This window comes from Chaetodon auriga, chromosome 18 (assembly GCF_051107435.1).
Source record: "Chaetodon auriga isolate fChaAug3 chromosome 18, fChaAug3.hap1, whole genome shotgun sequence".
Lineage (NCBI taxonomy): Eukaryota > Metazoa > Chordata > Actinopteri > Chaetodontiformes > Chaetodontidae > Chaetodon > Chaetodon auriga.
In genome coordinates this window covers 8,150,211-8,292,241 of record NC_135091.1, presented here as the reverse complement: position 1 = coordinate 8,292,241, position 142,031 = coordinate 8,150,211, and the positions used below count along the sequence as shown (strand labels likewise).

Here is a 142,031-nt window from a genome sequence, read left to right as displayed (position 1 = left end):
TTAAGACAGTCAGGAGATGGATGTCTGTGATGCACCAGAGACATAACATGAAAGGTATGAGTGTACCAGGGTGATTCCTTCAAAGTGATTCCATTATTAAAAACCACAATCTGTTGCTTCTGTGGAAGAACCACTCAGTTATATCAACAGAGGTATTTAACTTTGCTGACTTTTACATTCTGAACTTGCACACAGATAAAAAATCTCACTAGCATGTCGGAACGTCGCGGTCCGCTTCAAACCCTTCGTCGCAATCATCATCAGGGTCTTGGATCTCTGAGCTTCCCCTGCGCTCGTTCTCATGGGAACTTCAGCGCCTTTCAATGAGCCGCCTGGTTCACCTCTCAGCACTGGTCGCTCTGGGGTTAACTCCAGAGGTTAAAGGTTGCAGGATCACAGGCTCCACAATGCCTCAGATTGTTGATTGTTGATGCTAAGGCGGGCGCTGAGAGGAGGGGTACGACTGTGTGTGTGCGTGCGTGTGTGTTTGTGTGTATGTTTGCATTCGTTTGATTGTGTGCGTGCTTATCTGTTTGTGCGCGTGAGCTTGTGCGAGTGCGTGAGCGTCAATTTTTCTGCATGCAACCTGACATGTTTATGTGTGTGCTCATGCATGCCAACGCGTTGTGTGCAAAAGGAGGAACCTGATTGGCCGGACCACCGTGGCAGATGAAACTTGATGGACTGCAGGCTCTCTAAGCTCCTGTTGATGGGGATTTGGAGGCCTGTCTTTGAGGGGGGAAATTCAATTTCCTCCCCCTGCTCGCCGGCGCTGTTTGGATAGCTTGGCCCGGGATTGGAGAGGGTGTGTGTGACACTCCAGATTACCCAGTCACTGAGAGTCTGCTGAGAAAGTGGTGTCTGATCTGCAGCATGCCGTGACTCAACACAGGAGGAATGTGGCACAGCAGAGAGCTGTCAGTCTGTCTGTCAGCCAGCCTCCATGTCCGTCAGTCCTTTCACTTCCATTTCTTTGACAATTTTCCAGTGAGCTACAACACGCTTGTTCAAAAGATTTCCATTTGGACATGAATGCCTCACTGTGGCATCGATCTCGTTTGGGCAGTGTGTATGCAAATCAGACCTTTATTGACATCTGTTTTATTGATTGAGCATGATCGATACTCATGTTAAACAGCTGATGTGTTGAGGATCCTTATTTAGGATGCACGGCGAAAAGTAAGGCAGATTATGTCTGTTTTCATTCGACCGTTTGAGTCTTACTGACCTGTTCCTGTGTAGAGTCGGAAACAGTTCAGAAAGAATAGTTCATTCGATGTTTTGTCCGACCATGTTAGATGGCAAAGTCTGAGCCGGCTGTCATAGAGAGGGAGCCAACGCACGTACACAGGTGTTGCCTTTTTTATGCATTTTGGCCTTTCGTCCTCACACAAATATAGTTTTAGGTCAGTGAAAAGTTCTTCTAGGGTGAAAATATTCAGAGGCTCCGTTTGCAGTGTAGACAGGAGTTTTGGGCTTGTGATGACAGAGTGTGCACCGTTATATCCTTTGTTTGACGTCAAAGCACGCACGTTATCTCCTTTGTTCACTATGGTTTACTATCCATTTCCTCCCAAAAATATCGTACTGTCTGCTCCTCATCCTCCACTTTCTGATCAGTCCAGTCCGGTGACGGTGCTGCTTTTAAAAACTCGACAGGATTCAGGGAGTGCATTAATGTCGCACTATCATTGCAGTGCATGTCAATGAATGGCTGGCCAGAACCAAGACTACGTTTTCAATGATCTCCATCTATATGAGTGTTTAGCATTGTATCGGAGATAAAGACGCCTGACAACACGGATCACATCACTCATGTACACTGGGCGTGCACGTGCTGCTGATTGGTGTTTACCTCCTGCGCATGTAAGCAGGAGTTGCATGATACAAATTTAACTGCACAACAGATGCAAACATAGACAACAAGGTCAGCAGCACCTGTAAGTCATTATCCATGTTGAACTGACCGCTGGCAGTCAAGGCTCATTGATATGTACAGGCTGATGTTCCAGAAAAGGGTCACCTGATATCGCAGTAGTGTGGATGCCGGGCTAATCACACATTAACTTATCTCGTCGTCACTTCCTGTAGCTGAGACAACATCCTCCGGCTGAATTAGAATAGTGAGCACCTAGTGAGCCTCGCAGTGACTGAGTGACATAAACAAACATATATATAGTCGTGCAGGGGGTTGTGTTCCACCTCATCAGGATTGTCAATTACCTCTGCATTGTTTGCACTGTTGTTTGTTTGTTTGTTTGTTTGGCCTGGCAGAAAGCTGCAGTGGGATCAGGGAGGCTGTGCAGCGTCGGTGACGCTCGAGCTGTTCGCCTCCTCATTACCTTCAACTATCTCTCTCTCACCCCGTCGTAAATTGGAGGAATGTCTTTAAAGCCTCATCCAATTTTACTAGAGCGCTGACCACTTCATCATAGGCAGATGTTGCTGTGTGTGTGCTAGAGGGGTTGGAAGGCTTGCGTGTGCTTCCTGGGTCACAGCGTGTTAGTGTTCTTGGAAAACCCTCTTGACGGAGAAGTGTGTTGCCTGAAGTCTGGTGTTTATTGGCAGGACAAGAGGAAAAGGTAGACGAAAAAAGTAAAGAACAGGAAGAATAAAAATTAAATGAAGGGTTAGAAAACACGCTCGGTCAAAACGGAGTAAACGTCCAGAGCATCCAGGAGGATATCAGCCCCGTTAATGAGGCAGGAATCAATCAATAACGTTCGTGTTTAACTGTGATTAATTACTAACTTCACCACATAAACAGCCGCGTTCATGTTCAAAGAGACTGTGGTCATGGCTGTTTATTCAGCAGGTATTTCACCATGACTCAGCCCGTCTGAGTCAGAGACTAGAATCAAACGGCTGATTATTTTGGTGTTCATTGTAATGAAGCTAAAGAGGAATGAGGATGTTCCTGTTGTGGACTGTAGACTCGTTTTAACTGTTTTGTGTATAGAGAACATTCATGTAGAAAACAATTGATTTAACCAAACAATGACAGGACACACGGCTTTTGAAAGCGGTGATGATAGTCAGTGTTCTCCCACGAGGCATCGAACGCCAACGACATGAAACTTACAAGTTTTTGATTAGAAAAACAAAAAGAAGCTCTAGATCAGCTACAAAATGGACGTTGTAGTGAAATTGTTTTGCTATCTACTGTTTCCAAGGTCACGACTGAACCTTCAGTCTCAGCTTTTGAGCCAATGTGGGAAAAGTCCTTGAAATCCTCCGAAAAATGGAAATGTGCAATTCCATGACAGCCGAGCAAGGACGGTGTGAACGACCCTGAAAGAGGATAATATTAGAGGATAACGTATTACATAACCTGTTACAACAAGATGGACATGACTTTGTTGTATCATATTCTGGGACTAACTGTCACAGTAGTGCTGTGGCTGCACGATGGGATGTTGAATACTTCATTCTCCGCTGTGAGGATTAGCTGCTTTTCTCTGCTTTATATCACTGCAAATGTAATATCAAGGATATTTTGGACTGTTGATCAGACAACACAAGACATTTGTACACATCACTTTGGACTCTGGGCAGCTTTGATGACGATTTATTGAGGAATAATCCACAGATTAATCATTGATGACAGTCACAGTTAGATGGTGTGTTTGCATCCGGCCACTTGTTCCTCAGTCTGCCCTCAGTTCTCTCCTTCAGTCTCTCAGTTTTCCAAACCCCCGTCACCCTGAACCCTGATACTTGTCCGGACATGCCTCAGCCCCTCCGCTGTGTTGGGGGTTTTCTACAGACCAGTGAGAGAATAGATAAAAGCCAGTTTGCTCAGTGTTTGGCTGCTCAGAACAATGTGATGAAAAATGTTGGGAAGCGACACGAAGTGTCAAATCAGACAATGTGAAGTCAAAAGTCGAGTTATGATGAGTGCCCTCCTTTGTCTTTTTCAGCCTTACACTCACAGATAAGGGTGGAGGCGTGGTCTCTCGAGTGGATGGAGTAATCCCAGAGTATTTAGATGATTGGAGATTAGCTCCAGTAAGATAAGATGTGACGGGCGATAAGAGGCATTAGCTTTGTTTAAGACTGGCAGGTCCTCTCTTCCCATCCCATTTGTCTTCCATCTCAGTTCATCTGTACTCATCTGTTCGCCTCCTGCAACTAATCAGGTGTAAAGCACAAGTCCGGGCAGAAACCGGATGCCACTGGTGTTTCAAATATCCCTCACACCTCATGATTTCTGTCTCTGCTGGGCCGTGAGAGAGCGAGGGAGAGGAACAGGCGCAGATATGAAGGCTTTCAGCGCTTCTTCCAGGCTTATCTACGCCTTTGATCTATATTGGTTTATTTGGGTATCTATCAATCAGCCTCCACCAAGCCCTCTCCTTCTCTTCCGGCCACGACTTCCTGTCCCACATTAGTCCTCCATCCTGCCCACCTCTGCGGCTCACGACGCAACAGCACTTCAGGATCACAGGTCAGAGGGCAGGGGGTCGAGCAAAGAGCGTCGTAACGATGTCCAGACTTAGAGCAACTGACCGGTGCTGCGGAGGGGTGTGTGTGTGTGTGTGTGTGTGTGTGTGTGTGTGTGGGGAGGTGGTTAAATGGTTGAAAGGAAACTGTCCATCAATGCGAAATCTGAAAACAATTTGACTGCATTAAGGCATTTAAAGCGTCTCCACTGATTTCCCCATTGGCCTCTCGTCAGTACCACACACACCCGCCGCTGTGTGGAGCGCACAGAAGGCCTTTCACGATTATGCATTCACTTGTCTGTTTGCTTCTTCATTTACACATTTGTTTATTCATCGATTCGTTTGCTATTGACTTCGTTTTGATCCAGCTGTCATCTGCTTTACAACAGATGAAGTGTGACTTTTGTTTGCATGCGTAATCACGGGGCGCGGGCGTGAGCGCGCGCGTGTGGCGTGCACGTCGTGTGTTGAAGTAGGTGGAATCCGACGAGGACGTCTGCTGGCTAACAGGGCTCCTCGTACCCGTGATCTGCTCCCTCTCTCTAATTTGCTCAGCCGTTGATTGCCGGGCAACACTTAACAGCGTGATTGATAACTGGCTCGTTTCCCCGAAATGCACAAGCTGCAGCAAACACGCAGCAGACGTGAAAAGCACAGAAAAGGCTGGAGCGTGCTTCTGGTATGACTCAGTCCACTGTCTGCCTATTTATTTAAATTGTGTATGAATACTTTCTCTAATTTTTTTCCCCCCCTGTTGTATATGAATATATTCCTCTGTGTACAGTCCATGTTTATGCATCTCCACCCATGTTTAGCATAAGCTCATGACTCAACCGTTCCACTGCTACCACCAGGGCAGTTTGTTGGCTTCTGCGCTCCACAAACAAGGCCTTTTCTACGTAACTCTCCAAACCCTTGCCCTTGGCTCGCTGCAGCGGTTCCCATAAAGGAGCCCGCCGATGCCTCCTTTAATTGTAGCATGTAATCTGACTTAAACACAAGGCTGATAATAGTGCTGTCTATGTGGAGGTTAGGATTAGAAAGGCCCCTGATTCCTACCAGCTCTCTTATTATCCCCTCAGCCCCGGCCACAGGGAACCGAAGGGCCGACGTGCTTGTTTCAAGCAGTGCCAGTTACTCTGTGACTCATCTAGGTTGAGAAACATTTGAGGAGAATGGAGCCCCTGTTTTGGTGTGTCAGCGTGCTGCTTGTGGCTGACAGATTGCCGTGAGACGTGAAGGCGAATCTCCCTCCACGCTGTGCGAGGATGGAAAATACACACGCCTTCACCTCAAGTTATGCGGGCCGACCATACTCCCAGGGAGCTGCTGCGACTGTCCAATTTAGGCTGCATATTTGAGGTAAATGGACGTAAAAAGAAAGTTACAGTGTGAGCCATTCTTAAAGGTGGAGATGACATTTTTACTGTCACTGCGGTGCTCAGCGTTTCCCAAACACATCAATACCGAGCTCTCTTTTTCAGAATTAGAAAAATACAAGCTGTGAGTAATCACGTCTCGTATCCTCCTATCATTTGATATATTACAGGAAAAAGCTCGACGGTTTCTATTACATATTGCTTTGGCATCGCTCATCGCTGTTCGCATTGGGAAGGCGCTCTGGTGCTAAATATAGTTATGAATAGGCCTTATATGTAGGCCTTCATTTTATTTGATTTGCATTATGAAAACCAGACAGTTCAATAATACAAAACTCCCGCAGAACACCAGATTAAAAAAAAAGATCACAGGCAGATGCATCATCAGCAGCTCATTTGTGCTTTCCCTCATGTTTTTTCTTTTTGTTCTACTTCCAGCAGTGTTTTCTGTGCTATTGTTAGAGGCATTAAAGATGGTGCTCAACAGTGTCCTCCATCCTGTAGCTTCTCGATTTATTAGAACATCAAATCAAGGTTTAGAAATGTGGGTGTTTTCTGTGGATAAAGCCTTAAACGATTCGCCTGACTTACCCCGATCCCCAAAAAAAAGCTCAGACGCTGAAATGTAAATAATGTAAATAAATGAACTGTGCTTATCGACAACAGTTTGACAAAGTGTTCCTGAGCCCGTGTAGTAATATCCTTTCAATCGTGTGTTCACAAAGTGGTGAACCTCGCTCCATCCTGAGCCTTTCAATGATTCCCCTTTCATACCCAATCATGACACTATCACCTGTCACCATCAGGTGCTTTTCCACAACTTTCCCAGTCTCCTGTCTCAACGCCTTTGAAACGTGTTACCGCATCCCCTCCAGAATAAGCAGATATTTACAAAAATCAATGAAGCTGATGAGGTCAAACATCAAATATACTGTCTTTGTGCTGTTTTCATATGTCAGAAAAGATTAGCAAATGATGTATTATCATTACTTAAGTGCCTCTGAGAAAGGCATGTAGCCTCACTGCTCACTGATTTTAAGTGACTTTGTGAGGAAGCAGCAGCTGAATGGCCGCATTGTAAACGTCCACACTCTCATTTGTTAAACGATGTTTACTGTGGGTCTATAGATTCGTGTGCCGTGTGCTTAAACACCCAGCGGTGTACATCAGGGAATATTCAGCACAAACGCTCCTGATCAATAGGCATGTTTAATGCTAATCATCTGCTACAAGCTCCCATTATATTGATCCTCTGTCGCCCGATTCAGAACTACGCTGGCTGCAGGTAGGATTAGCGCACAAACACGCACACGCAATCACACACGCGGATTTGTTTGATGACAGCGAGGAGGAGCCCTTGTATGTATCGATCCTCCGGCCTCTGAAGGACAAGGTCGTCGGGTCATCTGTCACAGAGCTGGAGGAGGGACGGTGACACACATACACACACACACACACACTTCAAACAGAACCGACGGACCGTGCGGTGGCCAGACGTGGTTGGTTAATGAGGGTCATGAGGGAGTGCAGGCTGTGGTTGGGGCAGAGCTAACTTTGTAAGGCTGCATTTGATCATGTCGGATGAGATATCGCGGAGGTTACAGGAGATAACTCAAAACTACAAAGGCGGCCTGTGCTGTCAACGGCTCTCAGGGGATTTCTTCACCTTTTTACCCACTTATCAGACTTGATCATCTCGTCTAAACTGTGCAGCTGATTCGACTGTAGACATCAGCGGTATCTGCTTTGCAAATCGGCGTCGGATAAGAGGGGATCAGTTATGCAACTGTGTGCACGTTTGCGTATAGGAATAGAAACGGCATGTGAGGACGTGCTTTCATCCCCGGCATATCTCCATATTCCCATTATATCGGCGTATCAGCTGGAGGTCTGGAAGCTGAAATAAGAGAGTGCCTCACTTGAGTCTGCCGCTGAATGTGAAGTATGCCGCTGACACAGCCTGAGAAGTATTCCTGCTATGCTTTATTCTGTTTCCGCGCCGCTACATCCTCACTTTGACATTTGGCTGTGATAAGAGGAAAGCCTTGAATCCCACACATATCCACAGTGGATTCCGCCCGCTGCCGAACACTGGATCCCAACTCCACTCCCACACTCTGCCGTACAGTACGGCTACTGCGCAGGCCTCGGACAATGCTCGGATTCAGGCCGTATGCATGAGGCCCATTCACACTTCCTATCGCTAGCATCTGCAATGCTAATGACTGAGTGACTGAGTGTGTTTCTCTCTGGCAGCGAGGTTGTTTTTTCTCTATGCATCTCTGTCCCCTCCGCTTTTTTTTTTTTCCTTTCTACAAATTTCTCTCGCCCTCTTTCCTCGGCTGTGCAGTTGCGTAGGCGGCACATCTGAAGCCGCATCAAAGCTCCAGACGTCAAAAGAGGCCGTATGGCTCAGCTGTGCGCAGACTGTGGCACAATCTTGGTAGTAAATGTCATTTGAAAGATTGTTTACAACATTTCTTTGCGGTTGCTCCATCAGATGGCCATTGTGCAGGGGAAAGCAGTTCAGTTCCCGCTGATGGGGCTGCAGCTGTGGGACACTTTCTTTGACTTTCTCAGCAACTTGATTTCCCTTCAGGCTAAGATTTCCGTTCAGTATTAAACACCTCCTTGGAAAGTCATAAGTCCACTTCAACTTCGCAGGAACTCCACAGGATTTATTCCACCTGAGAAATGTTCTTAATCAATCTTAAACACATCCTCCCCTTCATACACTCCACTCTCTCTCCCTCTCTCTTAAATTCTGCATGTCTCTCTCTCCATCTCCGTCTCCGACTGTTCACCGTCTCTCCGCCACTTTCAGATTTACACACACAGTTTGAGCACACTGGGAGCTTTCTTGAGACTTTGTTGTATCAGTGTCAGTTTTGACTTTCCTCCCTCAACCGACTGCCGGCCAGAGCCGTGCCGGAGGTGACTTCCTGTTCAACAGCTGGGCCCTTGTTCGGCCCGGCCCAGGCTGCGCTGCGATAATCTCCCATGAGTCTTTCCACATGGGCAGAGAAGCCGCCGTGTCGCACCACTGTTTTTCCTGCCTTCCAACAAAGAAGAAAAGGTGATTGTGTTAAGACCCCTCAGCCCCTGCTAGGGGTCCAAATGTGTTTGTGTAGCGTCTGTGTGTGTCTGCGTGTGTGTGCGAGCCGTGAATCGTTTTGCGACCAGGATGAATGCATGAATCAGCCTTTTCAGTACGCATGTGAAGCAGAGGCTGGCTGAGGTGCACAGATCGGGAGCGTTCAGCTGTCACCAGCTGACCTCACCACAGACACACTTTGTGCTCAGAAGCGAAGGAAACAGGCCTTCTCTCTGTCCCTCCCCCCTCCGGAGAACACTTACACCTCAGTTGGTTATCCTTAGATAATCTGGACCGAGTTGTGTGTGCATGTTGGAGGGGGCGACTTCCATCTTTTCTTAAAATCCCTTTTCCCATCGCACCCTCCCCCCCCCCCCCCTCGTCGCGACCTTTGGCTCATCGCGAGCCCCGTGGCGCCCCTGGGCACAGGAACTGACCTGCGCAGAGGTCACCCCAGGTCACCTGAGTCTGCCTGGCTTTTTGTGTGCGCTGATCGGACTTTGATGGCTTATTAGGGAATGTAATGGTGGGTAAAATAGTGGGAGTCCCAGACTCCACCGCCCGCTGGGAAGGTGACTAGACCAACCTGTTATTAGAGGGATCACAGAGGAAGAGAGAAATGGGTAGATCCAAACTTTTCATGATAATTAAAAGTAGCAGCTGGGTTTGTTTTTAGCTGAAACACACTTAGCTCAGGCTTGTGTTGGAAAGCTGCTCTTAGATGTGCTGCAGTTTTTGAAGCTTTTGTACTTTTGAAATTTACTGGCCACATTTCTCTTAAACTCTGAATCTTTCAGGTTTAATAAATGCAAGCCTTCCTGTCCCCGCGGCGAGAGGACGCATGCAGCCGCAAAGAGGGACGCCGCTGGGTTCACACAGTTCTATTCTGAACCTCATTTCCAACTGAAAGGCAGATGACACACGTGCGGCTATGATTGGACGAGACAGCTGCGCACAGGATGTACAGAGGGCTTTGATTGGCCTTGGCAGCTGCCCATGCCAAGCTTAGTTTTAGTGCTTGCTAAGTGTGTGTGCATTATCAGTGAGGTCACCCCTTTACCATACCGCACTAATGCTTTTGAGCTGATGTTTATCCCGCTAATCAAGTTAAGGTTCTGACTGCTGTGGCCATCACTGAGAGGAATGTTGTTCCAAAAGCTGCATTGTGTGTTTGTGTTCGGCGCCTGTTTCAAAGATTATTGAGTTGTTTTGTGCTCACTGAGGTTTAACCTGCGTAAGTGCATTGAGACTCCTTATGTTGATGCAATTTTAGTTTTCAGTCAAGCAGGAAAAATGCATTTAAATTTAAAAGCACACTGTTATAACAAGCACTCTCTCCTAATTATAAAGTTTTTTTTCTGTCAAAACAGCCACCGTGGCCAATCTTATCTTATCAGAAACAGGGGCATTTTGTGGCCAAATCGATAAAGTCCGGCGTAATCAAGATATGCTTGAAGAGGTGAAATTAATCCCTGAAAACATTCTGCATTCAGTTTTACTTTGGAGAAATTTGGCCTGCAATTTCCAGCAATCAATAGCTATGTGTCTTCACTGAGGTGAGGGCCAGAGAGTCGACAAAGAACAACGCTATTATCGCTTATTAGCTTGGTTGCACCCATAACCGCAACACCGTCTGAGAGCGGCTTTACAGAAAGACGATGCGTTGTGAAGTACCCACTAACCAGTTGTCAAAGACAGAATACTCATAGCAGATCCATAACACACACAGGGAATGTGAGAAGTCTGAACATAAGGGAGCCCAAGAATGCCGCACATGCGCGCACACATCGGGGGCTATCGGGAGACAAATTCTGAACAGCAGCACCGAAAAGTCAACAGCGCCCATCTTCCCTCCCTCTGCGGTTTGGTTTGAGCTCCACCGACAGCTGAAGCGGTTACATAATCACGCTCTTACTGAGGGCCGTGCCACCGCCGTGGCGGGAGGGGTGCCACCGTAGGGCCCTGCCGCAGTCCTGACTGCCCGCACCTGTGAATCATTTGGACCCAAATTGTTTATTTGGCTTTTCATAAGTGCTACCAGTGTTTCCTCTTTGCATTTGTGTCCCCTCTGGAAAAAAAAAAAAAAAGAAGTCACCCCCCCACCCATAACAGCACGTCCCTCTGGGCGATACGCAGCGTCGGCATGACCACCAACAAAATAGGGCCAAATTAACCCAGCGGACACCCTCCACTTCCCACCCCCGCCCCTCTCTCCTCAGGCTGTCCACTTCCAGAAACGCACAGGCACTTAACACAAATAAAGGAGTAATTCAAACAAGCTCTTTAAAAGGAAACGCAGAGCTGTTATTTGTTGGTGTCTGTTGTTTTTCATCCTTTTTGAAGGGGGAAACCTCTCTTCCTGCTATTCCACATTTCTTTTTGTGTTTGTTGTTGCCAGCACAGAGGAGGAGGCTGCTATCTATTAACTTAAACATTCCTCTCAACCATCTGAGCAGCAGCGTGCAGCGGGTGACTCAGGCTTGTGGTCAAAAATTTATGGCTGCAAGGCCTGGATTTAAGTTGGTAGGATGATGCACACACACTCACCAGCGATGATGTCGTTTGTGGCGATAAAATGATTTTCCAGCCAGGCCCTCGCTCAGATGGTTTTCCTTGAGAGCAAAAATCCACCTGAAATGCATCAAAAACGAAAGTGGGGCGCTCACGTATCTGATAAATCCATCTCATTAACAAACAGCGCACTGCTAACCAGCACCTTCCTGGCAGAGCTCGCAGGTGCTAACGAGGTCCACTCAATTTGCTAATGAGATAACGAGCAGGCTAATGAGGCCCTGAAAGAAGGTCATGATGTAATGGAATACCCAGCTCACACCAACACAGTAATATGAGAGATGTGCTCTTCTGGGGAATTAAAGATCTTAAAATGAATATGCAGTAAAGTGGTCTATTATAACTCCTCCCTAGTGGGGATGTTTCTTAATAGGAGCTTTGATGGAAACAGGAAGAGAACATAATAATAAAATAAGGATGAAACGAAACGAGAGGGATGAAGGGGAGATGTTTGTGTTTACAATTCGATAATATAACGTAGCAGCATGACATAAATGACAATGAGCTCATCCAGAGAGGAGAGCTGGTGATTACACAAAACACATTTTCCATGAGTGTGCATCTTAATTAGCGAGGTTGAATCACGTCTTTCATGGCTGTTTTTAAAAATCCCCTTTGTACCGAAATTGCAGTGAAGTCTCTGTTGTGTCAGGGTTTAAAGTGCTTCTTGAGCTTGTGTTTAAGCATGTGTGGCCCTTGTTTGGGGGGGGGGGGGGGGGGGGGGGGGTGATCAAAATGTTCACCACAACTTCCATAAGTCCTCCTTGATATTGAAACAGATGTATTAACCGAATGCAGAAAGTGAACTCAAACAAGCCTCATTCAGATGCTTATTGTGTGTCATTGTTGCTGTATTTTTGGTGGTGTGTGTATGTGTGTGTGTGTGTCGGGGGGGTGGGGGGGCCCTCATGCATGCCTTTCGTCGCACATCAAAGTGCGCAAATGCACTATGTACATTTTTCTGTGATTACGTGTGCGAGCCATGTTCCCCACCATCTCCTTTTCTATGATTCAGTGGAAAATTCCCAGATTGCCGTTGTGCTGGCTTAGAAAACATAGAGGCTGTAACCAAAGCTCCGGCTGTTTCAGTCATAATCCCTTGTGCCTCTCCCTGCAATGCTTCCCCATCAAAGGAGCGCTGATTACTGGGAACTCAGCTGGGAACAGGGCTGGGAGATGGGAAGTGGGCATGGAAGAGGAGGAGCAGACACGCCTCTAAAAATCAAGACTGTAACCAGTGATGTGGTGCTGAGTATAGAGCAACTCTGCCGCTCGATGAATTACAATCTCCACCGACATCCCTTCCACCGATGGTCAGCTGGTGCCTGGGCGCCTGTGTTACTTTGCAGGACAGCGGCCTCTGTGGTCACAAGTGGTAATTACAGGATCGTGTTACATTGAATTTGTTTGCAATCCCCAAGATTCACTCAAGTCTCTCAGGTGTCAACAGTCTGAGTCCTGACAGAGCGAGATACTCTGCGGTCAGTCAGGCTTAGTCAGCCAATGCAGGCAAACTGTGGTGCTGCGACGCAGAACATCTCCCACTGCACAATGAACATTTTCCCCAGAGACGATCAATAAATTAGAAATGTCTGTAAAGCCTTTGACGACACCATGAACTGCACTCGTGCTACACACTTTGATCGACCTCTCTGTACACACGCTAACATGCTCAACGAATCAATTGAGCGGCCATGATGTTGCTGCTCACGCTGAACGTACGCATGGAACCCCCGGTCAGTTTCGTCCATTGACGTTTCCATTGACGAATTTTATTCAAAGTGCGTCCTCAAAGCTGCTGAAAATAAGAGAGAAGGCAAGAAAAAAAGAAAAATGAGCGGCTCCAGATGCTTGGATGATGCAGACAATGTGGTCTGTTTGTCTGTTCTGCAGTGAGGTTCACAGTTTTAATCGCAGCAGCCGCCGAGGAAATCAGACCGCAGAACAGCTCAAACTACGAGACAAATCTCACTGATTGTCTGAGAACCAGAACGTCTTTCAGGAAATCAGTTAGGCGTCTCGACCGCTCAAACTGCAACCAATTCGGGTGATAAATCGGTTCACTTCTTCTGTAGCTGTGACATGCGAAAACATATCATAGCACAGAGAGTCAGTGAGCTAGCTCAGGACTGTCACTTACACAGCAATATCCGGCTTAAGTTAGCTAACATTAGCTAACGTGACGAAGGCAATCTGCAGCATTGCATCTGCTGTCGAGGCAAAACTCCTTAGGATGTCTTAATATATGATGATGAACCACATTTTTTATGTGTATGAGAGAGAACGTGCAGTGTGCATGCAAAAGTCACATCGTCTCACTGGAAGTGTCAGATTGGCTCTGAGAGGTGTGGACATATGTAAACACTGCATTTTGTCAAAGTGGCAGCCTCACACTCCACTGTATATACACCGGTGGCTTTTTCACGTGTCATGTAACCACAGAACAGGCTGGAGGCTGTTTGAAAAGGAAGGGAAAGGTATGCGAAACAAAACCCAGCGAGAGTAAAAATGTCTGACTCACTGGAGGCCGAGAGGCAGGAAGCAAAGCATCCTTCGTGTGTCTGCGTTCATGTCTCTGTGTGTGTATTTTCAAAGCCTGAAATAGATCAGGGAGTGTATCCGCACATTCTCTGCTCGCGTTTTTAATCTTCCTGTCCATTTGTCCATCATGCAGTGGTGCAGCACTTCCTGTCTGTGTCGCAGCGGTGATGACTGCACAGCCAATAAAAAGTCAAACAGGAAACTGAGCGGAGACCCTCTGATTGTTACTGAGGTGTCTGGACCAGGAGTCCTCATTGTACATCCGCCATGCTTTTTCCCTTTTAATAACACACACACACACACGCACACACACACATGCGTACACACACGCAGGCAAACAAAAGCTCAAACAAGATAAACAGAGGGGGGGAAAAAAATCCTTGAACCTGTGATTAAGCAGAAATCAAGGAGATAAAACGCAACACAAACATTAGCACAGTCGTCTCCTTGTTGTGTACAAAAACATATAAACAGCCATGAAGACTCAGCGGGATTGTACGGAGAGTGGAAGTGAGTGGAGATGATAACACACCGGCAGGAAGGCAGAGCTGCTGGATGTGTAATGGAAACATGCGGAGTGCAGGCCAAGAATGGCTCAAAAATCATTCATGTTTTGTTTTTTCCTACACGGTGCTGAAAGGGTGTGGTGCAAGGAGACGCTTCAGCATCAGGTGGGGCGTCAGTCACACTCCGCTGACTGGAACACTACGCTTAATTTACTTGCACAGAAGCTACAGGATGATCATTGATCAGTCATCGGAGGGTCTCTCTGAGCGTGTGTGGGGGCGGCGGGGGGGGGGGGGGGGGGGGGGGGGGGGGGGTAACTGCAGACAGTTTTAAGTTAGGTGATCTTGTGTCCCAGACGGGGTCGGGATGTGTGGGGCTGGTGGACCGACAGGAGCCACCTGGTGAAAGGCCAAGGCCTGGGCTGTAACCCTGGAAGGAAGTGGAGGTGCTGTGGAGCACATGGGAGGCTAAAGGGGGCAGGATGTGTAGGAGGGGGGCTACCCAGAATCTCCTACTATCCATTACTGTTTACAATCATACATGAGCTATATGAGACCAACCATGCTTTGTCACCCATTGTGTTGCTTTCTGCTCTATTCAGCTCAGTTCAGTTCTATTCTGGGTTGTTCTATTCTATTCTGTTCTGTTCTATTCTGCTCTGTTCTATTCTGCTCTGTTCTATTCTGCTCTATGCTTTCTGTCAGTGTCAGGGCTGAACTGACATTTCAGACGCCGATTAATCATCATCATTTTGCATCATCACTGACAGATTAAGGGTTACGCAACTAAGAGTTTAGCCTTTATCCAGCGTAAAACAATACTTTGCAAGGTTTTCAGCTGAAATGATTGTATAATTTCTATGTTATGTTGTTCATGACATCCCCGCTCAGACACTCAAATGGAATAGCAGACGGTCTTTATTATGCACACAGCCGTATTTTCTCGCTCGTGACATCAAACCGTGCAGATCAGCCAAGTGTCAGGAGGTCAGGTCAGGGTTGGGTCTTAACAGGTGTTTGCATTTCCTCTGTTTCATGTATCTCTGGTGCCAAACAAGTCAACTGTGGCATTGTGAAAGTTGCTTTTTTTTTTCAATTTTTCAACGAAACTCAAGAGCAACGCGTCTTTGCAGAGGGAGCGTCCTGATCACTCGGTCAAATCCACCACCCTCATGGTAAAATTGTTCTCGTTCTACTGAAGGAAAAGGCGCAGTGACAGCCCAACAGCAGACATGTAAAGCTTTTACATGTACGGTAGAACAGGCAGAGTGGGACTTAAGAAGTAATCTTACTATGTCTTGAGCAATCAAATTGCTGTTAAGATGTACTGTTGCATCAGCTCCCGATGTTCCGCTAACAGCAAACTGAAAGCCTGAATGTGTGAAAGCTCCTTTTGTGCCGTTCTCACGTGCTCCTTCTCTCTCTTCTCAGTGTGTTGTGACTCTCGAAGCGTTTCTCTGTGTTTTCACGCAACATGCAGCGACACAACATGACCATGTGCCAGTTTCGTCCGCTGTTTGCCAGCCTCCCAGGCACCCGTGCCAAACCCCAGTCTGCAGCGCGCACACACTGTTCCTGACGGCACAAGCATGCATTCACTTGTGTGCTTTGAGCAGGACACACCCACCGTACGCACACACACACGCTCGCTGTGGGATGAAAGAGAGATAAACAAAAGCAATTATTCATTTCCACATTTTCGCACCATCTTAGTTTAGACTCCCAAACACACACACACACACACACACACACACACACACACACACACACACACACACACACACTCGTGTTTCCATCACTTCAGAGGACATTACATAGACTTACATTCATTTCCTGCCCTTAACCCAAGGCTTCACCCTAAAATTTAAGGATTTACATTACAGGGACTTGCATTTTGAGTCCTAACATGGCAGGGTCCGCACACACACACACACACACACACACACACACACACACACACCTTAATAAGCCAACAACAAACCTCTGTTTTAGGGCCTCTGCAATATGATGAAATAATAAGTGAGTTTATAGATTTGAGAGCATCATAAAAAGTGAGAGCGTATCGGAGGTGCATGCCAGACCTCAGGCTCAGTATAACCAGCTCAGTGTGTCTTAATTGAAAGTCTCACAGGCCGGCAGCTTGTTTTCTCTGGGAATCAGCTGGGGGAGAGGCTCTGGGGTGTTGCTGGCTAAGGCGCTGCATGCAGAAGCTTGCGCAAAAAGCCACCAATTATGGACAAAGGGCTGAGCTTTCATTTGGCTCCCATTCAAATGTTTCAATTCACTCTCCCACGATATCAAGCCGTAAAGCCCTTCAAAGTTTAGGCCCGGCGAGATAGGTCGCCACATGCGAGCGCCGAGCTTGCTTGTGTCACAATCGACCGGTCTGATCTGCTGACTCACCCTTTTAAGGTCATCAAACTGATGCTGTAACTTTCCCTCGCCGTGCTCTGACGAAAACAGCGCGCTAACAGAATAAACCTGTTAAATAACAGGTTCATGCAAAGTCTTGAAAGTCTGGAAGATGCTTACTTTTAACCCTTTGGTTTTCAAGGTTAGGAATTATGCTTAAATGGAATATACTCCTTGAAAAATGCTTGATTTTCAGGGAATCGTGGAATATTTCACATGAAACTATCCTGTTGTATTTGTTCGTTGTGGAAAAATAAACAAAGTGACAAAAAGATTGAGCATGAAGTTATTCTGTAAACTTTATTAGCTGCCATTGCATTTACAATAACACTGAAATAAATAATCACCTATTTGCAAAGCGGCAGGTCTCGACCGTTGATTCTGGAGGGCGCTCTGGTGTCGTCCGGTGAGTGTCGCGACCTGCAATAATAAATGAGTGGAGTTTTCTAATTTGGCCAGGATTCTGTTGGAGGTCAGAGAGCGTCCCCTCTGCGCCTTTGAGCTCTTTCTCGGGGGTCAGCGGAGGTGAGGGCATAGCCACAGGCGAGCACACACAAACGCAAACACTCCCATCAACATGAACACACACAGTTCCACTCTATCTGCTGATTTCCAGCAAGGTCGACACAAGGTTCGCTGGGGCTTTCAGTGGTTTGAATTCCTGCGATCCGGTCTTCAGAGGTCGCACCCAGGGTCAGTGATATTTCTCCGAGCCCACACTGTATGGCACTGTGCTGGGACCCGAAATACGAGAGGCCCGGTCAGACGTTACATCTGCAGACGAGGACGATCCGAGCAGATCAAAGCTGTTCATTAGAGGCTCGACGCCGTGGGTTTTTCATAACCGCTCGCACACAGTGGCACCCCTCGGCCCTCTGACCCTGTGAACTGTGCGTGTACAGAGCCGAGGCGGAACTAAACGGGTGGCTCCAGCGGCGTCATGAGAAGAGCTCGCCGTCATCCATGCAGAATGCGTGTCAGGGGATTGGGTAACTCTGCCAAGGGAAGAAAAGGCAAGCAGCACACACTGCACACATTGTTGTAACAGAAGACATCTCACTTACACAAGACAAGTGCGTAGTGTGTGTGGAGGGGCCTGTGTGTGCGCGCGCACATGCAAAAGGCATCTGCAGATTTGCATGCGTGCGTGTGCGCATCTGCACGTGTGTGTCAGCAGATCAATAGGAGAGTGTAAATGCTTTTGTGCGTCTATTTATGTGCATGTAAGGGAGCATCTGTGTATGTGTGCGCCTCTTTGTGTGTCTGAGTGCGTCTGCATGTGGTTATGCCTCTGGTCATAACCCCACTACAACCTAAACATATTTAACTGAAGCAAATGACCCCTCATTACTCAGCGTGCTACAATCAAAGGTGATAGGTCACTGCTGCTCTTGTGTGTGTGTGTGTGTGCGTGCGAGAGGATCCTTGCAGGTTTTTTGTCTCCGCATTTAGGCTGCCAGATTGCAGGTGTGTGTGTCCAAGCGTGTGTGCGTCATTTATCATCAGCGCTTTGTTTTCCCTCCTCTCACAGTGTTTGTGTTTACCTGCAGCTCTTATCTGATCTGGCCACGCAGGAGGTCAAAGTCACGACGCGGGGAAGGATTATGTTTAGTCCATCTGAAGGACAAATTGCAGAGGATCAGCTCCAGTCTGGCGTTACCTGCTCGCCGAGACGCTGACAAAGCTGGAAAACAGAAATTTGTCAAACACATCACAATTAAGTATACAGACACGGCCGAAACAAGCCCCGTTCTGAGTGATTATTCAGGGAAAGGTTCTGGTTTGGTAACTATGGCTGGTCATGATGGATGTGCTGTCATCCATCTCTGAACTGTCTCCGTCGCTTGTTCGTCCACGAATTCCAGTTTCACCCTGGAATTGCTATTGACTGTCCCTGCAGAGCGGAGGCAGCTCGTCCTCCATCAATGCCACCTGAAAATACGGCTCTGCTTCTGTTCGTAAGCTGCTGTATTTTCACGCCTCAGAGGCTGGAAGAGGATTGTAAAGATGGACTTTTTCACTTCACTCCTCCAATCTTTCAGCTACTATTTCGTCTCCAGAAATGTGGGTTTGACATCATGTTTCCTGGCAACGGTGTCCCTCTGAAATGATGTGGAGTAGTTAAGCAGCATGAAATATAAAATCCAAGTGAAGCACCCTTGTTATTTAGGGTGGATGGTGGGTGTATAAAGCAGAACGTTTGCAGCCAGAGTCCTGCTAAGGTTCAGTTGAGAGACAGTGTTTGATTTTGGTTAAATATTAATAACAGGAAATCTGAAAACTCGCCTCATTTGATGTCACTTGAGGCGCCGTCGGTTGGGTTTGAAAACAAGTTTGAAAATGAAAAACATGTCGATGAGAAGTTTGAAAGAAGTGAGCTTATTAGACGCCTGTAAACTGCTCCTCATATTTGCTCCCTCAAGGCTACTTTATCCTCTAATAGCGCGACACACCCAAATCTCTGTTGGTGGTCGAGTTGCATTGTGGGTGATGAAGGCGGCAGGTTTGACAAGGGAGAAGAGCGCGTGGAAAACAAAGCTTTGGCAACGTTGCATCATGAGTCCGACAGTGTTTTGAGGAGTGCGATGCTAAACGCTGCGAGCACATAAAAAATGCTTCGGTTTCTACAGTTTTAGAAAATTACAAGATCACAAGAGAAAAAAATTAAAGCCTGTTCTCAGTAAATGTTTGACGGATGTGCTCAGTGTGTCGTCTTTGTGTCCTCATTGATATGAATCTCCCTGAAAACGTGCTGCTGCTGCAGTAGCATGTGAACACGGGAGCCAGGGTTGTTCAGCTGTGTAAGCTCGTTTCTTTCCGCTTCCTACTTGTTAGTTAAAAGGTGCTTGTTGTTTTTTCTGTCCTCGTCATCATCATCATCATCATCATCATCACTACTACCACCCCGGCCATATCCGTTTCCTCTGTACCTCACGGTGCTAAAAGACAACAGTCATCTAGACAGCACATACAGTAAGCCCCATTATGGGTTTCCTGAGTCGCATTCCAGCCAAACGACCCAGCCGACTGATGCCCGGCGCAGGGCATGCATTCCCATCCTCACACTGATCCCTGTACATGCTCCTAACCATACCCATACTTTGAAAACATCCGGGGCCCTATCGGATGCCCTGCGGAACGCCGCCCGGCGACTGCTCGCATCTCTCAACCAGCTGGCTCACATAATCAGGAGCTTTGAGGAGACACCCGGGAACGCCGGCATTCCCTTGGATATCATTCCCGTTCTCGCCAGCGTTGCTGTCAGCATGAGTAAAAGGGGCTCAGGTTCGGCAGCAGCTACGGTAATGGGATGGACAGATGTTTAGATGTGAGGGACCGGGCCCCCATGGGGCCCCTACAGTGGTACAGCCTGACAGAAAGCAATCAGCTTGATGTGGAGGAACAGAATACTGTACTGTACATTCACAGAAAGAGCTGCAATACGAGCCAGCAGAGGGGGATTTACTGTAGATATGGGGACGGATAAGGAGGGAAATTAGCAGCGGAGAGAGTGAAAAGAGTTGAGATTCGCAGCGTAGAGAGAGCTGAACGCAGAACAGATGCATGCACGAATACTTTGACTGCCTGAGAGGAACATTTCGAAAGGCAGGAGGAATCCGGTGTTTGATTATGTGCAGAAATTCTTGGATAGGCAACTGAGTGAGACTGAGGGTATGACAAAAAGGGGGAGAGAAAGGGAAGGGAGGGAGGGGAGGTGCGGATAAAAGTGAGTCATGTTGGCAGGAGAGAAGGGGGAAACAGCTGAGAGGTTTTGGAGGTGCGTCTTTGGCTCTGATCACACTTTTATTTTGGCTGAAGTAAGGTGATACTTATGAGCAAAAAGGGTCTCTCTCTCACCCACGCACACACACACACACACACACACACACACACACACACACACACACACTTATTCTCTATTCCTCTCGCCCTCACCCCTCCTCCCGTCTGTCGCTGCCAAGTTTTTTTTGTCCTAGGAGGTGATGTGAGTGTTTCCACATGTGGTAGGCCAGTGCTACTAGTTTGGCTTCTAACACTGACTCAACACAAAGCCCCCATACAGACACAGAGGAGCAAACAGGAAGAAGGCCACGATTACCTCACAGCGTTTCACTTTTAACTCGAAGGCTCGGATAAAAAAGGAAGGGAGGTAGAGGAGAGGAGCGATGGATGTGCTCTGCGTGTGTCTCAATCATCAGCATCGATTTACTCCATCACGTCTCTGCATGTGCCGCTATTTTTAATATTTCATTTCATCGTCATGCACCGTTTTGGTTCTTTTTCAGTCACTCATTTACTTTTTGTCAGTCCCGCCTCCCCTCGTGAAACTACCGGACAGGTCGGTTTGACAGTAATTGGGATGGGTCAATACAGGAACCCACCCGTGGTGCTGGGGATCATTAGAGTGAGTGAAACAAACATTAATCTCGTCGGTGCTGCTGCTGGCAGCTGCAGTCGGCTGCACACTCCATCAGAGAGACGGAGGGAGAGGAAAGATGGATGAGCGGTTCACTTTTTCTTCACTGTTTGCGACAGTGCGCCTTGAGTTGGGCCAAGAAGTAAAGTCTCTTAATCTAATATTGAGACAGCTTTGCTCGTGAAATGCAAATGAGATGAGATTGTTTCCCCAGTTTCGCTCGTCTGTTGTGTTTGTTTTAATCTAATTCCAGAAATCCTTGACAAAAGTCTGGAAGTGAAGGGTTTGTGGCAAAATGTTTGGAATACAGGAGTTTGAGAGGTCACTGGTGCATTTACTCAAGTATTGTACTTAAGATAAGATAAGATAAGACTTTCTCAGCGGAAAAGTTTGAATTGGACATGAGTAAGATATGGATGATAAAATACAGTGTTTTTATACTATTACACAGTAGAAAATATATAAGCACAGTAAAAATTTGTCAAATTGATGTAATGATATTAGCAAATGTTAACATAAATAACAGGGTACTTCACTTCAGTATTTGTCTTTGGTTTAACTCTTATTCTCCAGTACATCTCAGTTTTAGTCTTTACTTCACTACATTTATCTGACAGCTAGAATTATTCTTTACTTTTTATGATGCGATAAAATGCAACGCAAGATTATATACGTGTGTGTTCAGATCTTAAGTAAAAGTGGGAATACTGCATTGACGAAATACTCAGAAAAAGTCCTGCATTTAAATTGTTTTAATAGGTAAAAGTACGAAAGTATTAGCATCGAGATATACTGTGTATTGTTTGATTGAATTATAATCATTGATGCTTAAATGTTTACATGACTTTAATATTGCAGCCGGTGATGGTGGAGCTTATTTTTTTACTATAAATACTACTGGGTGAGTTGTGAATTTCACCAGTGGATCAATGAAAGGTGAGGATTGAAGGTTGCTGACTGTGATGGAAGCTGAGTACGATGGAACTGGGGCAGCAGGCGAGAGGGAGGAGGAGGAGGAGGAGGAGGAGGAGGGTGATGAAAGAGAGTGAGAGGATAAGACACACACACACACACACACACACACACACACACACACACACACAGTTTTCGTCCGTTAGTGCCTGCCACCGTCACAGTGGGGGGGCCGTGGCCTCTGCATAGCCTGAGAATGCTAAAGGCTAATCCTGCAGGAATGCTCCAGGAATGTGAAAGTTGAGTCAGGGATCGAACAAGAGAGGGGTGGAGAAGAAGTGCGGGGGGGGGGGGGTAGTGAGGAAAAAAAAGGGGGGACTTAGAGAAAAGGGTGGCATTCAGGAATAAATGAAATGAAAGAGAGAGAAAGAGAAAAGGGGGAGGAGTGGGGGGGGTTCAGAGAGAGTGAAAGAGAGGTGGAGAGGAGGAGGAGAAGTTGAAAGAAAAGAAAAGCAGAGAAAAGGAACAAAGACAGAAAAAGAGGAGAAGAGAGAGACAGATTGGCAGGACGGCTGATTGCAGAATGTCTAGCTGGAAGATAAACGGTGGGATGCTTTCTTTCTTTTTTCCACCGGCATTCGCGGCAGTTGTTGTGAAAAGGGGCCAAAACCTGCTGGATTGTTTTTAAAGACACCTCCTGTCCTGCAGGTACGCAGAGATCGTCCAGATAGTTTCGCTGGAAGAGTGTGAGAGCTTGTCTTGTCATGAAACAAATGAACTTTGTGCAGGCTTTCGTAACAATGGCAGTTAGGCGTCCACCGTTGCAGCTTAGCTGTCAGGATGAGTCTCTGCTTGTCCTCGCTTCCTGGTTCCTGTTACAAAGATGGTTTTTCCACCTCACAAGTGTCCTGTGACGTACCCACGCCGCCGCAGAATGCTATGTTCTCCCGTTGTGGTTTGTGCGCTCCTGGGCCCGGTTCAGTTACGCTTGCAAACGTGCTGGTGAGAATTCCCTTCAGCGCATTTGGCATTGTTCCACTTTAAAAGACGTGAAAAAAAAAGAAAAAACATTTGCTCTGTGCCAACATCACAACACAGCTGCTTGATATTCAAATAAAAAAAAAAACAAAGTGGAAAAACTCCTAAACAGACAGGACATGATTGTTTTATATGATATCTTCAGTTACCTGAAAGGCAGGTGTGCCTCTGTGTGTTTGCCTGAACGACTGCCAGTGAGGATAAGTGCATGTGTAGGAAGAGAAGTTGTCTACACTGCAGATATGTGTGTTTTCTTTGTCTGCTCGCTCTTGTGCAACAGTAATTACAGTTACAGTTACGGTTACAGTTAAACTTGCTGACAAAACACAGCAGGCAGCAGTGGAGAAACGCAGCTGCCCCATTATCTTTGTGTGTGTGTGTGCGTGGGCAGATGTGTTTGTGTGTGTTTATGTTCTGAAAAGAGCACACAGGTAATATGAATAAATGAATAAAGTGGAATATCCCCTCTGGTTTAATTCAAATGGGCACTTTTTGAAACATTTTGATGAGCGTCGGGTTTGAATAATGAAATCAAGGTCTTGGTTTTGTGCGCGCTGCCGCTCACTGTCATGGCTTTCTGAGACACTTGAATGGAACAGAGCCATCGTTAATATCATTAGTAACACCTGTGCTTTCCTTCTGTGACAGGTAAAAATGTGCGCTGTGAAAAGGGCCAATTTCTGAAATATCTTAAGTATTTTCAACAGGACGTGATTCGACATGTGCTATTTAATGAGTGAATTTTGTCTCTTCATCAGCCATAACAGAGGCAGAGTGGAGGGTGATGTACAACAAAGGTCCCGACGCTCTAAAGGTTGGCTCACACTCGATCAGAGCGAGTGTTTATATCTGTTCCCGGCGGCCAAGCTCCATGTTGTTTGACAACGGCATCCGTGGTGCTGCACTCGGCCTCAAGCCTCAAGTTCCAGAGAGGTGTTCAAACCCTTTACACCTCCGCATAGCTGCCGTGGGTCAACGTCGGATCGGCGATTTTAGAAAGTTGCAGAAATAGTTGGATGTTGCTCCAAATCTGACGCCAGGTGGTGCGGTGGGGGGGAGTATATGGGCAGCTTTAAGGTGCGACATGTCATCCCAAAAGTGTTTAAAGGTGTTTCAGAACGGCCACAATCAAAGGTGGGTTGAAAAGCCGACTCAGTTGGGGACGTTGTGGTTGTTGTGGTTCACCCCAACTCTTTAATCCTTTATGTTCTTTGGGCTCTCTGGGGGGATGGGGGGGTGTAACGATGAGTGGCAGCATGATGTTGATACTTAAAGCCAAGATTTAGTCAAAAAATCTGTGCATTTCCTCTTTTTCCACCTCAGCTGAATGTAAAAACTTTTTTGTAAATTTTCCTTAATTCTGTGAAATTTTAGCTGACAGACGCATGATATACGCTGCAGAGAGAACAATAAAAATTAATGACTGTTTGTAATTATGAAGCTTACAATGGATCATTTGTAAGAACAAAAAAATCCCCAGACGTACATCCGTCTCGTGTTATGTTTGGATGTGTGTGTCTGCTGGCTGTCAGGAAGTGCTCTCATCATTAGGCTGGCTGGCTCGGTGCGCCTCTGTGGTCACCGGACTCCCCCAGAGACGAACTCCCTCGCTCACTCAAGGACAGACATCAGACATAAAAACAATACCGCGGAGAGAGCGAAGGAGAGAGCGAGCGTCGAGGGTGGGAGGACGAGTGATAAATAGCAAATGTTTGAAGCCAACTGAGAGTGAGTGGGAGAGGAAGAGAGCAGATGGAAACTGAGCGGCGATGAGAGATTTTAAGAGGGAGGGATATGGGGAGAGACAATAGGACGGAGAGGGACAGAGTGAGTCCTGCAGTTGGAGGAAGTCCCCTAATAAAAGGTTTCCTGTCTCGCTGAGCATCTCTAGTCTCTGACGGCTTTTCACTGAGGCCTGCTTGACACCAATTAAACCTGCCCTGGGACTAATGCCCCCCCCCCCACCAGGACACAGCAGACAGACAGCCATGCACATGATGGCTGAGGGCTGGGTGAGAGGACTTCCTATGCTGGGGATACAATAAAAACATGCACACACTGACAAACGCAGCACACACACACACACACACACACACACACACACACACTGGTTGCACATGCAGTCGAGGCAGCTTTTAATGAGGCTCTGACATAAATAATACTGTCACCCCGAGATTCCACCAAGTGCGTCTCCTCCTTATTTTGTTAACGCTGCATGAATGTAGCATTAGCATCGATTCCCACGAGATGTTATATTTTTATTCATGTTGTTTCGGCAACTCAACGTCGCGGAAAGGAGGGGCTCCAGCTTGCGCTACAGTAGCTGTCTCTCTTTCATGGGTCCAGTTCTGGTGATGGCAAATGTCCAGACTGTTAAGACTCACAGTGAAGACTTGTCCTGTTCTGTCGTTTGAGTCAACGTAGAGTCATGAATGTGCAGAGTAACAGGGGGAGCGTTCAAATCACAGATGGGACTGTGCGACGGCGAGCCACGCTGACCCCCAGCTGCTTAGCTGTGTTGACTGAGTTGGAGTTTCAGTGCCCGCCCACGCAGATATTGCACCGATCGAGTTCTTAGTACCAGATTAAATTTTGATCAAATAAAGCACGAGTCAAAACAAACACCGAGGTTTGATGTGACTTTGAAGTATATTTTGTTTGAACTTCTTGTCATTATATCACGCTCTCATGCACGTGAATGTAATTTAACATGTGGCGGAGTAAGAACCTATAAAAACATACATGAGGGATTGACTTCCGAGAAAAGTTCTCCATTTGTGTGGCCCTTAAGATCCTGGAGGATCCGGGATGACACGGCTCAGGATAAAGGATTGGGATGGCAGATTACAGAAAGGGGGTAGGCTGGGCGGAGGCAGGGGTGTAGGCGAATTGGAAATTGGGCCCAAAGCCCGGCACAGCATGCCACGCTCCAGGCTTCATCCAGCCCCTCTTCAAAGAGCCCTGAAATCTCTCCAGAGCCACTCAGACAAATTATAGTAATAAACAACAAGTCACCCCTCCTGATCTCGCCCGCCTCACCTCCCAGGGGGAAAACAAACGGCCCGGGATCCCGTTGCCCTGGCGACTGAACCCTGACCAGCCCGCCCAGCCACTGACCGTCTGTTTCCAACTTTGTTTGTTTGTTGGTTTACTCAAAGACACCAGAGACTGCGGCAGCGGGGAGGGTTATCTTCACAGAGCTCACAGGCTGAAAGGAGTTGGAAAAAATAAAGCCTCCAATTACATGTGATTTAGTCCATCCTGGGGTATTATGGGGATGGTGTATTTGATTGGGAGAGATAAGCTGTGAGTGGGCTCTAATGACCAGCCGGCCTACGGGAAAGCTGGGTGTGCTTTGTTCAGTTGTCTCCTTACTGTAAAATCTCATCATTTTATCTGCCCTCTGCGTGAAGACCGAGGAAACATTTTGTTCTCTCTCTCTCGTGTCTGCTTCTCAGACATCCAGGAGAAAGCGGCGGCCCGCCGTCGTCAGGTACACAAGGTCTCTCCTCAAACTATTGGCAGGTATTTGCCAAGAGCTCTGTTCGGGAGTCATCAAACACTCTCATCCGCACTTGCAGTTTGTCCCCAGGAGCCTATTACCATGTGTTTGGACTGGTCAGGAGGGTAAAGTCCACGCCGTGCTCCTGGGTGTCGCCGGCTGCTCGTCTTTTCCCATGACTTTGCGCATCGCGTCCAAAGGGGCAGTAAAACTTCAGAATGTATTAAAGGGAAAAGAAATTTATCACTTATATACTTGTGCAGGAGCAGAAGTCTTTACCTCCCCTCCAAGGCCAACGGCGCTCAGAAGGTGTGGAATTTGACGAAGCAATAACTCACAGCCCTCTACTGTAGCTCACATGGAACTGCTAACAGAAAACCTCGGGCGAAGAGTGGGCGATCAATCACGACTCTCTTCTTTTATCTGGTTTAGCTAAGAGGAAAGCCAGATAAACACTCTCTGGTACCGTTTCTCCAAGGTCAATCCCCGTGTGACACCGAAGCCTCGCTGGAGATCCACCAGACGTGAAGGTGAGAGAGAGGGAGAAAGAGATGCGCCGACACGGAGGAAGACAGATTGAAAGACGCAGGACCAAACATAAATGTTTAAGTTCAGGAGCCAAGTGGGGAGTGTACTTCCCAGAGAGTCGCTCCGGCAGATCAATCATGCTAATATCAGACAGTCATGGGAGGAATGTCAACAGCGCTCACCTCTAACCCCACGTGTGAAGGCATTACAGTGGAGCTGTGACCCCCTGATTCTCCTCACGGCGACCTCCAGGCAGCCCTGCTCTAATGGAGATTTTATGGATGGTGTTCCACTTTATAGAGACTGTGGGACTGACTGGGCGGCTCTGGGAGCCAGATGTGTTATACGGACAAAGTAAGCCAATTACTTGAGACGGAAAGGGCTTTAGATGCTTTTCTCAGGTACAGGCACTGATAGGTCAATTAAGCTTCACTCAAGGCAAAGGAGGAGACGCATCCTGCCGCCAGATTTTTGACATCTGGACTGGTTATATTTTTATTTTACCGCTGCTGTCACAGGTTCTAGTTAGCAAAACACAGATTTTGATATTTCCAGGTCAAGATGCAGAGAAGCATCCAGTCATTCTTTAGAAAAACAGCGGAAAGCCACAGCGCTGCCCTCAGTCAGGAGGTGGATAGTGCAAGAGGAAGGTTATCTTAGGTGAGATTTAAGAGTTTTGGCTCGTTTGGAAGCTTCTCTCTTACAAAATATGTTTTTTGCCAATTAAGTCGCTGCCTGGATTGCGTTCATCTGAAATGTTTTCTTTTCCAAACCACAAAGTATAACATAGTCGTAAGTCAATGAGGAAATGCAGGAATTTCACACTGGAGGCAGGTTTGCATCCTGCATGTTGCTGGGTTTAAAGTTTAAAGAGCTTTCAGACAGCTGCAGCTCATCGGCATCGATTTTCTGTGTTTTGAATTGGACTTCAGCCACCTCCAGCCCTGCTAGCCTACTGCTGTCCAGCTATCACAATACAGCTAAACAGAGCAGGGAGTAGCTCAAAATAGAGGGATGGGTTAGGGTTAGTAACAAGTACAAACCCCACACTTTCAATAATGATTATAATAAGTCAGCGAATGATGATGACGACGACAAACGTGTTGAGTGATCAGCTGCACTGGCGTTCAGATGGAGCGATCACAGAGCGGGTTAGCCGTGACAAAAACCCGGGCCTCTTAACGTGGCTCCTGCAGGCGCCGACTGCATCTGTGCAGGCTCGCGACGCCGTCCTCCTCGAGCTGCGTTGCCCCGTCCGCAAGAAAAAGTCTTCGAATTTAGCAAGAACCAAAAAACAGAGAGACAAAGAGAGAGACAGGCAGACAGAAAGTGTGAGACGGTGAAAGGAATGACGGAGCAAGACAGACAGAGAGTCAGTGCATAGAGAGAGAGAGATAAAAGGACAAGAAAGAGAGGCAGAGAAAGAGAAGAGGGATCAAGTGTCAGGTCCACTGTGGTCCATTTTGCCCGGAGACAGCTGCAGCCACAACTGACAAATCCAGAGGGGCCCCTTCCTCTATAGGCACCGGGAAAGCACCGGGAATTATCCAGCGTCTCAGCTCTCTGCTCCTTGGGGAACCTCTCTCTCTCTCTCTCTTTAGTTAGCGGGGAAGAGGAGGAGGAGAGGGTCACGGCTAGTTCCACTTCCAGTGATACCCCTGCTCCACATCACCCCCCCCCCCATTCGATGCCCCTTTGCAGTCCTGAAACGGGACAAATCTTGGATTCAAGGGGCACAAACCTCTCCCACCCTCCTCTGCTTCCATGTCTTCCTCCATACGTCCTCTTATAATGATTTGTATGTGTGTGTGTGTGTGTGTGTGTGTGTGTGTGTGTTGAAGGGATGTGGAATGAGAGGTGGGGGCAAGTGTGAACAGCTGTGATGTATTGTCGTCTGGGGCATGATAATATACCCATGTCATTAGGGCTGGACATTGCTAACATGTGTACGTGTGTATGTGTGTGTGTGTGTGTGTGTGTGTGTGTGTGTGTTAAGGTGGGTTTTAAAACAAGCTAGTCACAGTTCAAAGGAGGCCACAGCTTGCTGGCAAAGCCCGATACCTGCTGCGCCCGTAAAGGAAGGGGAATAAAGTGAGTAAAGTGAAATGAATGCAGCCCACAGAGGGAGAAAAAACACAGGGCAGGCTATGGATGTTATGAGAGCGAAGGCGCTATCAGGTAAAAGTGTGTGTGTTAGAAGGGGAGTGGGGGAGGGGGAGGGCAGTAGCTGGAGGGGTGAGAAAGGTAGAAGGCGGTTTTGATGTTTGGAGAAGGGAGTGCAGCAGGGGAGCGCATCGTAATGTATCTATTGAAGTTCAGGCCTCTGTGTTTGATACAGTACATCTGTACCCCATTTCCCTCTTTCCCCCAGCTGTGCACCCTCACGTGTACAGGAACAATGAGACCCGGGACCATAAATTCCCTCACTCCCTCTGCATCCATCTCCCTTAGCGTCCACGTTAGCCTCTTTTTATCTCTTTTACGCTATCCTTCCCCGTCAGCCCTCCACAACCTTTCTCTCTTCCTCCCTTTCTCCTTTTTTTTTTTTTGTTTTTTTTGTTTGATATAATGTAATGATACGGGCCTTTGCTATCCGCTCTGCCTCAGATTGCTGACTTGGCTGCAGCCCCTCATCGCAGACGCCGCGCCATAAAAAGCTTGAATTAATTGATTTCCTCCCAGTAAGAGGGGTCATGTCTTCTGCTCTGGTTTCCGACATCCCTTACTCCCCACCTCTTCCCTCGCCTCGCACTCCCCCATCTCCTCACCCCTCGCTCTCAGCACACCCCCTCCGCCGCCACTCTCCGCGGTGCAAGGTATCAGTTGGCCCCCGTCAGGTCCGCTGGGGTCTGGGTGCGCGGTATATGAAATATGGTAGCTGTCGCATTAGGAAATCCATTGAAGTTAATTAGGGCCGGTGTTCTCTGCGGAGCCACATCTGCTGCTGTTTAGGCGCCAACACCCCCCCACCCTCCATCCAGACGCTACTATGGGGACTGTGGTGGGGAACAGGAGGGTGGAGGTTGATGCCGATGGGGAAACTGAACCTGGGGTATTGAGTGGTGCCGGCCAGTGGTTGGCTGGGGATAGTAGCAAGGAAGCTGAGTGGCTCAGAGGTCGTGACCTCCAGGTAATTCGTAATGGTGGCTGGATGGAGCATCGAGTAATGGATACGCCGTTGTTATCGGGGCTATCAGCTGGCTAAGCCGCTGTAAACCACGGCAGACCCGCATGCTACAACAGCACGTGATTATCGACCGGATTCTTTCAGGATGTGTGTTATGTGCACGTTTATTACCGTTTTACTCACCCGTAACTGCATCCTTTAATATTTTATCAAGATTAACATAATGATTTTATGCCGCTTGCACGCCTTTATGTGCCAAAATGGTGCTTGTTCTTGCCGTATTACGGCACTTATGTTTCGCTGTCGTCACGCAGTCTCTTCATTATGCACATTTTATCACTTTATAGGTTTCAAAACATCTCGCCAAAGGACTGCAGTTGAAAATTAGCCAGCTGGCTAACGCTGGCACATTTACAGAAATCTTAAAGAAACTATGATATTTATATTTCTACACTGCCTGGTCGCGTTGAGGGTGAGCAACATCACCAATAAGAGAATTAAACTGTCTTATATTATCGGCTGGTAATGAGCTGTGAAACAGATCGTAGCAATTTGGCAGTTTGGGCTGTTGCAGGGTAATGGGGTGTAATTTTGCGATGGCAGCTTAGATAGAACAATCAGACGGCGAATGAGGCTCAACTGTACAGAACGCCGGGCGGTTTATCGTACACAACGGCTGACTTATACCATCAGGTGTGTGGGCCGGAGAGCGATAAGGACAACCAAACAATGGAGACAAGACAAGTAAACTCAGTGTGACAGAGCTGACCGCTACATCGACGGTAGTCACAGACCTCAAAGGGCGGCGTTCTGTCAGAGGGTGACAGACGCAGCGGGGTCAAAAGTTTAATGATAGTGAGTGTGTGAAGCAAAGCAACTGGGCAGAGCGTTGGCACGTAGACAAACGGTTCAGAGCTGCCTCCAATGGCCGGTCACAGCTCTTTAAGATCCGAGCGGCGGACCGGCGGGTCAGATAAGGTTCTGAATCATGCGTCGGACTCAAAGAGCGTCGAGGAGGCCCACGTGGAGTCTGCTGGCTGCTGGAGGTTTGTTTTTGTATCAGGCTCGGGTCAAATATTTGCAAATTAGTTTGACTTCTTTGTTTCAACCCGCTGGAAGTTCCAGATGGGGAAGAGTTTACTGTATCAGGACGGCTCAAAGAGTGTTTGGTGAGCCGTCAGTCACAGAGGAGTAAGTTGACATTCTGCTCTTCTGTGTTCCTTGTGTTTCCCCACAAAGAAAACCCCTCACCCATCTGGCTCTTCAGATAGTTTAATTCGAAAATATAAATCACAAGCACTGCTTCACCATCCTACGTGTTGGTTTGAGCTCGGACGATGAGGAAGAGGCAGCCCGTGTTTATTCACTTGCAGAGTTCAGCCACGTTTTTAGTTTGACATCAGTCTTTATGACACATATTCAAAGCAAACGCATGTGTATCAGAGTCCTGTTGAGTTCCAGATGATGGTTATTTGCCTTATTACGCTCATTGAAGTTGATTTATTTTAACTTTACATCAGTTTTGTAACTTTTCATTTATCAGAATTGAGGGTTTAAGGATAAACGGTGTCTGTTGTACAGGCTGCAAAGCCCTTTGAGGCAAATTTGGGCTGTATCAATAAAACCGACGTGAAATGACTCAGCCTAAGAAAACTTAAGCATCTAAAGGACTGTGTAGTTTATCTATGGGTCTACCAATCAGCAGGAGAGAGAGGTGAAGAAATGGTCACTTAACCTTTGTCAAATCACAAAATAAGCCCCCCCCCCCGGTCGGCCGCAGCAGGGGGTCAGTACACCCACTGAGGTGGCTGATCATTTGTCACCTACAGTTCAGCTCAGGGAGCATCTTCGCTGCATCATCCATCTTCACTTTGAATTCTAGGTGTGTGTCCGCGGTCTGTGTGTGTGTGTGTGTGTGTGTGTGTGTGTGTGTGTGTGTGTGTGTGTGTGTGTTTCACGCCATTTGTCAATAGTTCAGAGTGCATCTTCACTCATTCGTCTTCAGCGAGCGTCTTAAGTGTGCATTCTTCGTGTCCATCTCAGGTCATTAGTGGTCAGTGTGTGGAATGGATGAATGGGATGGGGGGGGGGGGGCTATCAGGATAATGTGAAGGATTCCCTCCTGTCGGACAGCTTAACACGACTGCGTTGAAACAGCTTCTTCATCTGCAGTTTAAAGCACGCGGCTAAACAGTATTTGTACTGTCAACTGTAAAATCAGTGGTGGAAGAAGTACTTAAGGAAAATACTGCAGTGTTGGAGTACTCTGTTACAAGTAAAAGTCCTGCATTCAAAATTGCATTAGTGTCTAAATATACTTGACGTCCCAAAAGTAAAAGTACTCATGATGCAGAATGGTCCATTTCAGAGTAACACATATGGCTGGATCACTAATGAGTGGTTTGCTGCACTGACAGAGGTGACACTGTCCTTACAGTCCAGTTTTCGACTGTAGATAACAAATATCTAAAGGCCTCCTCCAGTCAAAATCATTTCTTCCTCAATGTTAAATCACTCGGATGTTCGACCTTCACTGTGCAGCGTAATGTACGCGCAGGGTTTGACAGCAGAAGGCTGTTTTCAATTTCATCTGCTCCGAGTGGAAAGTTTATCAGCATCACCTTCACACCTAAATCTTAGTTAAGGAGCGGATGCACGGGCGTGATTTGTGACATCGCCAGTCGTGTGACGGAAACGCTGAGAATGGACTGTTCGGTGAAGGAGGAGACGTCCTGCTTGGCTCAGACTTCTTGAAACTGAACGCATATTTTTCAACAAGGGAGAAGGAATAGATGTCTTCACATGTTCAAGGTCTAGTTATTTTACCTCAGATGATCTTACACTCAGCCCCTGTGTCAAGGGATGTTCAGTAGGTTGCAAACTGCAACCTCACCACTAGAAGCCACGAAACCCTACACACTGGTCCTCTAAGGTGGACTTTAAATGTCCCAGAAATGTGAAGACCTCTCCATCAACATTAGCCACACATGACAAAACGTACACATGAGGTTGTCGGACAGTCTAAAGCTCTGCGATTTGGCCGGGTATCAGGCCTCAGCTCCGCTCCATCCACTCTCCTCTTCGTATATCGTTAGCAGTTTGGGTAAAAAAAAAAAAAAAAAAGCCTCTCAGCTGCAGTTTGATATGAGGGAAAAAAATGAGGGGAGGCAGTAAGATGAAGCTGGCAGTACCCGGTCCTGTGAATGTGTGTTCTGCCTGCATACTTGGCATCAGATCAAGGTGAATCTGGTCTGAGCAAGGGAATGAGCTAAGAAAAGTGTGAGTGTGTGTGTAAGAGCAGTGTGTGTGTGCATTTGCAGCCCTCATTAGTAAACTCCAGCCCTGCATTCACAGTATGAACACGCCACTCCTCCCCTTCCCCTCACTCTCAGCCTCTCAACTAAATGAGGTTAATAAACTCAAGCGTTTACTACCATCACCAACACCATCCCTCCTCCCCCTGCTTTCTCCTTCATCTCTACCTCCACCGCGCTTTGCCACTCCTGAGCCAGCACTCCTCCACCTCCCTTCTCCTCCTAAGCCTCCCTCCTTCTTTCATCTCAGCTGAAACGCTTTCTTCCTCTCTTCCTCGCCTCTTTTTTTATTGTCATTGTTGCACGGCAAAAGCTCTGGGATTTCCTCCCTCTATTTCCCAGGACAGAGCTGCAATTACAGCTCAGGAGAGAAGAAGACCAGCTGTGCGGAGGAACTGGGAGCCCTGCAGGAGCAGAGAGAGGGGAGACTAAAGATGAGGGCGCCCCTCAGAGGCGAGGAAATGAAACTGCCTGTATTTCAACCACAACATTTCCCCCCTCGCATCAAAGCAGAAGCATACTTTTGGACCACATTGCTGTGTTTTTTATAGCCCCAGTCAGGGTCATCATGACCAAACAACCCATCATAACGAATAATGTGCTGTGTTATGACCCGGCTCGCACGTCCCGAGCTCTTTAAACAACTGAGCACACACAGACGCGCTGCGCTGTGGCAGGAACAAGCAGTGATACCAAGGAAATGTGAAGAATGCATCAAACAGCCTTGGGTGCTCTTATCTTGGACGGCATGTGGACAGGGACATCCTAAAGGGTGAAAATACACAAAACTATGATTGGAGAGGACACATAAACATAAAGGACAAAATCAGACAGCTGTGACCTGAATACGTGCAGGAATGCTGCCGGAGCTGGTAGAAATATTATGTGGCACCGTGTCAGGACGAAATCAGTGTGTGAGTGGATGTCTCCGAAAAACACACATTGTTGCTGTGACTTGTATTTCCTTTCATCTTGATACTTACGCTTCAGCCTGCAGGCACAGAAATAATCGAGGACATTATTTTAAGGCGGTATTAGATAGATTTCTTGTCGGACTTTCTTACCTGCTGTACAGTACAGGACGGGACACGTGGACGCGAGACACTTAAAAAGCTGCTGCGCTTTCCTGACATCTGACTGGATTACCTCCAAACAAAAGGTTTAAGATTTGTTTTCACCTCAGGTCTGGTCACAGTGTTCCTCTGATCATGTGATGTGACCCAGGGCCTGTTATTTTTTCAAGGCCCAAGCTGCTAAACCTTCAGCTTTTACTCCTCTGGGACACATTGGGTAATACGCAGCAACGAGGGCGCAAGTAATCGTGACTTTAAACAGATTACGATCCGTTCATCCCCTCACTCAGCCCGCTTTCTTACAGAGCGCCATCTGAGAAGTCGACCGTGGAAGCTGTTTGGAAATACTTGGCAGGTGATTTGATGAAACATCTGTCTGTCACAGGCCAAATTCAACCAATCGGATCAATGAATCTTATGAAGATGGAGAGCCAAGGCGAGAGCGTTCTTTGCTCTCTGATTCTGATGTAACTGATGCTATAGCAGCTAGGCTAACCTCTTTTGGAGAAAACAGTGGCTTGTCTCGCTGTCATCACCCCTACACCACGCCCCCAGCTGCCAGCAGTCCCTCGTAGGACGCTGATTGGTCCAAACCACTGTGGTTCGGCCATGAGCACATAAATTGAAGCCTGCCGAGATGGATTCTCCGCTTCTGTGATCCTGGTTCATCTCACGAATCCAGCTTCCAAAGACGTCAACAATGTTAAAGGATAACAAATGATATTCCATATTTTTTGTTATTACCATCAAATCCCTTGAAAAGACCAACAATGCGTCACAGAGCGGGGCGCGGAGACTGATAGACATGAGCATGGAGAGGGTAACAGGTGTCGCAGCTAGAATTTTTGGAGCTTGACTCATGCATTCAAAGTCAGGATATCTGGGCCTCTGCTGCATTGCTCCTGACCTCCTTGTTGCTATAAATCCCTCAACTTTGTGGAGGTGTGATGCTAAATTACCGGAGCCCTCTTTCATGTGACCCCAGTCCTGTCCTTCACAGTCACCCTTGCTCTATGGACAGTGGTGAACATATGCCGTTTCAATGGAGGCACTTTTATCTGTACATTTTTAAGATGCTTGGCCCCAACTGGAAGTGAACCCATGACCCTGGCAGCGCTGCCAGCCCCGCTTCACACACAGGATCGCATTATTAAAATGACTGCGATATGTGTCTGTTCGACTTCAGGCATCAGCTGCTTGCAATGTTATGTTTCCTAACAGCTGTCGCGCTGTCAGGTTGCCTGTGTGAGTGTGTAACAAAGGGAGAGTGATGGCAGCAGGAGCCCCCCGTCAGGCCCGTGGGACAGTCGGAGAGGAGCAGACGGTCGTGTCGTTTCACTGGAAACATATGGTGAAACTCAAGTGTGTAATTTACCTAGGACTACGGGTGGCCCCCGAGCAGCACATACACACATGCTCATACACATGAACACACACACACACACACAATGACAGGGTGTAATTTACCTGGGGCCTATGGGTGGCCCAGTATCCCGTTGCACTTGTCATACGCAAAGACATCTCAAACACAGTTCACACTCGCCGGCAGAGACGGAGAGAGTGAAGCTAATTTCCCCAGGCCTGCAGACGGCAGAGTAAGAAATCACACGGTGACAGAGCCGTTAGAGATCAACGCGCTGAAAGGTTGAGAGAGTCAAACTGCATTTAGTGGACTGGCCCGGTGGAAGACATTACCCCAAAATCTCACTCACGTGGGAGTCGCCGCACACCCTGGATCACATCCTCTCCAATTCATCAACCTGGCTTCTTTTCAAAGCCGGCGCGATCCTCCCTTCAGAGAGGGAACGAGATGAAGGTCGCGAGGGCACCGGCGAAGGGGAGGAAGAAGGATTAGAGGAGAGTGTCCCTCCCTACATTCCTGCACTGACCTTCATAGTGGTGTGGCGCTGCAGCTATCATCGGCCCACCATGCTTCACAGTCGGTTGTTATTGGGGGGGGTGGGATTATGGGCTCCTCAGACCTGCATGCCCCACCCCGACTCCACGACAACCGTGAGTGGAGCGGATCTTGTTTCGCATGAGGATTGACAGAAAGGCTGTCCCAGACGTTTACAGTTGGCACTGTTTGAGGTGTCTGTCTGCGAAGGCTGATATGATAGCCTGTCTGCAAGTCGCCGTGTGACTGTATGTGTGTGTGTGTGTGTGTGTGGGAACTGGTGTTTGATCTCTTTTCCCAGCCACGGGGCTTTAACTTCACTCCAGGTGCAGAGAAGTCAACCTGAGGGCATGGGAGGCACATACAGTTGAGATCACAATCCACAAGCACACACACGCACACACACACACACACACAAAGACAGGGAAGTTTCCTTGTAACAGTAACTCAGACTGAATAACTTTGTGGTTTAAACTGGTTTACCAGTCCAGTGGTGTCGCCGTGGAATGCTTCTAAAGACTCGGGCAATGTGCTGTAGGATAAACATTTCTGTTACCGCCTCCACATGTGAACATCAGTCAGTCCCAAACAGAAATACTGAGAGTGAGAAATGAAAAGGTGAAAGGGCCAGCTGGTTCAGTGGGTAGTGTAATGACAATGTGCAGGACAGGCTCTCAGTCTACTGTACACACAAGCAGATGGAGTTGGTTTTCTTTGCTGCAGGTCAGGTCTGATTGGGTAGCGAGTAAATTAGGTGGAGAGTCAACAGAGGGACTAAACACACTGTGCACGACACTGACGAGAGGCTGAGACCTACGGTTGTTTCAACAGGTGCAGATTTGGCAATTTGGTTAAAATAATCAGAACCATTAGCTCGACCCAATACTGTGTGTATTTCTGACTATTGACGTTAAAAGCTTAACTGCATTTCTTCCATTCCATTACCTTAAACGTAACAGGAATAATCACTCTCTTTATTCCGCTGTATCTCCTGTGTGGTCCATAATGAGCTCAGTAAACATCTGCTACTCCTGTATTAGAGACCATTTTCTCCGCGTCTCATCCTGTAATATGGAGAAATTAGAGTGCAGGGACTCATTCAGCGTGTTTATACACACACACACACATTCACAGAGAGCAGACATAACATAAGGAGTCCAAGTGTTTTTATACTACCCAACTGACGCTCTAACATACCGTCTCGACACCACAATTTTCCATCCACAACAGTAAAACACTACCGGGTGTCTTTGGTGTTTGGTCCCAGAATACCAGGTTTTGTGCGGCGTACTGGGGCCAGTTCCAAGAGGCAGGTTTACTGATTTATCTGGAAATCTTCACTAAGTTAAAACCCAGAAGACCCTCAAATCTGAAACACGAACAAAGACTTTTTGAAGGTTAACAACCAGATAAGTCAGTAAACTTGCTGTTTGGAAACAGGCTGAAATAATAAACCATCTGTGTATTTAGCACGGCAGGAGTTTCCCTAAGAACACTGTGGACACAACAAAGGCTTGCTTATGCAACCGCTGATGGAGGCGACATATATGGAGGAATAGTGCCACCTAGTGTCAAGACTCTATTACTTCAACCCAATTACAGGCTAGCAACTGGCTGACAAGCAAAACATAAACCTGACAGCAGCCAAAACAGAAACACAAACTTGTTTATGTTTCTTGGGAGAATAAAAAGTGATTCAAAAGATGTTTAATAGCTTTTATTATAGAAACCACTTCATGGGTCTGCATGATCATAACTAAGGCCAGCGACATTCAGTGCTCCTGTACTGTACAGCAGACTGACAAGACAAAAAGAAGACGGCATAACTCCTCAGAATACGACAGCTTCCATCTTGGCTCCTCCTCGTGTGTGAAGCAGACCATCTGGACTACCTTAGAGCTGATCCAGCAGAGCTCCACATCCACGCAAACCTCATATCCCAGTGTTTTTCCGCTCCTGAAAAAGTCTGTTGATGGTGAAACCGAAGAACATTTCAGGAGGATCTTCCTCACTTGCTCATCTCCTGCTGGACCTCATTAAAGATCTGCTCCTCCAGTTTGGAGGTGTCGTACTCCTTCAGCATGTCGTACTCCTCCCAAGGCGTTGCCCACTTCTGGGCGTGCTCCATCTGCTCTGGGGTCAGGGCAAGGTCGAAGCGGATCCCCTGGATGTTGAACTTGGGTAGTTCCCAGCGTTTGGACCATGGCTTTGGGCGCATCCTTACTTTAATCTGGTGAATAGACAGAAATTCTCAGTCGTTTGAAAATAGCTTTAAAGCTTTAAGTTTTATTTAATCCAGCTCTCCGTCATGAATTAGGCTCCATCTTGATGCTCCCTTACCTTGTTGACGGGCACCTCTCCACTGGGGGAGCAGGGCACAGGCTTCATGTCCGGGTCCACCGTGCTGTACTCAGACAGAGCGTCTCTCAGGTACATCAGGTTGTCGTCCAGCCTCTTCTCCAGCTTCAGCACCTCAATGCTCTGGATACGTGGGTTGTACAGCTCGTAGCAGATCTCTATGCCTGAGCCAAGCACACACAAAGAAGTAGATGAATGAAACCGGTGTTTTACCTGAAGAACACCTGGTTCACTATCAATGGCCAAAGCAAAATAATTTATTTCATTTAGAATAATACTGAAGAATATCTTTATATTCCTTCATAGCAGGAGACACTGTTGCCACAGTCTGCGTGGCCCTCAGTAACACTTTATTAAACCAGCACTTACACAGATAATAAATAAACCTCACCTTGGTTATCAATGATGTTCCTCAAAACAAATGTGGCTCCCAGCCCCTTTCCACCCCTCTGGATACAGATGCCAACAAAGCGGTTAGTCTTCCCACTGGCATTAGGGTCGGCCATGATCACTGCCAGGATACTCCCTGAAACACAGTCAAAATAATTTACACCATTAAAAGACAATACAAACAGACTTTATGCATGTTATTTTCAAAAACATGTTGTATTTGCAAGGTTCTGCAGTGAGACAAAGACAATGTTGTACCAAAAGAAAAAAGAGCAATACAATTATTCAAAGCTTCGTAAGTTTGGTAAACCTCCCATTTCACAGTGGGAAACACCTGTTGAGCATTTCACCTGGGCTCTTACCTACGTAGAATTCCGGGATGCTGAGCACAGCCCTCCTGCGGATCATGTCTTTCCTCTCAAGGGCAAATTTAAAAGGATCTGTTCTCTGTCTGGGAGGGATGAACTCTGGGCTCAGGAACCTGACAGGGTGACACAACACGTCAAAAAACACAGGTGTCGATGTTCTTATGTGTCATTGTGAGGCCGTGATGTCGATCTTACTTTCGCCGAGACACCTCGGTCTGTGTTTTATCTACGATGACAGGTTTAGATGGAGGGGTGAATTTTGGTGGCTGCTCGCGGTTCCCCGCAGCCAGACGACACGCAGACGTGGACAGAAACCCTGAAAATGAAAAGAACATGTGACATTCGCCGAGTATTTTTACGGTCAAAGTAGGTTTAAGTTGCTATTAATCTAGGTTGAGAGCTGGCTAGCTAACTGACTACCGTTAGCTACGTTAGCTCATAGTGGAAGTACATTGCTAGTGCTAACGTTAGCTACATACCGCCGAAGCCTGACAGCGCATTATGAAGTATGACGGAGAAAAACGAGCTTGTTTGATGTACTCACGTTCATTTTGGAGCTGGAGATTTCGTAACAACCTCAGTGAAATAATAAATTTGTCGAGCCCTTTCGCACAGGCGGCCATGTCTGACCTTCTGTAGTCACATGCGAACTTACGGAAGCCGTGTAGCCAAATGTCACTGCAGCGCGATTTGTGCGGATTCGCAATGTAGACCACCGTCCACAAGATGGCGCAAGTGCTCCGTTGGTTTTACATACCGTTACTCTCATTTTATGCAAGTGCACAACTGAGCTCTAAGCTAGAAAAGCAAGTGACGCCTACATACTGCAATAAAAATCTAGCTAATTATATGAAATTTAATTAAAAAGGCTCGGCTTACTAATGACAGCCATAGCGAACATGCCTGTATGATTACACGTGACTATTTGCGTTCACCATTATTGTTAAGCAAAATGCAAAGCAAAGATGTTGTTTTTAGACAGCGCGCAGACTTTATGTCGGTGTTAATGCTGGTGTATTTAATGATGATGATCGAATTTAAAGCGCTTCAGTTGACGAGTCTTTCATTTTGTCAGAGTTAATGAAATCCTTCCATATTTTTGTCTGTAACTAAACAAATAACTACATAAATACGCTACCTAACTTATTTCCTTTAGAGGTGTTATGTATTTAAAATGCTTGCATTTATAATGTAGGCTAGATGTCGAATTTAAGCTTATTTTGCATTAATGGTAATTTCTGGGCATTTAACTTTATTCCACTGAAAATTCAATAGTGGCGGAGGAAGAATTTTTGAGATCCTCCACATCAGTAAAAGCAGCAACACCAGACACCCCATTACAAGTAAAAATCCTGCATCCATGTTTTTACCCAGAAGCTCGAAAATATTGAAAATAAAATGCACGGAGGGTATCAAAAGTGAAAGGACAGAACTGGATTATTGCGTGTGTCCGGTAGGGAACTCTGGGTCTTTGAGACCATGCAGGGGAGCGGCGGTCCTCCAGGTGGGCTGCCTCCACAACACAACACGCAGTTAGAAATGCGCTCAGAGAGCTGCAGCACTGCTCCAGCCCCAGAGGAACCTCGATCCCGGTCTCGCAGCGGTGCGGTGGGAGGATGAGGGAAGACTAGAGACATGGGACCGCACATCTCCCGCATGCGTCGCAGAACCTGAACGCCAATGCTGCTGCTGGACTTTCTAACGCTACGGAGAAACCCCCAAACTTCGAGGCTTCAAGGATGTTCTTCTCAGATGGGACTCTCTCAGCCGTCACTTCTGCGCTCCTGTTGGGAATAACGTGCCTGACCGTCCTGTGCGACCTCACCAAGGGCTCTTCAGACTTTTCAGGTGGGGAATTGTTGCGTTGTGTTCACGCTTTGTTGGGGAAAGAAAAGCAGCGTAAACCTGTTTCCAACCTTTAAAAAAAAGTGTGACCAGCATTTATTTTATTCTGCGTGTGTTGCCTGCGTTTAAGCTTCATCCAATTTTACGCTTGAGAAGTGTACAATCTGCACCCAAGGACATGAAATATAGGATTAGTCATTTACGCATGCTTTCAAACTGTTGCGCACGACTCCCTAAACAACTCTGAGAGGTAATTTTAGTGTCGCATCAACTTCTTCTCTGAGGAGGACCCGTGCCTGTGGCGTGCTGCAACATGCACACTCCACAAACCGAGTAGAACACAACTTAAACACGCCGAAAAACACCCGTATTGCGCTTATCTTTTGGGCCAATTCTGACACAGTTTGCGAAGAATGACCCACATGAGGCACTTCAGACAGGTTCCCCTTTACCAAAGCCGTCTGGTTGGAGGGATTAAGGGTTGGTTTTATCAGTGCAGCGTGTATCTCCGACACATATCCCATTGATGCTGCCGAGATAAACGGGATAATGTGGTTAATGTGTTACTAGATGGGAGCTATTGTTTGCACCAGGTGCCGTCCTTTGCTGCAGATTTACAGCTCGGAGAAGAAAGCAAACCGACCACAGAGCGGTTTTTATATGATTAATGTGCTTCATGTACAATCATTTTGAAAGGTTGAGCCAATGCAAGTGCTCCAATCATTACCTGCCAATTACCTTCGGTTTATGTGCAATCCGCCGCGGAGTGCGCAGGCTGCAAAGAAAAAGCAGCATATTAGTGAACTAATGAGTTATTCTGTGTTGCATTACAGCCTGTTGAGCTCTGCTGAGCCCAAAGGCAAGCCTGCAGGTTTTGTTTACTGTGCCATAAAACAGGAAGGGAGCTTTGTGCCGGTGTTAATTGGCCTCTAATGGGTCTAATGGCTGGAAACGAGCAGACTGGAGAACACTGTGGGGAAAGGTGCTAAAGAGCAGATGTATGGAACATGCCCCGTGTGTATGATCGTGTGTGCATGTGTCCACGCTGCTGCCTAATGAGCTGCTAAGGATCATGGAGTGCGGGGAGGGCTGTTAACGAGGTTACATTTCTGTAATTGCCACGCATGTGTCAGCGGTTGTTGGTTTTGTCATAAATGCTCTGATTGAGTGGATCCGATGGCGGTTAATTAAGCAGGAAGGGGAGAAGAGAGGCTGCTGCTCAGAGCAGGTGTAGCAGTACTCTGGATTAGATGTGATTATGCGGATACACTGTGTCAGAGGCGGGAGCTGATTTGTTGAAATCTCAGCGTTGGTGCAGCTTGTTCACCTCTGGACTTTTCAGTGTCTCATTAATCAATTAGCTCTGCAGGGGATTAGAGGAAGCACTGCTGTCATGTTTGGATCCTTTTTTGTTTCACATGGACTGTAGATCAGGTTTTTTTTTTTTTTTTCTACAGGCCATGATGTTGGGTCTCCAGGTTCAATTTTGTTTGCTCACCAGGACATTTACAGAAACTCTGACCTGTGGCTGGAATGAGAGAAAGGGGACTGCCTCAGAATACCTCTGGGACAAAGAAACCCCACAGTCCCCACATTCTCCACCAGCTGGAGCCTCCTCGGAGTCTGAGAGGAGTGCTCTGATTGGCAGGTGGTGCCAGGGTGCAGGGCGACGGGAGCGGCGGGTTATAGATCTCACATCTGTCGGTCAGTCAGTGATGGCGGACGGTCCGGTCCCATCCATGAGCCTCAGTCACTGCGGCGAATGAACCAACTGTTGATTCCCAAGGGAATGCTTATGGTAGTAAAAGGTTTAATTTTATCACACGCTATTTTCACCTCATGCCTCTCTGTGTGTTGCATTTGCATCGACAGCTGGAGCGTTTGCAGTTTCATATTTCAGCGGCGGCTTTGAGCCCACTGCAGAAATGGAAACAAACTACAGTATGTTGGTGGGTAATTTAATTCGCTCTCTTCCCCTGTTATCATCTTCTATTTTAAAGCCGCCTGAACGGCTAATTAGAGGTATGGAGGGAGCTGTGCAACACTTCAGAGCCCCCAGGCTAACAGGCATAGCATGCTAGCTAATTAATGCTCCTCACATTACAAGTTATCAATAAGCCGGTGCTGATTTTATGAACTGAAAGATCACAGGACCTCATGCTTTTTGCTTCCTCTCCTGTATGTTTTCGCTCAGGTTCACTCATGTGTCGACCTCAGCTTGTTATGTAACTGTTCTTCAGCAGACAGCTAGCAGCCAACCGTCCAGGAGCAGAACTCTGTGTCATGCTTCTGTGCTTTTTTTTTTCGCGCAAACACAGACCAAAACACTAGTCGCTGCATATTTTAATGCCAAAACAGAGCTGAAACAATTATTTGATTCATTTAGAGGGAGACTGACGAAAATAGATCTGCTCCTGTTTAGAAAATCAGAAGTCGTTGATGTTGTTTTATGAGCTGGAGTGCCAGCTTCTCCGTGAGGATATGCTGCTTCTCTGTCTTTGAAGTGATAGTAAATAGAATATTTGAGACTTTTTGAGTGTTGGTTGAACAATTAAAGCAACGTGAAGACTTCACCTTGGCCTTTAGGAGATTACGATGCGTATTTTCACACGTTTTACAGGCCCACAGACGAATCGATAATGAAAATAATAGCAGCCCTGCACTTGACTCATGTCTATGACTATAAATGATGTTTGTTCTTGGTGCCTGAAGGCAGGTGTGTCTCGTACCTGAGGGAGTGCTGCCGTACTGGCTGTTATTTCTGCCTTTCTGTCTCCTGCTGGCTGCCGTCATCTGCTGACACAGACAGAAAACGGATTATTGTTTTTGTCAACACTTAGTTGTGAAGGAAAAGTGAAGCGATGAATGCTGGACTCTTTGGAAAACCTCAGAAATGATAACAAGAATCAAGCATTTGCAGCAACCGGGCCTTTGGATTCGCATCATATGACAAAACACACACATATCGTGCGTTTCTTTAACCGTAGAGTCGCTGCATTGTTGACTGCCAAGAAATGTTACAGTGAAGCAGGTTTTCTCTTTCTCTGTCGTAAAACCCCGTAGGCCAAACCCCATTTAACCCCAGTCAATGGGATGTGAGGCTGTTGAGGGGCCAAGGGGTCAACTGAGGTCAGCCCATAGTAACTGTGAGTGTGGTTAGGGGGAGTTACCATCCATCTTGCTCTTTGTTCCCTCCTGTCGAACCTCACAGCACATGTTGACCGCTGTCGGGAAATGTAGGAAAGTCAACACTTGGGTTTAGGTCATGAATTTGAATTCAGTGCAGAAGAGGATGAAGATGGTCGGGTGACGTCACAGTCAGGCTGAGATTCATAACCGTGATAAATGAAATTATGAGCAAATTGAAACAAGAACAATGTCACGATGTGTCCCTTTTGGTTCTGGAAAATAATGACATTTCTAGGTCAAAATCATTAAATTAATGGAGGAAATGGTCAACAGACTGCTCTATAAAAAATTGTTATTTGCAGCCCTGCAAACAGCTTCCTGTTGTTTGATCTTGTGACGTGGAAACACTGCAGGGCTCGACATCAGCTGATTCCTTCTCTATGGACAAGTTGCTCTAAGCTGCCCGACAGTGCAGCCAGAAAGAGCCACAAATCCACTATGCTGTCACCCTGTGAGCAAGTCCTGGATTAGGCTACCCCCTAACCGCCCACCCCCACGCTTGCACACAAACACACCCCTGTGAGCGCCACTCGAGGCCCCTCAGATCTTAATCCGCTCTGATTTTTGCGTGGTCCTGGATGAGGGGGAGCGCGCTGAACCCCACGCTCTCCTCTCTCGACCCCTTCCCCCTCCCCCAGTCGTGCGGTCATCGGCCCCCGCGCCTCCTTTCCCCACCACCTCCTCAGGGCTCGCCTGATCACTGTTTCTGTGTGCGCCAGGTGAGCTCTGTCTAAACAAATCCTGCCTCCCGTTTGTTTTGTCTGCTGCGGTGGAGGCAGGCGGCGAGGCGGGCAGCGAGGGGCTGGCATAAGGCTGCTTTTCTCTCCAGCTGAAGGGGGGGTTCAAAGGATAGTCTCTGTGAATGAGGCTCTCAAAGGAGTGAATTGTCAAGACATTTCCATTCTTTGCATGATGGCATCAAAACACAGTTGTTGGGTGTCAATAAGAGAGAATTCTTTTATACTGCGTGTTGTTTTTGCTACAGACTGAACATATACAGCGTTTGAAGTGACTTCAGGTTTGAACTATAACCATTTATTGATTTGTTTTGGGTAAATACATGGAGGGGAGACACGTTGCAGAAGGATTTGGTTGGGGTTTGATTGCATTTTAGCAAATCTGAAACTAGTTCGGAATCCGCTTATCGAATCTAAATCCTTTCAAATCCCTTATTAAATCCATGTAGGTGTTGCTTTCATAAAAGTTAAGTAACAAAAATTATAGATAACCTGACAGCTCAGATCCTGACAGCACAACCCATAGATCAACATTCAAAGGCGGATTGGAGAGAAAACTGAACCAAGCTACAGACGGTTGCCTCAACCCAGAGGTGATCGTCTCGCGTCACATTACAGAAACGTGTACATTTAGAACGCTCACGGCTAGAAACATCATATCATCCGTTTCCATGTAGCGTTGATAGCTGAGCGATGCTGGTTTTATATATATAGCAGTGTCAGTCCCATCTTTAACGTTTGGCGCTAACAAGACTCCTCTTGCAATTGCAGTCAAAGTAGTAAAAGGAAATGTGAAACCAAAGAGCCTTTGGGTGTAGACAGCTTGGAGATGTAGCGTAGATAACTTCTAGATATGTGCGTGCGCGTCTGTGTGCATTTATTGCACTGTGTGTGTGTGTGTGTGTGAAGTCTGGCCTGACACAACATGATAGCAATGAAAGACATGACCCACTGTGTTAGTGCTTCCCCCTGGATACAATAAGTACATAAACAAACACACACATAAAGCAGAGCTCGGCATCATGTCAGGGAGCAGCAGAGCGTGTGTTGGTGATGAGAGATGGGAAACAACTCTTCCCCTCTCCTCATTTTGAGTTCAGCAGGAGGAAGGTAGATTAACCCACATCACACTGCAGTAAATTCTTTGAAGTCCCACCAAAGCGATGCAGTGCGACAACAGCGCGCTGCAGGAAATTCAATGAAAACACAAAACACTGAATATAAAAGTGTTGACAAGAATGAATGTGAAAATGTGCTCAGAGCAGATGAAGCTTTAAAGACGAGCTTTGTGTCAACCGAGTCAAGTCGTGGCATATAAACCGTACTGACGTGCACCAGTCAAAATACGTTTTTGTCTCTTTGCCAGTGAATGCGTGGGGAGAGAGCACATCCTGACTGAGGTAATGCTTAATAAATGATTTGGTTGCTGTTGGGGCAATATTACATTAAATTAAGTCGTGGTATGTCAGTAATATCCTGGTGCCACACAGAAAACAGACACACACTTGTCAGGCAAACTGTTTTGCAATCAGGGAAGGTTTGGTCTTCCGGTGTGTTCTATGTCAATAAAAAGCACTGATTCTGTGCGGTCCCACTGTTTTGTTCTGTCTGTGCTATGCTGCTTACAATGACACAATACAACTGCTGTTCAGTAACAAAGCAAACAAAATGGTGGAAAGTTGATTGCAGAAAATGCTTTTCTGCTCATTAATGCTGCTTTCACGCCTAACCTTGCTTGCCCATTGTGTTTGGTTCGTTGGTCGCTGTGAAGCTGTCAGTTGAACTCTGGTGTGCACCAAAAACTGGTCCAAGGCCACCTGAAAGGGCGGTGCTGCGTCTGTGCTCTCGATGCGATGAAGTTTCTGCTGTGCAGAGGATTGTGGGTCTGAACAGCCAGAAAAGCATGCTGGACCGGATGCAGTAGGACATCCTGGTATTTTTGGCACACTGCATTTGACTTACGATGTACTGGGGCATACTGAAGCTTTTTCTGGCACACTAAATAGCATGGTAGCGTTGCTATTGGAACGCAGCCTGGGACAAAGTGAAAAGGCCTTCAAACAGATGTGTGTTGTGCCTCCTCTGTGCAGCGAGTGACACTTAGTGCCCACACGCTAACTATCACCTGTTAATATTACGGTGCAAGACGCCTCATTTTCATCCTGTTTCTACCTGTCAGTTGTTATTCCTAACATGTGTTTGAGTCGCAGACACGTAGTATAAACGATGCTCAGAGTCAGCTCTGTCTGCGAGCTCTTTGGCTTCCTCATGTGGGTTCATGTAGTGCTGCACAAGAACTTTGTAACCGCAGCTCTTGGTTCATTTGTAAAAAGTCAGCGTGAACACAAACCGGACCAGAACAACAAGGCAACATAGTCTGAATCCAATGAGAACGCCGGGGCACCCCTGACATCTGACTGGCGACTCTTTATCCTTAAATATGATTGGCTGTCTGCCCAGTGAGAGGCGGCCCTTAATTCGAACCAACTGTTCCACAAATATTTTTGACCGTGCGTTGCTTTCCTTTGTGTGTATCCTCCTTTTGAAAGTACAGCTTCTTTTTATTATATTTTTGCTACTCTGTTATGTTGTTATTGGTAGAATTAATTAAATATTTCTAAACACAGGAATGTAAGAAACTAAGATACTACAAAGGTCGTAATTAAGATAAATATGAGAAATGGTTAATTAATGCTTTTCACTTGGAGTCTGGACACTCCTCCACACTGGCTGTTGTCCCACCCAGATGTCACTTTTTCAAACACAGTCTGTCTCATACCTGAGGTGAAACTCCCAAATTAAAACCAGACTGCATTCAAAATTACCTCCACAGGCTGAGGAGGAGTTCTGACTACCTGCTGAATAAGGCTGGATGTCTTAATCAAGACTTATAATCAGCAGAAAACTGCTCAACCAGTCAGCCCTTAATATGATAATCATTATTTTGCATAGATTTCTGTCTATCCCTAAAACCACCCAAATCGCCCAGTCAGATGTTGAGCTGGATGGTTTTATAGTAATAACTGTTATTGGGGAGAGAAGAGGGGGTCTAATTCCTAAACTGCAAAGATGTATATGTCGGCATCGCCTGTGTGTGTTTGCACTTGCCCTCTCTTGCATCGGGGAGGTGGAAGAAGCCCTAAAGAAAATACTGCGAAATGCGTGAAGAGGATTCTTGAGTGACACCCCGGCGTTGCTGCTTGCAGCTGCAGTTAGCGAGCTGTCCCTGTTTAGGCAACAATTGTGTGATTAATTGAGAATGCAGCCTCATTTGTCATATTGTGAACGCAGACTCTTTGTGAGCAGAAAGCTTATTTGAGAATCAGATAAGTGGCGATACCTGCTGCTGCAGGTACGGAGCGTTGCACCAACCGGCTCGAGGATGAAACTGAGCTGTAGACAAACAGAAACAAGTGTTGGGAAAGAGACTGGTGGGTGTGTGTGCCGGCAATTATCTCCCCATGTCCACCCCACTTATGTGCTGGCTGTTGAATTATGCGCTCAACAAAGCCCCACGACACACACTCGCATGCACGTGCAAAAACCCAGCGCACACACCTTCTCTGCTTCTGCATCTCAGAGAATGTCAACCATGCTTTGATGCCCCTCCTCCTCCTCCCCCCTGTCTCTTTCTTTCTGTCTCTCTCTCTGTTTCCTGGGAGCTGATTTATGTTTGGTTTCGGAGTCAACATGTCCGCCTTGATCTGCCTTCCTTTTTAGTCTTTCTCCATCCTTCAGTCCTCTTCACCCTGTGCTTTCTTTAGTATATGAGAGGGGAGAGAACATTTTGAACATTTATGGTTTGATTAAATCCCTAGAGGCAAAGAGAGAGAGAGACAGAGAGAGATGGAGAGGTAGAGAGGTGGGGCACAGAAGGGCCAGTCTGAACAAGGAGGCATTGTGTAGCCCCCCAACTGTGTCGGACTGACAGTCTGCATTACAGCACGCTACAGCAGCCTGCTCCCCAAAGCACTGCTAATCTGTTGCTTACTGGCCCCTCCGGCTAGCTCAGGTAAGGGGGGAGGGAACGGGAGAGAGGTGGGAGAAGAGTGATTTCCCTTGTTTTTTCCATGTTCAGGCCAAATTCGTTTTCAGCAGGCAGACTTCATTTGTTCCACTGGCAGCGTGGCGCCATTGCGAAAATCTTGTTAGAGCTTGATGAAAGAAGGGAAAAATTTGGATTTATCTTGATAACGATAAATGTGATCATGATTGTTTGGCTTGCTTTGACGAGTTGGCTCAGTTTTAATAAGTCTGTCCTGTTTAATTACAGTGCAGCTAGTTCAAGATCCTGGGCTGCTGGCTGATTGGTTGGTAGAGCTTCTGCTTGGATGCCATTGGTTGTGCCCAGTTTATTGCTGAGAATGGTGTTACGGTACATTTTGGTCGGTGAGAGGTTGATTCTTTTGCCCTCACTTACTGAAAGCAAGCCTGAAAACTGGGAACAGTGTTAGACAACAAACTCAGTGACAGTGATTACAAATGCTAACATCAGCATGCTAGCATGGTTCCACACGGTAACAAGACAATGTTGAGCAGGTGCGTGTTAGCATGCATCATTTGCTAATTAGCACTTAAACAGAAGTGCAGGTGGCTGTGCATTCAGCAGGCAAAGACTTTCACCCAAAGAGCCCCCGGTTACTTGGTAGCTACAAAAACAAACTCTGCGTGAAACCCTGACTGAATAGAGCAAGGTAAGCTTTCACATTTACTCTGGTCATTGCTGCAGACCTGTGTGCGTTTGTCGTAAATGGAAGGAGATCTCCCTGCTAAGTCCCATTGGACATGCTGCAGACAGCTTTTCACTCCCTCATCTCCTCAGGAGTTGTTCTATTGCTTGTTTTCACAGAACTGCCCCCCTGATAAGCTTGTTAATTCCCCAAAAGCTCAGCCTTTCACTGCCCACCCACTCCTACCTATTTTTTTAAAGGAAATACCTCCCTTCACTTCACAGCGCATGCTTGAACCTCGATAGAGGTATGCTCTCTTGCTGTTATTGCATTAAAACTGATTACTGATTTTTGGGAGGTTTTGTGGGCTTTTGAAAACTAGAGAAGGGAAAAACAAGATTTCAGAGAGTCACAGTGGAAATAATTCAAACTGATCGTCACACTCTATCCACATATAGTTGAATTATCTATGAGATAAGAGGATGTGGTTAAAAGAAAACTTTAAAATGTTAATTTCAATGGGGAAAAGTTCTCATCCTGCCTCCAAACGCTATGTTTTCATCTATATCTTCTCTTTTTGATCCAGTGTCATGCTCTTGCATCAGTGCAGCTGCACACCTCCACTGTCGCTCCCCAGCCAATGAAGCATAGCATCAGTTCACGCAAAGCACACGCTTCAAGCTTCATTCATGTTTCACAATCGCTGGTTCAGAGCCCAGCTGTGCAGCGACCGACTCTGCAGAGGAGATTGTTCCTTTATGACCTCTCTGTCACGGGGTGACTTCTCTCAGCCTGAGGCGACCGCTGCCCCACCCAGCAGTCGCTTAAATCCAATCCACTGCGGTGACGGCGACTGAAGAAGGATACATCTGTCGTTCACTTGTGAGAATAAAGCTCACACACTGATGCATCTGTCTGGGGTCTGCTGGACTGTGGTTAGTGATGGGACAGTCTGGCTGCCACCCAACTCTCCCAGGCCATAAAAGTGACCATTAAAATGACAGATTTCCCTTCCTGTGGCTCTTTCTCTCCGTCCCTCCGTGTCTTTCTTTCTATCACACACACTTTCTCTGTGGGTGTCTGGACACGCATCCAAACACCAGCGAGGGTGTTCCCGGAACCTCTGTGCCCCTCGACTCTGTCACCCTTCACCCCCACATCCCCGCACGACACACATGCTCAGGGAGTCAATGCGTCCTCTCGCCTAGTGCCCTTTGACCCCCGGGGGTCGTAAGGAGAGGCACGTGCTATCAGAGGTCATGGGAGGGCTCGGGTGGGACCAGTGTTTGCTTTTTGGGGACTCCCAAGGGTAGACTCAGCGGCCACTGTCCAACCGTGAGGCCATCTCCAAGCTGGCAGATGTTTTCTATCCAGTCACCCCCTCAGGATGAGCTTAGACAGCACATCCACCAGTGGAAGTCCTCCCATTGTCTGTTGGCGTTCGCTAACACCTGTGACCTGAAGTATCAACCGCCAGCCTTGCTGCTAACATGACTGAGTTAGCCTTTGACTGTCAGCCTGAGCCTCTCTGTGGTTTCATTTAAGCTCCTCCGTTTAGTGTGGATCTGTGTCCTTGACTGTGTGTGTGTGTGTGTATGTGTGGCTGTGAACAAGCAAGAGGAGCATGTTGTGCTGGCGGTGTCCTCCAGAGCATGAATTCCATCTCCCGCCTGACATGTGTCTGACTTAGCATGTGACATCCCTCCAGTTCTCTATATTTAATCCCTTCTCTCTTTGCCTGGCAGATGAAACTGCACCAGCAAACATCATGCTATCATTTCACCCGTAACAGCTTTTATAAGCAAATTCACTTTTTGACAAGTCGGGTTGTTATTACTGAAGCTCAAATTGGCCACATCACTCATATGCTTACACATGAAGTAGTTAACCCAATGATGTGGTAGTGGTAGAAGTCAGCATGTTGGATGGCTTGTAGCACCGCCAAATTTCATGCAGGAACTAAACTATAAACAATTGCCGGCACACAAGAGGAAGACTTAGGCTGAATATCCGTTATCTGGATATCCGCTGGCTAAACTGGAAGTCCCAAATCACTGTCCGTTGCCCCCAGAGGCTAAATTGTTGACAGTAAGTACAATAACCAATGGGCTAACCCTAATCTTACCTTAACTCTATTATTAGCCACAATTTTTCCCAAACCGTAACGTCCTGTAGTTGCCATGAGTCGATATTGCAGAAAGCAAGAACACTGTCATGTGATGTTTTGCAGACTCATCCAATTTTAATGTAGTTCTGTGACAGCAGGGTTGGTTTTGTGCCCGTTTCATGCTGGAAGATTTACTCATAGATAAATGGGTCCCCTGTACGACCCTCCCCTTGTTACCTCTCCTGTCTCGTCTTTTCACTCTTAAGATTTTCTTTCCTGTTGGTTAATTGAAATCTGTTTTTACGCACACAGCCCATAATAAGCCCAGGAGAATGCTGCTTTGTATTCACATGTCATCGTGTAAATTAATAGATTAGCTGTGCTCAGGAAAGCTGAGGGCAGGGGTGAGGGTTGAAGTTTGTTGTCTATGTCCAGCAGGTTGAAGTTTGTGTGTCTGCATGCCTCTGTGGGTTTATGTGTGTGTGTTTGTGTGTGTAGGTGTTAGAAAGATAAGCCATCTCTGGGAGGAGGAAAAGGACCGGGCAGGCGGAGTGTTTGTGTTTGTGTCTCCGGTCTTAATGACTTCAGCTGCTCGGGCTCCGGTGTCTGTCTGTCGGGGGAGGAAGGGGGTGTGCTAGCAACTCTGACATTCAAGTTAAGGAGACCATCACCTGAGGATATTGATACACAGCTTGAGGCAGACCCATGCTGTGATTTAAAAGGGATTTGGGCAAACACGCACGCACCCATCATCTGTCTCTGGATTCCAATCTGCAGAATTTTAGTGCATCAGTGAACCAAATCTAAACATGTGAATTTGTTTTAGTTTCTCATATCTGGCTGCTCTTGCTGATGACATATTGAAAGCGGTGAGAATAGATGCAGCTGCATGCACTCGGATGGCTCATGTGCACGCACGTCGTTTTACCCCTCTGATTGTTAAAATGACATGTCAGTGTCAGCTCTATTGGCTGGAAGAGGCACAGATGAATGTCATAAGCCAATAAGTCCTCTATCATGGTGTTTCCTTCCCTTTTTCAGCCTCACTCTTCCCAATCCCATTAGCTGTTGTTTGATCAGTGGAGTCTGATAGCAAAGTGTGAAACACATGCTGGGTTTATATCCCGGGGAGAAGGGGAGGATACTCTTAAACTGGGTTTGAAGTCGTGTCGTTCTGGTCCTCAGTGGGGTTAAATCCAGGGGGACCAACCCTCATGTGAGTAAGCCCCCTCAGCTGACACCCCCCACCCATTCTGTAACTGTGTGTGCTTTGTGTCTGTGTATGTTGACATGCTCGGTAAGTATTCTCGAAGGTCTGCCGTCACGTGCCACCCGTTAATGCTGTCAATACACAGACCTCATTAAAACCATCCCCTCAGCTACTAAATCAACATAAAGGCTGACTGAAATGTTGCTTCTCAGAGTCGTTGTTCTTATTAGTTTATCAATAATCTGAATTCAAAGTGTGTGCAAGTTTTCACAAATGTAAGCTCTTATGTGCAGGTGAAGGGTTAAAGCGCCTCACTTGGTTTCAAAACTTAAAGCGTCTCTAATCAGTACTTATTAGTATATTAAGAATGGATCAAATGATTATGTGTAAGGTTAGAGGAGTTGCTCGTAGTGACCAACTGTGCACTTTCCCTCAGCTCTGCAGAGCATTTTATTATCTTTCAGCTCATTGAAGATGTATTTGTTTTGGTTCATTGTTACCGCTCTTATCAACCTTTAGATTGAATAATTATGACTCAGTAAGCAACAATTAGACATATTCTCAAATCTTCAGATGATGAGGACATTAATCCCTTGAATATTTGCAGTCTCTGTACCCAAATGATCAATCAAATTAAAATCTAAATCTTTGATGGCTTCCCTGAACACGTCCCGCAGCGCTTGAAAGAGCTTTCAGCGGGCTGCGGGTTGACAGTACTTGAGCAGTTGAAAAGGTAATCCTCCTCTGACTTGTGTCAAATTGAACTGCTTAAGTTTTAGCCAAATATCTCTGTGCTCTTTTTCTGGCCCACAGCACGATTAGCAAGAAAGTAGGCTAATCCAAAACGTGACTATAGTAGCAAGACTAATGTATTGTAAGTGGAGGAATGTGGTGTATTTTAGGAATGCATTTTTTTTTTTAGACCCAGATCTGAATGGCTTAGCAGCGAGGACTGTACTTGGCACGTTTTCAGCAGCGGCCGCTCGTAGCTTTCCTTTGACATCATGTCCATTGTGTAGCAGTCCTTTGTGGCGTCCACGTGAACTTTTGCTCCTTTTTTCTTTGCGTGTTTGAGGTCTCATTTCATGTCAGCACACCTCATCAACCTGTCTCATTCAGCTCGCGTATCATATGTTCAGCTGAAGGTCTGGAGAGGTGAATGAAGAGTTCTGACCGCACATGATTTAGAGTCGGTGGTTGTTTTGGCTAAAAGTCATGCCGTGCTCCGGGCCCCGGTGCCGCCTCTGTGGTCTGTGGAGGAGAGTAATTACTACAGGGCCTAAAGCCACCAGCTCCGGCCTTTGGACTCTCTGCTGCCACATCCTGTAAGCAGCGGCTTCGCTTTTAAAAGATCTCTCTTCTGTTCTCCGTACAGCTCTTTTTCTCATGACCGGCATGCTGTGTCGTCCAATTAAAACCGCCGCCCTCTCGAGGTCTTTTCAGACGTTTAATCGACACTTGATTATTTAGCAGGTGTCCTTTATGAGTTCAGCGTGTCTTTATCCACCACTTTGCTTCTCCGTCACTCATCGTCTTTACTTTTCAACGTCCTCCTCGTCCCCTTCTCATCTCCGCCGGCCCTCTCTTGAGTTTTGCCAGAGCGCTGCCTGCGTCTTTGAGGGAAACCTCCGCTCTTCCCAGTAATCACTACTTAAAGGGAATTCCTTCTCCAGCAGCAGGCCTGCAGCTCTGCATCTTTGAAGATTTGATGGTTTGATGGCTATAATTTGCTTAAAATAACACCAATAAAGTCATGAAGCTGTAAATGCCCAAATACCTAATGTACCAAGATGAAACACGATACAGCCTTTGATTTTGAAGCTTTCAAGAACATCATGGGGACATGGGGAACCAGTTTAGAGGTGTTGCTACAGATATATCTTTATCGTACGTCCATGATCCATTGCAGTTATGACTCCTATGCATAGAGCCTGTTGATTATCTCTAAAACACAATGTAAACAGGCACTTTTGTGGCATTAAGTTAAGCCATAATCTTCTAATATTCTGCAATATTACGTGTTCTTGCCCAATGCAAGGGGCTTTACAAACATTACTTCACAAGCAACATAAAAGTGGGCTTTATGAGTAAGCAGCTGAATAATAAGAAGTATTAAGCCGGTACTATTATAACACGTCAGTAATACTTCATGCCGCGGTGCATTGTTCATTCTTCAGGCTCGGCCAATAGGAGGAGGCGGCATCTTTCAAAAGCAGGGGAAAGCCCTGAGCATGAGTAACAGGCAAGACTCGCCACCTGAAGCGGAGTCAAACCGCCCTCTTATTCCTCAGCCCCCCACCTGCCCTTCATGTCAGAAATACCTGTCGTCCTCTCAGCAGACATCGAACTCCTCAGCTTAGTGGAGAATTATTTAGATCTACCTCCCAGTCTGACCCTAAAGGAGAGGCAGGTGTGGTCACAGTAGAGGCTCCAGCTGGCCATTTATATAGAGGCAATGAATGAATATTTTTCAGCATATTTACTGACACTCGGCTGTAAATTTGCATCGGTATGTGAGCTGCACCAGGTTGTGACTAATCTGTGACTCACAAGGAGGAAAGCCCTTCTCCTGCTGGCCTCTTTCTGTGTCATGTTGACACAACACAGCGGCCCGTCACTAATCTCCATCATACCTGACCCCCTCCGTCGCAGGGTCAGATTTTAGGGTCATCACATGACCACAAATGAGGAGCTAACAATCACAAGGGCCGATTTCGAGCTGTGCATTTGGCTGAAAGGCTGCGATTGCAGCTGAAACATGGACGTTCTTCCCTGCTGACAGGTTAAGTCGCATCATATGACGAGATCCCATCTGTGTTGGGTGATAGGTACAAAAGGCAGGTGCAGTTGTTAATAACAAATCCCTTTGCTGCTTGGGCACAGATTAAATGGACCTTGCAAGCCTTTGAATCCAGTCCACGACAAGAGCGACCTGTTTGTACACGGAACAGCATCGCGACCGCAACCTCCTGTCTTTTAATGACCGAATAAACAAACCAGCAGACATAATAGTGCGGCGCTTTTGTTAAGGGAAAGGGCAGAGAGCTAGTTAAGGAAGGAGTCTGGCCCCACATGAAAAGAAACAGGGAGGAGAAGGGAGAAGGAGAGACGCCTGGGTGTTCCTCCAGCATTGTTCAGCCTTCTGCCTCTGAGGGACACCTGTCATTGGCTGGCCGGTTTACACAGGTGCCTTAACCCCGTCTGATTTGTTGGCCTTGAAAGGAGGCTTCAGTCAACAGGTAGCGTGAAGGGAACAATAGTGACGATCCTGAAGGAGAGAGGCAGAGAGTGGGAGGAGGGTGGGATGGCGAAACAGAGCAAAAGAGAAATGGATTCTGTGGAAAGCACCTGAGGGTTTGTGTGAGATAATCTGTTTGCCTTTACGCACAGTCCCACTTTGCAGGGTGGAGGGAGGCGTATCGGCGCTTTCGCGGCACTCAAACTGTTGCTCAACGATCCCTCCCTCAAGAAACTCCTCCTCCAAGTGGCCCAAGCAAATTCAAATCATCCATCTTCAGTCCTCTCCGTTTCACCCTCTTCATAACCTCTGTCTCCATGGTTACAACGCTGCACCCGTGGCTTGGTTAACCGGAGGGCGGCGCAGTCCCGTGGTGTCTCATGGCGCTGGCGCGTTGCCAAGAACTGGCCCTAATAAAGTGATACTGTTACACCAACATCACACACGCCCTGCCTTCAAGAGCCAAGCAGCGAGGCTTGTTCCTACCACGTTGTTTGTGTTGACGTTTGTGTGAGGGTGTGTGCGTGTGTGTGTGTGTGTGTGTGTGTGTGTGTGTGTGTGGTCTCGCTGCCAGGGGAAATGCCAAGTTCCCTCTCACCCTGTGTGGAATGTGGCAGGCAAAGCAGACCTGTGTGTGCGAGCGGGGGAGGAACGAGTGAAGGCTCAACAGTCAAAAGAAAGAATTCAAATTTCAGTCGTGACGCCATAAGTGCAATTTCTAAGTCATGCAGGGGGATACTGTGTCAGACAGCCTTGACATATAAACTGGGCCATACACACATCAGCATGTTCGTGTGTTGTAATTTATTCCAGGGTTCCAGTTTCTGTGATTTTTGATGCAGCTTTGAAACCAGCAAGTGACCCAGTTTGGATCAAATGAGTAAACAAATATAAAAAGAAATGCAGGTATTGTAAAATGTATAGAAATCAGAGCTGTAATGTAAAGACAGCTGCTGTGATTGATTGGTTTCTGGACCTGATCATTTGTTCTGTGGCATGCCAATAATCTCTAAATAAACTTAAAATAGGTTTTGCATGCGCACCTGCTCTCCATTTTCAAACCCAGCCACAGGTGGAGACCTGGTGCTTTGCGCAGTGGTGGTTTAATAACCATCTGCATTTAGAGTGAGGCCGACCTTTCAGAGCCTGAGAATGTCTCTTGTTTCCCTTCCTCCTTTTAACTGTGGCCATGGTGATAAGGGGACAATGTGTGTGTTTTGTGTGTATCCATGTGTGTGCGTGCATGCGTGCTAATGTGTGTGTGTGTGTGTGTGTCAGGGAGCTCTGTTTATTTCCTCTTCCTTACCAAACACTAAGCAAATACAGCTAATTGAATCGCAGTGTGTCCACTTCGTGAGTTTGAGTGTGTGTGTGTGTGTGTGTGTGAGCGTGTGTGTGTGAGCGTGTGTGTGTTTACTCCTGTGTAAATGTGTTTGCAGAGCACTTAGAGGAAAGCTTGGCCTCGCTCTGGAGGTTGTTTTCAGTCGTTGAACAAGTAAAAATAGTTGCATTTTCAACCTGGACACATTAAATTATTTTTTTATGTTTTACTTTGACAACTGGCAGTGAGTTTCAGACGAGTGAGAGACGATGCATGACCATAGAAAATATAAAATTCTTCTAGTCCACAAGGCTTTATTCATCAAAGGTCAGGTTGGATTTTTAGGATTTTTTTTAGCAGAATGTCCAGATAAATCCAGAAAGACATTATATGACAGTGGCCGGGGGATCAGCTCTCTCCTTTATCTGTGCTTTCCTTCTCACAGGCTGGAATGTTAATGGTGGCTTTTGTGATGGCTTCAGTTTATCCTGTGTGACTGACAGGCTGACTGGCAGCTCTCAAAGGCTCCTAATGGGAAAGTGGAGTTAGCCGAGATACTTCAGCGTCTTTAAAAGAATGAGAGCTTTTATTTGATTCGAAGCAGCCTCCGAGGTTAAATGGAAGTTCACGCAGCGCTTGTTCCGTTAAATGGTTTATGTAATGTTTCTATTCACATTCTTGATACCAGCTGGTTGTGTGATTCGAGTAAACATGGCAAGCAAACGACATGCTAATAGAAACTGAGCCTGAGAAGTGGTATATAAAAGTTTTAGGAGCGAGAGGTCCAGCGTGATGTCTCAATAGACGACGTGTAGCTTTTAACTTGTTCTTTGGTGTATACATGAATGAGCTGACCATCACGCAGCCTGGCAGCATTTTGAGCTAGCGTTGCCTCCCACAACTCAAATCTATGGGAAAAGTCCAATAAGTAGGTATGTATGCGCATTATCCTTGTATAAAAAGTGTAATAATGTCAGGCTTTAAAATCATCCCTGGCAGGTATTTTTTAATATCAAACACAAGAGCATGCTCTAAAGCCATGACCGGAGGGCCGACGCTAACAGCTAAAGGAGCTAAAGCTTTACCCTGTCTGTTTAGCTGCGGTATTCTTGGCCTGGGGGCGTCTTTTAGATGTAAGCAGTGATCTGTCAGGGCTTGCTGATATGCAGCAGAACCAAATGTCCGTGGAAACGCTTTCATTATTGAACAAAAAAAAAAGACCTTGGAAGACTGTAGCATGGCACCAATCCTCTTTGCGTATGATAGTAGCATGAAATGAGGGTGAATAGCTTTAAGCTGGATAATAAGCATTTTCCTCCTCATTACTGCTACTGCAGTGAAATTAAAGAAAACAGCCTAAGGATGCTTGCACTGCATATATAATGCAAATTACGCTATGGGGTTGCAAAATGAAGTGTCAGTGTTTTGTCTATGCAACGATGGTGCAAGTGTCTGAGTTAACAGCTGCTTTGGCATTTTGTTGTCTCATAGGTTACCTGTCCAAAGTGTTGAGGAACTACACCGAGCAGGCCTGTGACGGTGACTTCCTGTCTGTTCGCTGCCCGCCCCGCACCACCATCACCGTCCAATCAGCTTTCTATGGAAGGAAAGGCGCCTCGGACCCTCAACAGTGCCCTCAGACATACCAAGCCCTCCTAAGTTCTTATAACGCTCGGGAGGATGATCGATATTGCTCAGTGTCCACTGCACTACAGGTAGATAACCAAGCTCACACGTCCCTGATGGTGTTTTGTATCTGAAAATTGTCCTTTTGTCATCATTTTGGTTCCTTTTTTTGATAACGAGCAGCCAAAATGTCTTCCTAAGCCTCTGCACAGGTCTGTTAAATTCAGGTGTCTCCCATGTGTCCCAGACCTGGATCTTTTTTTGCATTCCTCCCTCTGATTGTCCTGTGAAATAGTCAAATTGGCCAACGGTTATATTTTGGAGATCCACTGATTATGTAATGCTTTGTGATGATGTTTTCCGGCAAATTACACTCTCTAAAGGGGAAGCAGGCTTGTATGTTCCCATGACACAAAGCGATTTCATGGGGCCTTTGCCTTAGCATCCTCTCCTAAATTGGGATGTGGCTGGACTAGAACCCCCGCTTTGCAGCACCAATACAAACACATCCTGTTCAGCATTCATTCGGTTGTTTGCTTTATTCTTAGTCCCCCTGCCTTCTAGCTTCGAACACCCTCCGTTTCCATAATAGACAGGACAGCCATGAATGCACAGACACAGAGAGTGCATTGTGCTGAAGTGAGAGAATGACTGACTGCTGCGCCACCCACATTAGTACAACCCTGAAGAAAGCCATTGTACCACCTGTTCATGACCCTTGGTTTGTTGGTATTACAGTATGAATGTCTCCATATGAAAAGGCTCAAATCAAGGGTATCCCAACTGGGGCAACTATGATCATTTTCATTATCTGTTAATCCAATGATTATGTTTTCATTTGTCCATGATATGTCCTTAAAGAGATGAAGTAGACATAAAGAGACCACCAACAGTTTAAAAGCCAAAAACATTTGAGTAAAAAGCAAGCAGCAAATGCTTCAATTTGATAGGCTGCAACTAGCAAGTATTTAGCACTTTGCTTGATAAATGACTTAAGTCAGTCAGCTAATTGGTAATTGACCTAAACCTAAACTATCTGGTTGCAGCATTCAGCAGCTTTCCCACTGGCGATCCTTCAAAACAGGTCAATAATATACACTTATGTATGTAAAAAAAGGCTAATTGTTTTCCTGAAACAATCCAACTCTGTACCTTTCAGGAAAAGTTACCCACACAGGAGTAAATGGCACACTTGTGAGGGACTATTTGTGTACAGTTGCAGATGAATAGACATTTGTTACTCTTGTGAGTATTTACAGAAGCAGCGTGTATGTTGGACCGACTCAAAATAAACCACAGCAGACTTGTTGTCATAGAAGGAAAACATGTCAGCCAGTGCAACTGTGGCTCCTTGATGCGTTTTAATAGCTTCTGGTCAACAGTGGAGCTCTATGGCTTGAGTTACTCAGGCAATGCTTATTAATAGGAAACATTTATTGTTCGTCATGATCTTTTCATGGGATGTCACCAGATGTAGATCTGTTATATGTGTTTGGTGTTTATGAGGGGGAAAGACACAGATATCCCTTATTCCCCCGCTGCATTCCATGTTCTATTGAAACAAATGCCTCTGCTTTACATTAAATTCGGGGAAGGCTCTGAACAGAGAGTGGGATCTCAGTGCGGGACACTGCATTGTGTTGGAATGTGCTCACCTGGGTTGCAACCGGCTAGAGATGATGAAACTGGAGAAGCAAAACGATGCCAGGAAATGAGCGGAGTGGAGCTTTCCAGAGATTTCTTTCTCCCATTCTCTTCATTCTCTTACCTGCTCCTCTCCTCCATATTCCCATGGCCATAAGCAGCCTGTTTGAAGTGGTTTTAGGTTTGCCTGCTGATGGTCTCAACGTCGTTGGCTTATTGTCCCCCCTCTAAACCTCTCTTTGGTCTTCTCCCGCTCTCTGTCACTCTTTCCTTCTTTAGAAAATGCTGGACGAGTGCCAAGACAGAAGGAGCTGTCAAGTCCTTGTCAACAGCCGCGTGTTTGGGACAGACCAGTGTCCTGGCAGCAGTAAATACCTCATTGTCTGGTACAAATGCAGACCTAGTAAGTCCCTCATCGCCTCATATCCTGACAGTGACACACATTTCTGTTCTTATCCCTGCTGAGATCTTTTTTTTTCTCTTTCACACACCTCCACAGTAAGTCCAAAATACACCATGGGTGGAGTCACTTCATTTGCACTTGAGACAGTTATGACAGTAACAGGGAAAGCTAATCCATGTCCACAGTCTGCTTTCATTGTATGTGGTTTAAGTTTTACAAAGCAGAATGGAAAGGGGACAGCATGAGAAAGTTATGATAAAGTCAGGTTTGATTCCTGTTTCTGCCATCTTCACATGCTTCATTTAAAAGGAAAAAAAACCTCTTTGCATGCCTCTGTCTCTTTATCCCTCTACTTCCCGCTCTGTGTGAGCCAGGAAGCTAAGAGTATCACTCCAGAGGGGAGCCACAACAGTGCAGTAATCCCACCCAGATTCTAGTCTCCATTCATGGCTCAGTGCTGTGCTGAGCAGAGCCGCGCTGAGCTGTGCAGCAGTTCACACTAGAGTGACCAGAAGTAGGCATTAATCCACTGATCCCCCTGCCCGCCCCACTTTTCCTTCTCCACCGGACCCCGGGGCCAATCAACAGCTCTTTGTTCACTGTCACTTAACCAATGACTTCTCAGGGGAAGAGAGAAAGGCCGCATGGGGTGTTAGTGAGGTGCAACGGGCAGGTGTCACTGCCTCTGAAAGGAGAGGTGGATGGAGGATAGAGGAAGTGAAGGGGAAAGGGAGGGAGCGAGAGTGAATCCGTCACCAAGAGATACAGCACACCGGTCCTGCCCCTTTTCTCTGCTCTCTTCTCTCTGCATTCCTGTTCCACTCCCCACATGGACGTCGAGACGGCTGCTGTTGTGTTTTTATTTGCTGGCCAGTGGAGCTGCTCTGGCTGTCACAGGTCACTGTGGCTGGATGTGTGTGAGGAATGCCTCTGCATGGCTCTACATGTCCACTGAGCAGCTCTGCCTCTGCTTCTGCCTCTTCACACCCAGTGACGCCTTTTGTCAGGCTTTCTGTGCTTATTTAAAGCCCCTCTTCAGAGGTTTGATCAAATAAAGAAGAAAAAAGAACAATGAAGAGATGTGAATGTGTGGCTGCCTGCTCAAAGATGTTGTTAATTGCAGTGTTTTGTGGATCAAATCACATAAAAGCTTCATATATATTACATTTATGGGTTGATTTTTTTTTGTAATTTCAGATCTATGTGCCTCAAATCACAGTTTCTCAGCAGGTTTTTTGTTATCTGTTACATTGTGTATTCTCTCTCCCCCTATTTCCAGACGAGTATAAGAGTAAGGTGGTCTGCGAGGAGGAGAGGATGAGGCTGAGCTGCAAACGGGGGATGCAGATCGCTGTGTACTCGGCCATGTTTGGTCGAACTCAACAGGGCACCCTGGAGTGTCCCCTGTACCACAGGAGGGCCCCGTCAGTAGGTAAGCCCCCCTCACACTTTAACAATGGGGGTAGAGGAATAGCTGAGTGGCTGAGGTTGCTGCATGTCTACCAAAGGAGCCAGATCCACCAGCTCCTCTTAATTTCAAACTTTGCCTAATTATAATATTAGTGTTTAGTGGAGATTCATTCACCAAAACATTAAAATGGTTTGCACCACACAAACTAGTTCTTATATTGAGATTAGATGTCACTAAATGTGTAGCTAACTGAAGGAGCTAGCTAGCTAAAAGAATTAGCATTATCTTGCTAATCTGTGACCTGAATATTTAAGAGGTATGTTATCAACATAACTGACCTGTCACTCGATCAAAATTGTCCTTATTCATGATGTAAATTATTTTAAATTACATTTTACCTAGATAACACAATATGCCTCAAAGTCAGAATGTTATGCTAATGATGTCTGTCTAACTGACTAGCTAAATAGCGGTTACGTTAGCATTATCAGGTTTCCTGCCATGTACTTAAATAAAACAAAGTCACAGCTAAATTTGCTGCTTCAGTGGCTTCCTTTTTGATGTAGTTGATTTGTTTTGATTTTATGGCAACAAATTTATGCATTGCTAAAGTCTAGATTTAGTAAATCACTAGTAGCTAGCTAGCAGTTACTAAGCTAGCTTACTAACTACTGGGCAGTGGACCAAGTAAACTTAGTAACTACTAGCTAGAATTTACTTAGGACTCAGTGAGGACTTTACACACAAACTTAGTAATGGCTTTAAAGATAGCTAGTACAGCCCAGCCTGGTTCCTGGTGCTGCAAGACACTTTATTCCTATCAGGTCCCAACAAGCTGCTTTATAGTCATCTTAGCTGATCGTCCTCTTGAGAGGTTAATGTTTACATTAACATCAGCACTGTTTGCCATTATTATCATTTGCTTTTCATAGCATCAGTTTTGGGGTCGCTCTGAGGTCAGGAGAGAAGTGAGATTTCCTGCATGAAGACACAAGCTGGGAATGCAAATCAAGTCTGCTTGCGTTTTACTGATGCGAAAATGAGTCTCCTTGTCCTGCTAATGCTCTTTTACATATTAATGGTTGGGGAGAGTGGAACTTTAGGTGTGCTCACTGCTTTGGTTTGTTCTTTTTGCCAAGATTTATCCGAGCAAAACATAGGCACAAGCGTCATTATGCATCTGGCAGATGGGGAAAATGAAACATTTTTATTAATGAGCTTTACATGTCAGCACTGGAACGCCTCTGAACCACACAGAGAACTACAAACGACACAGTCTCATAACTCCTGTTGAATCTCTCCTCAAGAATTTCCTCTGACTTGGCTGATACAGCCTTCAGATCCTTTTGTGGTTTGAAGATTTTCTAATTCCTGTACAGCTTCTTTGCCTCTGATGCTGCAGAGCCTGCCACACCCATCCTCGATGTCGGCTCTTCACACTGTTCCAACCGGGGATTCGTAATTAAACTTTTAGAAACACATCACCATTCAGCATTTCTTCATCTTGGTAGCAAAGCACGCTGAGATATATAAAGCCACCACTCAAGCTCAGGTAGACACACACAAATACACATTGCCAGGGGAATTGGGGTGGAATGTAGATCAGGTGTCTCTGTCATCCAAAGCGCAGTGTTTGGCCTGCAGAAAGGGACAGTATTGAGTTCCTTCCAAGTATGCATGTGTGTGTTTGTGTGTCTGTGCGAGTGCATGGGATATCCAGATGTACCCTCGCCCTTGTTTAGGGGAATGTTAATGACTCTAAGCTTGGATCCATGACAAGTATTAGTATGACCGTAGCTACCGTGGTGGCCTCTCTGCTGGGCAGCTCATTTATTTCGCTTTAGTCTGCGCTGCCTTTGTTTCGTTAATGTACAGAAGGAAATGGACGCCGAGGTTTGCGCTTGTAAATAAGTAGCCCGAGCAGGTGTAGGTTAACTAGTGTGCGCGCCTGCTTAAAGCTGTGAGGGAACAATGCACTACGCACATGCCCTGTGTACCGTCTTTATGACTGAGGTGACAGGACGGGGTCGAAAGGCTGACACAGGCGTCAGTCAGCGGGTAATCAGAGACCTATATAAAGAATGGCATTGTGTGAGTGTGTATGCGTGTGTGTGTTATTGTATCTATATAAGCATATAGGGCTTTGAAGCAACCTCAGCCTGTCCTTCGCATGCAGGTGGACCAGGAATGTGCGACAGGTAGGTGTAGTGGGTGAGACTGGGCTGGTCTGATATCTGGTTTCAGACTCGGGATTAAATACTGTAGCTGAGTTCCCCCAGCTCTCATGAAAAATGGACTCTACTGTTACAGTTGTACAAAGGCCAGATTAGAGCAGAGGAGCAGTCATGTTTACTGTCAAATCACATGTCATTCTTATGCGTTTCCATCAACCGGACACTCAGACGTACACAAACGCCTTGTTGTTCCTGTTCGCCTATTATACAGCACACTTTACTGTCTCTCTATTGCATACACGCATACACACACACATATGCATACACACACTTCAACCACCCACAATCACCTCCTCAGGCTGTTCCAGACAGTCTAGCGGTGCCCTAGTGGGATTTCCCCTGTCAGCTCCGTCTTTCATGTGGCTTCCATGTCACCAGGGGCAGGAAGTGAGGGTGTCTTGAGTGACAGCTCAGACACACACCATTAATTATTTTAAAATGCTTTCCCCCCCTCTTTTTGCCCTTGTGTTTGAGTTGGTGTTGTGCCTGCGTGCGCATGTGTGTGTGTGTTTGTGGCTGTGCACGTGTGAATAATCTTGGGCTCGGCAGTCGCATTATGAGCAAGTTTGTTTGCGTATTTTGATTTTATGTCTCTTTAAATGTGTGTTTAAATGTGCCAGCGAGGTAGGTTATAGTAATCTCCTAAACCGCACTGTCCTGGCAACCTCGCTGCTGCCTGAGGTGTGAGATCAACGGCTGAACCCACACAGCTGGTTGCACCTGCCCAGGTGAAATACTGCATGCACAGTGCCAGTTAGAAAGGCATTACAGTGTACAGCAGCAGGGGATTGCCTGTATGCTATTTATTTTTTATTTTCTCTGTGAATAATCTCTTAACAGCTATATATGTTTTATCCTTAGAGTAGGGCTGCAATTCAACACCAGCCACCTGCCAAATAATGGTAGATTTTTCTTGTCTGAAAGCAAACCATTGTCTGGAGGTGCTCTTTTACTACAAACCATGTTCAGCTTGTGAATTTTGCAGCCCATTTGCCACCATAGAGACCTGTAGGGGGTTGCTATCTGGGTGCTGCTTGAACCCGCTGCCCTGGAAAAGTAGAACAGACCAAAACAAGTGCATACACAGGCATGTGCACACAAACGTAAGCCCTCTTTGATCTCCTCTGTTCCTTGGTTTTGGGGTGGGGTGGGAGTGGTGGAGTTGGACAGGTCTTGGCGGCGATGGAGAATCCTCAAAGCAGAGGGGCCTGCTTCAGCCCTCCTCTCTCATCTGCCCCATTACCATCACACACACCTCTTGACATCTAAATAGCCCCCCATGCTTGGCACGCAGGCTCTCAGACTCTTCTTTTTTTTTTTTTGATGGCCACTGCGCTTTCACTTTTGAGTATGTGCTTCGCTTCGGACAAGGCCCACAGCAAGATGGTTGAGACTGTGAGCCCGGACTGGCCGGTCTCTCATATGATCACAGCAGCTTTTAAAAGCTGAGCATGCACAGCTGCAGTTCAAATTTAACACTTGGCTTTTTGGAAGCCTGTTCCAGTTGTTAGGGTGCGAGCTGCTTCGTTGTAATTCAATCTGCATTTCTCTCTGACTTTGATGCGTACAGAGCTGATAAGCAGCAGGATGTCAGTGTTGTTGTGGACTTTGCAGATTAGATAATATTCTGTGCAGTTCTGTGTTTTTAAACCTGTCCTGAAAGAGTAGCTACAGTCCAGCTGTAGCAGCAGTTGACAGATTTCAGTAATTGAATTCTTGGTGGTGACTGCTTGTCCTAAACCTCTCTGAAATAACACCTCTGATGTTTGTATTCTGGCTTCACTGTCCATATGTTTTTCAGGATAACAGATCCACACAAGGTTTTGAGCAGAGCGTCACCATTGATTGGAATTCAGACGTGTTTGAATACAGGTTGTCAGTGATAACACACATGTGTAGTATTGAATGTTTTGGTACCAAGTGCCTCTGATTCTAGGACTTACAATCAAATCCGATGAAGTGTGTGCATGAGTTAATCTGTGCAAGCGTGTTTGTGTGTGATCAGCTGGATGTTTTAAGGCTGGAACTTACTCACTATAAGTATTCAAGTATTGAATTCGCTGTGTCACAATAAAATGAAATCCTACTGAAGTGAAAAGGCCATTTACAGTAAATGTGAGTGTGGGTGTGTGGTTTCAAATTCATTAATGGCATTCACAGAAAGCACTTGGCGTGTGCAGGTCCATTCACCCTATCACGGCATCTGAAAGTCACTTTTCTATCATACAAAGACTTTTAATCCCACAACAATGACTTGAGCCTCCCTGTGAAATGATACGTGTCACAGGTGAGTCAGAGTAGAAGAGGAGATGAGGACTTTTGACAAGTTTGTCTACCCATTGTCTTGGAAATTCCAGGAAAGGTGTGCGTGGGTGGAATACCTGGAGGACTGTCATGGAGCGTTGCTGCGAAAATTATCTGGGAAAAAGTTTCTGTGGCTGTACTGTATACTTGTTTGTGTGTCTGGATTTGTACATGCTCAGGGTGTCTTTGTCTTAGGGCAAATACACAGAATCATTACTATGTTCCCCTGGATTATATGGAACAAGACGTGACAAAGAGTCCTATGTCCCTGCTAACTTCGGGCTGTGGGAACCTTGGGAAAACAGATCCACTCCCAAACACACAAGTGCTGTCCTATAAGTTTGTTTGACAGTCATTTCAGCCCACCAGCATACACTCACCCTACATTAGTCTTAATATAAGGGTTCTGTGACAAGTGAAACTCAATAACAGCTATCACAACACACTAGAGCAACCAGCTGATGACGTTGTTGTAACACAGTTGCTTTGTAAAGTAATGGCATCATGTTAAAATAACTCTGTAGAAGTGGGCAAACTCCGGTGGACTCACGGCAAGGGCACAGTCCGAGGCTGATGCTGGTTTGGAGAAGGCAGAAAGTTAGATATGTGACGGATGATTGATGTGACAAAAGGAGCTGAGCAGCAGAGAGGTGCTGCTGGTACGGGGCAGCGTATCAACACACACTTCAAATGCGTGAAAGACAGAGAAGAAAACATGAGCAGAAGGTTACTCAACCTGGAAGCGCTCCTCAGAAACTTTAAGAAGCTGTGGGTGATCAACCATAGGTCATCTAAAGAAAAGTTCTACCTTTGTGTTTTCTTGTTTATGGTTCCTCTGTTCGTGACCTCAGTCTGTGATCATTCATGGGTCAGAGTATGTGTCCAGGAAACTCCTCCCTTTCCCTCAGTCACTGCTCCTCTTGACTGTGGACCTTCTCTTCTGAACCATAGGCCTGCCGTTGTTGGGCATGTGGAGGCTAGAGGGTGGGTGCACAGGCTCGGAGGTGGTTGAGGCTAAAGGTTAGAGGTATCAGGGGTTATTCATGCCTGTTCATGTGTGTGTGTGTGTGTGTGTGTGTGTGTGTGTGCGCACAGAGAGAGAGACTGTTGTATGCTTGTCTGTCTCTGGTAAAGCCGCTAATGAGAGCCAGGGGAGGTCAGACCCTGAGGAATGCTCTTTTAAACTGCAAAGAAATCCTGCGTGTGTGCACGCACATATAAGCATGGAGAACCAGTGGACAAAGAATAAATGTGTGTGTCTCCATCCTCTTGTCCCTAGAAGTCTCTATCTGTCTCTGAACCCCCCCCCCCTTCCTCCGTGGGCCCCCCTGCTGTACTAATCACCCAGTCAGGGAATCAAAGCTGCAGCTAATGGGGGCCTGTCTGTCAGTGGGTTCCCCTGTCAGAGAGGAAAGTTTTCAGCGTGGCACAGCAGCTCAAACGAGCCCTCTGGGGAGGAAAAGAGAGAGGGGGTACAAATTAAAGCACATCGGGCAGACCAGGAGGTCACTGTGCTGCAGCATCTGCACATAGACACTGATACAGATGCACGATTCGTCGGAGGGATAATACATTCAGTGCTTCCTTGCTGTGCTCTGGATGCAGCTCAGTCATATTGTTTTTCTTGTTGTCACGCTGTAGATACACTTTGGCACACTGACATTTCAGTCGTTTTATTTACTTCTCTCTGATAAAGTGGCCCTATCGCGTGCGAGAACACCCATTTTTATCTCACTGGAATGAACAATCATTCAGGCCGGTTATACTGCTATAACCACATTTGTGTTACATGTATTTTCACAGCGGTTTTTATTGTATTGCTTTATGCAAACTGACGCAGGCACGTTTCAGACATGTTTCTGCAGCATGAAAGTAAACAAGCAGAGATGTGTGTCTGTGTGGGGCGGCAGTATCGCTCTTCAGCACGAGGATCTGTTCAAAGAGTGTTTTCTTGAACCGCTTTTGCAGGTAATGCGTTGTCCTCATCAGTCACCATCAACGAATCCGCTTGTGTTTAAACAATCAGTGGGAGCTTTCTAACCTTTGAGGTGTCTGACTAGTTATCCAGTTACACTCACTGGTTCCCACAGGCTTCCGCCTCATTGCATCCTTGTTGGGAATTCCAGTGTGTCGGCTCCAGCTGGGGAGTGTCCGGTTGCCCCTTCGAAGCGACACTGATTCAGGTTCACATTCTTCAGAAGCTTTCGCCACATAGACTTTGATCTGGTTTCGCTACAAACGCAGTCCGTACCGGGAAATAAAAGTGTGCACAGTGGTGGACCATTCAATGAATGAATGACACTATGCATGACCACTGGATTGCCCTCTTTTACTTCCTGACCGGGACATTTGCCCCTTGACCTGAGCCATAATTTGTTGCGTGTTGACGTGTGAGCCAAGCCTTAACCGACCTGTTCGCTCTCCCTTTCTGACCCCTCTCTCTGTGTCTCTTTTTGGGGCCCGCCAGGTCAGACAGTGTGAAATCACAGTGTCCACTTTCAAAGGCTCATGTCCTTGTGTTGTTTTTTAGGGGTTTGGTGGAGCATCGGGGCCCTGGGAGGCATCCAGGTGGAACCCCGACCCATCCACATTCCCACAAGACTCAGCAGGAGGTTCTTCCGACTTTATTAGCGCTCCTCACACCTCAGTTTGTGGTGTTACGTCGTGTTACTTTATGAGCTCTGAGAAACGCTCTATAGTTTGTGAGCGCGGCAGGTCAGCGTTTCATCCTCTGTGGTCCTGTTACTAATGTGAGAGAGGAAGGAAGCGAGAGTGGAAAAAGGAAAGAGACGAGCCTCATCTGTCCGTCCACGCTCCCCACAGGAGGAGAGCTGCAGAGGAGAGGGTCTGGAGGAGCTGGCGGGTGCTTAGCGATGATGTATGAGAGCCACATCCATTACTCTGTCTGGTCTCCATACACAAACACTCACACATACACACATGTTGGATCAGGTATCCTTCAGACAATGTGAGGCCCCAGTAAGGTTTCTGTATGTGGGTCTGATGTGGACGGAGGCTCCGCCATGGGAGCTGAGAAAGCCTTTACGGGACAGAGTGTGTAAGGTGTGTATGGTGTGTATGCACGTGTGCGTGTGTGTGCGTGTGCGCGCATCTCTGTTGTAGCTGACAGAGACTCTTATAATCCTTTTGTGCCTGAAGTGCTACTTGTCCATCAAACACTCAACAACAGCAACTCAGTGTGAGACTCACCTTCAGTATCAACACTTCTTAAATGAGAATATAAAGTCCTGCAGACTCTGGTTCTGCATGTAATCAGATGAAAGAGTTTTCATGCATGAGGACGGCAGTAATACAGACTTGATAAATGGATCTTTCTGTCTCTCTCATCTGAGCAGGAAAATTAACCATTTAGGCAAACTCTTATGTTTAATATCCTCTCAAGCTAACAAAGAAAATTATGTTCAGGAAAATATGGATAATTATTTATTTTTGCAGGGTCTGTATTTTTTTTTTAAATAATTTGCCATGTAATCTTGTACCACTTATCTCACAAAGGTTAAGACGGTTGCGCTTCCAATTAACTGGAATTAAGTGTAACAGCTGAACACTGTCCCCATTTTAACTATCAATTGTTTTGATTATTGATATTAATTTGCAGACAATAGATCATTGAACCCGTTTCTCCCCCTCGCTGTCTCTCTGTCAGACTGCCAGTCGTCTGTGGCTCTGCAGGTTCTGACCTCCCGCTGTCAGGGGAAGAAAAGCTGTCTGGTTCGAGCGTCCACCAGAGACTTTGGAGATCCGTGTTACTCCGGCACCAGGAAGTACCTCAGCGTCATCTACACCTGTGGTGAGTCCCAGTACACCTTTACCCAGGGCTTCATTTTCTTACCACCAGGGGGCGATGTTCACCCACTGATCAGCTTCATCCGAGTCTTGAAACTCTGAGTTTCAGAGTTACTTGCTTTAAAATGCTCTCTGTTACACTTTCAGAAGAATTATTGTCTTTTCATTTCTTTTAGCCAATGGGCAAAAAGGTGCCTCTAACTGTGTATGATGGTACCTTCAGTAGAAATATTGTGTCCTGGTTACTATCATTGATTATGTAAAGTACTTTTTATTCACCTTTAAATGAAATGCGAGGATCTAATTAAAGGACAATGTGTTCTAAAAGTATAAAGTATAAATGCTTCCTGGCAAACACCCCCCCCCCCCCCCCCAAAAAAAAAAAAAAAAAAAAAAGGTTTAGTCAAGAAAAACAACTTGCTTTGTATCTTCTGTTTTGACTTTTCGTCTGTGCGGATGAGGAAGAATGATGGCCTTCCTTTCTATCTCTTCCCCACCCCTGGGCTAATCCTGACCTGTCAAGATTGTAATTCATTTGCCGCACACGCTTGGAGACACACACACACACACACACACACACACACACACACACACACAGAGCTAGAATCCAGGCGCCACCAGTACCAGGAATTGATCGATCAGCACCACGGCCTGGAGGCCCCCCCACATCCACCAAAATAACAGGCACAGAGATCCAGACTGTTACGCTTGGTATTTTTTTGAGTTCTGATTTAAAAGACTGGATTTTTTGGATGTCTTTCTTTCCCCATTGGGCCTAAAAACCACTATTATAGGACTGTAAATTAACCAAAGTCCGCGTGAGGATTGTGTTTTCTGAAGTTCTGATCACAGTTTATGGCTTTTTATTGTGTGGTTTTGACTGTCCACCAGCCAGTCCTTTGAGATTGTTTGTCAGAAGAATCCATCCATCCTTTATCTCAGCAACAACCGGCCAGCGCAGACAAGAACACGCCGCCCGTTCAGCTGTGTTTATGGAGTCGTTTTGGCTTGAATCTCTGTCTGACCTCTCTTATCTGCTGCTGATAACGCAACGTGCTCTGCTAACAGCTCTGGTGCTGAATCAAGTCGGTGAATGTGTGAGGTATGCAGGGGGTGTGGGACGGTGTAAATGTTAAACAGAGAGAGGGGAGGGCTCGCTGTGTGTGTGTGTGTCGGTGTGTCGTGGAGGGGGTAAGAGGGTAAGCGATGGGTTTCCTGGGCTGTGGTGGGACCAGAGAGGGGTTGAACGTGAGTAAATCAGTCCAGCTGCTGCAGACGTGAAGTCACTGGCTGCTCCAGGCTCCAGCAAAGTGGTAATTTTGGGGGATCCTCTTTCATTGGTGGTTGAATGTGTGTGGGATTGACCCCATTTGTGTCGGAGTAGGGACGGAGGATGTCTGTCTCCACATGATTGGTTGCATTTGTGCATATCTCTGTGTAAGTGTGTGTGTGTGTGTGTGTGTGTGTGTGTGTGTGTGTGTGTGTGTGGTTGTCTGTACAGTGTTTCGTTGCAGCAGAAAAATGTGGCATCTGCTTAGACAAAGTGATTGATGGCACAGAGTTTTGAGAATTGCAGAATTTTTGGATGGATAGTAAATGAATGTGTGTGTGTGTGTGTGTGTGTGTGTGTGTCTGTGTGTGTCTGTACCACTAAATACCCGAGGTGTTAACCCACTTAAAACCTTTACTGTCCCACGATGACCTAGCTGCTATTTTAGGGGCTTTTGCAGCGTGCCAAGAATAAAATAATTTCGGAAATGGCTTTTTATGAGCGTAAATGTGTGCACGTGTGTGTGCATGGGTTGATGTTTGGGTGCCCTGCACACACACGCGGGCGTAAGTGCATGTTTGATTCACAGTATATAGACTCTCCGCCGGCCTCAGCTCGCCTGTGATTTATAAAGCCATCAACCCTCCGAGCTCCAGCTTCTTCCTCACACAGCCCCAGGGGTGGACTTGCTCCTCAGCAATAACACAGCAGCAAATGGCCCGGAACCTGCCATCCGTCTCCCAGCAGATCACACACACTCCACACAGCCGCCGCTGTCAGGCTTCATTTACATCCACTGCTCCCCCTGGAGGAAATCCCTGTTTGTTTGTTTGTCAAAACTCACTTAAGCCGGGAGTCCGATCGCAGCTCTGCATATCTGACATCTCTGTATTTAAACAAGGTGAAGCTCTGTCTCGCAGATTATTCACAGCCTAAATATTTACCCTTGGTGCAACCGTTGGAGATTGATGAATGAGCGTGCTCGAGGCTCTTTCTTCAAAAGGCAGAGTTGCAGTGTGGCCCCTTTGTGGTTCCTTTCTTGTCATGTTGTGTTGGTTACTTTGTTGGGGTTTGACCTGCACCTTTTGAAGCTGCAGGAATGGAAAGCTCGGCCTCTTTGCAGCATGTATCCATCTGAATGTTGGATTAAAAAAAAAGTCCAGTTCTGTCTGATGTTGTATGCATAGCGTAAGGGTGTGTTTTTAGTCATGTGTCTGGATAACAGTTGTAGGAAGGGTCCTATTTATACAGCTTGCTCACCCAGACCTCTGAGGCCTGTCCTGCAGCCCCAAAATATCTTTCTTCCTATTTGCCAGCGTCTTTCCTCTGCCTTGTGAGCGCAGAGATACAGCCAGAGGGCGTCCTGCTTCTGTATGTGTGTGTCTCCGCACCAGTAAGCACAGCGATAACTTTAAACCTGATTTAACAAAGTATGATTTATGCACGGCCATGCTGATCAAATCATATCCAGAGGAATCTTTCTCTCCTTCCTGTGTCAGTCCCAGACACAGGCCTCCCTACCCAGAGCACAGTTCTTTTCCTCCCCTGAGACGTATTAAAGCCTGAGACTTTATATCAAGATGAGGAGGCCTTCCTCCTAAACTTCCCTCCGAGGCTTCCCCTGCGGTGTAATGGATCACTCTCAACAAGCCACACGGCCTCTTTTGAACCAGAGCAGGCTTTCAGGGGGATGAAAGGTTATGGAAAGCCTAATGAACAGGTCTAATTTCTGAGGAGGAAATGGATTAATTGCGGTGCTTAGCTGGTTAGCGTGGACCTGGGTTTGGAGAAGGGGGGGCACTCAGTGGAACAAGCAACTCAGGCATTTCCAGCCCTGGGGTTGAAACCTCAAAATGGAAATCAGATCCCTGAAATAATCCTAATGAAAGTATAATGAGACCATTAATATCCTTATATCTGTTTTCAAATATAGGACTACTGCCGCTTTTGGCCCAGATGCAAAAACAACAGATTTTCCACCTACTGGATTACTATGTATTAAATGTAAACATCGTTTTGACAAAACCGTCCATTTAGTCGCTGTTTTATAGCTTTTGAACATCCACACAGCCTTAATCAGCAGATGGATTTTGTTTTCTGACCACTGAGGTTCAGAGCTTTTGTGATTCTTAATTTTTTACGGACATTTCCCCTAAATTCAGTCACTGAAGATCAGAAATGTTTGGTATTTTTATATACCTTGAAAATGTAATTTAAAAATCATAGACATGTGTAATGTGTGCTTAAATATTATTTTTTATTTGAAAGCCTGGACCTGCCTGCCATAGTGCCCGCTTAGAAAAAATTCTTGCCCTTGGACAAATGCAGTAGAGGATCTCAGCTGTAGGAGCTTGTTTCATTCATTTTGCTGAAGGCTACCGTAGAGACTGAACTGCAGGCACTGACAGAGGTGTGGTCACTGGACTGCGCTGCTGCTGTTTTTAATGGACACAGTCCGAGTGGAGGAGGCTCTGGCCGCCTCCGCTCCGGGGAGGGGGGGGCACTGATTTAGATGTAACGGGAAAATAGAGCAACATAAAGATGTAATTCAGAAGCTTGAGGGTTCGGATTGTCCCAGTTGGTTATGCAGACACACATACACACAAATATACATGCACAAAGATATTTGAGGTACACTTGCGGCCGCTGCAAGCCACACACTCCTGCAGCTCCCCCGCACACATTCATGTCATGTCAGCAGAGGAGACTGTGGGGAAGATGTTTATTTTGGCCCAGTTGTGTGGAACGGCAGTCCAGCCGGGCAGGCAGTAGCTGCTGCTGGGCCCCATCGTACCGCTCATCATCCTATATTTGCAGGCCTGGAGGACAGGCAGAAACACACACACTTACACCCTGCGCAGTGAAGACAGTATACACTCCAATCTGACACATACGCAGGTCTGCACACACAGCTGATATATGAGCGCTTTCAGGTTCAGTTGGTCAAAGCTGTTTGGCTTTCTTGTCAGTATGAAAGTTTGAGTTCTTCATCTCTCCTTAATCTATCCCGCAGCCTGGACTCAGGGACACACTGGCCCTGCTTCACATGTAAAAACACCCATCCAAACTGCACCAGGCCAGGAGGCCAAGTTGTTTCATGCCTCTTCACTGTTATTTCCCGAAAGCCTCATCCAACCTTCATCCATCTCCAGTTGACGACCACCATCAGAATTTAGACAATTTAGACCAGTAGTTGCTGTCAGTGGGCCCAAACCCCATTTTCAGGACCAGTATCTGGAAAAAGGATGTAGAGTCAGATATTAAGCCGCAACAATGTCATGAACAGTCATGGAGGTCTATTCAGGATGTATCCTGAAGCAAAGGAAAAGCAAATATGTGAGGGATTTTTTGCCATTTATTGATAAATCTGATCAATCTGAACGTGATGATAAAGGTGTTGTTAATTATTATTTTGCAACTTATTTTTTACTTAGTGATTCGTGCCCCTTTATCCTCAATTTACATACTTTTTTGTGTGTTTTTATTTAAAGGAAAAAGATTAAAAAGGAAGAAAAAAATGTGACAAATAATAAGTAAATATGACCTGATGCTCACATAAATCAAAATTCAGAAAATCTGAAAATTTGACAGCTCATAAGCTTTCACTGGAGCCCCAGTTTTTCTTCTCTACCTTAGAAATAATGCTTGCGAAGTTTACTGTACTCAGGACTCCTGTGTGCAGCTGTCATGGCCCTTGACTCCCGAGAGCAGCTTTGTTCACTGAGTGTGCTTTGTGTTGACTTTTGGTTTATGAAGCAAAGACGGGGGCCAGTTTTTCTCCTTCTTGCCGATTGCTGCGTCTCTGTGGACGAACTTCTGTATTACTTGGAAAACTTTCAGAACTTCCATACGAGGGTTGTCAGCGCGGTTTGATTTGATTCAGTACGGTTGATTATCAACTTAGGATTTCATTATCAGTGTGGCTGAAGAAGCTTGTGAAGAAGTCAATAATTGAGCCATGCTATGTATTATTGTTTGCACACCTGGCAACACTCATACAGCAAGTTTAAAGCTTTATACTGTAATATGCACGCTGTTAGCTGAACGCACCGCCAAACTGGGTGTGCTTTACTACAAACAGCCAAATCCAATTGAACCAAGCAGAGCGTCAATCACAGGAAAATGGCCTCATTTCACCCTGAAATACTTAAGTGGTAACGTCTCCTCTCATTGCGTCACTCTCCAGTGTATGACTGACCCCACTCATTGGGTAAAACAAACCAAAGACCCAGGACAAAAGGTGTTTTTTAAAAACAGTCTTTGACCCAAACGTGATCTGTGGTGTGAGTGAGTGGAAAAGCAAGCAGAAAGGAATGAAGCGGCCCCTCTGACTGCTCCCCGGCCTCGTAACACAAACCTGACTCTGCAGAAACCCTGGAATAACAGCCAGCAGCTGGCACTGTCGGGAACGCCGCCGCGAGAAAACACACGGCACGTGACCTCACCTGACCTGCGTGTGTGTCGGCGCGTTGCGTCGATAATTGGTTGTGGTTGCTTCAGACGATGCCCATAAAAGGCTCCGATAGTCGTCTCCTCTGAGCTTTACTGAGGTTCGGTGAAGGATACTGAAGCCGCTCAGGGTGCGGTCCCCGGAGCGGCGCGAGCAACATGGAGGGAGTTTTTTGGCGGGAAGGCACCGTTGCCATGGTGATTTGCTGATGCAAGCGGTTGTGGCTTTGCCTTTGCCTGCATGTTCAGTCAGCTGATGTCTGCCCTGCACCCGTGTCTCATCGACTTACATCATGCGTCGTCTGCTGGCTGTTCGGTGCACCCCACACACACACACACACACACACACACGCACACGCGCGCACACACACGCACACGTTGGAACACATACACAAGCAAATGAGAGCAGGTTAAATCGCCCTCTTTAAAGCACATCCACGCTTGTCATGCATTACAAATCTAGTTTAATACCCAGCCGGTGTGATCACTGCCCTGGGGGGGAAAGTCTGGAAGGAGTTTAATGAGATTAAAATGAATCTTGAACAAAAGGTGTTAATTCCCTTTTAAGTTCTCGCAGCTCCTCTGGCCTTTCCCACCCACCGCTCACACATGTTTGACTCATACGCGTTAGCTTTGTTCACCATGCACTGTTGGTGTCTGCTGTCTTTTTCGTCCTCCGTCCCCTTCAGTGCTCTTCATTTCCTTGTCCGTGTCACCCTCGCGAGCTGTAAACTTCTACCTTTCACCTCATCCCTCTTCCTCGTCTGTCTCCTGTCCCCATTCTGTCCACCGCAGACTGCGATAGCTTAGAGGTTAGAGCTGGAAGTTGACTGGTTTGTGTCCTTGACTGTCTGAGGACTTTGGAATTTCTTCATGTTGAGTAATTGAGTTATGCAGATCCTACTTTCAGAGCGCCTTTTGAGCAATCAACCGCCAACTGCTTCCCACGTTGCTCAGTGCCATAGTTTTTTCCAGGTGGCACCTCCTTCATGTATGTAACACAATCTTATCTGCTAAATCCACCATTTGCTCATTGAAGCTGCACTGATTAGATTCAAATCCTTTGAAGTCTTCTTGTTTTATCCAAAAGAAAAAGTTTATTACTTGATCAATCAGTCAAAATTCGAGGCGGCAATTTCTCAAATGCGAGATAAAAAGAACGAAAGGGAGTTTGAACTGGGTTGTTTCCATTTAAAAACTAGACGAGTGAAATAAACAATGAGTCGGCGGCTCCTCTTACGGTTTCTGATGTGGTGCTCATGAAGTGTCTCTAATCTGTTCTTGTAAACTATGCAGTTAAAAATCGAGTAAATCCCTCAGGCAAAGGAAACTCAATGACTGATTGCGACTTCTCAGCAAAGTTGCTAAATTACAGTGGGAAGATTTATTGTTAACTTGGGCTCAGGGTTATTAATCATTTTGCCCAAAGGTGCGGAAAAACGTCGACATATCTCAACACAGTATCCGTGACTAATGTATGCGGTAAGTTTCCTTTTTGTCTCGAGCCAGCCGAGCCGTGATTTGTATCGTCGCTATTTGCTCGTGCCACAGAACCAAACCTACAACGAGTCCCTTTAAAGATAATAGAAAGAGAAAGAAACTGGAAACGGAAACTAGACTGTGTGTCAGCCGGACGCTTTGATTCCACTATCAACAGACAGTTTAGTGAGCACGGGGAATTAACCACAGAGGGCTGCACTGATAGGCTGCAGACTGATAACACAGGTGAGTGCAGCGCGATAGGGCGAGTGCCAGCTTAGCTCTGTCTGGGTCAGAGGCATTCAGCGTCCGCTCTGTCAGAACGTGCCGAGATAACACTGTGTGATGTCTCTATGTGGTGGATTTTAGTGGGTCAATCGAGAACGTTTTCTTTCCTCGGAGCGCCATGATGATGATGAACAGAAGTCCAGTCAGAGCTCAGAGGAAACGCCAGCTGCAAAACAAACACGCACAAACATGATACATGTGAACACTTAGTCCTGTTGCTTTGATTATGGCAGTGCAGTTGACTAACTCTTGAAACAGAAGACACCAGGCTGACTCAAGTACTGTACTTTATGAATCACCTATAAAACATGATGCATGTTATATAAAATGGTTAAAATGAGCTCCACCAGCAACTAACCAGTAATATATATGTATCAGCCTTAAAGGGGACATTTTCTGCATTATGAGTACTTTTACTTCGGATCCTTTAAGTACATTTTGCTGGTAATATTTGCATACTTTTGACACTGCAGGACATTTTTATTAAACTTAATGTATTTTGCTTATTAAGTGTCCTACAGTATCAGCATAATTTAGGATCCAGAAGTAGATTGTTAAAATGATGTTGTTTTTATTTTATTCTATGGTTGATGTGTTGTCCTTGCTAAGTGTGTGTCTTCAGTAGAGCTGCAATAATTCATTGATTAAATGATGAGTTTTCACATGTTAAATTAATCTGCAACTATTTTCACAAGCAATTAATTGGCTTGAATAAGAAGAAATTGTCGAAATTCTCTGATTCCAGCTTCTTAAATGTAGATATTCTCTCGTTCCTCTATGACAGCGAACTGAATATCTTTCAGTTGTGGATGAAATAAGACATTTGCAGACGTCATCTTGGGCTTTGAGGACTCTCTGACATTTTTCGCCATTTTCTGACATTTTATAAACCAAGCAACTAGCTGATTGATTGATTGAGGAAATGATTAATCAGCTGTCAGTAGGTGCAGAGTTATCATATCAGAGTATTATGTGTAGATTAGTAGTTTTGAGCTAATTATTGATTACTTGATTTTCTTATTTGCTGACTGCTTTGCCTCCCCTCCTGCCTTTTTCATCTTCGTGCATGATGTCAGATAATCAGTGTCTGTCTTCCTCTCCTGTCTGTCCTACTGGTCCAATACTGACCAGCCAGTCCGACCTGGACTCTGTGGCTCTTTTGTGGAGGCCATAGGTCCCATCAGCAGTGGCCTGTATGGGAATGAGAGACTGAGGGCCTCTCTGACGATCATTTTTAGGATCTGTCGCTCTGCTGCTGCGAGTCAAAAAACCACTTACGTCCCTGTAACCGCTCCAGCCCCCAACATAGGAAGCACTTTCCAGAGCGGAGGAATGTTCTGCGTTTGGCTTTAGGCTGTTTGTCTGCTTTAGAAACGGAGGATAATAGGAGCATGCAGTCAAGTTAACGTTCACAGAGTGAGACAAACACATGTGCACGCATGTACAAACATACCTACACACGTAAAAAAACAAAAAAAAAAACAAGCACAAATACATTACACAGTGCATGCACAAACTGAATGCACAAACTGTACACACAAACACCCCCCCCACACACACACACACATACACCAGTCCGGTGGTTTTTGCTTGGCCTGTTTTCCCAAATGAGCCACTGCTTCTTTGTTGGGGTGGAAACTGCAAAATAAGCAAAGCTCCGGACGAGAACTCGCTGCCAACTTTGTCGGCCTCACGAAGTCGTAAACTGTGTACGCTACTGTTTTTCGCGTCCCTCTGCGCTCACGGCGAAAACGGCCCTCTGCTCTTTTTGCGATCCGTCGCTCATGTTTTCGTTTGTGTGTAGAGTGGTGTGTTGAATCGGAGGAGGCGGTGTGGGGGGGGGGGGGGCAGACTAATGCTTTCCAGTCTGTGGCTGGTTTCAGTTTTCCTCCTGCGGTGGACGAGGATAGAGGGAGAGAGGAAGGGAGAAAGGGAGAGGGGAGAGCTGGTGTGTGCGTGTGTGGAGAGGCGGTCTAGGGGGTGGGAACCAAGGGGAGAAATTCCCAGGGCATCTGAAGCTAGAATTATAGTCCGGCAGGATGCATTTAAATGTCTGCGGGGATCCATGCAGACAAAGGGTGTAACTGTAGGTCTCGGAGGCTTGCAGAGGAGTCAGTGCGCACGCCTCCTAAATCTTTTTGTTTCAGCTGTATTTACAGTGACATGTCATGAGCAGTGGCCAGAAGAAAAGCCTTCATGTAGAGACACACAACAACGATTCCGAAAAAGGTCAGACGCTGCAAAACACAAATCAAAATGGGATGTAGGAACGGTTTTAACAAGTGATCTGTGTTAACTTTATCCAATCATGTGTTCACAAAGTGGTGAACGTCGCTCCATCCTCGCTTGTGATCAACTGAGCCTTTCCAGGATGCTCCTCTCATACCCAATCATGATCCTATCACCTGTTACCAATCAACCTGTTTACCTGTGGAATGTTCCAAACAGGTGTTTTTGGAGCATTCCACATCTTTCCCAGTCTTTAGTTGCTCCTGTCCCGACTTGTTGGAAACGTGTTGCCGCATCAAATTCCGAATAAGCAGATATTTACAAAAACCAGTGAAGTTGGTGAGGTAAAACTTGAACTGGGGTTGTGATACAGAGTTCATTCTAATCTCATTTTAAAGGCTACTGTTGTTTGAAGAGGAGACTGTGTCTGCTTTCACTCATCAGTATGAATTTTTATATTGTGATTTGTGAATGTGGTATTTCGTCACACGGTGGATAAATTCAGGGTATCCTGTGCAGTTTTTGACCACTAGTGGTATCAGTGTTTGGAGGAGTGGGTTCCTGTTTGTTCATATCTCATGCACGTGGCAGCGTGATGCACTGTCCTGCTGACGGCTTCAATCCTCTATCTTGAAATACTGATGTACTGTATGTTACAATGTAATAGATTGTGTGGTGAATCAATCAAGAACTAATTGTCTGTTTTTAGCTAATGCAGCAAGTTGAACACCCGACAAATCAATGCACTTCTCCATAAAAAGCCAGTATTGCAATAAAGCAGTCCTGCTTGTTGATTTGCAACACAGCGGCTTAATTCAACCCATCCCATGTTGTAAAATACTGCTGAATGATATGCAAAAAACAAAAAAAAATATCATATTGTGGTTATTTTGACAGATATTGCAATTTGGATATGAGTCACAGTTTTAGTGGAAATGGGAATTTTTGCATTTCGTTTAACTGAAAAAACTTCGCTGGCCTCGCTCACACACCACATTCCCAGATTCCCAAACTGAGCTGAATGAAATTCTCATGTCATTTCCTGGAGCTGCGCTCGTTCTCTCTCTCTTTTTTTTTCATCTCTCTCTCTCTCTCTTACTCACTGGTAGCCCCCTCCTCCTCTTTGCCTGCTCCTTCCCTCCCCCTTCCTACCTCTCTCTGACTGCTCCCTCACACAGCAGTGGGCTGTGGAGGTGGACACTGCTCCTGTCTCTCTCTCTCTCACACACTCCCTCCCTCGCCGCCTCATTCTCTCCCTCTCGCTCTCTCCTGCTGTCACATTCCAGTTGTCTAAAGCCGGGTTTAACTTTCTCTCTCCCTGAGAGTAGGAAGGAAGGGGAAGCTAAAAGAGGGGGAAAAGGGGGAGTCACCATAAAGGAGCGTACCTTCTTAAAGGGGCTATCCTTTTCGTTTTCCTCCCTCCCTCCTTCCTTCTTTTTCCTTTTTTGGGCCGCGCTCGCTCTCGTTCTGGTCGGACCCACGGTGGACTATTCACGTGAGCGCTTGTTTTCACGGCAAAGCTGGTCCCAGCTCTCCTGGCGGGACGGATAGGAGGAGGAGGAGGAGGAGGAGGTGGAGGAGGAGGGCAGTGTTTGACAAGCCAGACAGCCGCACACAAACACACGCTCAGAGAGAAAGTTACTGGCTGGACTCCGGAGGATTTTCCATTCAGCAATGTGTGTGTAAGTGTCACCTCGCCTTCTGCCTGAACACGCTTTTAAATCTCTGCTGTAGTCCGGCTGCCTCCGCCCGATGGTGTCTTGTTGTGAGAGTTTCGTGTTATCTCTTTGGTTTTTGGTCTTTGGATGTTCTGGAGTCATTTCTCCGCATGTGTAATCTGTCAGTGGGAAGTTTAAATGCCTCACCTTGTGTCGCCCTCAGGAATGTCCTCGCTGCCTCAGCTCTGGCTGTTGAGGATGTGAGGAAGGTCTGAGCGGACAGATCGGTGTGTGTGTGTGTGTGTGTGTGTGTGTGTGTGTGTGTGTGTGTTAGGGTTCTTGTGAAATGTCAGGAGATGAGAGAGAGAGATGTACCAGGGTGACTGACTGGATCAGACTCGGACAGGGAACCGAACATGTGTGAACAACAACTGTGTGAGATCACATAGATACAGACAACACACACACACACACACACACACACACACACACATGCACATGACTGGACTGATACCTGACAACACTCTGTATTGTATTCCACCTTTAACAGGAACAGTGAAACTCCTTTTTTTTTCACGTGTCTGCCTGTGTGTGTGTTTCCATAGATGGTCAGTGCTTTTTCCTAACGAGCTCTGCTGGCAGGAGTCTGACTAATTAACCACAGGGTGCATAATACAGTAAACCTAAGAGGGCCAGCGAGCCGTTCACACACTGCAAATACTGGTGCTGACTCAGAGCAGGCGGCAGGGCTGAGCTCACCCAAAACATGTCACTGAAGTCCAAAGCCCCACGACGCCCCATTCTTTGAACGTTTGTTGTCATTATTGCTTAATCTGCTGATTGTTCTCTTGATTAATCAATTAATCGTTTGGTCTGTGAACTGTCAAAGAAGCTGTTTCCCAGAGTTTCCCAAAGATGCTCTGTTATAAAAAGCAGCAAATCTTAACATTTGTTTTGCTCAAAAAGTGACTAAACCGAGTAATTGATTATTAATCGATGATTCTTTTTCAGTCAACAACTAATCGATTGCTTGTTTCACCTCTCATGCTGCATTTCCGATCTGACGAGGTCACTTGGGCTGGGTTATGTGAGGAAATCTATGACACAATTTAGCTCTAACAGTAAGTGTTTTTAATAGTTATGTACATTTCCTTTCTTACGCTGCCTTCTTTTTTATCTGTTTGTCTGGATTAATCACTTTTAAACAGTCTGGACTAGACGTTAGGCTGGTTTATTGGTTGTCACTGGTTGCTGTACTTTCTGTAAAATTGCAAATACATGAGAAAATGTCAGTCATAAAAGAGCTTTTATAAATTCAGTAACTTGGTTTATCATCGTCACCTGATTCTGAACTCAAAATATGCTTCCTGTTCAATCCACTTGCACAATTGCAACGATGGCTCCCGCCATTCAGCACGTGTTTTTCCACAGGAGCCCGCCTCCAGCTCAACTCAACTGCAGGCTTAACTCCGGGCGCTGTGTGCACAACACCTGAGCGCCACCCCTCGTAAACCGGGCCGAGAAACCCAGCGAGCCGCTCGCAGCAGACAATGGCGCAGTCAGTTCCCGGGCACCAGAGTGATTGCTTAGATGGCTTCCAAATGCTGTGTGTGTTTTCCTGCCTGTCGTGGACACGTGCATACAGTAGGCCTGCGCTCCTGAGGCTGTCAGTGTGCGAGTTAGCGTTGAGTGTGTGCATGCACCCACGCCTACCTCTCCCTGTCAGCCAGGTTTCCCTCTAATTGACGCGTTGCCGTTCCCCTGTAGCGCCAGTTTGCAGTGCCGGCCCTGTCCCTCCCAAACCACAAGGGACTCTTTGTTTGTAATTTATGAATTAGTGTGTGGTTTGGGTTACGAGAGGGAGGGCAGGCCGGAGGCTGACGGCGCAGGAATAGGAAGAGGAATAAGCCCGGCCCGCTCCAGCGCTCATTTTGATTAGCTGGATGTTAACGCTTTTGTTTATTACTCCAGATTAGCAGTCTGTATGTGCTCTGGAGATGGAGGGACAGATTGAGATGACAGTAGAAATGATTAATGGCCGTCTTTCTCTCTCTTTCGCCTTGTTTTTCCCTTCCTCTCCTTTGCACCCCACACACGGAGATGTGACTTCATGTTTGACAGGTTTGTGATAATCTGTGTAAATCTGCGTCCGGCCATCAGATAAAGCCGGCTGCTTAGTTGTGAAAACAGAAAGTCAGACCTTCTCTCTCTCTCTCCCTGCATCTTTATAACTCCGTGCAGCTTCGTACCCCCCTGCTTGGAGCGCTCTTTCCGCCATCCTTTGGCTTACTTTAGCTCTTTTTCATCAAGTGGTTTTATTTACTTTGTCTAGTCTGAATGGAACCTGGCGCTGTACTGAGCTTTGGCCTGGTTCTCTCACAGAAAAGCAAAAGCCCTCTTTCCTTTCCAACCCCCATCTTTTTTCTCTACCCCCGATTTGATTTTTATCCTTTTCTTCTCTGTTCTCTGTTTTTGAAACTCAGCATGCATTCCTAATGGCTTCAGTTCTCTTCGAGGGGTGTTTTCTTTTTTTTTCCTTCCTTCCCACTGCCCTTCCTTCCTTCCCTCCTTACTTCCTTTAATCTTTCTCTAAAGAGAAAAAAAAAACATACTCTAAAATAAAAGTCATTTTGAAGTCCATGGGGAGGGTGTGGGGGTCTCTTGATAGCCAAAGCAGATGTGCCCCCCCCCCCCCCTTAAAAAGAAAAAAACTTCCAGGCATTCTTCAGCGTGAACATGCAGCTGCTTGCAGGGGGTGCTGGGGTCTCCTGGCCCCCATATCACACCCTATATTCACCCCACCACCATCCCAGTAATACCTATACATCCTCACACCATTATCTGTATGGCTTTGGCCCCTGCTCCCCACTTTCTTCTAGCTGCCAGGCGCCCTCAGTCTCAATTATTATGCACCACAGTTCTCTGTTAACAAGCCGACTTTGCAGACCATAGTTCTGCTTCCAAAAGATAGAGCCCTTTACTGTATAGTTCATCTACAACAACTCACTTTTCCTTTCCTCTTGGGCCAAGTTTTTCTCCTGGAGGAGCAGTGTTTTATCACTCCTCTGATGTCTGTGTTATTGCCCGGACTGGTCCTGGATGGAGGGATTTGTTGAAGCCTCATAGCTGTGGGGAGTCATTTATCTCCCAGCGAGATTCTGGGGGTAAGCCCGCTGAATCCTGCTAGATTTAAAAGGTCAGCGAGGGAGGGGGGGGGGGGGGGCAGAGGGTCGCTCACATGGGACCGAGGGCACAGAAATAAACACATGAAGATCCAAAAGACACACTTGCACATTCACTCTCTGTCCTGCTGTGAAGATACACGCTGAGAGCGATGCATTAGTGGAGATACGACAGAGAAACAAAGCAGCCATCGTGTTTATCCCATTAAAACGTGACATGGGAACATTGTGTGTCAGTAGTTGAAGAAATGGACAATGTCTTCATCTTTCTAGACTCTGGATACTTTAATGGGGGAGGAGTAAATGTAATTTTAATCATTTTTAATGAGGTAATTGAACCTCAACTATCAAAGAGTATTTTTATATGTCGTAAAACATGTGTGGAGGGGGATCTTTAACATGCTGTGTACGTGTCTTTGCTCGTCTTGTTTGCAGTGATAAGAAGCATATACAAGCAGACTGGAAGCTGCAGCGTGCAGTTATTCAGGCAGCATGCGTGTGTCCGGGTCATGCTCGGGTCTGGAGGATGCCAGAGAAGCTCTTCAATGGCTTTATTCAACAGGCTTTCTGCCTTTTTAGTTGCCCTTTAGCAAGCCGAGCTCACCCAGGAAAATTAATTTTCTGTACGAGGCAGGGCGAAGAACGCCGCACCTCTGACTGTGTGTGTGTGCGTGCGTGCATGTGTGTGTGTGCGTGTTTTCCTGGGCGTGCTGGCCTGAGAAGAAACTTTACAGAAGTTCAGTTAATTAAACCAGAGCATTGCCCCGTGAGCAGGGCAGAGAAAGAGCAGTGTTCAGGTGCATACCAACTGCGTGCGTTCATGCCCCAGTTTTGCCAAAGGTGTGTATGTTTGCTCACATGCCTGTCCGGCCGGATTTGAGTGTGCGAGACGTGGGTGAACTGGTATCTGCCCACAACTGTGACTGTTAAAACCTGCTCGGAGGCAAAGATAGACAGTGTTTGTCACTCAGTTTATACTGAGACGGTTTGAAAGTCAGACAGATGCTGTAATGCAGTAACCACCCAAACAGTGTCCGTACACATGAATACAAACAGTTGATTTTCTTTAGATTGATTAATAGAATCCTGTATTTATCTAAAATGAAGGATACTAGTATGAAAGAACTCAAGAAACTGACTAAATCCCTCATTCAGTGACATGTTAGGATGCGTTGTTCAGTGGCTGCCTGTGTGAGTGTGTGTTGGTTTTTGCCATGCTAGCCTATGTTACTGTTGGATTTGGTGTAAGCACTAATGTCAGAGGCAGTAATGCTGCTGTTCTCCTCATAGGGACTGGCATGGAGTAGCATGTGGTGTGTTTTTACAGCCCTCTCTTTGCCTTCCCCTCTTCTCCCCCTCGGCTCACCCTGCCTCACCCCCATTAAACTCAATTTGTTCTGAGAGGCAATCGCTACGAGTCCTGAAACATGTGCTGCACGGGCACAAGAAGGCAGAGAAACTTGATTTAAAGGAGGATTTAGTGGCATAGTGGGAAAAAGAAACGACTGAGGTGGAGACAGAGGTTGGCAGAAGACACGGGGAGACATTTATAGCATACATTTTTAAGAAGTTAATCATCAAAATATAGTTTGACTATGAACTGTTGTTGGTATGCTTTGGCTAACTTGCCAACAACTTATAGTCTTTTTTACGAACTAACAGAATTGAGAGAGAGAGGGAAACAAAAAGAGAAACACAGCAAGAGAAAGAGAGACAGAGAAGGTTTTTTTTTAATGTTTTGGCTTGCTTGACTCCTTATTAGAAGTCTGGAGTCTTTCAAAAAGCCCAAACACTCCTTAACAATCCTCCAAAACGTCCAATAAAGGTTGAAATGTTATGCAGCAGGATTACAGGGTGCAAATTTAATGAAGACTCCACGTCTCAGCGAAGAGACTTTGAGAGGAGGTTTCTATCTAAACATGTGTTTTACGTCGGCCCACATTTAGTAGGTTTGAATATACAGTAAACATGTGTTTCGGGTCGCGTTGCCTTAGTAGTTTTATCGCTGCTGTATTTCAGGTTTTAGAAATTAGCAGACATGCTTAATGATGTCTGTAGATTTTTACAGCCCAGGGTTTTTGAATGAAGCATTAAATGAGTAGCTGCAGATGTGAGGCAGGTTTTCAGATGTCTGCCGGTTAAAGGAAGCACATCTGCTGTGATTTGTCTAAGGGATATCTAATAAAGCAGTGAGCTTTCAGGGCTGATTTTGATCTTATTACTGTCTAAAATCCAAGATTTGCAATATTTATTTCTAATAATAAGAATATATATGGGAAAGCTTAAAAAAATGTAACATTTCTGGGCTTATTTCAGCAATAGGCCTTAATTTAAAATCGTCTACTTGGAGCAAAGTTGCATTATATGCTCAAACATCAAGTAGAGGAACTTGATATCAGTCGAATTTAATCGATTACACTTCAAATGTTTTAGCGGCTGTCTGAACATCAGATTATCTGTCAACATCTCAGTATGGGATGCTTCACAACGATTAAGATCTGAGATGAGACATTCAGAAAACACAGGCCACAGAGATCAAGTAAGCATGTGATGGATCACGACCTCTATCAGCCAGGGTCAGCCCTCACTCAAGACAATATTGATCTCTGATTGCTGTTTCAAGGGTCGAAGGTTATCTGTCATTAGCTGCTGATGAGTCAGCTCTGTGCACCAGGCAAAGGTCAGGAGGTTTTTAGGAGGAAGTAAACTTTACAGGTTATCTGTTGGATGTGTTTGATAGTGGTCAGGTACCTCTGATCTGTGCAACTTGAAACAAGAAACAACTCAAGTGAGCTCTAGAGGTGCTGGTAGGTGTACTTTTTAACTTTAGACAGAGCCTAGCTAGCTTTTCCCCTCTATTTCAAGTCTTTATGCTAAGCTAAGCTAATCACCGACTGGCTCTTGCTTAACTTGCAATACAGAAACGAGACTGGCGTCAACCCATTTATCTAACCCTGCAAGGAAGCAGTTAGAGTGTCAGTGTACCTTTAACATAAACTTAATTAACTTTAAGCCTTTATTACTCACACATACTGCAAATGTGGTGTTTATATTTGTAGTGTAAATGTGAAATGCAACACTTAATTATTAAAGCAGCAATATTATTCCCTGAAGGCTCAAAATATATTCTCACCCGTTGGGATGTGTCCTTTCTTAAATAGCCTGCAGTCCCAGCTTAGCCCAGTACAGTAGAGCCATGCTGGGCTGTTATTTAAAAATCTCCCAGAGAACTCCATCACTCTGATCTCGAGCCAGAGCCCACTGATCTAGCCTCCAAACACCACCACGGCCTCAGTCTTCCTTTCCCTTCCAACCGAGGATGAAGGGATGATGGAGGGAGAGATGGAGGGAGCGAAGCTTTCTCTCTGGCCCACTTTGGCATGCTTTTTTCTGCTTTTTTTTTTTCCCAGCAGGCCATCTGTTTCCTGTCTGCAACATGACACCAGTGCCCGACTGGGTTCTGGTACTCCTGAGGTGTGTGTGTGCGTGTGCTTTTGCAGGGTTTATGATTAGCTGCCATGCTAATACAGCCCGTCATTTATGTTGGAACAAACGGGCCCATGTGCTCTCATGTGATTCGGGTGTGATATAGTAGACACGCTGTGTGGGAACCGCTGACTGCTGTAACATTGAATCATATTGAATGTTCTCAGTGGCTGATGTGATGTGGTCATGCATTATTTTCTCTCTCATGCAGATACACTGTCTTTTTCACCCTTGTTTGTGTGGAAGAGCTTGAAATAACGCTCTTTCTGTCTGTCTCTTAAATCGAAAATCCTGAAGAAATCTGTGTACTCAGTGCCGAGAATCTAATTAATACCTAAACTCTTGAAGCTTTCGGTTGTCTAATCAGGTTTGGTGAAGGTGGTTGTTTTGTCTGACCAGTGTTAGGTCTTGTGTTAGCTTGAGGGGGCAGTCTCTGTTTGGATCTTGGCCTTTCTCCACTTATAACAGTAATAGAGCTGGCTGGATGGACCTGGATAATCCCCTCTTTCTTCTTTCACTTGCTCTCTAGAACAGTGAAAGAGGGACAATGAAGGTCTGCTCATTCAGCTTCACTGTCAGTTCAGTTTCTGTTTAAGTGGTAAGTTGGCATCTGTGCTTTAGACAGCTAAAGCAACAAATGGGAAAAATTAGACTGTCCTGTCCATCGGCCAAAAGCAGCTTCAGCTCTCAGTGTCTGTCTTTCACTCTTTCACTCTCTTTTCCCCTGTCTCACCCTGTCAGATGGGGATTTTCCACCCATACGCCCACACTGAAAAGCTGGACGCCTCTCTCTGCCAGTGTGTTTGTTTTTAATCGATGTGCATAATGACGTTCGTCAGCTAAAGCGAAGCCAGACCTCCAAGTTATGTTTGTATAGCGAGGCCACTGTGGATCCAGGCCTCTGTAGGTCTGGCTGTAGCCTCAGCCAAACCAGTCAGATTTTGGGGATGCTACTTTTGTGCAACCCAAATTTTTGATAGCTCCTTGATGAAGGCAAACACTCATCAGGGCTCTGATCCACTGCAGGTCAGAGTAGGCTGCTTGGAAGTGCAAGGCAGAGAAGAAGTCATTTTCCAGTGGACTGCCAAGAGCTGTTTGACATATCACAGGGAAGTAGCATTTAGCTTGTTAAATAACACACATTTAAGTGGAGTTAATTAAGAAAATCTGTGCGCTCTCTGAGATGTTTGTTATGGATGAATACATTTAATAATAGTTCGAGAACAAAAGTAAAAATACAGCCGTCGACAGAGAAACAGTAGACATGTCGCAACAAAGGTTCCAATAACTGCATGTGATTTCTTGCATGATAAAAGTACAAAGAGTTTCTAAGGACCCACAGACCCACCTCAGAAATGTTACACACAGCCACATGTTCTATGTTTTGATCACAAGGTTTCTACTCTTTCATTTGCCTAATAAAATGCCTGTCAGTGTTAATATGACAGTTGCCCTATAAAGGTCAGTGCTGATGAATTCATGGGTGGTCTTCTACCTCTGAAGAATGCTTTTAGTCTAATCTCCACACAACGTTAGCATATCCTTGACCCTGCCGGAACCATCTCACAGTATGCTGCATATAGTCTTAAAATACATGAATGTTGCTTGAATTGTTATTATTCATCAGCACATATTTAAAGGGATACTTCAACATTTCGCGAGACAAAAGGATTGATATCGCTCTCACGTCTGAAAGATAAATATGTAGATGGAGTCAGGAGGTTATCTTAGCTCAGCAGAAAGACTGGAATTAGGGGGAAACAGCTTGCGGTGCTCTGTCCAAATATAACAAAATCCAACCACCAGCAGCTCTAAAGCTCACTAATTAACACGTTATCTCACTTGTCTAATCCGACGAAAAACTCAAGTCTAAAAACAACCATTTGCTGTTTGACGGGGAGTTATGAGTTAGACTCTTTCTTGGCAGGGAGCAGGAACTTCCTGGAGTCCCCATTGGTTGCCTGGGAACTACTCCCAGCTAATCTAAACTCTCAGCAAGATACCCAATAAGCTTATTTTTCACAGTGTTGAACTATTACTTTAAATTTCTGTCTGCATGTTCCTCATCTCTCTCCTCTCCATGTGCTAAACTCAAGTAGTTGACACAATAGATACAAATATGTTGGGCTGTTTGGGTTAAAGCTGATCAGGCCTGAGGGAAAGCCATCATTTTTCTCCTCTCTCCTCGCCTTTCCATCCCTCCCACTCTTACTTCCTGTCTTTCTCTGTCTCAGGGTTGAATATTTGTGCTGGAAAGGTGTTCTGCCTAATGTGTGTGCAAGTTAAAGTGTCAAGTGTTGACCCGTGTGTCAGCGTATGCTTGTGTGAGTCTGCCTCATGTCAAATCTGCACCAAACCCCCCACAACCATCTAGTTTGAAAAAAAGACTCAACCGTTGTAGATCAAATTGCATTTTCTAACTCTATAAGCTACAGTTGGCCCAGCGTCGGAGGGCTACTACAGCCGTTTGATAGCAGGGAGATTTACAGCACAGCTGGAATGAAAATACTGCAGGCTGGCCTGGGGATTGAGAAGACAGATCTTCCCAGCTGCGACAAGGGTTAGATTCCTGTTGCGTAGAGAGTTATTACCTTCGCAAAGGTTATGTTTTCGGTTCGGTTTGATGATTGTCGGTTTGTTCGCCTCTTTGTCAGGGTTACGGAAGAACTGCTGGCCTGATTTTCATGAAACTTGGTGGAAGGATGTCGCACTGGCCAAGGACGAACCCATTGAATTTTGGAGCACATCCGAATCACAGGGCGGATACATTAATTACTTTTCACTTTTGTTAACATTGTGCAAAAGGACATTTGGCCTTGGCAGTATAAACATTGTGCACGTTTACCCTCCTCCACAGCCCTGGCTGCATGTTTGAGTTGTGCATTTCTTTGTGCTCATGCAGTATATCTACATGAGACTTGAGGACTTGAGAGACAGTGTGTAACTCTGATTGCTCAGTTCATTATCTAATCACAGCCAGGACCTCTGACGTTCCCCAGGCGCTTCAGCCACGGCGGCAGGTGTTTGTTTTAAAGGCCGTTGTAAAAGTGTCTCTGGTGCCCTCTGCGTCTGTCACTCCTCTCTCTGTCTGTTTCTCTCGTGCTCTTTCTCTCTCCACTCTTAACCCTGAGGACATGCATCTGCATCTGTTGTAGCTCAAGCTGTTTTAAGACCACGTCAAAGTTGACAGGGGCACAAGAAGAAGAAGACGACAGGACACAGCAGGACAAACAGATAACCGGCTGTACCCAGGAAGTCTACAGATGGAAATGCCAAAGCGTTGCGCCCACATGGGACACCTGAGTTTCTGAAAAGTGGAGTTGAATCCTGTAAGAGTACTGCTAATAACGTGGAAAGTCTGCACAATTGCAACACATGTATGTGTGTATGTAAGAAGCCCAGCGAGTGCACTACATGTATTCAAGGCTCCTGTATGCCAAGAAAACCAAGCCATAAGGGGAGAAAGGAAATGTTTATGCAGGTTCTTCTCCTCTCTCTTCCTCTCTCATCACCCTTTGTCTTCTCTCTTGATCACAACCAGCTGCTCTGTGTAGCCCGTGTTAGCGCCCGCCTGCTAATGTCTATTTTCGGAGGTGGTTCTAATAATAGCTCATAGCAGAATAATGTCAAAAGTCTGCTCAGATGGGACAGGATCAGCCCAGTGCAGGGCTGGCTATCAAACCTCAATGCTTTTTTTGGGACTAGCTGAGATTTGTTCATAGTACTGAGTATCAGAAATTGCTCGAATCAAATGCTTGATCAGATTTGTGCTTATTCTCAAAGGAAGGTATGAAAAAACTTCATATCAGTACTGCAAGTCGGGTATTAAACAATACCACACTAGAGTCCAGCGTTGTAGTAGCAGCCACAAAAAAAGGTGTAGGTAATATGCTTGTCTGTGTGTGCCATGTATATTTGTGGTGATGACAGACTTAGGCTGACCCAGACCTCTCCATCATTACCTCTGTCCAGGCCTGACCGCTAATACGGCCAAGCGCCCTGTCAACACATGGAGAAAAAACATGCCTCCCTTTCTTATACACATCCGAACACGCCAGCTCCCACGTTCTGCTTAGCTTTTCATCGGTTCTTCCTCTGTGGAAAACGAAAGGAATAACGTAGACAGAACTTTACCGGTTGTGATTCACTCTCACTCAGGCCCTGTCTAATTACCTGACAATGACAGGGCACAGGAGCGCCTATGATAGACAAGCGCTATATGAGGCAGGTGGTAGTGTTTTACCAAAATGATGAAGAGGGAGCGATGGATGCATCAAATCACAGAGCATGTAATGACACACAGATGCTAAAACAGACTCTACCGTGTTATTCTGCGATGAGTATATCCTCCGTCGTTTTGTACAATGGGTCGTAATCTAATCTAGTCATGTCTGCTGTTTACTGAAAAGCCGGTTTGTTATGGAGAGGGTCTTGAACACTGCATGTGACTCATGCTGCTGCAGTATCTCCACCGTGCTTCAGCTCTGTGGTAAAACTCACCTCACAACAGTTTTCACTGTCCAACTAGTTGATATAGTTGTTTTTTCTTTTGGAAACGCAGCACTTCAAATGTACATGATACTATCACCTGTTACCAATGAACCTGTTTACCTGTGGAATGTTCCAAACAGGTGTTTTTGGAGCATTCCACATCTTTCTCAGTCTTTTTAAGATTTGGGGTAGCGCATGTACGTTACAATGCCACAACCACACCTTTGTCTTCGTCTTATCTTTGTCCCTGCGCCTCTCAATTAGATTCTGTGAAGTAGTTCACTTTATCAAAGAACCCATTCAGCAAGTTAGGTGCTGACCTAAACCTGAACCTCATGAAGATTCTCTGTTATTGGACAGAGTGAATCACAGCTTGTCATAAGTTATTTTTAACCAACACGTTCTCGTCCACTCGTTGCTCTGTAGACATCGCTGATAACACGAGTTCTCATGTAATGTTGTGTTTGCGTTCTTCTTTAGTGACTGGATATTGCGCTTTGATCATGTGAGAACCTTCTGAATTGTGAAGTTGTGTGATGGACTTGAGCTTAGAGTTTGTATCACAGTGAAGTTCCTGCTTCAGTTACATTTTTAAGGCACATACGTACTTTATCATTTTTGAGGCTTTTGACGGTTTGCTCAAACTTACAGAGTATGCCTTGTAGTTGGATTGGATCGTGTTCCCACCACAAACGAACCGCTCCACAATTTGTGGTCCGGTTGGGAACAAGACCACTTCCTTCAAGGGGTCTTGGTTCAGTTGTTTTGGTCTGAACCGGAGTATGGATCGGTTAATCAATAGTCAAAGTTGATTTTCCACATTTCGTTCGTCATCTTTACTGGTTTCTATCTCAAGTGTCTCAACATGATCCACATCTTTCTTGTTATTAGGGGGTGGTTGATGCCACAGAATTAGATTTTGAGCCAATACCAAGTAACACCAGGGCCTTTTGATGTATTTAACCGTGCATGAGATTGACAGAGAAACAATGTCGACAGTCCACATTCATCAAAACGCTTGTAACTGTCTCTCATTAGCAAAGGTGACTGCACAGAAAAGGTAAACCTACGTATTGTATGAGTGGTTAAGAAAGAACTGGGCTACTTTTAGCTAATCGTATATTATCTCCCACTAAAATGTCATTCATTCCTCAGGTCCCAGTAGACGTTAATGCTGCCAAGTGTTGATTTTATGAACTGCCATGTACGACCAGTTGTTGCCATCTGCTAAAGATAGCACCATTGTTTAGATCGGCCGTGACATATGTTGGAACATGCTTGTTGAATGTTGCAGCCTTTATTTCTGGCATGATTGCATCTCGACAAGTCCTGCCGCTATCTGCTCTCTCTCTGCTCCACGGCAGCGACAACAAATGATGATCTGTGTCTTGGCTGTTTTCACAAGTCATTTGACGACCTCAGCAGCTCTGTGACCCAATCAAAACTCAGCATCCCATTACCTCATAACTCTGATATGAAGGAGTGAGTTTAGGCGGGCGGCGTGGTTTGATGAATCAGCGTTGGTCTCATCCTTGTTGACCCAGTGGAACATCAGATAATGATGAGGCCGTGCTGACTTCGACAGCGGACCCGCCTCTCCCACGTCCAGCCGATAAAGACGTGGAAACACAAACATTAGAGCTATCTGAGGGCAGCGTTCAAGCGCAGGATCACAGGTCATGTTTAGGTGTGGAAAGAGGACTTTCAGATTTATATTACAGTAAGGACTCCTTTTAGATGTATAGCAGTGAGTTTTTCTGAACACTGATAAGATGCTCCGACAAAGCTGTGGAAGCTGTAGTTACTGATTTTTTGCAAGCATTCAGCCAGTAACCGCAGAATTAGACAAATACAGACTGACAGTCAGTGATATTACAGGCCAACAAAATGACCATCAGATGCTTAGGTTTGATTCACTGATGATAAAAATCAGGGATGTGTGCTTGTGTAATGTGATTATCATGCTCGGCACCTCCTGTTTGCACATATTTCAAGCAGTGTTGAAGACATCAGTGTGTCTGTGTGGGGTCTGAGGGTGAGCTCCAGAACTGAGTGATTTTCTCACTGATTGTTCTGACCCCACACTGTCAGCAGAGCATCTATTCCTGTCTCTGCATCTATGCTAATAACACCAACTGTGTGTGTGTGTGTGCGCGCGTGCACATGTGCGGTGTATGAGCGGTGTTTAAATAGCCAAAACAGCTGGGATTTTGGAGCATAACTGATGGCTGTGGTGAAGTGAGAGTGATTATGTTCAGGACCCATGCTGTGGCATCTCTCTGTGTGTGTGCATACATTTGCATTTGTGGATGTCTCACAGCAGAGGGATGTGTGTTATCCATTAAAGTAAATGGGGGGAAAAAAAATGTCTATGCTTTGCAGCTGAATGTAGGGCAGGGGGCTCAGTGAGGCAGGATTGGGGGTTGAGCCGTTCCACTCTCTCCATCCTGGAATGCACTCCCAACCCTCACTAGGACTGTGTCACCATCCAGCTATGTATGTCTTGCCCTGCATGAACGTCATACAGAAGAACTGTGTTGTATTAAAGTATACTGCATGAGTAGAAGCCTCTTTAACACAGAGATCTTGTCACAAGAAGCTCCTGCCAGCTAAGGGCTTTTCTAGCCTCCACAATCCACGCTGACTGGATAACTTGAGACCGCTGATTTGATTAAGCATTCATGCATCTGGGCCAGAAGACAAAGCTGAACTTTTCCTGGATCTCCAGGATTTGAGGCTCGGTTCTCATAATGTTTTGTAAAGGTTTTCTGAGCTGTGCCTGCTTCTCATTCATACAATTACAAACAACCACTGTACCCAACTTCCTAACATAGCCAGTTTTCCACCAGCGGCCTTTGATTAGCTCCAGGAGGGCTTTTGGGTGGATTAAGTGTCTTGCTAAAGGACACATTGATGGCAGCGTGCCTACTGGTTCTTTACCATTTTTTAGAATTTCAACCTCTTGATTTTCCCCTTAACTGTTCCCTAAAGTTCGTCTAAATTTGTCAGACAAGTATGTTAAAATATCATCCATATGTTCTGTATCTGTATTCACCGAAGCGCTAAGATGCTCTCGCTGGCTGATCCAAGCCCCGATGCTTTTATGGCTGCAGTATTACACGAAAAAGGCAATTCTCTGCATGTCTTGTGCTTCGTTTAGTGCAGTAAAAAGACAGTAAATCAATAGCTGTCTTGAAGGTGGGAATTAAATTTAAAACTTATGGGAAATTGCAGACAGATCATGTAAATCAGATGTCATTTATAGTTAATGAGCTAAAACTTTGAAAGCCACCGGTATGCTCCTTTAAGGCTCCTTTAAGGTTACCACAGTCCCAGTGTATGTTGTAACTCTCGAGTAGACACACACACACACACACACACACACACACACACACACACACAGAACAAAACCTCATAAAGTAGTAGAGTAGGTAGATTGCCCAAACTAACATAAAAATGGAGCAGAACCAGAAAAAGCCCTCAGCTCAGACCACCGGTCCCTTGATAGAGTTCACATTACCAGACCTTAAACCTGGTCCACTTTGTATACACAAGACCAGAATGAGTGTGTTAATCACGCCCTGTGACACAAACGCTCTCGGTCACGCAAGCACGTTTCGATATGCAGACGCCGCATGCATCCGTTCATTTTGCACAGTGTGAGGTCGCGCTTGTGCTTTCATTTTGGGGAAGATAAACACGAGGGTAATGCCTCCGATTGGCTCAGCCGCTCACACACACACTCACATCCCTCTGCTGTGCCATCCTCGTCTAAACAATACACAATTTTTTCCTGTGTAATGAATACACATTCCATCTCTTGCGTGCACAAACTTTGACACACAGGCGCACACACACACGTACACACACTCGAGTCCAATCAGCTACTGTCAGCTGGATGCTGTTAGGGCTTTACGCTGGGGGTTGGAGGAGGAGGAGGAGGAGGAGGAGGAATGCAATCTCAACACCTTCAGCTCCTGCCCTATTCACCTTGCATGTTGTTCTGCAGGAATGCCATTAGCTAAGTGAAAAATGGCTCTGTGTGTGTGTGTGTGTGTGTGTGTGTGTGGATGGACGGGCTCGTGAGCAGGCAGATGGCTGCATGCTTCTCTGTGTGGTGTTTGAGTGGGAAACGGCAAAGTGCTGAAGCAGAATAAAAAGCATTTTTATGACTTTAAGTGTGTCTGTAAACATTGATTTGAGTTTCTGAGGCACTGCCTTTTCTGTGTGTGTGTGTGTGTGTGTGTGTGTATATGAAGTGAATGCCGGGCCTTAGACAGCACTTTAATGTTGTAGATTAAGTCGGCACTGGCTGTGTGCTGATTGAAACCAGACGCTTTTGCTCAGACTTCGTACACACATATTCCAGCACGCTGCTTCAGCACACTCTTTTTTTTCCAAAATGCTTAATGCCCCTTTAATGGGAAATTACTACCCAACGTGTTATGCATTTTGTCATCTGAACGCTTATCCACTACATAATTAATTTTGTCAAGCAGAGGATATCTGATTTGGAACTCTCTTCACGTAGCTGCAATTGAATCCCATCTCCTGTCAAAAGTGTGTGTTGTACACACTCTATTTCACAGTTTCTCACACACTCACTGTCCCGGCTCACATAATTCTTGACTTTTGCTTCGCCCGAGATAATTCGGATGACGGTCACCACATTAAGACAGCTTAGAGTGCTTCACAGACAGTCGTAGTGTAGATTAAGCTCGATCTTTTTAAAGGACAAAATCTCAGAGCGCATTAAAGAATACCCTCAAACAATCCTCTAAATATTTAGTCCCCAGCAGCCCCCCGTGTGTACTCATAAAGGCTAAAGTCTGTTCAAATTATTGGCCCAGGTCTGATCTCATCTCAGATTTAGCATGGTTTAATATTTCATTCTATCCCCTCTGGCTTACAGGGGCTTTGTCCCGACTGTGTTCTGCAGCGGTCAGCACATGGCCCGCAAACACACACGTACGGACATGCACGCACACACACACACACACACACACACACACACACACACACACACACACACACACACACACACACACACACACACACACTCTGAAAGCCGGGCTCTGCCAGTGTAAACACAGCCCATTGTTATGGGCACTCTTTTCCCGCCTCGTATCTTCGCTCCCCGTGGCGATCCAGCAATCTGAGAGGTACAGCGATGGCACGGGTCCCATTCCGTGGAGGTTTATATTAAGAATCGCGAGGGCTCGTTTGCCATGCGTTCATGTGACCGTGCCATTATAATGCAGGCTGCAGAGTGTGATTTATGTCCGCGGTCTCTCTCCCTCTTTCTCTCTTTTACTGGTACACTTTTTACTGCTTGGCTCCTTACGCGTGGTTTGCGGCCGTTTGCTTCGAGAGGTTTTAGCCTTTCGACAATTATTTTTAGACAAACAGCATTTGCTATACTGTACTCGCTCTCGCCAACAAAGTAAGCCCATAGAAAAACATAACGTAAGAAGTGGCTGTTAGATATTCTGAGGGTAAACAAGTGTGTTGGACTCTGTGTGTGTGTGTGTGTGTGTGTGTGTGCCAGAATATGCGTCTATATGTGTCCTGCACAGGCATCTGGTGCAGGCATTGTATGCAAGGGTGTATCTCAGAAATATGTTCCTTAATTGTGTAAAAAAAAAAAAAAGTGTGTGTGTGTGTCACATCGTGGCGTCTCTCAGCTGTGACCCTGGGCCACATGTGCAGCCAATTATGTCCAATCAGAGGGCTGTAATCAGGGCGTGGCGTGGGGATGGTGGCAGCGTGGCAGTGGGGGAGCTTTAAGACCCATGATTAGTGTGTCAGGCTGATGAGGAGGGACAGGGGGAGCTGCCAGGCTGAATCCTATTTCTTCATCTCTCTGCCTTTTTCACCTCCACATGTGGGGAGCTCTGTTTATTTAGTTTGTGCCAACCAGACCTGGCTAAAACGGGGTTTCAAGTTCTTGGTTTTTTAAGGTATTTAGGCGACAGATTGGTGCGGTTTGCCACACGAGATGATGCAATTACAGGCAGGTATTTAAATGTAAGAGTATATGTTTCCACAACGGGCGAGCGACCTGCCACCATATGAACTCTCCTGAGGCGGTAAGGCCAAGCTGTCGAAGCACATTTGAGAAATGAGAAATCATTCGCTGCTTCTATTAGTCTGGCAGCAGCCCTTTAGCTCGTGGCATGAAGAGAACCAAAAAGCTGGAACCGGATTCGGCGGCGCTCTTTGATGTCTGTCAGTAAACCAGCTTTGTTGATTGGCTGCAGTAAGATAGCATCAGAAACTCCTCTCACATGCGCATTGCTCCATACAGCTCCCTCCGTTCAGTTGGCAGACCATAATATGACATGCATGGCAAAATCAGTTAGAGAGCACAAGTGTGTGACTTTGTGAGGCTCTTTGTTAATAAAGTTAATCAGTCACTGCTCGCACTGACTGTGTTTACATGCACAAACTCTTCAGGTTCTTGCCCAAAAACAGGCTATTCCTACTGAGCTGTTCACATGGCTGATGACAATGACTGTTTCCAGTAATGCTCTGGTTTAGTGTACATGCAGCTGTGCATGCTCCAATTAACAAACACAGCCTCTCCCTTTCATTCGTTCATCCACTTCTTTCCTTGCCGTTGCGATATTTGTGGGCGGGTCTTCGTTGTACTGAAACCTCGTGCTCACGTCGCAGTTTGCTCAGTAAAGTATGTTATGTTACTTAAAATTGACCAGTGTTGACTTTCAGTTTCATACAGGACATGAACAGTGGTCTTCTCGGAGAAAATCCTCTTTGATCCATCCACCCCACCGTCCTCCATATGCAGACTTTCTTGCTCTTTAAATCACCTGACTTCCTGCTTTGCCCCTGTCATAATTACTACCGCCATTGGAGGTCGCTGCCTAATGATAGATGTAAGCATGGGTTGTAATAACCCACTTGCAAGGCCGACCTGTACGGTCGTTTTTCTGGTGAGGACGGCCTCATCCACGTCTCCAGAGGACGGCAGCTTTGTGGGGTCTGCTCTGCTGCTTCCTGCACTTTGATCGACTCCTGGAACACTGCCAAAACGCTGTCTCTGGAAATCTGATCAGTGTGTTTATTCAAACAAACGCTCCATTTTTACCCTAAATCACATGTCACAGTCTCACTATTAGTGCTACTGATGTCAGCAAAACCGGGCAGCTGATTATCCGTCACTGCCCGTTTGTTTGTGCAGAGCAATGAAAATGCAAGAATGGCAGAGAGGGAGAGAGAAAGCTGGACTGGCAGTCATCTGCTGAGCTGTAAATCAGCCCTGATCTGACAGGGCAGACGAACACAGTGACCGGAGCGTGGCCCGGCCTCCAAAACCACATGTGAGCGGGCAGGAATGTATAGCCCACTGCATTGTGGGTTTGTGTCAGGGGGAAAGAGTGCAGACTCCCTGACTCAAAGGACACTGTGAGGTTGGGGGATGTGGAGAGGTGAGGAGGAGGAGGAGGAGGAGGGGGCGGCATAACTTTCGGGAATCAGAGTGCAAGTTCAGGAGGAGCGTGTGAATCACGGCCGTCTTGCTGTTTATAGCTCCTGTTCTCTGTCCCGTCGCAGTTTACTCCGAGTTCAACTATTTTCACTTTCATTTTTCAATGAAATGTTTGAGAAATTAACACAGCTGCACATTCACACAACAGAATGAGCTGCTAATTATCTTCTATGTGTCTTTCTCTGATTCCCTCATCCCCAATCTCCCCTTCTTTGCTCCCTTCATCCTCCTCTTCGCAGTCCCAAAGAAGTTGCTCCAGGAGCAGGGACCCAGACCGCCGGTGTACTCCCCTCCGCCCAGCGCCCATGACCCCAACATAGTGGGAGACAGCCCTCCAGAGGGGAGCTCAGTCAAAAGCCCTGACACTGTCCCAGGTGAGGATATAAGCATTTTCACTCTCACACACACTGACACACACTCGCAGCCTCCCATGGAGAGCAGTTAACACTAAACAGTCCCAAGGCCTCCCAGGCATCAGGAGAAACAGTAATTCAGCTCTCAAGTCGGGGCATGTACGTATGTATATATATATATACTTAAAGTCACACGGGTTCAACTGTTTCCACATGTATCCGAGCAGAGCCATCGGTTTGAACCATTTATGATCATCAGTCTTAAAAATATACTGCGTTCCAGTGATTGCACTTATATGTGACCACAGTCTAAATCAGTGTTATATGGTCAAAGTCCCATAGAGAGAAAGAGGGAGAAGATGGCGCAAGAACAATGAAATGAAAGGGTGAAAAAAAAAACGAGACGCCAGCAAGGACAGAAACTTAAACAAAGCTTTATTCATGGGGAATGGTGGCCTGCGTCCAGCACGCTCAGCGCTCCGCTCGGCTACCAGCTCCAGACTAATTAGGAGGACGGACGGACGAGCGAATGTGGAGCTAAGAGAGGGAGCGGACGGGAGATGTGTGCCGCTGTGCTGACAGTTGCTGACGCATGAATGGCTTCACTTCCTCGCGCCGTCTAGAAAAACCTGTTTCCATCTGCGATGCACTGATAGGGGATGAAACACAAGAAGAAGGGACATGAGGGACGAACATGAAGGCGGAACAAGAAACATTTTACTGTAAACACCGTCGGCATCCTGATCTTCTCGCTTCGTTCGTCTCATTGGTGTTTGTTTATTTTCAGCCCGACAAAAGGCTGCGCATAAAGAAACAGATTTGATCTTTCTGCTTGACCAGCATGCTGCCAGTTGACTAAACAGCCGGGTCACCAGTTTCATACTTTCACATACCGTGCGTCTTAAAGGAATAGTCCCACATTTTGAAATAGAGATGAGAAAATACATATGAAGCTACAGCTAACAGCCAATTAGCTTAGCACAAAGACTGGAAACAGTTATCCTGGCTCTGTCAGAAGGAACGGGGTGGGTGAGGAACTATTTCTCAGCTGAGAACAGAGACTTCAGGAGACAACCACTGGGTTTCCGAGCAGCCAGTGGAGACTCCACTGACTGAGACAAAGTCCAGCACATAACCCCCATAAAACCACAAGATATAACATGTTAATTGGGGAGTTTTAGAGGTGCTGGTGGTTCAGTTTTGTTCCCTCTGGACCGAGCCAGGCTAGCTGTCTCTGCCATCTTCCAGTCTTTATGCTAAGCTAAGCTAATCAGCCGCTGGCTCCGGCTTTGTATGTATCACACAGATGTAAGGGTGGTATCTATCTGTCAGGGTCTCGTCTAGAATTTAAAATAAACCTGAGTGAATTTCTGTCGTTACTTGGCAGGACGAGATGGTTCTGTAGAAACTGTCCCACCCATTAGAAAGGCCAAAGAGGTTAAAGTCAGAAACCACAAGATCCAGACTTTTTATTGTCTCCATCTTTGGTCCTAACTGCTTGTTACTGTGGCGTTTCTGCACTGCAGTTCCCAGAGACTGTTTGGCCACAATGGAGTTGTCTTCTTCCTGGAATTTTCTTTCACTAAAGTGCTGTTTTTTTTTAAATCCCTTCAGCCATGATGTATACTGTAAACCCAGCTTTAACTACCCAGTTCCAGTTATGTCCGCCACAGATGCAGAAATTACCAATGTTATATAGTAATCGGATTATTAGCAATGATTTCACCTTGTGTTAAAAATATATGATCAACATGCCGATTCACCTGCCTATTTTTAAGTACGTTAGGAAGAGAGTTTGTGGTCTATTGGTTGAATGTTAGCTGATGTGTGCACCACAGCAGTGGGCCCAGGTGGAAACATTTACCTCCCCGGTGAGCAATTCCAGCCTAAACTGCATTTATCAGATAAAGAGAAGCCTGACACACCTTACAGCCTCTGCAATTAGAGGTCATAGGTGTGTGTGACAGCTCACCGAAGCATGCTTACCTACACTGACAAGGAATCAAGCATGTCAATATGACTGTGCACACATGCGCCCAGAGTTGAGGCTTAGGTCACTGGACTGAACGGTCCTGTTTGTTTTTAGCTTACGCGTTGTTTTTTTTTTCCTCAGTGACGCATCGCTGATTCATAGAGCTACAGTTACAGTAGTTACACTAACCCACTTAAATCCACTTCAGGTTAACTAGAGGCGACTGTGCTCAGAAGACGAGCGTCTGAGGAGTGAAATCACTCTGTTCTCTGAGCTCGACTCCTCCGCTCAACACAAGCCAGCACGTAAACACCGAGAGGAGTCGTACGGCGATGAAAATCCAGAGGAGGAAACATTTGTTCCCATCTATAAATAGACTGTTTTTAAGATTTTTTTTTTTTTTGCGGGGGGCGGGTTGAAATGTTGCCAAAGTGCAAACGTTTCCCATGTGGTGCTCTGTTTCTTAATGGCCTGAGTCAGAATGAATTTGACAGAAGCGGATGTTGTGTTATCATCTGAATCACACAGCTCTCCGTGAACATGTGTGCGTCTTTGTGCGTGATGCATCTTTTTACAGAAGTGTTTCTACTAAAAACTGAAAAACCGCCGAGAGGCTGCGGATGACTCAGTGGTCTGCATGCTGTAGTCACAATACCTCAGAGACGATACACTCTTATTTTACTGTAAATGACCCCACCAGCGCCGTCAGTGTCTGACTGTACATGCGGTAATGAACCCACTCCTGGTGTGTCATTGCATGTGGGCCCACAGGTTTGGACCTCAGACTTCAGTCATGTTCTACAAGTGGAACATTTAAAAAACATCTGTCTCAAGAAAAATGCTACATGATCTACCCACTTTCCTCTGCTCTGGGCTGTTAAACTGAACTTTCCTGCTCCGTCGTGTCTTGCAGATCGGAAGAAGATTCGGGAGACAAACCCCAACGAGGAGAAGTTTTCAGAGGCTGGAGGAGGAGGAGAAAGGCCACTGCAGCCCCCAGGCGTGAATCCCATCATCAACTCCTCCTCTGGCACCAGCATGGCCCTCATCAGCAACGCACTGGCCGCCTACACTTACATATCAGGTCAGACAACGTTCGTAAAATCTTGTGTGACATCAAATCACAAGCAGTAGGGAGGTTACTTCTCAGACTAAGTGACTTTAGGGTTTGAGTGCACGCTTTCATGTGTGGTACGTGTGTGGCTATCTTTTGGCTAATATCCCCTATTTCCTTTTTCCTGGGACTGAAAGGTGGGTAGATGTGGGCCAGGGGAATGCAGATGTGAGGCAGAGATAAACGGCTGCATACACACACAGCACACACTGTCAGTCACCTGCCTCAGCCAGCTGCTAGCACAGACGTTGCAGTAGTTTGGGTACTTCCTGCTCGATCACCTCAAATAAACAGTGTCTACATAGTGAAATGTGCACGTCATGCAGTCAAATAAACATACAGTGCGTGCACTGGACTGTGTAATGGAAGCTAGCTCAACTTTGAGCTCTGAACTCACATATAAGATGCCATAAACTTTTAAGATCTGCATTTATAGACTGTATTTTATTGAGGAATATCACACCTATCAAAACAATGTATGACCTTTAAGTGTTGACTTCAAAAATCTAAACTGAGTCTGTTTAAACCATGTGTTACTGATATTTGCGGTTGATCGTGTACAGGCTTTTTGTGAGGAAAAAGGGGGCGTGAACCCTCCGAACATTGCAACAGAAAACCTGACAAATGTTTATTAGTCATAAAAGTCTCCTCTATAACATATAAAAAGTGCTAAGATATCAAAGTGGTGGAAAATATTGAAAAATACTGAAATCTGCAGGAGGTCAGCACATGTTGGGACCAAGACAAAGGGTGAAGAGTTTCCCTCTGCAGCATTCACTGTATCCATTTTAGTTGTGTTATAAACAACATATTTATGAGACTAGAACAGTTAAAAGAGTTTCTCTTGTAATGTGTGCGGGGTCACGTCCTTCAATGCCTGTTCTAAGGCTGGACGAAGGGCCTCGTAGGATCAGACCAAAGATGAAAGGAACAGGTGTCACTTTGGTTCTGACAGTCGTGAAAGAAAAGTCCTACTGAGAGGAGGACGAGGAGGAAGAGCAGCTCAGTCTTGCCCACCTGGAGCTTGAGGTGGTGGGAGGCATTAACCAGCATTAACAACATGTAGAAAGACATTTCTGAAGACCAGGGGAAGGAGGAGTGCAGGACCTATCGAGGTTAGCAGACATTCTGAGGCATGTTGGCCAAACCAAAGCACCCAGCTGAGGAAGTGAGTAATATGAGCTGGAAGTGTGCAGTCAGTGTTCATTGGAGAGAGTGAGCCATCAAGTGAAATATTTCATAACAAAGCAGGCTGAACAGGTCAGAGGGAAATAAAAGAGACCCAACATCAGTCACAAAGATCCAATTAAATGTTTGACATGTTTTCTGTAAGAATCAACTAAACCTAGCACTCCCCCCCCCCCTCATGACAGACCACCCAGAGAGGGCAGCGCTCTTCTTCGTCTGCGGCGTGTGTTTGGGCCTCTTCCTCACCCTCTTCGCCCTGGTGGTCCAGATCTCCTGTCGCACCGACTGCCAGCCCCGCCAGCGGCCTCCCGCCAAGAAGCGAGCGCGCCCCGCCGACTCGTCCTCCGATTCCAGCGACTCGGACTCGGACTGGGACACCACCTCGGACCTGTCGGCGCGGCGGCACCGCCGATTCGAACGCACGCTTAACATGAACGTGTTCACGTCGGCGGAAGAGCTGGAGAGAGCGCAGAGGCTGGAGGAGAGGGAGCGGATCATCCGGGAGATCTGGATGAACGGGCAGCCGGACATCCCCGGGACACGGAGCCTCAACCGGTATTACTGAGGACTGCTGAGGGGCTTTTATTATCTAGAATGACTTGAACAAAAATTTAGGACGCACTTGGGTTGGAGAGGGGCGAGAGACCCTTATGAAGCTTTACAAGCAAGCATGCAAAAGTGACTCATTGCAGACTTGGAAAGAAAGTCCTCTCTCTCTGCTGGTTTGCATATTCCTCTGGGTACCATAAGCTGTACCCCGTTCAGTTCGAGAATAAGCTCCCGCTCTGCATGGTAAGCTCACCTCTTAGCCGCCTCTCTCTGCCGGAAGCGAGGGGTGAAAGGCTACGCTGCCTCGCCCGTGACCTCAACAGGCCTTTTTGAAGTGGGGATTTATGGGTTAGCTGCCTTAGACACACACAGGCCTGTAGAGACTACATGACTGAAGGACCAAGGCCTCAGACGGGGCTGTTTTATGCAGAACGTGAGGCAGCTGCAAAAGACTGTGACACTTGGAGCTTTACGCCCAGCGCCCTCCAGTATTCAAGTGTGGACTTTGCAGCACGAAGCAGGAAGACATGAGCTCAGACAGCGGGACAACGTAAGACAATCTCTCCACAGTGAATAACCACGCTGCCTTTTGAACTTCATAAAACCAAAAGATATTTTTGGGGGGGACTTCATCTCAACCCTTATGAAATCTATTTTATAATATTTAATAGTTTATTGATGTTGTGTATTTTTGTTCTCAAGTATGGTTTATTATGAGATATTTTTATACTTGGCGAAGGTTGTCTGGCACCTCAGGGATGCAATCCTAGTGTTTCTGTGTTTGGTTGATGTATTTCCTAAAGAAGGGGATCGGCCCGTCTAAACAGCGATGTCAGCATTTAAAGACAAGAGTTAGAAATATCATATAAAGAGCCTCAAAGAGGTTTAGCGATTTAACCTTATTTTTGATACAGTATGTTTAATTCACAGTGCAGTGCCTTCTCTAGCTATCAAGTCACTGTTGTCAAGAGTGCAGCTGGTGTTTAACTCCGTAAGTGGTCGAATGGTTTATCAATTGGATATCTCAAATTTATCTTATCCTGTATTTATTCCCTTTTATTATTACTGTTGCTTTGCTGAAGTGGAGCATTTGTAAGATCTGAATGTCTCTGTCACACGTTGCACTTGTTATCTCCCCACGTGTAAATGTACATAACCAGAATATAGCGATTGTGTATCAGTGGATTTGTAAAAAAGATTTCACGTCTTGTGTCAACTGTGCCCCTGTTTCAAAGACACCAGTGCTAAACCAGATGCTTGTGGTGATCGCTGCTCATGGCCGTCTGGAGAAGGAACCAGCACTGAAAAAAGGTTCGCAGAGGACGTGCAGACCGCGTCTCTTCAACCGTGATGCCAGTTTAATGAAATAAGCTATTGTCAGTCCAGTTCTGTTTGTGCTGCCCTGGATTCAAGCGTAGAAATTATTCTAGTTTTCAGAAAAAGCTTGGTATTTTCCTGACTGAGAGTTTAACTGAGAGGACACAGGACATATTAGGGTCATCCACATACAGACCGCCACTCTGTATATTTTTTATAAAGACACTTTCAGATGTGTTTAAATTTGGGATTACAACGTGCCAATAGCTGGTAAAGTGAGACCAAAATATGACTCCTGTGCTTGGAATAAACTGTGTTCAAAAATAACTTGTCCACTGTTTTGTTTGGTCTTGCACATTTTCTCCTGATGTTGTGTTTTGCTTTTTAAATGTTGTGCAAAATGTGCACAACACTTGTAGCAGGATCCAGACGTGCACAGAACTTTGTACTGTAGAAAAAAGGAAATCCTCTAATCTCATGATAATCTAATAACACAAATATTGAGTTAACACTCTACAATAAGATCATCATGAGCACTAGATTGTGTGTTTTTGATGACCTGTGGGAAGTCTGTCAGTGAGATTTATTGGTGTTGCTCGCCCCCTGGTGGTGAAATGCGAGCGCTTCAGTTTGTATAAATTGTGTATGAATAAAAATCAGCCAGATATATTTATTTTTAGTTATGACAAATCTTTTCCAGATATAACTTATTGATTATTGATTGTAGCACGCGACAGAGAACTTTATTTAACGTACACATTCAGAAATATTCAAGGAAATGCTGTTTAACTTTTTTAAACTTTTTTTTTTTTTCTTAAAACGTTTGTCAATCTATTTCTGACCATTTCGACATTACTAAATGTCCTTGAGTTTTCATTCGTAATTTGTTGTAGTTTTCAGAAATGTATACATTATTTATTTGTGAATTCGTTGCTCTCGTGCCGTTTCCATGGATACCATAAACTTACCGCCGCGGAGCCGTCGTGTCGCTTCACACGCGAACAAAACCTCATTTTAAAAAAATCCTCAAATCAGCCCGACAACATAAAACCCGTTTTAACGTCTTGCTGACGGGAGGACGTCGAAAAACGCACGTTGAGACCCGCAATGTCTCGGAAGTGGAATAGCCACGAATTACCATTTTTACCAGGATTCACTTTTCGGGATTTAACGGTGAGAATACGGTTAAAGTTTGTAACGTTACAGAGGGAAAACTAGCGAGGTTAATTTAAGGTGTTTTTAAGTTAAGTTACGTTAGGCTGACTGACGTTAGCGCCATAGTTTTCTGTCTGTAATGCAGATGTAATTCCTGCATTCCTCCACTTCTTTATGTCGACTAACTCGCAGTTTTGAGTGACTTTCAGGCCTTTTTTTAGGATGCTTTTACCAAAGATTTCCGACTTTTTCCACAGCAGAGCTACGTTAATAGCTAGTCTGACATTTACTTTAAATTATTGTATCATTTATTGTAAAATATGTGAGATAAAGTACTCTCAGGTGTTTATTCCAGGGTTGCGTTTACTACATTGTCATGCACAGGTGTTCATATTATTCTGACCACCTCTACGTCTCACATACTCACTGCAGCACAGACTCAAAGAAAAACTGCCCTTTTAGTGGAGTTCACCTGCATCAGTGTAAAATATTTAATAAACCCAAATGTGTATTTCTGTCGTGATGTACCAGAGTGATTTTACTCCCTCCTCAATGATCTTTCTCTGCAGAAGTCGGCCTTCCATCGTCCCCGGACGCTGTACTTCAAGAATGGCTATGCTCTGCCCCGTCGCCCCACTGTGGGCATCGGACAGGATCCTCTTCTGTCAGATCAGCTGCTCCAGCAGGAGATCAGCGAGCTGTCCTTTGACATAGCAGACATTACTTATGGCTCTCGTGACCAGAGCCTGGTCGAAGAATTCATCCCAGCTCACGTGGCGCTCGACAAAAAGGTACAATAACACCAAGAAGTGTCAGAGCAGCATCTGGAGATTTCTCTCTTGCTGTATCATTGTCTGAGCGTCTTTTTTGTAGGTGCTGTGCTTCAATGCATACTTTGAGGAAAATGTCCTGTACTCCCCTGATGAGGATTACCGCGTGCGCCCTGTGGTCATTTACTACTACCTGGAGGATGACAGCATGTCCATCACTGAGCCCAAGGTGGAGAATTCTGGGATACCGCAGGGGAAACGGATCAAACGCCAGCATCTGCCGAAGAATGAACATGGAGAGCATTACCTGTGGAAAGACCTCAACGTTGGCATGGACCTGAAGGTGTACGGGGTCAAGTACCACATCACACAGTGTGACGATTTTACAAAGGTACAGCACTCACCTGTATGAATGCTCTCGCTGACATAAAAACATTGAGATGTTGTAGTAAATACACTTTATACTCTTTGCATGTGCCTCTCATTCATCATGTGTAGGACTTCTTGAAGAGTGAGGGCATTATTGTGAACGACCCCGAGCCGATGCCTGTCGATCCTTACACCAAACACCGCACAAACCCTCCGCCTGTCTACACAGCGCCCCCCAAATTAAACCGCACACACCAGTTTCTCACCATGGATGGTAAGGTAAAGGAAATTCCCTCCTTTCCAAACTCAGTGGGGAGCCATTAGAGAAGCAGGAGTATGATAACATAGTTGTTATACGTACCATGCCTTACACTTTGGCAAATGCCAGTCTCCACTCTTAGTAGACTTTTTAAAAATGCAGAAAACGGCAAGGCGACTTAAAAATAAGTGTAGTTTTAAGCCACTGAAGTAATCAAATAAGTGATCTTGTGATGGCATTGCATACCAATTCTAGTTCCAGGCTCCTAACCTCTCCTTTGTCAGGTGCTGCATTTCTTTGCCCTGTGGGACGACACTGACTCGCTGTACGGGGAGACCAGGCGTGTTACCATCCAGTATTTCCTGGCGGACGACATGGTGGAGATCAGAGAGGTCCATGAACCCAACAGCGGACGGGATCCCTTCCTGATGCGCAGACAGAAGCTGCCCAAGAAAATTAAGCCACAGTATGGTGAGAGGCTGCAGCTCCACCAGGGACGCTTCTTAGCAGCACACCTGCCTCTTCTGTGCACCCTCTGCTTTCGGTTAACTCGCTGCTGTTGTCTTCTTTCTTTCCAGAGACCTTTCCCAGCGGCGTGCTGGAGGTTTCAACAGAGGAAGTGGACGAGTATTACTCCCCCAAAGACTTCCAGCTGGGCCAAACGATAAAGCTGCTGGGTCGCTGCTTCCTGCTGTATGACTGCGATGGCTTCACTAAAGAGTATTACCAGCAGAACCACCCTGACATGGAGATGGAACCCATCGAGGTACCAAAGAAGACTGACGTGCTCTACGAGAGGAAGAAGGTGAGAAGCTGATGCAAACCTGATGATGAGGGCGTGTGACTTTATGTTGTTGGACATCATTGTTTCTTTCTCGCTCATTGCCCACATCTGTCCAGGAGGTTCCTCCCTACAATGGTTTTGGTTCACTTGAAGACTCTCTCCAGAACTGTTTGTCGTTAATTCCCGAGCCTCCCAAAAAGAACCTGCAAAAGATGTTAGAAAACAGTGACATAGTGCTGCGCTACGCTGCCAGGCTGGTGAGTGAACCCTCTGAGTGACTATTGGTTGGTTATATGAAGCAATCCAGTAATCCACAGCAGGGCATTGTTTCTCCTCTCGCTGAAGCTGTTGTGTGCTAACGCGTTCCAGGACTCCCAGAATCCCCACGACGAGGGCCGACAGTTCATACTGTCCTACTTCCTGTCCAATGACATGATCAGTATATTTGAAAAGCCCACTCGCAACTCGGGCATCATCGGCGGCAGATTCCTGGAAAAGACGCGCGTCCCCAAGCCGGGCTCTACAGTGGACAATCCTGAGTTCTACTCACCTGCAGACTTTGCTATTGGAGCCACTGTGGAGGGTAACGTTCTCCTTTTACCAGCCTCTGTTCATTATAGCCTTGACATGTCTTTCTAGATACATTAAGCTGCATCTGACATTAGAATTGTCGAGGTAAAATTTCATTTTCCAGTTGGGGATTAAGAGATAACAAAACCTAAAAGCTCAGCTCTCAGCGTCTTTCTCGTCTCTCCCATCTGTTTTTTTTAGTTTTCAGCCACCGCTTTGTATTGACCAATGCTGACCGCTATGTGCTGACGTACCTGGAGTCTGTCTCAAGCGAGATCCCTCATGAGACTCTGGAGTCTTTGCAGCAGAAGTTGGGTGTGGAGACGGCAAATAATCAGCCATCTGACCAAAATGGTAAAAACCAAATCAGCCATTTAGCAAAACAGGCTTCTCTGTAATTGTCCGACAATAATGCAGTTTTCTCAGTAGATGTCACTTTTTTACAATTTGGGACTTAAACAGCAATTTATACCCATTCTTTTGTCATTCAGAGCCATCTTCATGATGTCAAGGAAGGCTGGATTGCCGTGTGTGACCCCAAGAATATGAATTAAAGCCTTTGCAGAATGTTTCTGATCATAATAAAACACTGCACCTGCAGTACAAAAGGTGTTCTGTTTGGCAGAATCTGAGAGCTTGTGGAAATTCATCAAATACAACAGTTGTCTGGTGTTGTGGACCTTAAAATACTCTTCTTCTACTGGGCTTATATCAAGCAGCTGTCCAGTCAAGCAGGAGACGAGCAATCAGGCAAGAACATTTATGTCCCCTGTGCCACGTAAAACTAACAGAAGACCAGACCATGGCCACTTTTAGCATGCTGCCATTCAGCAAAGTTGTACAAAAATGACTTCAGTTTCAATAAAGTCCACAACTTATTTCAGAAAAATGCATTATTTAATAATGTAATTAACAAAACAATTAAAAGAAAAAAAAAAAAAACATGGAATGGCATGCGCTAATATCCAACATACATACTCGATGCTTATCTGTTAAGTGACCAGTGACAAATGTAGGATTTTAAACAGACAGAAATCATTGGGAGGAGCCCAGGTGACCACTCTATTGGCTGGCCAAAATCCCTTCCCTGACACAGTGGAGGGATAATGTTAAGGCCTGCATACAGTAAGCTCATATCAAACCACATCATCAGCAACATTTTTCTGCTCCAATGGACCAGACGAGAAAACAAGCAAAGCCGGCTCAATGGGAAGAGCTGAAAACAGCTGCAACATCAGACAACGCTACAACCAGTACAGTACTTATGTATGAGGATATGCATCGACACATTCAACACGGACACGCCGTAACGCGTGTGCCGCACGCTGCGTTCACTTTACATTTGAATCATTCTGCATACAATGGTGCTCCTTGGGCTGGGATAGCAGGCTGCATGGGTGTATAAAAAATACTGATATGATGAGAGGAGTAAATGTCTGTTGGGCTCGAGGGATTTCCTTGGATTTCATTTTCCAGCATTCAAGCCTAAGTCTGTAGTGACTGAGTCCCTGTAACAGCTCAGGACACACTCAACACGGAGCACGGTGGCCAGGGGCCGCCGGCTTCCCTGCTGTGCTGATGAGAAACCTCAGCCGGGGCTAAGGCCACTGTTCAGGCCAGTCAGTGCACCGTCTTAGGGGGACTTGAGTTTTTTGGTCCGAGGAGAGGCTCCGTTCTCGGCTTTGAGAACTCCGTTTTCATGGTGACCAACTAGCAGGGGGGACAGAGGTGAAACACGTTTTAGGTAAGGAAGCCACACTGCTGTTAACACTGATGGCGGCACGTTATGAAACATGTCTGAGCGGGTGTTGACACTCACATGAGTCTCTCTTCAGCGGCCGCAGGGCTTGTTTCGTGGCAGCCTTCTTGCGAACGGCCTGTTCGTGTCTGAACTCCCTCCAGCGCCTCAGCTGGAAGCGGATAAACTTCCAGAGGAGCCAAGACTGGGTCAAACATACCAGCAGTAGAACAGTCATCCTGAAGGGGCACAAAGGTAAGAAGATTAGTGCAATTGCGTGTTTGGGGGAAAAGGGCCTGACATTGCGTGCTGAATTAATAAAATAACTTAATGGTCCTGATGTGTGTGTTTATATTAAGGTCTATTTGTCAGTGTGACCTGAGACAACAAGGGGAGCACAGTCTAGTTTGCTCCAGTTGAGTCAAGTCCTGTCAATCATTGTCAAAATTCCTGGCTGCATCCACAGTGAATTAATGTTGTAAAGCAATAAAATGTTCAAAAGTGTGTTTTTTTACAATACAATTGTTACAGTAGCTGTAAATGATACACGAAATGAATCATTATCCACAGGCGTCGGACATAGGTCGTTACCTTATCAGTACAGTGTTGAAGTTGCCCAGCTCCAAGTCCAGGCCCTGGTTCTCTGCGCGAGACAAACCAAACCCGACAGCCAGGAACATCAGGGTCAGCGTGGCCATCCGTGTAAACACAAAGCTGACCGCCCACATGTCAAACCTGAGGCACGGCACAGTGAAAATGTGGTGAGCAGGGAAGGCGCAGAGACAAAAAAAAAAAAAAAAAGTCAAAACCATGAAAACCGGCGAGGAGACTCACATTTTCTGATGGTTCTCATCAGTGAAGTAAAAGAGTCTGGCGATGTGGAAGCCCAGCTCTGACACATACTGGAGGAAGAGGAGCACCAGACCCACACGGCTCATACTGCGCAAAGGAAGGAGAGAGAAGCAGCCAATAGATGAAAAAAAGAAAACAGTCCATGTCGGGTTTCCAGATCATCGTTAACCACATGAGCATTGACAGCATTTGATATAACATGAGCAGTAAAGCTGAGCAGCTGCATACGATCAGCAGCTGATTCAGGGTGTTACTTTTCTCACTATTCGTGCATTTTGTCCAGGTCCCTCTACTGGATGCTTACTTTAACAAATAGGCTGCAGAGATGTGCAGCAGATACAGACAGATGTACTGGAGCTGACGAGAAATCTCCTCCTGAAAAACAAAAACAGCCTTCGTTTGCAAAGTTTCGGCACTCACAAATCCTGGACGTCTTCTGTTCTTCCTCACATAATATGCAGAACGAGCACAAGTCAACACACACACACACACACACACACACACACACACACACACACACACAGCTTATCTAGTCACACTCCAGTACTCCTCCAGTTCCCAGGGCCTGCTTACTGACCTTGCGTACTTTCTGGAAGTAGAGCTCTGGCAAGGCGTGGAGCCAGTAGGCCAGCTGAGTGAGGTAGAAAAACTTCACCTGAAACCTGGAGCAGAGACGCAGACAGACGGAGGGAAAGCAGGAGAAAAGGCGAGAAGGAGAGGCTGAGTGCAGCTCAGACTGCGGCCACAGTGACACATTCCTGGTTTGATTTGTTTGACTGTGAAGCTGTTAAAGAAATAAACCTTGTTAAGCGTAGACACAGCCAAGTAACCCAGCAAACACGTCTGTGTTTAACTGTGTGAAATGAGTTATTTTAATCCCCTCAGCTGACAGAGGAAACTGCTTTTCCCCATTTACATGAATGTATCTGAAATCAGGTGGCTGCCCAAACTGGAGCATAATCAGACTGTAAACTGTACGGTGCATGTTAGCACAGCTGGTTAGTGTGTGTGTGCAGGTTTAGATCACTGTGCATGTAAGACAATGATGATTATTTTGTAGCACTTTGATTCATTTCAACTTATTCTGAACCACTAAAATCTAATAAACTGAGTCTTTGACGGCCTAAAACGACCTCAGTGAAGTTGATATTAAGCGTATGTGTGCACATTCTTAAATCACTTTAAATCAAATTATAAGCATGCTAATTTAGGGATGGGGGGTCTAAATTGGGGCCGACACAGGAAGTAGTCATCGTTGTGCTCTAAAGTGACTAAAATATATGTTAGCACACAAGTGTAGGAGTGTTTTAAAGGTGCAAAGTGTAAGATGAGACTCCAAACAAATAGGGGGCAGCATATCACCAGAGTCACCTCTAACTGCTGCTCATTGCTGTAGCTGTCTTTGGCTGCAGCTACTAGCTGCTGTTTGCTAGTTAGCCCAGCTAGCCGTGCAGCTAGTGGCCTGATTAGCTGCCTGGAGCAGGTCAAACATCTGCAGTGTGTAGAGACAGAATATTTTCACTTCTAATTCAGTGAATTCAGGGTCTATTTCGACAAAGCCAGAGCCGGTGATTGTGGAGCGGTGGAGAGACAAAACGAGGAGGTTTGGGTGAGTTTAACTTTGTTTCTGTTGAGTCTGAATGAAGTGTGTTTTAAGATGTGTTAACTTGGTAATTCAGCGCATATAAGTTTCCTGAAAGAAGGTTTACGGTTGTTGTTGGAAAACAGGTGTGAGAATATGTCCTTTCTTGACATTTCATGAGTTTATTTTGTTTATTTATTAGACAACAAAAAACTAAGACAGCTTGTTAAATGTAACAAGATGGCCGCTCACATACATCTCCCAACTGAAACCACAGGAGCCATACTATCGGAGCATTGCTTGTTGGGGTACAGGCTGGTGTTATGAGACAGGATGGGCCGTTAGCATGCTAACTTCAGTTATTTCTTCACATTCTCTTGATAATATTTGTTAATTTTTGAATGTTTTTAAGCACAAAAATGCTTTCAGCCTCTCAAATGGGAACATTTTTGTTTTTTCTGTAGTATTTCTATGATATTAAACTGAATACATTTGCTTTTTAGACTAAAAACATTTGATTCTTTGGACAAAGGAGTATCTGTGGATACTTCTAATGTTAATCAAGTGCATCTTTAACCTAGAAAAAAACAATCTACAAACATTGCTGTATTCTTGTAGTCACACAGCTCTAAACCTTATGTAAATATGTGGAGTTAGTTCCACATCAGTCATACCTGAGGTGTACGTGGGGATAATTCTCCCAAAGGCTGCTGGGATGCAGGAGATATCCCTCCTGTGTGAAGAAATCAGAGAAAAGGACACTTGATACTGTCGCTCTTTAGTGGGTGATAAGTTTCGAGCATAGAGGCGACACTCCCTGAAGTAGGAAGCTGAAACTGAATATGATTTAAAAGTCTCACTCACTGTTATGAGGATGTAAAAGCTCCACACGCTCGACACCAAGTGAAACACACACAGTTGGCCCGACTCATTAAACTTGGTATTCTTGCTCTTGGAGAGGTGGAGACGCCGGTTCACTTTCTGCAACGTGAACAAAACAACAGGTCATGTGAATGCAGCTGGATCCAGTCATAATGAGTGGCATGTTGACTCTGTCATTGTTGTGCACAAGGAAGTGTCACAGCACTACAAATGTAACTAGGACAAGAAAAGACAGCAGATACTATTTATGGCTGCCGTGAAAACGTTCCTCTGAAGAAGTATTCCTTTCAAGACACTTTGGAAACCGCCGTGATGGTGCAAAAATAAAACATCACTCCTCCTCGCTGGCCTATTTCTAAACAATGACACAAGGGCTCATGCTTTCAGATGGATTAAATGCTACTCTCTCTTCCTGTCTCCTCAGCTCTATCCTAAGAGAACTGGAGCAATGTCAGACTGTTGTCTGATTCAGTCTGAAAACACTCAGTATGCTGCTCGGCTCTGTTCAAAATGTCCTTTTGAGCTCCAGAAAGTGCAGCTGGATGCAAACACCATGCACACTGTATGTATCTCCGTTTTTCTTTTTGCACTCCTTAACTTATTGTGAAGTTTTTTTGTCATGCTTTGACATCCTTTTTTCTTTTTCCTAAGCATGTACACTGAGTGCAGTGTTTAAACTGGAGTCAGATTCCTTGTATGTGTACACAAACTTGGCCAATAAAGCCGATTCTGATTCTGATTAGATATTTTAGGTTTGTTTCTGGTTCATTACCAATCACCAACTATATGAAAATAGAGACAGTGCTTAATTTCTTTACTTGCAATTGTTTTTTTGTTTTTTTTTCCAATTACTTCCTTTCAGTCAGTGCACATCAGGTCAGCTGAACATGCAGCACCGGTAAGGGCACTTGATCAACCCGCACAAGTACAGGGAGAACACACACACACCCAGCACAGAAATGCTCTGCCCCTGCCAGGAAGTGAATCCAGGACCTTCTTCTAGCTGTGAGGCGACAGTGCTGACTGCTGTGTCTCCGTTACTACATATGAGTTTAAACTGGGCATTTCTTTCTAGGAAATTCCTATTTTCCCTCTGATTAACACCAAATTACAAGGAAACTTTCTGGGAAATTATGGTTCGGTGACAAAACAGCGACGTAATGCCAGGGTACATCGCTCTCAGACCTCCAGTGTTATTGCAGTAGATACTGATGCATTGTGCCACAGTGACTGGATACTTACATCCAGGAGATACTCCTGCACCACAGCGTGGAGGATGATGGCGATGAAGAAATAGAAGAGGATGGTGGCGCAGTCCTTCCATCCGTAATGGTAAAACGTCACCTCTCCCTCTATGCACACACAAACACACACAGCAAATGTTTGCAGTCAGAGGGCGTGTTAAAACACACTGGAGCGCTGCAGCCACAATTCAGTGACAGTAATATGATGATGCAGTATGCGGGAACAGCAGAGGAGGAAGTGAAACCGTGGCATGTATGAAGTGCGGAAAACTGAATTCAAATGAGCATTTAGCAAGAAGTCCTCAACTGCACTGCATACCTGGTGATAGTGTGGTGACATTGTACTGAGGCTGAATGAACAGTATGGCCGTCTTGGCTGTTGCCTGGAAATTAGACAAGAGGGTAATTAGCGACATATTTCAGTGTGTGAATGCAGCCTCAAGAGGTCTGTGAGTGGCAGGTGTTTGACCGTGTGGAGGGACAGAGAGAGTGAGGATCCCAGCTTTTCAGAATATATAATGCTGTTTAGAATAATGCCAGTAAATCCTCTTCATGGCATCATAATTGCCTGCTGAGAGCTGAATTCCTTCAGTAATGCTGCTGGGAAAAAAAAAAAATCTGGCATGACAAGGCTTGTATTGGCCTCACAGAGCCTCCCAGATTATTTGATGTGGAGCATCCCCGCAGAGACACGCGTTACAGCGGCGTTTCCCAGCTTTTCTAAATGAAGCAATGTGTAGTGTAGCTGCAGCTGCTCGTCACGGTTTGCAGGGGTAGAGCCATGCATCATCTCACAAGACTAAAGGTTCAAAGCTTCAGCAGATTATTGATTAATCTGTTATTTTTGTAGTTAATTGATTCATTGTTAAGCCTCTACAATGTAAGAAAATAGAGAAAAATGGGCATCACAGTTTCCCCGAGCCCGATGTGATGTTTTAAATGGCTTGTTTTGCCCAACCAACAGTCAAAAAACCCAGAAATATTCACAATACAGCAAAATAAAACGGAGAAAAGCAGCAGATCATCACATCTGAGAAGCTGAAAGCAGAAACATTTAGTCTCAAGCAATCCCATCTTAGTAGATATGATCTTGCACATAATGATTTAAAGGGTCATCCTTCCTGAGACCCCCCTCATGGGACCCCGATGGTCCCCTGGCCCCAGTTTGGGCACCACGGTGTCACCAGTCATTCCCTGCGCGCCGAGGCCACAGGTGGCCTGTCAACGCCGGATTCAAGCTGCTACAGCTCAGTTGTTCTTTTTTTCCCCTGAAACGAGAAATATGAAGGAAATCCCCTTCTTATTTTTTACTCGGCCAGCTGTGTGATCACAAGCAGGGTTCCGGATTGAAACTTCGCTAAATGCTCGGGCGAACTGCGAGTGTTTGTGCGCACGCTGGGGAAGCTGTTAACTAATGACACAGCTAATCAATTAATGAATTCGGTCCCTTTGTGTCGGCGGTGAAATCCCCGCAGGTCAAAGCGCTCTTTAGTTCAGCTGAGCCTACGGCAGCCAGCAGCATCGGCTCAAAGATTGAGACGTGGCAGTTAACTACAACCGTCGAGCTCGCGACGAAAAGGGGAGCCGCTTCCGTATGCGCTTTTCAAAATAAAACTTCCTCGAAGCGCGATGTGCGCCAGAACTCGCTTAACGCAACAGTGATGCTTTTAATTTGAAAGCTGAAAACGCTTCACTTCCTCTATGAACTGCGCTGTCTGTGCTAACTGACAGATCTTGGAATCAATGTTGAAGCGGACTGGAAACTGGAACAAGACGTTGTCAAGAGGGTAAAAAAATGTGACCTTTAGGAAACAAATAAGTGACCTTAAGTTGTTTTGGAGTAGCCACTTATGTGTACACCACGATAGGAGTTTCCAGTTGCATTCCGGTTCAAGAAACTCCTTTAAAATTAAAAGTATACGTTGCAAGACACCGAAAACTTTAACTCAACTAGCAACTAACGTGTAAAGTTTCAGTTTGTTCCCTGCTGTTTTCAGCCGAAACTTTCCGGCTCAGTTTAACATCCTACGTTTCTGCTTTGACTGCGAACAGAGCGGCAACATTCATTGTTCACAAAACCTGTAAAAACTGCAGCGAGCGGCCACCGTATCCGCGAAACTGCTCGCAGATGCAGTCAAACATGCAAGCGCCTTTTTTCTAAAAGGCGAAAAAGCTCCTGTCGACCGAGAGAGAGCCAAATTCACACCAGGTCACATCTCTGAACGTGCAGCAGGCTTTACCATCTTAAAACAGCTGAGTGAGACGGGGGGAAGAAAAGAATCTGAGTTCATCTCACCTCAAACATCAATCCAATCAAAATGAAAATCACCAAACTGAAGACGATGTCGGCATGGTTTTGAATTAAGAACTCCTGGCTGAAGAAAGGGTAACTCTTGTTCCTTCGGCGAAATGCCATGTCAACTCAGTGCTGTTTTCCCTGCTATTTTATAAATCAGAATTTTTCTGACTACGAAGTTCAGGAGTTAACTTTCTCACTGAGCTGCGCATGCGCGGCCTCTTAAAGGGCGAGTGCCATAAATACCTTCTATGGAGCCGTTTACACAATACGCTCAGTTTGAAGCACACGTGTTAAACGCTTACTGACTAATACCATAAATGTAAAAACGCTGATCAAATAACAAAAGACACTCATATTCCAGCCACCTCAATATGTAGGCTATTTATTGCTTATTTAAAGCCACCAGTGGCCTCGCACTTCACAGTTCAAAGTTTCATATATAGGCAGTCACCTAGGAAAGAGAAACCCAGCATCGCTTCACTGCTTTGTCAGTGGATTTCATCCCTTTTACAGAGCAGTAAAGAGCTAAAACATTTGTCCCCTTAGAAATAGCAATCAAGAGCACATAAAAAAGTCACCACGATTACCTCATGAGCATCTTTTCATTTTGTTACACAGAAGACGTTTCAAAGCTTTTTAAAGTCGGTGCCTGAGACATGATTTTTTTTTTTTCAAACACAATGTAAATCCAAAAAACTTTTTTTTTTCATTTTGTAGCAATTACATGGTCAACATGTAAATTAAGTTAAAACATCAAACACAGTTTTGCCAGGTTGACTAGCCCTGCTCGAAGCAATGCCAGTTGATGTGATTATACAAAAAATACAGTGTATTACTCTCTGAGAGGATCGGGGAGTTTTTTTTTGTATGGGAGTAACAAAAAAAAAAATAAAAATCACACCAACAGATGTATGGTACAGAAGATACTTGTGCTTGTAAGAAGCCAACAAAGCTCTGGCTTAACGCTGGTCACACACTCCTACCCCCTTGAGATCTAACTGCTGGCAATTATTAACATGAATAACAGCAGTTTCGGCATGTGATATAGTGATCAACAGTTGTCCGAGATCATAAAACAGCTGCATATTACTTATGTTTTGATATAACTCCTGGCTACTTCTTTAATATACTTACAATCTGGCAGAACCAGTATTTGCTTTTTTTTTTGCACAGTATGGTTTGTGAGGCTTAAAGTTAATCGCTGCCAAAAGAGTTGAACAATGTTGGATGTAGAGAAGTAGAAGGTGTGTCTGAGCTCCGTACACCACCTCTGTGGCTCTTTAATGATCTCCTTTGTGATCACCTCTTTGTGTCGAGCATTTGGGCAAAGCTTTTACAAAATAGCTTATGATTTGAGAAGGCTAGCTTAGCATTATCCCAGAACTGTTGCATAAACCACAAATGCCCCACAGTGTACTAAATATACGGACATATCGAGGCGAAATGTCTGCCAGCCTTCTCATCCTACAGCAGATGAAAAAGCCGCCTTCCGAAAAGCTGGTGTACTCCTTTAACGTTGGATAAGTAGTTGTTGCTATTTCCCTGATGCTGTCTTAAAAGTTAGAAGTTATCGTCGTCATCTCTTCGGGACATTATGAGCTGCCTCCTGGGACCTGTGAGATGAGGGACAGAAGACGGGGAGTCTGGCACTCCAGAGTCTAATTTAGGAGTGGAAGTACAGCGTGGCCCAACCCGGCCCATGAGCCCGCGGATATCTCTGTGAAGGGCTGGATCGCTGGGGATTGAGTTGAGGCGCACCCCCTGTTCCAGACCCCCAGTGTCCCGGTCCAAGCGGGGGTTACTGGCACTGCTGGGAGACTGAGGATCAGCGCTGAAATATAAGGTTGAACTTGACTCTGTAGGGCAGAAGTACGGCTCCGGACTGTCTCCAAACACAGACTTGCCCTCGGGTGAGCTGCGTTTGAAATCTGATGCGGGCGACTCCAGCGGGCTCTCCATCTCCAGACTGTCATCCTCCTCCTCAGGTTGTTCGGTCGACGTGGGCTCGCTGACGCTCTGGAACTCGTCTTTGCAGTCCGAGAGAGGTGCCAGGCCTTTCCCCTGAGACTCGGAGGTGGAGACGCCCCCGCAGCTGCCTCCTGCTGTGATAGTGATGCCCTCGTTGCTCTTAAACTCTTGGTTGTACTCCTCCATGTCCAGTATGGCTGCCGCTCCTCCGGCCCCGTACGCTCTGTTGATCTTCCCCAGGTCTCCCGTTTTCAGAGCCAGGCGGATGAGGAGCCAGTGGTGGTGGTAACAGGGGCAGGAGCTGTTAGGCCGGCCCCCACAGGTTCCGGGGTGCTCCAGCAGAGAACCAGGCACACCTGAGAGGGAGAAACTGCCGTGGTTTTGAATGGAGGGAGCTGGGAGGCTTTTGTCCCCGAGAGAGAAGGAGGACTCCCCTCGTTCTATACACGTGCTGCCCATGTGGTTGTGGTTGGTCCCCTGGGAGATCTCTGTTGACTTGGGGTGCAGGAACCGGTAGTATAGGACAAGAGAGGTAGCGCCTGGGGAGCAGGGGACAGAAATGAGTTGATTTTAGCGCATTCAGGATGTGTTTGTATACATTTTAACAAATGTAGATGCCATATTCCACATTGTTTTCCACAGTTTGAGTGCTCTCATCGTGCCCTCCTCTTCTGCAATGGTTTAATGGCACCTGATAGGAGAATTAGCGCCTCCAGCTGTTTATCTCAACGTGCTGAAAAAATTCGCATAATGGTAGTGGATGGAAGCACGCATTAATTCACATTTTCTGTGACTGATTTTCAGTAAATTGGGTTCAGATTTGCACTCCATGTGGAAACTTGGCAAGTGTTAGAAAGGCCACAACAAGAAAAATTCAAACCCGGTGGGTTTCCATCAGCTGGGCTGAGGCAAATAAACAGTTTCTAAATACAAGGTTCTGATGTCAGGAAAAACATAGAGATATATTTAGTCCAAATCACAGCATAGGGCTGCAGCAGAGCGCTGCATCCACTCTGGTTTTGCCTGAATTAAATTACGGTATTGCATATGGACACGAACAGTAACTGCATAGCATTTACCAGCATCTGACCTTCTCACTTCTCCTGTGATACCCAGCAATCCTTGGGTATCCTGCGTCTCACTGTTTAGTTACCATCATATTCAACTTGAGCAAAATGAGTGAAATAGCAGAATATCCTGGGCACGAATATCCTGAATTTAAGATCCTAAATTTACATCATATCACCAATTACGTTTGTACTATTATTTAACAAGTAGCACTTAATATATACATAGTGTAGTGATGCAGGCAGCTGTGATGCTGCTTACTTTTAGCCCATTTGAATCACCATTGGGGTCGTATTACTCAGAAACCATGAGACGTTTTGACACGAGTCTAATTACAAGCGCTGAACATCAAAACAGGGGAGACAAATCCAAAACCCAGGGAGGGCAGATCGAGAGTGACTCACCGAGGAGAAAGCTACACAGCACAGTGGTGGGAAGGGTCATGCTGTCCCATGATGCTTCGCTGAGGAAGTCGGAGGCGGCCAGCAGCAGAGTGGCATTCTCTATGAGCATGAACTGAAGGAGGAGAGAAGGTCACACCATCAGTCATCTGCGGACAGCTTTACGTCACTGTAAGCTGAGGACGCAGAGGTGAGGATGACAGTGCAAACTGTCTGCCCATGTGTGTGTGTACTGTATACGTGTGTGTGTGTGTGTGCAGCTCCCCTGTGTGCAGGTTGACGAGGCAGTGCTGTACATGGAATACAAAACAGCACACTGAAAAGCCAATGAGAGACAGTTATTTCTTCAGAATCCTTACCGCATAAAAGCTGGCCATGCGGAAGCGCGAGGGTCCGTCTTTGACGTTGAGGAAGACGAAGACGTGGACGAGCCCCATGATGCCGTTAAAGGCGCGCCAACACCAGGGGCCGGTGCAGATGTCCGGCTGCTGCGATACCAGCCAGAAGGAGGCCGTGAGCCAGTGGAAACCTGGAGGTCAACGTAAAAATAGACTAGGAGAGCACACAGGGGATCCATATACAGTGTATCACACTGACGCAGAGTGAAAAACTGGATTAAGAGGACATGCTGCATCACACTGAGGATAACCGCTCATTAACTTCAGTGGACATGAATAAAAATGTGATATGCGTAACATTACCATACTGCAATAATTCATTAGTTCATTGCACCCCTTCTCTTCCTTTCCAAGATGTCAAACTTAAATGTCAGCTACGCAGATCACACACGACGCTTGCTGCTCACCTGCCACTCCGCAGACCCACCAGTTAAAGACTCTGGCAAAGAACATGAGGCAAGTCACCCTTGCACCCAGCATGCCCGCCCTCCACACCAGCTGGCACAACAGGGCAGCTGGAGGCATGGCCAGGTGGCCCGGTCGTATCAGGCAGCAGGCTCTGCTGTACAGCACCAGGGCCCAGGAAATGGACAGCACACACAGCCCGCAGCAATAGGCCACTGAGGGTATAAAACACAAGGAGGGAGTGTGGAAAAAAGACATTATCTCATATTCAGACACCGCCTTGAACAATTTTGTGACAAACAAGACATATAGAGCCACGCTGAGATCAGTTTACCTGGGGACATGATGCCCACATCAGTGGACACAACCACATATGCCTGCAGCAGGCTCTGAGGCAGCGTGAGGACGAGGGCCTCCAGCAGCCAAAGAGCAGCAACATCTGCCTGCTGCATGACGGCAGCTCCAAGCTCGGCCACGGAGTCATGCCTGCGCAACACAGACCTCATGCAGTCCCATAACCTGCCACAAGGGGGAGACAGATACCACAGACGTGATGCACTGTAACCTCCCGGTGAAGCTTTCAATGACAGATTGATATTAATAGAATTCTTTGTGTTCCTGTATATATGGAAATGATGCAGTATTTTATCATATAATACCCTGAGTTGAACAGATCTTACCTTTTGAAGATGCCCAGGTGCAGTATGTGTATGACAGAGAGGTAGCATCGCCTGTCATCGCCATCATCATAGTACCATTTCATACTGAGGAGTTGAACTGCCGTCCCTGGTAGAAAGAGGCCGAGCGTGAGGCCCGCCCACTGCGTCTCCTCATTCCAAAGGTAAAACCCTATACAATAGATCACTAACACACACACACACACACACACACACACACACATACAACAGACACATGCAGATTCAGGGTGGTGTAAGTACTTTGTGTTTCTGTGTAAAGTGGCATTTGTTTGTTTCCAGCAAAGAATGCACATCATTCAGTCCAGTCTGATTCATCATAAAGTCATGCAGGTTTTAAAGGAAACACAGCACGTAAAACCCAGCATCAAATCTGCGGAGAGCTGCAGAGGAATGAAAGAGCACCTTGTGTGAATTTAATTTAAGAGGAGGCTGCTCTAATGAGATGATACAGGCTCCACCAAGACGAGGCCAGACTCCTGGCTTCAACAAAGCCTGCAATTATTTGTCTTTAGTTACACAAGGCGTCCTGCACCGTGAAAATAATGACTTGTCACCAGCCAGAAAGTGCGTCTTGCTGCATCAATCATCTGAACTAACGCTTCATTTTTCTGTGACAGGCTGACTCCAGTGTGCAGCAGCACATTATTTTTATCTTCTGGGAACGGTGTACCTGCTGAAGGCAAAGTCACACTTTGTACCCATACAGTCACCTTGTCTCTTGTGTCCTGCCCTTGCCCCATTGATCTGCTTAGTCAGGGAATCATCACACCTCAGTGCAGAGTCCAGATGTGCACTCACTGAAATACTTCAATAATAAGAGCATTAGTAATAATTCCTATAACAAATTGTTTGTTTTAGAGGGTGCATGGCTGCCAGAGAAATCTAAAATATCATTCCTATCGATATCAAGGACAGTTTTTTGCTGCAGAGGTTAATTGTTAAATTTGATCATTTTCGACTCTATGACCCCTCTGGATGACCTCTGGGGGGTCCTGGGGCCCCAGTTTGGCCACCACAGCTGTTCTAACCGGAGCCGATGTTAAATGTAAAGAACAAACTAGCAAGGTTTGCCAATTCAGCAGTAACGCCTGAGCTGTAGCATCACCATTTGGATTGTCTCTGACCTGAACTGCTTCTGGGAAAGATCCAGCACGAAGCATCATGGCCGAGCAACAGCGTGTTACATTCAGTAAAAACACCCCGCGCACATACAACACCCCCCTGCCCTGTTTTCACATTTCAGCCCACGCCAGCCCCCTAGCAGCCCGCTAGCGACGGGGATTCCATGCCCACTTACGAGCGCTCCGTTCGGCCACGATCACCAGCGCCGACACGCCGAGCAGCGCCGCCTGGCACCACGCTATCCAGCATCCGCTCCGCCGAGCCGCGGACGGCATCCTGCGGGCGACCGCCCCGACTGCGTTTATCATGGTCGGGATCGGCGGGAGAGCGAGTGCGGCGGTGACATTATCCTGGGCATCCTTCACCTCGGCTACATCCGCTGCCTCCTTTCTCCCGCTGCCTGCCCTCCGTCAAAAATACATGACGTCACTGCGCGGGTTGAAAGGAGCGTCAGTTTGCAGACTGTTAGTGCGCGCAGCTCACCTCCACCCACCTGCAAACTGTACCTCCTCTCCATCTCTGAGTGGTCATAATTGGCCTAAAGCTCCGCTGGAGGTACTTATTTCCTCATGATAGATTGATACTGATTGATCAGTCTGAAGTTCCTCCCATACAGATAAAGGTCTGCAGGGTGTGGTGTGTGTGTGTGTGTGTGTGTGTGTGTGTGTGTTTTAATTATTATTATTCAGCAGTCTGTTAACAGATAAATAATATTTTATTGTTGGAGCTTTCTTCTTCCATTTTACCATAGCTGTGGTCACTCCCAGGCCAGCTGGTGGGCGCGCTGTGACCTGATCAGGAGTGTGTCACCGCCGTTGAAGATCCCCTGTAAGTTGTGATCTCCTCTTTTGATGACCGCTTTGAACAATACACAACCTGACACCCTGTTTAAATTGTAATCTGAGGATCCCAGGCCTGCACAGGAAGTCACAGAGCGTGACCGACCCTCTGTCACAATGTGTTATCATATGTTGTGCTTGTGCAGCATTCATAGGTTTTTCTTAGACATGGCTGGAAATGCCTCTCAGAAATAATCTCACACCTTTGTTTTTATATCTCGGAATAAACAGCACAGTCATCTGGTGTGGGTTTACTGTCTGGCAGCTTATTAATACCGAAACTAAAATATGGAAGTGCATGTACAAAATTAGGAGCAGGATCTTGTTAATACTGAAGATGATGAGTGTTGCTTTTTTTTACGGGGTGAAGGGTTCACACTTACTGGTGGTGAGTATCCCCACACTCATAACAGGATGTTTATCTACGTCACCAACTCCCCACGTCAGCGCTCCACACACACACACACACACACACACACACACACACACACACACACACACGAAAGCAAGTTAATATGTTGCACACAAACATCTGAGGTTTCCTCTGTGTTGTTATCTGAACACTTTGCTCACTAACACTAAAAAGTCATGCCTGTACACTGAGTGTCAGTGTAATTACGACACACACACAGAAAACCACAATCTCGCACAGTGAAACCACAAAAAAAGACAAACTTTTTTATGCATAATCACATATTTAGTTGTTGTTCTTTGATGTTCCAGAGATACAAAACAAATAGCATAAAATGTCACAAATCTCTGTTTTTATACATTTTAGATTATTAGCAACAGAATAAATTAACAAAGTCGTTTGCATTAATAAATCAATCAAGCCACTGGTCCCAGGCCGTGCTGGTAAAGTCTTGATTCTTCACACACTGCAGCCTCCGTAGAGAATAGTCTAGGGAATCCATGATTGAGATAAGGCTTTACTTCAAATAGGGCAGTAACAGACAGCTGCTGAGTTGACCTGTAAGGATTATATAGCTGGATTAGCAAGGCTGTCTTAGGGCTCTGATATGCAGCGTGACTCCAGCTTGATGCTGGTTGGATGCAGAGGTAGAGGGCTGCCGTGATGCAGCTGAACGGCAGAACGCTCCTTTGCTTTGCAGATGCTCCGCTCTGTCTCCTCTCTGGCACCGTCCTGGTGGTCGGACGTATGAGTCTCGATCTTCTTTATTAGGTCAACAACATTCCCCTTGTCCTCGGCCTCTGCAGCCATGGCCTCGAGCTGCTCTGCCGCCTCGCTCATGTCAAACCTCTCAATCTCTGAGTTGACTCTGTGTAGTTCCTCTGGCGAGTGTCTGTGGGAGGCCGAGGGGGAGAGAGGGCAGAAGCCTTGGAGGTGCACCTGCAGGCTGCAGTAGTGGAGATAGGCACAGGGACAGCGAGGACACCTGTGAGGTCGTTCTCCGGTGTGGAGGCGTTTGTGGAGCTTGAGGTGGACGAATTGTGTGAAGCGGGCCGGGCAGAGCTTGCACTGGTACGGCCTCTCACCTGAGTGTAGCCGCTGGTGGGTCTTCAAGTTACTAGTGCTACTGAATCGCTTGTGGCACACCTGTGTTGAAACAGAGCCAAGGAGAACATGTTTTTGACTCAGTCACATTTGGTACTGTTTCCCCCTGTTTCCAGTCTTTATGCTGCGCTAAGATAACTGACTGCTGGCTCCAACTACATATTACAAATGTGAGGTTCCCAAAATGTCAAACCATGTCTTTTATGGCTGTAGCCATACCTTGCATTCATGAGGCTTCTCTCCTGTGTGAACCAGGTAGTGTTTCTGCAGGTGGGCCAGCTGAGTGAAGTTCTTACTGCAGGTCTGACACCTGAAAGGACGCTCTCCGCTGTGCACTCGCAGATGCACCTGAGGACAGCATGTCAGAGATGAGTATTTACATTTATTTAATCTGTTAAGCTCAAAATATTGTACAAGTCAGTTTGCAGTCATATATTTAGCTGGTGGCTGCCATCTTTTCCTCCTAATATGATGAAGAAGAACTAACCTTGAGGTTGGACAGCTGCCCAAAGACCTTTCCACAGATGTTGCAGTCATACCGGATCTTTCCATTCTGCCTGGTGAGGGGGTAAGACAGGGTCTTATAGCCAATATTCTGCCCCCCTTGTTTGGTCTTCCTGAGGTCCATTGCATCCTCAGTGTTTCTCTGAGCGGCAGAGGTGGGTTTGGAAGGGAGGCAGTCAGAAAAGGCTGCCATGCCCACTGGTGGTGAGCATCCTCCGGGCGCGAGAGAAGGCAATGCTCTGCGGAGTGAGGTGACCATGGATGAGGCACTGGATGTGGCAGGTATGGGGAAGTCTGCATTGACATTGCTGGGAGGACAGTGTTTGAAATCTCTGAGGTCATCTGAGGGCATCCTGAGGTAGTTTGTCCTTTTGGATGTGAGGTCCTTGTTGTCTTTGTGCTCACTGGTTGGTGAAAGAATGAGGTCTTGTTTGGTGTTGGATAGTGCAAGTGCCAAGTCTTTGTGTGCATTGGCCAGAGGATGGAGGAAGTGTGCATAGCCGTCAAAAGGCAGTAAATGAGATGAGAGTGCTAAGTGAGGCTTCAGTCGATCACTGTAGTATGGGTATGAGTGAGGTAGAATGCTGTTAAGGCCGAGTGAGTAGTGAGGCAGCAGATAGGGGGCGTGCCTCAGAGCAGGATGGACTCGATCAGGCACAGATGGCTCTTGGTAAGGTTTGGCTATAACAGGGCCTTGACTGTGCTGAAAGGTGAAGTGCAAATTGGAGGGGACAGGACTACTTAAAGCTGGCCTTTTGGCAGCTGGAGGGCTACCGCATGGCAGAGATGGTAGAGTTGCATATGTGTGGCCATGGATAGGTTCTGAGTGTGGCTGGATTGGGTAGACAACACGTGGGCACAGGGGAAAAACGGTCTGAGACGGAGGTCTTCTGGGGCAGGTTGTCAGGGATTTGGAAGGCTCCTTTCTGAGAATTTCAGAGACGCTGTGTCCTCGTTTCCCTGTTGTCTTCTCCTGTTCTGTGGGACAAATGAACAATAGAGACATGATATCAGAAACAGGAGAAATCATTTTAGCAACAGTGTCATCGTTCGGTTGAGTGATGCATACACTCATGACATTGACGTGATCACGCAAGTTCCTGGTTGAGGTCATTGTGCATCTTTACTTTCGGTCCAGCCTGTTGACTTATGCTTTAAAGACTATAAGATCTGTGATCTGTCTCCCAAACTTGCCCTGGTTCTCTATGAAAGTAGTCACCGCATGTGAAACACAAGGCATCTGATCAGGAAACAGATAGTGTGGAGTTACCCGGTACAGTATGTTATTTGCATTAGAGAGCTGGCCAGATGTAAGTATTTTCCATCACAAGCGGGACAGGATACACAGAATAAGAAACTGCTTTTTATCTGAAAGTGACTGATGACCCACAGATTTCACCCAGACATAAATAATCCTAAAAAATGCTTCATGGAGTGGAAAATATACCACTGACAGCACATCCACTGACCTCTAAATTCTATTTATTTTCCCCTGAATTGTCCACATGAGTCACATTTATGAAATCTTGATCCAAATCTGGATTTAATCTGAGCAAATCCTTCAACTTTATACCCAAGAAGTCACGAGGAGAGATTCTACTTCACTGACTTCAGAATAGAGACAAAGGACACGAGCTGACAAACAGAGGAAAACAAAATACAGAAGTATGCTTGTACATTTCACCTACTCTTGGATGAATTAACCACAGCCCTCTCAAACATAGAGTAACCCCTATCGACTGTGTACTCCCCTGTGTCACCCATCCCCCTCTCCTGAGAGGCCAGCTCTCAGCAAACAAACAGCCAACACTCAGTGAGATATCAATCTGTCAGCGGGCCGCCTTGTCAGGAAGTTCAAGTAGTCACTGGAGCGCTTCCTACCTCTCTTCCTCCTTAAGAGCCAAATAAATAAGGGGAGTCATGCCAGAATGCTGTCAGCACCTCAGGCAGCCTCTTGTGTGCGAGCATGTGTGTGAGCCTGAGTATTTTGTGCATGCGGTCTCTCTGCTAGCATGTGCGCTCTTTGTGTTTGTGAATGAAAGCCAAATGCTTTGTGTGTCAAAGAGCTGCCAGCTGTGTTTCTATGTGGAGTTAAAGAAAAAACTGAAACAGTGCCTAAAGTCCTGATATTGGGCTCATCTTACTCAGGTACTATAGCTATACCTGGAGCCAGAGCCTCTCTGCTTTCAGGACTCCACTCTCCTCCTTTGTCTCCAGCCTCAACAAAAGGGCTGTGGGTGTGACTGAGTAACTTCTTAAACACCCACACAAAGAGCGCACCGGCCGGCCGGCACTTTGATTTGGGGCCTTACTCCACAATGACAGATATGTCTCAAAGCCTGGGCACAAGAACAGTTCCTGTTACCTAAAGGTGTCCAGAAACAGTCCTTGCACCTTCCTAAATGGAAACTAATGCAACTCACACACTTACCAGTACTGTCAATAGCCAGTTGGCCCAGTGGAGGGTAGCTACAGCGCTGTGCGAATTCAGGGCAGTACCACACCAGAAGCTCCTGGCCCGGCTGAAGCGGTTTGATGGTGTAGAAATAGATGTCCAAACCGTTCTGACATGCAACCAGGTTCTGCTCCTCCACAGCACAAGCTGGGTTGACATAGCGCATCCAGTTGCTCCGCTCCTCATTCAAGCCATCTAGGATGTGGTGTAAATGCCCCTCCAAGAAGACCTACAGTGTGAGAGGTAAGACGATGAGAGTCCGTTCAGTTGACAATGACAAATCATGATCGTGACATGCTCTGAATCTGAAACCATGATGTCAGGTTTCCTGGTGCCTTTATGGTAAATACTGTATGTTCTTTCAGCTGAGAGTAGCATCTAGATGTTCAAAACCCTGAACAAGAATTTCACTGTATGACTGGATTGTAGTATTGGGTTTACTATCTCGCCCACTGACACTCTCACCTGTCGCCTTAGCGGTGGAATCGTCACTGCATCTGCTGACCTTTTAAAAAGCAATTTAAATCTGAGCTTATTTAGTCACTCCTCCCTCTCTTTAGGTCTATAAAACTGAACTTTCTGCTGTCTGCTCTTCACCCAATTATGGCTGTCGCAAGCTTTGGTCGGACTTGCATGATTTCAAGGCTGCTGACTCTAAACCGTAAGGTCACACAGACGCTTGTGTGTAATGGAAGATGTCCTGATGCGGCTGACTTGTAACATAGCAGTTCTCAGGCTCAAAGCCACTTCCTTGCTTAGTCAGTGTGAGAGTTTGTGAATCTGGAGAAGTGCGGACATGTGTATGGTGTATTTACTGGCAGTGATAACACTGCCGAGAGAAGCGGAGAGAGAGGAGAACCGCTGCGTCACTGAAACCAAACAGCTGTCTGTGTGGCCTCAGACAGCCATGCAGAGCACTGGCAAGGCATGCATGCACATTAAACCCATCTGATCTAGCTGCATTTAAAGATAGGCCAGCACTGGCAAGCAGAGTCATACTTTCACAGGATGTCAGACGTTGACCACAACTGCTAACTCGTGCCACACCACAGCCACAGCAGCGTCTCCAGATGGAGATACAGGATGTGAGCGCTTTTTAAACACACACACACACACACACACACACTGATGAATTTCACATGCAAACACACAATCTAGAGACTCACATGCAGCCCACTTACCCTCCAGAAGTACTTCCTGTCAGCATCTTTCAGTAGCGTTTCATTGGTGTAGCTTTCCCCCACCACAGGGCCAAAACGCGTCCCCTTTGGAATCAGCTCCTTACTGGTCACCCCGAGCACCTGTTCGGCAAGCAGGACATGAAATCATCAAACAACAGAGTAGCTCGCAAATTGGAGGCCCGAGGAAGCGGTCGGATGCACTCAGGGTTGAAAAACATAATTAGAGGGATGAGATTCTTGGGAATACAGCCTTTCTTATCTGACTCTCCACCCTTGGCTTGTTTCTTGGTGATTAACAAAAAGGATCAGGTCAATTCACTGGAAAATTGTCCCCAGAGAATGACAGTCTCCAGAAAAAGGAAATAATTAACCAAGCAATTACATGTTATTATTGTCATATATTTGCTGCAAAGACAAATCTTTTGCCGAGAAAATAGGCTGTGACAGAATGTGTCCGCTCCTTCACACGCTGAATATTTCATAAGCCAATAGCCTGACTTATCTTTAGTTTCTCTACCATATTAAAATTTCACCACTACTCTTGTTCGGTTACCTCCAGGTGTGAAACTCACCCCTCTGTCTCAAGCCTCCAGGGTGTGGAAGAGAGTATAAGGTGTCACAGGCACACCCGGACCAGTCAACTGCACCTTGAGCTCCGTGCTCAGATCCCCTAAAGCAATACTAATGTGCTCTCTCTTTCATCTTGGAGCAATACTGGCATGGTGTCTGCCGCTGTGTCAACCGCTGCATGCTCAGCCACAGTGTTTCTCCACTTTTATTTATCCTTGCTTTCAGTGGCTTTGTCTGAGCTCCATTTGAGGTGCCCTTGTGTCACAGATTACTGTAACATATCCTGCTCTTTGCTCTTCCTTCAACAAGGCTCCAGACAGACCTCATTAAAAGGTCAAGGCGGTAGTACAGGTATTTTGCTAAAGACGTCTGCTTCCTCTGATCTCGCCTGACTGCTATTTCTCAGGTCCAGAGGCTCAACCTGAATCTTACTTGAGTGTTTCCTTTTCATGAATAGTCACCTGGGTTAATCTTTTATCATTTATCTCCCTCACTACTTGTGATTTCCTAGCCCTTGTCCATCCAGTTAAACATGAACTAACATCCACTTTAAATCGCTGTAATTGCCACACATTCAATCCAGAAGATCGTTTATGGCGTTATCCATAAGGAGGGTGCTCCACTTTACAGTGTAATTGTGTCCTGGGACAAAGGGTTGGGAATCTGAGGTAGCTACTAATCATAGAGACCCCGGGCTGTGTGCTGAGGGGGGCTTGCCTCTCTCTTTGGAAAAGGAAAGGCTGAAATTAGACAACAACATGTCAAGTACTTCCCGCCTGAGGATGGACGAGTGGATGGAAGGATGTTGGCGTGACGCAAAGACTCGGCGGGTTACACAAAACGTAAACAACTACAGCACATGCTTAGGCACTTAGATATGTAAGGGGTTTGTTTTTCTGCATCATTTTCCTGCTTTGGTTGTAAAAAAAACAACTCCTTTATGCTCCACTTTCTTGGACAATTTGAGTAACACGCAAACAAGGAAGTGTGCTTACCTCTGCAGAGTTGTGACAGCGTTTCAGGGCCAGGTTTCTGGGTAAGGACCTCTCAGCTTGTGTCCGGCCGTTGTTTTCAGACTCTTCCTCCAGAGGTTGGTCCTTCACGATGTAAGTGCACTTCTCCTCAAAGTCTGCTTCTCTCCATGACGTCATGTCCACGTCCTGCGTTTCTGGCATCGCTGCTGTTATGATCCCTGAGCTTGGCGGTGACCTTTCTGAGGTTAGCATCGCTGTGGTGCACTGAGAGGGCGAGGCCTAAACAAAAGATGCAGACATAAAGTAGGGAAACGTGTTGCGAAATAGATGAGTCCGGCTTTGAGGAGACACCTTTTTAACTTTTCCCTTTGTGTCACAATTTAAGGGAAAAACACAGACAATACAAGCAACAGCTGAAGTACCAAGGGAAGTCAGGTTTTGAATGGAGCTAAAATTAGACTCCAGAGTGCAAGATGTGACACAGAGGAGGCAGCGGCAAGATGGGGATGTTACGGAGGAGGAGAAGCGGCGGAGAATCTAACTTTCCCATCCACTGCTACCACCGGACAAACAAACTTCAAAGTGGAACCTTCATGCTTGCTGCCCCATTGCCCCCACTGTCTCACACATCCTGTGACTCTCCAAATCACAGCCCCTGGGCTATAAGGGAGGTTCCTGTGCACGTCAGCCCCGGAGCAGGACCACTTTCACAAGGAAATAAGCGCTCCCAGTGAATCGACCAGACTTCCTCTGAACTGCCTGGGACTTGGCTCTCAGCCAGGTCCAAACTCTTTCTCTTTCTTTCTGTCTACCCCGCTACTGTCCCTCCCTTCTCAGGAAGATTGTCGTCAGGTACCTCAGCTCTGACAAAGGCTGAGCGCCCCGACTGACGGGATGAAACAGTGAAGTAGTGAAGAGTGAAAGAGAAGAAGGCTTGTGATTAGCAGACAATGCTCAGAACTTCCTTTTTCAGACTCATCAGTTTGTCTCTCAGATAGTGACAGATAAGGTCTTGCGGCTGGTAATATTTAGTAAGCGCTCATGTGACTTGTGTTTTCTCCTGAAGTGAGACCAAACTCAACTCAAAACTTAACTGAAAACTTCCTAAATCCTGCACAATCACATGTGAACAAAGCTTTGCCAAGATGTCCCTTTTTGATGTTCTTTAAAGGGTAAATCCTTCAAAACTCACTCAAAAATCTGACATACATATGAAACCGTGGCTCATGCTCTGCAGTGACAGAAAGTTATTCTGCGGGGAGAAGAAAAAAACAAAAAGGAGGCAAATAAAAGTGCAGAGAGATGAGATTTATGGACGATGTTTCACCCTATTCTTCTCTGAAGTGTGTCACCGCAACTGACTCGGAATGACTGTCACAAGCACGACAGCTCAGTGCGAAACCATCAAACCAAGTGACACAGCATAAAAAATATTTTCAAAATCAAGACATGAGTCACGGACGCCCAGCTGTGGCTCGCACGACTACCATGTAACAGGTTGACTCTAGAAAGCACTCTTCACCTTACTTTGACGTTACCTTTCGCGTGACAGTGTTGTCATGCAAATACAAATGAAAAAATCACTAAAAAAAAAAATTAACTCCAATTCATACTCATAATTAGCACAATCTCTATTTGCCATCAGAATAAGATGATTTGAGAAGGATGTTGCACACTTACTGTGAAGCCTTTGGAGGAGCCACACATAGGGCAGGCTGTCAGTGCCCTCCTTGAAAGCTTGAGCGTCTGTGAGCAACCGGTGGCTGTTCTCTGTCTCTTGTCCTCTGTCGTCCAGCCGCGGTATCCTGTGTACCTGTGTGTGACGGACGGCGCGACTGAACACTTGAGCGTGTGCCTCTTTCTCTTGCTTCTTGCATGGGAGGAGGGAAGGTGTGTGTTTGAGACAGAGAGAGAGCGAGAGAGAGAGAAATACACTCCCTTTTCCTCTGTAGTGCTCCCTCCCCCTCCTCCCCCTCCTCCCCTTTTGCCCCATGACTCCTCCTTGGACTGCTTGTGTGTGTGTGTGTGTGTGTCATTCTCCTGCCCCGGGGCGTGAGGCTTTCTCCAGGGGGGTGCAGTGGCTGTCACACAGCTATGTCCGGATCAGACAAATACATCTTCATTTTCTGACAGTCACCCACTTCATCTTTGGACATACCTGTGTTGTGATTGGATGTCAAGGACACAGCACAGAGGAGATGAGGTCATTTGTGTAGCGTGAAGGAAGCATTTCAAATCAATTCAATTTAAGATTTTAACATGGGAGCTTGTGTAGGACTAAATGCAGCAGACTGTTTTGTCACCACATAGAGAGGAAGACAGTTCCTGGAATAATGGTTCTTAATCTTGACTGTCGTGCTTGAAGAGTCAAATTTGGCCAGTTTCCTCTGTATCTTCTGCAGCTTGATCAGATTGTCAGTTTAAAATGACTAAAATGCAGCTTGTAAAGTGACACTTTGCGAATATGAAGAAATTCAATATCCAACTGTTCATCACAGCAACAGCTGCAACATTTCCACTCTACGTATGAGTGTTGCCTGTTTGACTCACTGCTACAGAAACCATGGAGCTTCAGAGAGAAGAGAATTAAGACAGAACTGTGTGAAACTTACCAAAATTAGATTTTCGTCAGAGTAATACTGGGAATACAGTGATCAGCATGAAGTCTTGAACACATAATCTTCCAAAAAAAGAAGCACTTTTTTAGTCTCCTGTAAATCAACAAATTGAGTATAAACAACAAAAATTTGGGGTGAAAATTAGGGTTAAGACTAATGTTTATTTTCCTCAGTGATTAATCTGACAATTATTTTCTCAATTAATTGTTTGGTCGATAAAGCATCGCAATACCATAGAGCACAAGGTGATGCCATCAGCAGCCCAAAATTTGATTTAAGAGAGAGAAACGAAACTAATTTTCACATTTAATAACCCAGACTGTCAAATGTTTTGGCTTTTGTACTTGAAAACTAGCTGATTAATGTTCTTTCTACTGACTGCAGCTCCTGTTGAAATCGACAATAATAAGAATTTCCTTTGGCTTAAACACACAAGTGCAATATTGGGACACTGTGATAGACGGTTTACACTTTGTAGTCCCGCCCAGAAAACATTTAGACTATTGAACTAAGATGAATTAAGAACTTTTATCTCCCGGCCTCCAGGCTTTTGGGTTAATCTTGGTCTTAATTAACTCATTCAGCATCGTTCTTAAAAAAGAGCTGCTAATGCTCAGCCACTGAGAAGAGCTGGAACATGCCATCACTTGAAATGAAAAATAAATGAAAGGAACGGTCTGTTTTCTGGTGCACGCAGGCGTGTTTTCATCCTGTGTTTTGCCTTTCAGGAGACATGTGTCCAGCTGTCCTTCTGTAGTGCTCAGTGGGGGTGAGATCCACAATGTGTTGATACTTGTGACATGCTGTAAGTTTATCTGTAGCCCGGCTTTCACCCCGGTCTGCTCTCCCCTTGTTCTTTTCTCCAAAGGCAACATTTGGCTTGGCACACCGCCAGCCAGTGTAAGAATTGCCTGAGTTTTCAGACCCGTCACCCACGCGCTTGACACGCGACATACTGTGAACAACAGCCTTGAATGCTTATCTGTGTGCTTGTTTCCATTGCGTTTGCCAGGGACACTGTTCTCATTCACTTTCTCCACTTCAGAGAAGTTCGCATTGCATTGCTGTGTGTCAAGTGGATTCTGCTCCATGCAGACTCTCCTTCGTTTCTGTGGTGTTTTGTCCTCCTTTTCATACTTCCTGTCCCACTCATCACACCTGACCAAGCTACTAATTACGGCTGCTGACATGAGCCACCATGTAATTTAAAATCCACTTCTCTCAGGCTGTGTCGCTCTCTCTCGGTGCCTTCAGTCATCTCATTCATCACCTTCCATTCAGCTCTCCACTCCTCCACCTCCTCCTCTTCCTCTCTATCAGAAGCGTCTCTTTACTGCATCTTTTACTCATATGTGCTGTGTGAGTAATTCACATAATGACAACAGGGCTTCTCGTATGGCTTGTGCGGAAGGCCAGCAACTGCACTCAGAACTTTGGCTACGCGTGGGTGGATGTTTTGATGCACGGGCACGTACGTGGCTGGCTGGTAGTTGACTACCTGATATTTGACATGACCTTCTTAGAAGCGCAGAACAATGAGTCGGCACACGGAGGAAGAAATGTAGTTTACTTGTACGTGGGACAAGAAGAACAAGCTGACAGTGGCAGAGACACTGATACATTGGGATGTGTTTTTAGTTCGCATTGTCGACAGTGACAGAAAAGAAAGGTGGCATGCAACACAGGTCATGTACATGCTGTGTCCATGCCCACTGAAGCAAGGCAGCACCTGGATCTATGCTTGAAAGAGGCCACTCTTTTACATTACATTGAACTGAGCAAAAGTGGATGTTCAGCTTTTCAATCGTGTCTGTGCTATTTCTTTATTCGTGTCATGTTCTTGTTCAGATTACTGTGTTTCAACCCAACACGATGAGATTAAATGGACTTTCTTATCTTGTGCTCATAATGTTTAAAAACTACATTTATTAATTTCTATATTTTCTTCTACGGGGACGATGTGTCTGTAATTCTGAATGATCCACAGACCTCACCGTCAGAAGGCTTCAGTGGAGCTACTTTCTATAAATAATCCTTCAGAAAACTGTAATCCACAATATACTCTGTGGATTATCCAGGGTAGTGAGGACAATAGTTTTTATGGGAAGGAAACGTAGTTACCCCATTGCACTGGGGTGAACGCTGAAATCTCAGGGAGCGATGTGTTAAAACCTGGGGAATTAAATCCAAAGCGATGCGTAACATTTGAGGTAAGTGAGAATATGGGGGTTTGTGTTGTTTGATTGATTACTTTAACAATATCTTATAAGGAAAGGAAATTTTGTGCAGAATCTACAGTTAGCCAACAGTAGCTGTCTTCCTAGAAGACAGAGAGCTGTTTGTATACATACTATGGATGCCTCTGGGGCCTCTGTAAATGATGTAGATATCTTAAGCCCTGTAATTTCCAGGCTTGAGTCTGTACCTGCCTGGGGTCATTTCTCACAGCGGGACCAAAGGCGACCACTCCCTCCCTGTCGCCTCCCCCGAGGATGAGGACAATGATCTGTGGCAGAGATGGCTGCGACTGAGCCCATTTTATAACCCATTACAGCTGAAATCCTTGATGCTGCCTCCACCTCTGCCTTTGCGAAAGTTTTACGGCCGACTCAAGGAGAAATGTTTCGCATTCTATCACAACTATCTTGTCGTCACAGCCCCCTACTCTCACCTCACTTTTCCCCCCGCCATGCTGTGCTGTTATCAACCTGTCAGCCTCATCCGCCTCCCCGTCCATTTCATGTTCCTCTGCTGTGCATTACACTGCACTCTATTCAGTCTGTGGTGGAGAAACCACTCACTCACACTCACATTCACACACACACAGTCGTGCATTTCTTCCCGTCTGACAGTTCCACTGAGGTCAGATGCTTTATTGGCATGACGGGAGCAATATGAACTTAATGAATAGAGAAACACAGAGATATAATTTGTCTTTCTCCATCTTCTTTTCCCCCGTTTTCCATTTCGTTTGCGAATGTGAATAAATGTCAGCACTGCGGCGCAGCCACCACCCACCTAGTCCTCCGACGATCTCCACTCAACTGGTGGATGATCTCTTGTTGACAGGCCAAGGGTTATTATCATGGTTTCAGGGCTAAGAGGAATGCTACTGCGCTTCACAACAGATGTCTATTCAAATCCCGACAAAACCACCCACAGAGTTGAGGAGAAAGCGCCATCAATGTACTCAGCTGACCCGCAGTGCAGATGTCTGCAACCTGTGGATGATAGACAGATAGATGTCCAACACTGCCTGCAGACACACACGGACACCCAAAGGTTGGTCAGTCACCTGCACAAACAGTGTTTTCATTTAAATGTCCATCCAGTAGACCATAATGCTAATCTAATGCCAGGAAATGTAATCAAGTCAGTCACCTTGGGTGTATTTTTTTATAATTTTACTTCAATTTGAGACCGGCACTACCTCTTCAGGTTTTAAATTAGATAGGTCTAATTTAATGTAATTACTGTTGGCAGAGTGCGCTGTAGGCTTCACACTGGTGTGAGGTGAAGATGAGTTGTGTGCACGCAGTCTGAAAGCGGCAGGGAAGAAAGTTACCAAACACACTGTACGACACACAGGCTGTTCTGGGGTCAGGTTTGAAGACGGTTCATCCAGCTGCTGCTGCACTGATCAGTTATAACGACCACAAAATGACATAGAAATCATTATGTCATAGTAACCACATGCATGGTTAGTGAAGATGTTTTTCCAGCTGTTCGTTCATGCGTGCAGACAGATATTACACTTTTACCATGAAATCCACCTGTCAGACATGTTGAGTTGAAGTGAATGATAAAATTTTTCTGATCCTGAGATAATGAGCTCGGAAACAGTTGTTTCACCAAAAACCTACAAGCCTTTTTCAACCCCGTCTCACTCTGGTCCTCAAGAAGATTTCATAGTTGTCATGAGATACAAAATTTGTTATTGTAGAATATTAAATTACTCTGTTTTTCACCCTAATTTTGAGTAAAACGAAACGTATCCTCAAACAGCTTCATCTCTTGTATTTGTCATGTGTAGTACACCGGTGACAATTAAAAGTTTATATCAATTAATAATTTTTGAGCATGAGAAAAAGATGTGTTCGTGTTTAAGACACACGAGAGCTCCACCATCCTGCCCTGAGAACTCGACCCACTGTGGCTGACCCTTGATTTCATCATGGCTACTGTAACAAGAAAAACATCCTTTCTGGTTATTTGGTCTCGAGTGAAGTGCTTCCTTTTTCCCACACTTGCTTTCGGTTCTGTCAGCTCTGTTTATCTGTCTGTCTTCTCAACTGATTACTAATACTGATGTAAACTTTCTGGTTAGCTGACCTTTAATAACAAATACTGCAGAGACTGTGCACTTTAAACCCATCGGCCCAAAGACGTCATATAATTATTGCCCTTACCACACACCCATTATTTGCCTTTCTGCTTTTTACCAGCTCAAGGTTTTTCAAATAAATGTGAGTCACCTGAAAACTTAAAAGGAAATAAAATAAATAAGGTTTTCTACTGAACACCAGATTCTTAGCCGTGCAGCTGAGGAAGTGTCTGACCCCCAGGAGCCACACCTGCCTGCATTAAAAGTCTCCTCACATTGTTTTGTCTTCCTCTTGATTACTAAGGCAGACTGTAATAATGACCACCAGTGAGACGC

At 46.0% G+C, this 142,031-nt stretch overlaps 6 protein-coding genes across 11 annotated transcripts; 2 read left to right on the top strand and 4 right to left on the bottom strand.

Moving 5' to 3' along the window:
• Positions 1–38,458: 38,458 nt before the first annotated feature.
• mrpl19 (mitochondrial ribosomal protein L19) lies at positions 38,459–40,523 on the bottom strand. Its single transcript, XM_076756395.1, has 6 exons — positions 40,417–40,523; positions 40,068–40,188; positions 39,867–39,985; positions 39,506–39,640; positions 39,097–39,278; positions 38,459–38,986 (listed from the first exon to the last, which is right to left on the bottom strand). Exons 1-6 carry the CDS (start codon positions 40,493–40,495, stop codon positions 38,765–38,767), a joined length of 858 nt encoding a protein of 285 aa, XP_076612510.1. The 5' UTR covers positions 40,496–40,523; the 3' UTR covers positions 38,459–38,764.
• An 880-nt stretch (positions 40,524–41,403) lies between these two features.
• On the top strand, positions 41,404–108,477 carry eva1aa (eva-1 homolog A, regulator of programmed cell death a). 5 transcript variants are annotated; one of them, XM_076757138.1, is made up of 8 exons: positions 41,404–41,720; positions 59,681–59,904; positions 61,739–61,862; positions 63,142–63,294; positions 71,479–71,622; positions 101,897–102,031; positions 104,896–105,066; positions 106,470–108,477. In XM_076757138.1, the coding sequence occupies exons 1-8, from the start codon at positions 41,612–41,614 to the stop codon at positions 106,847–106,849; spliced, it is 1,440 nt and encodes a 479-aa protein (XP_076613253.1). In that variant the 5' UTR covers positions 41,404–41,611; the 3' UTR covers positions 106,850–108,477. The 5 variants fall into 5 exon arrangements, with proteins under 5 accessions (XP_076613253.1, XP_076613255.1, XP_076613254.1 ...); XM_076757140.1 differs by lacking the exons at positions 41,404–41,720; positions 59,681–59,904; positions 61,739–61,862; positions 63,142–63,294; positions 71,479–71,622 and adding an exon at positions 82,506–83,015; XM_076757139.1 differs by lacking the exons at positions 41,404–41,720; positions 59,681–59,904; positions 61,739–61,862; positions 63,142–63,294; positions 71,479–71,622 and adding an exon at positions 83,940–84,112.
• Positions 108,478–109,257: 780 nt separating this feature from the next.
• efhc1 (EF-hand domain (C-terminal) containing 1) lies at positions 109,258–112,592 on the top strand. The gene is made up of 10 exons (XM_076757137.1): positions 109,258–109,323; positions 109,875–110,096; positions 110,179–110,466; positions 110,574–110,723; positions 110,988–111,174; positions 111,282–111,508; positions 111,604–111,744; positions 111,857–112,070; positions 112,259–112,411; positions 112,549–112,592. The coding sequence occupies exons 1-10, from the start codon at positions 109,258–109,260 to the stop codon at positions 112,560–112,562; spliced, it is 1,662 nt and encodes a 553-aa protein (XP_076613252.1). The 3' UTR covers positions 112,563–112,592.
• A 346-nt stretch (positions 112,593–112,938) lies between these two features.
• On the bottom strand, positions 112,939–120,850 carry tram2 (translocation associated membrane protein 2). Its single transcript, XM_076756306.1, has 11 exons — positions 120,652–120,850; positions 118,675–118,738; positions 118,354–118,463; positions 117,094–117,210; positions 116,904–116,962; positions 115,225–115,309; positions 114,952–115,022; positions 114,630–114,734; positions 114,387–114,530; positions 113,877–114,034; positions 112,939–113,767 (listed from the first exon to the last, which is right to left on the bottom strand). The coding sequence occupies exons 1-11, from the start codon at positions 120,769–120,771 to the stop codon at positions 113,691–113,693; spliced, it is 1,110 nt and encodes a 369-aa protein (XP_076612421.1). The 5' UTR covers positions 120,772–120,850; the 3' UTR covers positions 112,939–113,690.
• A 170-nt stretch (positions 120,851–121,020) lies between these two features.
• xkr5a (XK related 5a) lies at positions 121,021–127,142 on the bottom strand. The gene is made up of 7 exons (XM_076756829.1): positions 126,890–127,142; positions 125,575–125,758; positions 125,229–125,413; positions 124,897–125,109; positions 124,451–124,620; positions 124,095–124,206; positions 121,021–123,161 (listed from the first exon to the last, which is right to left on the bottom strand). Exons 1-7 carry the CDS (start codon positions 127,020–127,022, stop codon positions 122,215–122,217), a joined length of 1,944 nt encoding a protein of 647 aa, XP_076612944.1. The 5' UTR covers positions 127,023–127,142; the 3' UTR covers positions 121,021–122,214.
• Positions 127,143–128,234: 1,092 nt separating this feature from the next.
• Positions 128,235–136,637, bottom strand: prdm1c (PR domain containing 1c, with ZNF domain). 2 transcript variants are annotated; one of them, XM_076756393.1, is made up of 7 exons: positions 136,434–136,637; positions 134,775–135,032; positions 133,210–133,329; positions 132,005–132,257; positions 129,557–130,551; positions 129,289–129,417; positions 128,235–129,111 (listed from the first exon to the last, which is right to left on the bottom strand). In XM_076756393.1, the coding sequence occupies exons 1-7, from the start codon at positions 136,458–136,460 to the stop codon at positions 128,560–128,562; spliced, it is 2,334 nt and encodes a 777-aa protein (XP_076612508.1). In that variant the 5' UTR covers positions 136,461–136,637; the 3' UTR covers positions 128,235–128,559. The 2 variants fall into 2 exon arrangements, with proteins under 2 accessions (XP_076612508.1, XP_076612509.1); XM_076756394.1 differs by having other exon boundaries at positions 128,378–129,111; positions 129,557–130,540; positions 131,997–132,257.
• Between the last annotated feature and the right edge of the window lie 5,394 nt (positions 136,638–142,031).

Coding starts and splice junctions, on each gene's coding strand:
- xkr5a (XM_076756829.1), bottom strand. CDS start 127,022: ATGATAAACGCAGTCGGGGCGGTCGCCCGCAGGATGCCGTCCGCGGCT. Junction 124,621..124,896: donor GTGGGTCTGCGGAGTGGCAG/GTGAGCAGCAAG, acceptor GTTGACCTCCAG/GTTTCCACTGGCTCACGGCC. Junction 123,162..124,094: donor GCTGTGTAGCTTTCTCCTCG/GTGAGTCACTCT, acceptor CCTGCTCCCCAG/GCGCTACCTCTCTTGTCCTA.
- eva1aa (XM_076757138.1), top strand. CDS start 41,612: ATGTTCTTCTCAGATGGGACTCTCTCAGCCGTCACTTCTGCGCTCCTG. Junction 71,623..101,896: donor CAGCGTCATCTACACCTGTG/GTGAGTCCCAGT, acceptor TCCTCTTCGCAG/TCCCAAAGAAGTTGCTCCAG. Junction 102,032..104,895: donor AAGCCCTGACACTGTCCCAG/GTGAGGATATAA, acceptor CGTGTCTTGCAG/ATCGGAAGAAGATTCGGGAG.
- tram2 (XM_076756306.1), bottom strand. CDS start 120,771: ATGGCATTTCGCCGAAGGAACAAGAGTTACCCTTTCTTCAGCCAGGAG. Junction 115,310..116,903: donor TATCCCCACGTACACCTCAG/GTATGACTGATG, acceptor TCTCTGCTCCAG/GTTTCAGGTGAAGTTTTTCT. Junction 114,531..114,629: donor GATGAGAACCATCAGAAAAT/GTGAGTCTCCTC, acceptor GCCGTGCCTCAG/GTTTGACATGTGGGCGGTCA.
- efhc1 (XM_076757137.1), top strand. CDS start 109,258: ATGTCTCGGAAGTGGAATAGCCACGAATTACCATTTTTACCAGGATTC. Junction 110,097..110,178: donor ACGTGGCGCTCGACAAAAAG/GTACAATAACAC, acceptor TCTTTTTTGTAG/GTGCTGTGCTTCAATGCATA. Junction 112,071..112,258: donor TATTGGAGCCACTGTGGAGG/GTAACGTTCTCC, acceptor TGTTTTTTTTAG/TTTTCAGCCACCGCTTTGTA.
- mrpl19 (XM_076756395.1), bottom strand. CDS start 40,495: ATGGCCGCCTGTGCGAAAGGGCTCGACAAATTTATTATTTCACTGAGG. Junction 39,279..39,505: donor GAACATCATTGATAACCAAG/GTGAGGTTTATT, acceptor TGCTTGGCTCAG/GCATAGAGATCTGCTACGAG. Junction 38,987..39,096: donor GAGAGGTGCCCGTCAACAAG/GTAAGGGAGCAT, acceptor TCTATTCACCAG/ATTAAAGTAAGGATGCGCCC.
- prdm1c (XM_076756393.1), bottom strand. CDS start 136,460: ATGTGTGGCTCCTCCAAAGGCTTCACA. Junction 135,033..136,433: donor GCTCCTCCAAAGGCTTCACA/GTAAGTGTGCAA, acceptor TCTTTTGTTTAG/GCCTCGCCCTCTCAGTGCAC. Junction 133,330..134,774: donor GCTGTCACAACTCTGCAGAG/GTAAGCACACTT, acceptor CTTGCCGAACAG/GTGCTCGGGGTGACCAGTAA.